Consider the following 121,896-nt stretch of genomic DNA (forward strand, 5'->3'; position numbering starts at 1 on the left):
TTTAGACTAACGTTAAAGAGTTAGACTCGCCATCTCAGTAAGTCGGCCAAAGACAAAGTCAATACAGGGCTAAGTCAGTGTTACTGTTATGTTAGGCCTAACAAATGTTAACGGTTACTCGGTTAGGTTAGGTTTACCAGGACTCAAGAGTCCTGGTTAAATCAGTCGAGGGACATTTCTTAGAAGTCCTTCGATTCCAAGAATAAAAAGGGTGAAAGAACAAAGGGAAAAAAGGAAAGAAGAAAGGACAAAAGATTATGTGTGGATGCTGTGGAAATCGACAGCGCTACTGTATCACTATCAATCACGCGTGAATATGTAAACGCCATTTGGTTGGGCCGCATTCACAAGTTTTAGGGAAAAAAAGTCCCACCGCTGTGCTTCAAAGGTACTCCACTCGAACTAACATTAGACATAATGTCACATATCTACACACAGTACGGTACTAGGGCTGAATTCACAAGTATACTATAACACTGCACTGTACAGGAAAGCCACCTAACCTGTAGAGTACTACTCGTAGTGTTTAGCGTTAGGTAGTATCACTAGACCACATACTGTCATAGATGACATCTACACCAACGCTGCACACTGGCACTGGTCCGACGGTCCCTGACCAGGAAAAATCACTGTTGGACACTGACCAGTAACTTTTTCAGGAATGGACCAGTAAAGATTGGGGGAAAAAATGGGTGGACTCTACCTACTATTACCACTAGTCTAGATGTAGATCTAGAGCTAGACTACCGTGTACCGGTATGGCTCTGAACTGTGTTAATTTGACTTGGTCTTAGACTTCAGCTGATCTTAGTTTTAGTAACTGGTACCGGTATTACAAGTAAAGTCTTAACTTAGACTTAATAGTTAGACTTGAAAGTAAAAGTCTAACATGTCTAACTTTATTCTTTACTCTTCCTTTGAGTTTTACTGTTAGACTTTTTATTATTTTTTTTTGTTTAGTACGCCTACTTTGTCAATCTCATGATTTCATTTTCAACTCAAAAGTCAAGGCTTTTAGTGTCTTCGAGACTTTGAAATCTTGCAATCTGCATGTCTTGCACACAGACGTTACGACTACAGTACTCAGTAGTCTCAGAAGTAACGACATAAGTTGAAAAGAAACAATAAATAATATGATTTGGGATCTAATTTGAAATTGGATGGCGTTTACAGACTAGGCTTCATAAGCATCACGCGATTGAATACATGGGACTACACACTACCGCAATTAATGGTTATGGTAGTCCAACTGAAACTGTTATTTTGAGCATGATTTTAATAGGATTATAGCTTACCATTCACTTCACTCGTGGACAGTGGGCTGGCTTAGGCCGTCATTCATCTTTCAGAAGGTTTGGTTCTCACTCTGAGATCTGGATTAGGGCCAAAACCTAATTCTAGGCCAGTAAGTTGAACAAAGCTCAAAATAATGCAACTGCGACGGTTCGTGAAACCCGCATTGCTCTTCACCGTAGCAATTCGGGTTTCACGAACCGGCGTATCTTTCCTGCGTCGGTTCGTGAAACCCCTTTTTCTCAATTTCTCGATATTTCGAGTACCGTCGTTTTTTTCTTTCTTTGATAAAATTAAGAATAATTAATTTTGTGATCTAAAATTTTGGGATTTGGTAGAGTTTTGAAAGCACTTTCATTTGGTACCAATATCTCGATTTTGAAAATTTTGACCAAAATCGAAATAGCGTCAGTTCGTGAAAACACCGACGACATGACATCTTAGAATGATATAAATTGTTGAAGATCTTAACTAAAAAAAGAGAGATCCAAAATCTGAGATAACTATTTCCATGACATATATTTATCAACTTGCCTACGCCTGTCGGGAATCTGTGCCCATTCCATTGTAGCAGCGACGTCACAAAAGCCCCGAGGAGCAGCGTCAAAGCTGAGGTTAACTTCATGGCAATCCGCGAGGGAATTCTTCTCGTAGCGTTCCCTTGGATCCAACGACATTTGAATTCTGACTGATGCCATCCGTTGAGTGTCATCCACTATTTACACTCCTCCCCTTATTTTGTATGTATTTTTTAAGGGGGGGGGGGGGTATCGGGTGGAGAGGGATGTGGATGGAGATGTGTGAGTTTGACGTGATACATTATTTGACATTCACACTCAAACGGCGAGCTTCGCTCCAGTATAATATTTCCCCCCGAAATGTCAAGTGAAACAAATTTGCATTTTACATTTAGATATATTTGTTCTCTTTAGCTGTCTTAGGAAATTGTTCTGGTCATCCTGACTCTTTTGTTTATTATTCATACACAGTATTTAGTTATACGAACTTAAAGTGAGCGATAAAGGGGAGGTGTAATGATAAGGGAGGAATAAGATAGTTAAAGTATCTCATTCTATTAAATCTAGTTGAAACTGCCAATACAATTTGCCTGCTTACATACACAATTAACTATGCATTACCAAATTTTGCGTGAAAAAACAGTCCAAATATTTTCCTTTGATTTCAGTGGATACTTTGATATATGATTTTTCCTGGACTTCTGTAGTTCTGCACAGCATTCTCCTAAAATTGGATTTTACACCCCAGTATCTGTTTTAACCTACCTAACGGCTGTCTGTATCTGTTTAAGTTGTCTCGTGTTGCCAGGGACAGAGAACAGGCAAGCACACACCCTCGCCCCTGTGTTTGATCACTATTGATTATTCCCCTCATCTTTTTTTTTTCTGTTTCCACTACACTTTAGTATTGATATAGCTCATCAACATAGCTTACAAAAAGAAAAGTCTATTGCATATGCGTTGAAAAGTTTGATACCCTCTCAATTTGAATTTTGTGTTTCGATTATGAATCAAGGCGCTTAACTGATCAGTAAATCTAGTTCTATATGAGCATAATACTCATCAGCTGTGTGTGTGTGCGTTGTTGTTGTTTTGGTTTATTTTTTTTTTTGTCTGAAGTTACTATATGCCTCTTGCCAGAACTGTCGTTCTTTTTCTTTCTTTCTTTTTCTTTAGCTGGAAATGAGATGTGTCAGATACTCGTAGCTTGAAGGATGGGACAAGGTTATAACATCACATCAAACCGTTACCTTTTGCTGATGTGATCTTTGTATCTGTATCATGGACCAGTGTTACTTTCGTCTACTAAATGCTGTATACACGGAGGGAAATGAACATCATTATAATTATAATAGCACTGTCTACCTGCTCAAAATTATGATGTCAAACTTCCTTTAGCAGAAATTTATCATCATATCATCTCCAAATAAAAGATTTCATTTAAAACTTCCGCTACAACCAGATTTCATATCGCAAAATCATGGTCTTGTTTTTGGAGAGGGTTACCATTATGGAAAAGTTGAGTCAATTTTTTCTTGATGCTCATCTCCAAGCGTAAATATTCGAGTTTAGACTAACAAAAGACATTAACAGAGCGATCTTGCTTTTATCGTAACATATTGCCTGATAGCAATAAAGATATGAAATGTCGCTGCTTCTGTTTTTTACCTGCATCAGTTCCATGCAAGACCTCGACAGGCGTTTTTAGAAATGTTTGATTTAAATTGTAATTACCCTTCTCTCCTCTCTCCCCCTCTCCCCATCTATCTCTTTCTCTCTCGCTAATTCTCTCTGCATGGAGAAACCTAGTTTCAAAATACATTTGCACAGATTATGCAAACATAATTTCAGAAATGAAGTCCCAGCGACACACCCTAATATCTGCTGTAAGGAGACGCCATTAACGCTGGATACATGACACGGGCTGACACGAGCCAAAAATGATAGACAACTCAACTCTAATGTTGTCAGACTTGTGTTATCGAGTAAAAGATCTGTATCGCACATTAACTTCATATTCCCTCAATGTCATGAGGAAAGTAGTGGGTCTTCTTTGACGCAATATGTGTCAAGTTGATCCCAGCGTTTCTGTGTCACTCTCGTTCCACTGTTTTTACCCATGGTTAACATTTTGCGACATGAATCGATTCGCTCTCGCGCCATAAGGAGGACAAAGAAATTAGTGGGATAACTACCATCTCTAATAAGAAGGGAGTGCTTGTTTTCGATACAGCCGCATATTTCATTTCATTTCATTTTGATGCGCATTAGTTTTTTTGTTTTTTGCGTTTTTGGAAGCCAAAGGAAGATAAATACTTAGCAGAACGTTTATCATTGGACAATATCTCTCTCTGCCATTTTGAAGATGCCCTGTCTTCCTGGAGACTTAATTTGGATCGTGATCACCATTTCCTTTGGAATGATTCATGTGTCTGTCTGTCGGACCGTAACACCACCGGGGTTGGCTTTTAACAACAGTTGCGGTAAATAGTCCATGCATGTGTTATCACCTGTTAAAAGGGAATCGTATAAACTCAGTCATTGCAAAACTCTCAGCTTGCATGGATATTAAAAACAATCTGCATTAAAAAAAAAGAAACTGTGTTTTCCCCTATCTCTATACATACACTCATTATTCATTTTTCTTTCTATCATAATCAATTCTGTTCATTAACTTAATCTTATATCTATAGATCTATAATTTAATCATTCGTAGCTTAATGGGCACAACAGCCTTGTCCATCATCTTGCGTTTTCTTTCACTTCTTTTTCTATTGTTATGATGTTCTTTCTTTCTTCCCTATGTCTTTGATTCCTTCTCTAGCTCGCTGTCTGTTTACTACATCGTAAATTCCTGCTTGCCTGAAAATCTACCCCGTTCCAGAACTATCGATTGACACGTGCACATGTGTATCATTGTAGTATACGGAATGTCTTTTCCCCCGTTGTCATGATATTCATCCAATAAACCCTCTAATCTGTCTGACGCCATTACTGAACAATAATGTCATTCTCAATTCAGTGGATCCAATGAGATGTTGTGTTGTTGTCGTCACTATCTTGTTTGTAATGGTGATAATATACAAATGATGCACAGGATAGAGTGCGTTAGTGGAGATGTAGCGAACTCGAGTCGAGGGTATTTACAATTGTGAAACATGCACTACATTGTAAATACCCGAGAGTAAGCTGCATCTCCACTAACGCCACGAAATAATCCTGGGCATCATTTGTTTTATAAAATGGGTCGAAAACTAACAGCATTTTTCACGTACCTTTGTGGGTCAATACCAGTCAGCTACATGTAGCACTCGCTCAAGAGTCAAGATGTCCGAAGATATTCGTCCCAAACATTTACGCACGTCGCACTCGGAAATCACGCACTACTGTACGTATAAGAGTATACGTACGCCACACATGTTATGCACACAAGAAAGGCCGGCAGGCAGCCCGAACTAGAAGTTGTTTACAGGATTGACAGCGCGTATAGTAGCGCGCGACGCACTTGTAACAACTGATTGAATGCGCACTGCTAGTGTAAACATTGTGACGTCAGGCCGTGCATGTTATAGTGAGAAATTAATGCACGCACACGTGACTCATTTCAGCGCTTCCAATTGGCTACATTCTTGAACCCATTGTAGAATGTTTCTTCGCCAACTTAGACAAAGAAATTTGTTAGTATACAAATGATGCACAGGATAGAGTGAGTTACGAAATAATCCTGCGCATCATTTGTTTTATAAAATGGGTCGAAAACTAACAGCATTTTTCATGTACCTTTGTGGGTCATGTAGCGCTCGCTCAAGAATCAAGATGTCCGAAGATGTTCGTCCCAAACATTTACGCACGTCGCACTCGGAAATCCCGCACATAATACTGTACGTATAAGAGTATACGTACGCCACACATGTTATGCACAAGAAAGGCCGGCCGGCAGCCCGAACTAGAAGTTGTTTACAGGATTGACAGCGCGTGTAGTAGCGCGCGACGCACTTGTAACAACTGATTGAGTGCGCACTGCTAGTGTAAACAATGTGACGTCAGGCCGTGTATGTTAGTGAGAAATTGATGCACGCACACGTGACTCATTTCAGCGCTTCCAATCGGCTACATTCTTGAACCCATTTTATAACATTTGTTATCAAGATAACGAGACTGTTAAGGATAACAACAATGATAACATTGATATAAACAGTCTGTTTATCAATTCACTTGACTGACACACATTCACCCAGGTACATCAATGTAATTAATTAAGATGCTTTGTAGGAGCTCTATAGATTTTATGTCTATCATACAGCTGTTATTTGAAATATCCAAGTCAACTCTAAGGGGCATTCGTTTCTCATAAGCTGACGTAGATTTAGATAGAGAGAGAGAGAAAAAAAAAGTTGTGTCATGTGCGTGCAGCCATGTAATGCATCATGAAGCTGTTTGACTCCAGTTTAAGCTATAGTGAAAATAGCAAATTGGGGCTACACTGCACTCCCCATCACGACAGCACGAATGAAAATGACGCGTAACCACCACAAAGGCAGGCAGTGAAAAGTGAACGTGATGGGCAAAGTATCGTAATTACTTTTTTTTTGTCATGTTTACATACTCATTACCTGATGACAGAGACAGACTGCAAACGCATTCATTCTGCCCCCTTTTTTCTCTTTCCTATCTCTCACTCGCTTGTGCTCCCTCCCTCCCTCTCTCTCCCTAACTGGCCTTCATCGTTGAATTTTACCCCTCTGTCGCATGTGTCTGTATATAGATCTAGATTTTGTGTGAAACACTATACTTTCACTCTTGCCAGACGCTCGACATATTGAACATGTAAAATTGTTTGCATTGCATACGTCAGTTTATAATCTCATTTAGCCTTCTGACTGCCTTCTTTAAACCAGTTCGGCATATCTCCAGTGTTAAGACCCAAATATCCATTTAAATAGTATACAATATATACATATGTGTGTGTGTGTGTGTGTGTGTGTGTGTGCCTACCTGTCTATTTGTCTGTCTGTTTGTTTGTGTCTCAGTGTTAGTGCGTCTGTCTGTGCTCCGAATATCATTTTGCCATTACGTTTTAAGGTTTGAAGCTTTTTTTAAGCTTCCAACACACGATGTGATGTGGGTCTCAAATTTGGCAGCTTCTGTCCATCTCGTCTCTACTCCTTAAGCCATAAGATCTCCCTCAACATCTTTTTAACTCAGGTGGAAGTTTTTATTGTAGCAAAAATACCATTATCAACATATTTATAAGAACCCATAAAGATCTATAAACTTCCAGTGAATTTCGAGATTTACAAATTGCACTGTTCATTAATCCACAGTATACTGTTCAAGAAGTGAATGGGGGATTAATGAAATATGATTGTAACATTCCTCGAAAGCGAATTTTATGTTTTCATGTGATGCAGCTTTCGCATAAACCAAAAAACGTAATTCTCAATTTTCCACTTCAAGTCAAACGTATTTCCGATAGAAACGGAAGAAAAAAAAACCATCATTTAAAATCAAAGTAAAACTCTACCGACTTTTGCACATACAAGCGGACATAAACTCTCAGTCAGCAATAATTATGAATGCGTCATCTTGATTTTTTTTCTCAAACTCATCTCGGGCCGTTATCTATCACAAGGCCGTATTTCAACACATTCGTAAGCCCACCGCGTATAGAAATGTATTTCAAATGGACATCAGAATCATGCCTGACCCGATTTAATCACGCCTACGTGAGGTAGCTGAATGTGAAGACAGATATATTCCCCTATCAAATCTCGACTGAATGTTTGAGGTTCTCTTTGTGTGCAAATATCAACGTGGATTTGCAAGGTGGATGAAGTAGGTGCGCATACACCGCCAGGCATATCAGATGCGGCGCCAGAATGTAACTTCTACGAAGTGATATCATACTATACCAGGGTTTTTTGTGTGTCAATATTTGCATATAATTATGAATACAATGCTGATGCATGATGTTGATGTATAGTTAAGTTACACAATGTCATGTAAACTTATTCATTATTTTCAATTCATATGCATGTCACTGTTCGGGAGACCAAACTCAAAATTCAAATCTCAAATATTAATGTCAAATGTTCGGGAGAGCCATTGGTAGCCAATAGTGATCCAATGGTAGGGAAATGTGATCGCCTTTCCTTTGACATGTCGCGATGGCTTCATTTCTTTTTTTTTCTTTTTTGGGGGGGGGGGGGGTATAGACAACCAGAATTTGGACAGATCATAAAATAATTGATTATCTGACAATAACTGAAATAAAAAAAAGTGATTTTTCAACAAACTTGAGTTACTAGGGCTTTATCTATTCACATACATGTACATAATGATATTATGACATGATTAAACTGACATTATAATGCGTGGTAATAATATCATCATGACCACACAAAATTGTAAATTTAATCATGTCTTGGTTGATGTATTGTTAATTACATAATGACGATATACACGAATACACATAAATGCTTATTGTATGTATGATAAAAGTATGTGTGTAAACAGAATTTACAGAGTAATCAGTAAATGTAATCTTACAAAAAATTGAAAACGTTGCTATCATTTTATTCAAATGGGCAGCCGTCATTTGTATATGGAAACGTCTTGTGTAATGAGTAAATTATTCATTAATTGATTACTAATTTTGTCTTTAATTACATTAATCACTGTCTTCGTCTTCTTCAGTGTTTTTCACAGGACAGTAAAAGATTCTAAACGAGTCAAGGAACAAAGACCCCATCTGTTTGTTAAACATCTATCTATTTCAATTTATCAGCATCCTTCCACACATGTGAAAGAACCTGCCTGTACCACCTGTGCTTATTCTGGGTTTAATACTCTATTCTCGTATGATGATATCTATATCATACTGTCGCTGAAGGCCATCAGATAATAACACGTTAGATGAAATTCACCTTGCCTTTATTTGCCCAAGTTGAGACACTATATACCCTCGCGATCCGTTCAATGCAAACCAGTGCCAAAAGGTGTCGTTGTGTAAAGCCATGACGCTCCGATTGTATACAACAGGGCCTGCTCTTGGTACTGCACGATGTCCATTCAGTGTTTCTGTCTGAAATATTGAGCTTAAGTGTAACTCCACTTATCCAAAGGTAAAGAACAATGTATTCATTTGTTTTATAGTTTGACAGTAGGTACACGTTTGACAAACAAAGAAAAGAAGGTGCACTACACTACACGCACTCACACACACACACATAAATGTATATGATAATGGATTATGATACTCTTTGTGAAGGCTATCTTCGTGTAGAGCGTTCGATGTCAAGAGCGTATAGAATAACACATAGACATATATCTATCATTCTGTCTTCAGTCATGAAAAACATGAATGAAATAGCATGACGATTTGGGAAAAACGTTACAATATCAAATAATGTTAATTATATATAATTTACAAAATATTTGACCAAATACGGTGAAATAAGAGAGTAAATGAGAAATTAATTCCAAGAATGAACAGTGCAGGAGATAGCATTTTATTTGTAGAGCAATTCGGCGTTTTTCGATGCAGCTCTCTGAATATATAGTATTACCTGATTACTATCGCCTGTTTGTTCCAGTTGAAATTTTGTTTAGAATTGTGTGGAGTATATTTTTCAGTAAGGGAGTATCAATTGATGAATGCAACAAATACAATATTCTTGTGTTTGTTTGCTGTTCTAAATGGAGCATATCACTTTTGTCGGTGTTGAATAATAGTTTGCTTTTTACTTTGAGACTATTCTAACACTTTAGCTGACATTCAGTCGATTAGTAATAATTTCTAACATTTGGTGCGCGTTAAAGATGTTCATATCTTTGCCATAAACAAAGAATATAGCAGTATGGAGTGATAGCCCTATATTATATCATTAATCTTAATAAAAATAATAATTGGTCGAGATCCGAGCTTTATGGTGCACCACATTTATTTTCTAGTTTTTGTGAGCTGCGACGTTGAAAGCTGACATAATCGTTGACAGTTATATGGAAAAAGTATACCAGCCAAAGTAGTGACTCTGGAATCAATCTTGGCTGCCAAGTTTGAACTTAGACCCTACATCTATTAAAAGATAATTAAAACCGTTTGCCATCATACTTCTATTTCATACAGACACACACACAGACAGGAATATATATAATATGCATGACAGGAGTTGATGAATATATGGGCCCCGTTTCATAAAAGATATAGGATGGCAACTCTAGCTGGAATGGCAACTTCCCATTTAATCAGGAAGCTGGATTCCTTTCGTTACCATGACAATTGCCATTCCAGCAAGAGTTGCTATCATATCAATATTCTATGAAATGGGGCCATGATGTTGAATGATCAATTCATATGACTTTTCGAACTATGCAACAACTCGTGCTTCATCGACTAGTTCTCGCTATTCCTTTGACACATCACCATCGACCACGCCTTCTAGATGTAAAGTATCTTTTCTCAATGTAACGTTATACATATAATGATCCATACATTTCGATCGTGATAATTATGCATTTGCTTCCTATCGGATGTATGTTGTTGTATATACTTGATTGCAAAATAAAATGAGATGATAAAGAGGAGGAATTATCTATGTTTTTGCAACAGATGGTTCTTGTCACGATCCGGGTGAGATTGAAAACGGATATCGAGACTTGCTTGCAACGTTTCCGGCCAACGCATTGATCGAATATGGCTGCGACAATGGATATCACATATCCGGGCAACCGATTCTCACTTGCATATCCGGAATATGGAACCACCCAAAGCCAGCGTGCAAAGGTAGGTAACCGTAAAAACCGTTTTTTACGTTTTACATTAACAGCTTTGAGGTAGTAAAAGACAATATACAAATATTAGGAGCAAAATGCTTTAAAGTACTTATTGTTGATAAAGCATTTTATGAGAAAGTGAACACTGTCATAAGGCACTCCTGAAATATGTTCCGACTTTCTGCATGAATTTCGTAATGTCAATGATATTTCGCAGCATATAAAGATGAGCTTGTTTGTGACATTCGTGTTGAAATGCAGATGAGGGGTTTACAGAAGTTGACGAGTATCCAGACAAATTGATCTGGCATCAAAAAGAGATTGAAAAAACCACCAAACCTCATATCAGAAACGAAAAGAATAAAAACATAGAACAAATGATTTGACGAATCTCTTTACAAAATTAATCTTGAATGACCAGAAAGATTGATGACTGAAAAATTCATCATCCAAAACATCAATCAGTTTTTGAAGAGGTATAATCTTCTATACGTCAAACGAGAAGTGAGCTTCAATATAATAATAATGCTCTACTTGCAAGCATGGACGGTTTTAATAAATTAATGCGATCATGATAGACATGGTAGATTATACTGTGTATCAAGTGTAGTTGCGTTACACTCTGCATCTACAACGAGTAAAGATCGCAGTGGCTACTTGATGTCAACATTTATTCTGTGAGTGTGATGGTACATGTTGGTCATTTTCTCAAAACCGCTACCAAAGGAAAAATCTTGGGAGACCTCTTCATGAAAGAGGTGTGCAATCACTTAAAAGTAGTAGTTTTTGTTGTAAAGCTGCAATCATTACAGTTACTGCTGCAACAATGGGGAAAAATATCGCAGCTGACAGGTCGTTCGCCGGCTGTTGCCATGGCAACTGCAATCATCTGCGGCTTATAAATGATGAAAATCATCTACAGCAAGAGACTCAACCCCTACGTTCCCAAATAACACAACGTCCTTGGGCTCGCAGATACGCTAGAATTTTACATGCGATCGGCCTTCCAAAAAAAAAATAAATAAATAAATAAAAAAGAATCGTATAGCAAGAAGACTGTTGCAGACAGGTTATATACCAGAGACACAAGCTCATAATCATATACAGAAAAAAAGTCTTCATTACTGTTAAGCATAATTATTTCATATTTTTTCATAATTTTATAGAACAGCTGACTTACTTCGTCTTTGATTTTGATAAAAACCTCGCCCAACCCGTTACTTTGATTTCACTTCTTCATCAAAGTTACTAGCATCAGTGACATTTTGCTTTACCGAAACTTCTGCACCCCTTTTCGTCACAAAGGCAGACAGTTGAAGAGTTTAATAGTAAAAGCATAAAAAAGGTAAAGCGTTAATTTTTTTTACATTTCAAAATAAGTCCATCAAGGAGACAGAATATTTCCAAAGATACACCACTTCTCACATAACAAAGAATATATAGTCGAAGTTATGAGTAAAAAAAAATCCTTACATTTTCCTGTTGTCCTTTTCTGCTTTTTTTCGTAAATGATATGTAAAATTGTGAAGAATTGAGATAACTCCTTTTGCAGTGAAACTTGCGCGTCATTTAATCTTTCTACAGCACAGTGCGTGTTGCCGACTGAAGAGCTCAAGGCTCGTAATATCACTATGGTAAACGTGACGGAGCCCGACAACGCGTGGAATCGTTTCGTGGTGAACTGTTCTACAGGGTACACTGTGGTTGGCTCAAACCTTGTAGAATGCGTGGATGGACAGTGGTTCCCCAGCCTTGACACTCTCCACTGCGAAGGTAAACATAAGCAAGTTACAGTTCGTTATTTCAAAGGTTCGTTAATCCGACAATGAAATGAGGTTCGCCATTCCGAAGGTTCGTTAATCCGACGATGAAATAAGGTTCGCTGTTCCGAATGTTCGCTATCCGAATATGAAATAAAGTTCGTTATTACGATAAGATTCATAATTCCGAAGGTTCGTTGGTATGCACCGTCTTTACATTTTTATGAATAGACTAACGAACCTTACTTCGTTTTCAGATTAACGATCATTCGAAATAACGAACCCTCGGAATAACGAACATGACCCGCTTTATTGGAAATAATGTCCAGGACATTTTACTCGATATACTCCACAAAAGAATATTTATCATAGATAATTTTTGTCTGACTGACAATGTTATTGTTGCAACAGTGCTCTATACAATAGTGGCAGTGGAAATTAGCATTGCAATAATGCTCTATATCAATATGTTTCATCTATTTCAAGAATTCATATCTTAATTGAATTATAATTATGGTCAAATCAATCGATTCACCTTACTGGGAAGAACTCAGTGTTCCCCCAGTGTGAAACACAATGTGAACACAGTACAAAAACATTGCGAACACAATGTGAAATCTCTTCACACTATTAAATTCGAGCGTTTTAACATTTGGAACACATTGTGAATCATGAACGCATTGTGAATCATGAATTCACAGTGTGAAACATAACAATACTATATGAATTGTCTGTGAAAAACCACACCATAGTGTGAAATCATCTTTTCACACAGTCGACTATGCAAACATAATTATTGTGAACACACTGTGGGACACTGTGTTCTTTCCAGCACGACAGGTCCAAGGTCCCTCCCAGAGGACCAGTAACATATCGGAACAGGCTCTCCATCAGGTCCTGGACAAATTTCTCTGTAACCATGGTAACAATTAGCATCTTTTCATCGTTAGATAGGCAACTCTGATTTCCGCTGTGTGTCCTAGGTTGGAGAAAGATGTGATGAAACTGGTGAAAATTATACTAAGTCTGCACAAAATCAACGAGGAATTTACAAAATGTGTCGACTTTTAGAGAGAAACAGGAACTTCTGAAGCGTGTTCCCAAATTTGAAGATCCGTTATTGAACGATTAAGAGAAGTTTGATAACTTTGCAACTGATATGAGCAGTGGTATGTGACCAAATAAGGTCCTACAGGAAAGAGAAAGTTTCATTCTACATTTTGGAAAACCAGCAATGAATTAAAAAATAATGATAAATGGATAAAAAGATACAACAGTCTTACACCAATAATGTAGAAATGTGGTTTGCTGGATTTTATGGGTTAGACAGTAAAATGTAACTAGTCATGATGAACTGGTCAAGTTTTTCTCATGTATAATTTTCGTTTCAGCGACCTGCACCAGTCCACCCATCGCCAATTTCACCAAACAACCATGGCTCATCTTCACACTCAAGACCACTTATGACAACGGTTCACAGCAAACCATCGTAGAGGTCGCTTGCCCAAACGGTACCACCCTCATTGGGTCACGTGTTCTGGAGTGTTTGAATGGAAAGTGGTTCCCTCTCTATGACAGTTTTTACTGCCAAGGTGAGCTTGCAAACTTTACGTGAAATATTTCCATTATCTTCCTTGAATTTATCTTATTTCTTTTTAATCGGCTCTATTTTAACGAAAGCTCTCAGGAAGATTTGTCAGAATCATAGCTGGACTTACCCTGGAATCACCAGCCCCATTATCATTTCCCCATCAGCATTGTCAAATACCCATTCCTATATACCTCGATCGAGGGGGACTTCGTGGATAAAACATCCGGTCAGATGAACTTGGAACATGACAAAAGCCTTGACCAGGTAAAAAGAACTCTTGAGAGTCTAGAGGGCTCTCGAGTTCACCAAGACGTTTCCCAATAACGGAGGAATCCTGTTTCTACCGGATCCTCTGAATCATTGAGGCATTCTTCCTCCGTTTTCCTGCTCCTTGATGTCAAGATTGTGTTGAGTTAGTGGTGGTGGCGCCCTTACCATGCCTCTCTCAAGGATACGATCGAGATTATCTCCCTTGATAGGAAAAGCACAGGTAGATTTGACTTTCCTTTCTCCTCCTCATCTCCGGCTCTGGATCTCATGCTGTCCGTCTCCCCCCCCCCCCCCCCCCCAGGACCTTACCTTGGGTAACGCGGACTTGTGGACAACAGAAATACCTGAGAGAAGCCCTGTCAGCATGTTTGACTGAGGAGTTGGGAAATTCTGAGAAGGGGTTTTCGAAGGATGGACCCGATCGTTACCAAGTTCCGAGAATCGCAAACATCATTGTCGCAGTTTTCACTTATGCAGCCGCATACACTCAATCCTTGTTACCAAATGACCTCATGACCTTATGAACTGGCAGTGATCAGTAATCAATTACTATACCCAATGAGGCAGTCGCCTTGTACCTCCTCGGTTTACCACTGTTAGCATGAATCGTGATAAGTCCCCACCGCTGCGTGTCCGTATTAAATACAACCCTACCTAACCCTATACCCTAACCCTAGTCCGCGGGTGCACGCGCACTGCGGTGGGGCCTATGGTGGGGACTATATCACGATTATACCGCATGGGGCGATCTTCCTGCTGCAGTTGGCATGTACGGAACAGACATCTAAATACAGTTGAAAGTCCACAAGAGAGTAAGAGACTGGTTAGCAACTGAAAGCCGACTGATTGTTCATGTTTAGTGTATTTTATTTTTCTGAGACTCGACTGGGCAGAACAGACGATATGACTCCCACCATATCCAGTAATCAATAGAACTGATACAATGGTAAAAATTTTACTGAATGCGAGAATGCAAGACGCTTTGATCATTTGTATTTGTCTTGTGAATAGTTCCGTGTGGATATGAGGAGCTAGAGAGAAGGAAAGACCTCATCTTCAACTCCACCATGTCAACAACCCAGCCGGAGAGACAAAATGTACTGGTCACGTGTGCTGAGAACTACGAACTTATTGGTTCTAGCGTTCTCCATTGCGTGAATGGACAGTGGTTCCCGCCCCTCGATGACTTGCGTTGCGGAAGTAAGTGCTCACTCACGCTGATGTTTGTTTCGCGCTTCCGTATCATTGAAGGTTGGTTTTTTCCCCCCTAACTTTCATCTTTTTGGTCTGACCCGACACTGAAAAAAATTCATGAAACATCCAAACACTTCATCTCATCAATTTTGTAATCGATGTACCGATACACAGAAACAGCACTGCATACCCGGGGGGCGTTTCATCAACGAATTCGTCGGAGGTTTTCACCGACAAATTTGCTATCAGCCAATCAGACGCAAGGATTTCAGTAGCTTTTAACAGTTGTCGGTGTAAATCACTGACAAAAAGTTTCATGAAACACCCCCCTGAAGTAGTTCCTTCAATAAGTGCAGTTTGAATGAATGAGCCTGATCTGATCTTGGCCCCATATTCTTTCTTGTATATAGCACTTACAGTGTACACGGAACGTCGTATTGTAACTAATAATAATCTGATGGAATCAACACTACTTCTTGTTTTATATCATTTGCTTTGCAGTACTAGTATACTAAATTGAGTGTTACCTTAAAATACAAAGAAATTATATTGTCAATGATATTGCTTGTCAGTCCTTTCGAGGAATCTTGGAATGTGATAGATATTACAATTAACGGGGCAACCAAAGCTTTTCAGAACTTAACGAAGGAATCGTCAATAGGTCACAGAGTTGTGTGTGCATATTTGGATGTTAAAGACCTTCTAAAGCAATAAAAGTGTTTCAATTGCAAAATAATTATGATATCGTATTCAAAATAAGGCCGTCAAATCAAATCTTGTTCGTTGGGGAGAAAATTCATTGTGTGATAGTTTTAGCCTATACTTGCAAGTTTGCAATATTTGCAGTGGATTAAAAGTAGCACTGGAAGGAAAGGAAGAATGTTGTCAATCTCACAATGAACAAAAGAAATCTAATGGCATCAAATTAATGACAAATGACGTGTCCATACCTAATGATTAATTCGTGAGGTTTAGATCTTTGCGAAAACGATGCTCTCAAAGGAATCCCTAACCTCGTCATTGGTGAGACGTCGCCAACGACGACTCTAGCAAGCCAGCAGGCGAGACAGACTGTGCATGTCACGTGTGCTGAAAGCTTCGTTCTTATTGGCTCTAGCACTCTGCAGTGCGTAGATGGACAGTGGTTCCCTTCCCCTGGAGATCTGTGCTGCGAACGTAAGCATAATTATTGCTTTTTCAGCGAGAAGATTGATTGGTAACACTCCAATAGCACAGTATAACAACAATTTTGTACAAGAGCTGAATGACAATCATGAAAACGACCTATATGAATATCGGTAAGGGTTTTGTTTTACAGTTTCAGATTTGAGCTTCCTTTCCCGACAAGTATCGTTATTGTAAATTTTATTTAATGTTATTTACTCGATTCTCGATTTACTCGATTCCAGTGCATTATTTCTGTCACTAAAGAAAGTGGGATGTGTATTTTTTTGCTGTAGAAAACGGAAATAAATTTGAACTTGAACTTGATCTTGTGTATGATCTTAATGAGATTTGTTTTTTATAGCCTTCTTTGGGCATATTAATGCTGCGACATTGTAGTCATTAATCTGGGACTTAAATTGGAACCTCAAACAAGCCGTGGAAATATTCAGTTACAGTCTTGTAAACCCGTAAGCCAGTGAGTGAAGTATAATTATGCTCATCTGTGCTTTCCGTTCCATTTCCATTTTCCATTTTCTTTTCCAGCAAGTATAATTATAAGATAAAGAATATACATAATAACACAACAATGCACCATAAAAAACTGTGCAATTATGAACTGAGATACGATGTTGTAAATTTCATGACTGGAAAAAGCAGTGAAAGTTGTTGGAAATGGAGGGGACTGCTTGTAGTTTGCCATAAAGAATATCTAATTACAAAACTTACCACTCGGCAAATTGCTTGAAAAAAAGAAAGAAAAAAAATAAGACAGAAAAGAAATACACACATACAGACACATAACAAACATGAAACAGGTTTCCTGTAATTGAAGACAAAGGAAATTTAAGTAAGCGTGGAATGCATTACAGGTAGAGACTAGTCACACAGTAGACAGAGAAAAGGGAGAAGGAAGAGGAGATGAAGGGTCAAAACCAGGAAACTCGAGGTAATAAAGACACTTACCAGAGCACAGCGCGATTTAATAGAGAAGAGTTGTAGAAGACGATTCATTCATTCATTTATTCATTCATTCGTTCACTCATTCATTTATCATTCATTCATTCATTCATTCATTCATTCCCTTTTGCCCATGACCCACAAAGAGATATAAGTATTTTACAAAAATTGAATACATAGATCACATCACAATACACAATAAACAGTAGTAATAAAAAAGGAACTTAAAATTTCATTTCATTTCATTTATTTCATTTCCAACGACATTTTCATACACAAAATAACACAACATCAATACAATGTAGTAACAAAGAAAAATACGTGAAGTTAACAATACTACGCATCAAAAAAGCAAATGAAAATTGAATTAAGACTAAAGTTGCAGAAAATAGAGGAGACATGCTGGAAAGCTAAGCTTGTATTTTGCAGTCTCCTCATGGACAAAACGACTAAATAACATCAAAAAGCAATTAGCTAGACATAATATAAACGGTGCACAACACATACAGACCTACACAAACAAACAAACAAACAAACAGACGGACAAACGAACACAAGCAACCTCTCTTGTAAAGAGAAAGAGAGAGAGAGAGAGAAACAAAACACAGTGAAGGAAAGAGAGGAAAAGAGGTAATTAATTTAAGGCTTTCATCTTCTATGTATATCATGCAGGTAACTGCCCAGATGAGGAAATCTTTCGGCGAATCGAGGGAGTGTCAGTGAGTGTAATGAACCCCGAGGATGTGTCGGGGGGTATCGTCCTACCCATCCTGCGGGTCGAGTGCGCTGAGGGCTATTCTCTTGTGGGACCCGAAAGACTGCTGTGTGTAGAAGGGGAGTGGTTCCCTGCTTACAACGACCTGCTGTGTGCCCGTAAGTCTCCGTGCTTGCTCAACCTAAATCACATAACAAAAAAAAAAAAAAAAAATATATATATATATATATATATATATATATATGTATATATATATATATATATTTGTATATAAGAGAGCAAAGAAACAAGCTATCGAACGTGAGTTTGACAGGGATAAAACAACAACAACGTCAATAGTATACTTCTTTTTCAGTCTTCCCCTTCTACTTTTCCTTTTCTTTTCTTTTCTTTTTTTTTTGTGGACCGGAAACGGACAAGGCTCAAGCATGCATGATTTCATGATGTGCATCTTGTACTTGGACGTAATGAGTTCAATATATGCATATGAACAAATTAAGACACAAAAACGTGATTATGCAAAAATAAACATCGTGTGTACATGCGCACATAATTTATGTATGCAGATGAGCCTACACATCCATTATACAATTAAACATCCATACAAAAGAACAAACAGCAAACAAGTTGTGACACGTTCAACTGATTTTCGTTGTATTTAGCCTATTCTATTGTTTGTTCGTTTGTTTCATTGTTCCGTATTCCATGTTATAACAAATAAACCATAAACGTAACAAGAAATTTAATGAGTGAATTGTCAAATACAGCAAACAAGACAAGTTAGGACATGGGAAATATGAGGAATCTACATAGAAGCATAACTGCTTGTATGGCGTAGATTCCCAGATGCTAATTTGAGATGAATTCTTCATGAAATTTACTGTTGAAAGGAACGTAGAAGAATAAAAAAGAAAAGAAAAAAAAAGACTAAGGGCGTTCGATCACCCAAGCGAGGCAATGGCAATGATCAAGTCAGATGCAATGACGGAAATGCAAAGTATGCACATACAATGTAGAATGCCCAGGAAGATAATAAGAAATTGCTTTAGGTATGGATTCGGAAAAATGGATTTGAGTTAAGCTTAAATGAATTGAGAGATGAGATCGGATTGTTTGTCTATCCAGGTCATTCCAGAATCTGTGTCCTGTGGTATCGTTATTGTTTTGAAGGCAGATACGGTCCGTGCAGGAGAAAGATGAAGAGAGTGTTTCTGTCTCATAGGGTAATGAATGAGAATGGACTTCATGTACAACATGCTTCCTCATATACTTGTCATTTATGTTATCATAAAGGAATGTGTGTTAACGTGACGATTCCCCCCGGCTGTGAGACGGACGGACCCCCTACTACCCCAAGACAGACAGCTGATGGCTCAGTCGTCCTCGCTCACGGAACATCTGTGCGATGTCGTGGGAGGCCGCTCGACCAGATTCCGACGTGGGGCTACGACGAGGCCGAGACCGAGATGCGATGCTTCGACGGGACAATGTATAATCGCCGGTCGTGCCAGCAGCCGACGCGTCCCATTCCCGAGACCACGGAAGTGACGATCGTGGATGAGACAGGTCTGTGTAGATCTCTCCCTGCACAACTCAATATATAATTTGTTTTATTCTGTGGAAGCAGGGAACGCGGACGTCACGTTTAACATCAGACTTATAGAAAATCCCTTTCTCTCTTAATTTATATACCATAATATTCTTTCTTCTTCTTCTATAAAATCGGTTTCTTCATCACCTACATTCACCTTGACTTTATACGGTAAAAAGGCCGCCATTTTTAAACATTTTTAAAGCAAGACCATCATCAAATAGAACAAAATGAAACCTTTTCAGAGATACCTCACGTGTAGCATAATAGAATAAAATTCTTGAAATTATATTCAAAGTAATCCCGTATTTTTTTTAAATAATTTTGCTTACTTTTTAGCAGCTTTATATTCGCAAATATCTCTTCTAAACCAAAATTGAGTTAGTTCGTTCTGCGATAAATCCGTTCATATTTTTGGCATTTCTTGCTCATTGCAATTTATCCTTCGTCTGACACTATACTTTCACCCCCGTAGAATTCTTATAATGCCATGGGCGTCACCAGGGGGGGTGCGTTGGGTGCGAACGCACCCCCCTTCAGATCCTTAAAAAAAAAAAAAAAAAAAAAAAAAAAAAATCAGTCTGCGAGCGACCTCAACGCCGGACGCTAAATAATTACTCTTTTTCTATTTTTTTCATATTTTGCACCAGGGACACACACACACACACACACACACACACACACAAATCAATTCGCACCCCTGGTTCTGGCAGCACTGATTTTATACATATCTATTAGTATTCTACAGTGTTTACTATTTATCGACCGTACTGTACATCCCTACGATACCGAGCACTTATACACGTTTGCATGTACGTGTGCTACTTACAAGTACATAGTATCCAAATATACTTGGCCTTGAGAGTTTCTTGTTAAAACTATGGGCAGAGGTGACTCCAAACTAGTACTATTCACTGAGGGGCGCAGCCCCGAAGTGAATAGTACTAGTTTGGAGTCACCGAGGCCCATAGTTTTCACAAGAAACTCGAAACTAGGCGAAGTATATTTGTTTTATATTTTGGATCAAAAATCTGAATAAAAAGTGAAAATCATTTTATATAGGCCCTAGGCTTAGCCGCACTGCGGCGGCAGCGCAGCGCCTGCAATACGCAACAGTGCGAGAGATCGGAAATTGAAAAACATAGTAGCCGTGGCACCGCCAGAGTTGCCCGTCGCATGTATCCAAGCGCTCGTATGGCCGCTGCAAACCTGAACACTAGAATTCGGGACCGGACGCTGACGGGTACACTAACACTTGATTGTAAAGAAGGGTGATTGTGACATCATTTTGCAAATAGTATATACTATTTGCAAAATGTCGTCATAAAAGTGACGTCATTTTGCAAATAGTACTTCATGGAGTGTCAAACACACCAACACTCTAAAATAGTTCAAAATACCTATAATCACGTGAAGCTCTTTTAACCAATCATTGGAAGACAAATTTTTGATCCAAAATATAATAGGGTCTATGTACATTACTTCTGACCAATCCATATTGCCAGCCCAAGAGCGAGCCTTAGCCTCATTAAAAAAAGATGAAAAAAAAATGGAGGGGCAAGCATATTATTTTGCCCACCCCCCCCCCCCCCCTCCATAATTCCAGAGACGAGAAGATTTTCTTATCTTTTTTTTTGGACCGAAAAACAAAAAGTTACCCCCATAAAATATTGGAGGGGCAAGCATATTTTAATTTTGTCCCCCCCCCCATAATTAATAACTCCCGAAATGAGAAATTTTCTTGCTTTTGAAATAAAACAAAAATGTTGCCCCCATAAAAATATTGGAAGGCAAGCGCACCATTTGCCCCACCCCACATGATCATAATTCCCGCGATGAAAAGATTGTCTTGCTTTTTTGTTAGAATTCAAGAAATCTGTCCAATTATTTCACCCAAAAGCAGTGGCGTAACTACGGGGGGGGGGGGGGGGGGTGCGCTCCCTCATAATCCGCTGGTAAAAAAAAAGACTTACCGAAATAGTAATTCAAGTGTTAGTAAACTGCTTTTGAATGAAAGGGTGATCAAGAAATAAGATATTTTTCTATGATTTCTTTTAACCATAATTAGATAGGTATATAGTGTAAAACATTGTTCAAAAAGCCCGGACCCGACAAAAGATTGTGATTCAGCGTGATTCCTGGTTGGCATTCTGCATATAAGTAGGATGTGCGCAGTGTACTCAGTACATCCGAACGAAGAGTCGCTACAATGTTGCGCAATGTGATGTAGAATGTACAGCACCTTTGGACCTTACGCTTCGTTATATCAAAGCTAGATCATTGCTTTTGCAGTGTTGCTTTACATACTAGTCTATGTAAAAATGTCTTGCATTGCCAATAAAAAGACTTGACCTGGGCTAATTCCTAACTTTTCCATGTACATATAATACACACACACAAACAAACACGCACAATTAGTTTAGGGGATGCTCTAAAGTGCAGATTTTTGGACATCCTTTCCCCGCTTGGTCACTTCGACGCCACCTCGCTGGTCATACCTCCCCCAGTCATGAACATGAACCCACACCCTTGACTACCAGTGGCGGATCCAGGGGGAGGGGCGCACCGGGCGCACCGGGCGTCCGCCCCCCCCCCCCCCTTAATTTCCAAAGCGAAAAAAAAAAATAATATAGCTTCAAACGGCAGTTTTTGGACAGTAAAATGTCAACATTTTCAAGCTCGCTCGCTCCTCTCGCTCGCATTTAGTCGTAATGCCATTCTCCTGAAGTTGCTGCCAGTAATTGCCGGCAGTTGCGCCTGGTGCGCCCCCCCCCCCCCCCTTAATTTCCAAAGCGAAAAATTATAGCTACAAACGGCAATTTGGGGACTGTAAAATGAGTATATGAATATAAGAACTACCCAAGGCCATGGAAGACCATTTCGAGTAAACTAAAAAAAACTTCATATCTTTTTTATTTGTCCAATAATATTCTATTTAACTGTGATGGAAAGGCAACATTGTATATACAAATTAGAACATATATATTTTTATGACAATTAACATTTACATTAATTGTGGAGAGGCCATTTTGTGTGGTGGACTTGGGTCGTTCTTTGATTCATATGGACTTGGGTCGTTCTTTGATTCATATACATGATATTCTGCTATAGAGATGAGAGAAGGATGAGAGAGGGCGCTATTATATGAATGTAAGAATGACCCAAGTCCTTCATTCTTACGTCAATATAAGATTTAACTCATTCATTTCAGGCACTTCCGGGGGTAATTGGGATTTATCTATACACAAGATGAGTCCATGCATAAGCTACAATTTCCCATGTCAAACTGAATTTGGCCAAAAATTGGACTTGGGTCGTTCTTATATTCAGGTCTTCAAATGTCAAAATTTTCAAGCTCGCTCGCTCCGTTCGCTCGCATTTAATCTTTATGCCATTCTTCTGATGTTGCTAGATACCAGTAATTGCCTGCAGTTGCGCCCGGTGCGCCCCCCTTAATTTCCAAAGCGAAAAAATATGGCTAAGAACGGCAGTTTTTGGACTGTAAAATGTAAAATTTTCAAGCTCGCTCTCTTCGCTCGCTCGCATTTAATCGTTACGCAATTCACCTGATGTTGCTGCCAGTAATTGCCAGCAGTTCCGCCCGGTGCCCTTCCCCCTTAATTTCCAAAGCGAAAAAATATGGCTAAGAAAAGAACGGCAGTTTTTGGACTGTAAAATGTAAAATTTTCAAGCTCGTTCGTTCTGCTCGCTCGAATGTAATCATTATGCTCTCCTGATATTGCTGCCAGTATTTGCCAGCAGTTGCGCCCGTTGGGCCCCCTTAAATATAGAAATATACCTACAAACGGCAGTTTGTTTTTTACTGTAATATGTCAAATTTTCAAGCTCGCTCGCTCGCATTTAATTGTTACCCAATTCTCCTGATGTTGCTGCCAGTAATTGCCGGCAGTTGCGCCCGGTGAACCCCCCCCCCCCACCTCCTTTATTTCCAAAGCGAAAAAATATGCCTCCAAAGGGCAGTTTTGGGACTGTACAATGTCAAAATTTTCAAGCTCGCTCTCTTTGCTCGCTCGCATTTAATTGTTATTCCATTCACCAGATGTCGCTGCCAGTAATTGCCAGCAGTTGCACCTGGTGCGCCCCTTAATTTCCAAAGCAAAAAAATACGGATACAAACGGCAGTTTTGGGACTGTAAAATGTCAAAATTTTTAAGCTCGCTCGCTCGCATTTAGTTGTGATGCAATTCTCCTGATGTTGCTGCCAGTAATTACCGGCAGTTGCGCCCGTTGCGCCCCCACCCCTCCTTTATTTCCAAAGCGAAAAAATATGGCTCCAAATGGCAGTTTGGGGACTGTAAAATGTCAAAATTTCCAAGCTCGCTCTCTTTGCTCGCTCGCATTTAATCATTATGCCATTCACCTGATATTACTGCCAGTAATTGCCAGCAGTTGCGCTCGGTGCGACCCTCCTTAATTTACAAAGCAAAAAATTATGGCTACAAACGGCAGTTTTTGGACTGTAAAATGTCAAAATTTTCAAGCTCGCTCGCTCGCTCGCTCGTATGTAGTCGTTATGCAATTCTCCTGATGTTGCTGCCAGTAATTACCGGCAGTTGCGCCCGTTGCGCCCCACCCCTCCTTTATTTCCAAAGCGAAAAAATATGGCTCCAAAATGGCAGTTTTGGGACTGTAAAATGTCAAAATTTCCAAGCTCGCTCTCTTTGCTCGCTCGCATTTAATTATCATGCCATTCACCTGATATTGCTGCCAGTAATTGCCAGCAGTTGCGCTCTGTGCGCCCCCCTTAATTTACAAAGCAAAAAAAAAAAATATGGCTACAAATGGCAGTTTTTGGGACTGTAAAATGTCAAAATTTCCAAGCTCGCTCGCTCCGCTCGCTCGTATGTAGTCGTTATGCCATTCCCCTGATATCGCTGCCAGTAATTTGTCGTTTCACACCGTCATTCCATAATCCATTTATAAGGGATGCAACCCTCTCCGGCACTTCCACACCCTCCCCCCCCCCCCCCCCCGATGAAATCCTAGCTACCGGCGCGCCGTTGCCCTTTCCCCGCTTGGTTTCCCTCAAAAAACAGTAAAAGCCTAGGGATTGAGAGCTTCCTATATTCTAAATGTCTGTCCAAAAAAATCTCGTAAACATTTAGTGTCAAAACGCACCCCCCTTGAAAAAAAGCTGGTGACGCCCCTGAATGCTAATGACTTTTTTCTACAGTAGTTTGTTGAACAAAACAAAATGAGAAAATGAATCTTGAAAACAAAATAAAGACGCACTGAAAGTCTGAGTTTCATCTCGCAAGACTGTGATTCGCATTATTTCCATCTCTTCAGAAGCTACAACCACTGTCAACAGCACGGTGGCCCACACTGAGTACTTTTCCCCAACGATGGTGGCGCTATCCTGCGTGAGTGGCGGGTTGTTCGTGATCCTCCTCATCATCGCTTTCTTCTTCTATCGCCTACTTCGGTAATTAGACATGTCCGTCTTCTTTTAGTCAAATGAAGGGATGCTTGCATAGCCGATGTGCTGCTATATGCCCCCCCCTCCCCCCCCCCCACACACACATAAACGCGCAAATTCTATTATGACTTGTATTTTCAACAATGTATTAAAGATTTCTTTATTCTCTACATGAGCACAGTTCTGCGTTGCTTTGAACACAGTTCTGTTGAGCAGCTATACTTTATAAGCACACGAATAAATATCCAGAGGCTGAGGAGGCGAGACAAACGAAATAAATGTATGATACGTCACACATCATGAAATATAGTGCTGTAAGCATTATGGAAAAACCACGAATGCTTCCTCTATCAAAGCTCACCGTATATAACTCGACGCCTTTTTTCATTGCCAATATAGGTTGTATAATTATAATGTATAATTAATTCTGTAACTTGATAAAACGCAAAGGATCCTCTGCATTTATCTGAAAACATCTTGAAGTAGTAAAATGTTTATCCAATATCAAGCCATCACACACTGAGACATGCTACTTCTAAATAAAAGCAAGAGCATTCAAACAGTAAATGCTGAACCAATTTCAGTCCCTGTGGGTCTACTCTCTAAAAAAAAAAATCGAGTGAAAATATTCACTCATGAAAGAGTGAATACAAAAAGAGTGAATTTAGAGTGAAATTGGAGTGAATTTTGAGTGAAAAAGTTCATTTTCACTCATTTTGGAGTGACCTCAGGGATCACTCGAAGATTTTGGAGTGATCCCAGAGGTCACTCTAAAACGAGTGAAAATGAACATTTTCACTCAAAATTCACTCTTCTTTGTACTCCTTCGAAAATGGATATTTCCACTCGATTTTTTTAGAGCGTATACAGTGTATGACTTGTTTCGTTTTGTCAATACAGTCGGGGGAAAGACGGTGCAAAACAAATGAAGAAGTCTGGCTTCAGGAATCAGCTCAGCATATTCCAGCGACCCAGCACCGAGTCGAGCCAGCCCGTGCCGCCCAAGCTCCCATCGCGACCCATGCCGCTGGGCTCTGTGGGGTCGCTGGGTTACTCGGACCAGGAGAAGTGGAAGCTGCCAGGCCAGAAGATAGCGGAGGAAGAGGAGGAGGAAAGACGGAGGAGGGAGAAGGAGGCGATGCAAGCCTCCACCATCTACGAACAGATTGGTAGGAAGGGAGACCAGCCGGAGTACATCGACGTCTTCGTCCAGTAGCATGGCGAGCATGATCAGCGAGATATAGATGATTGTTTTCTTGTTGAGTTTATTTATGTATTTATCTGTTTATTTATTTATTTGTTTATTCATTTATCTGTTTGTTTATTTATTTATCTATTTATTTATTCATCTGTTCATCTATTTATGCATTTATGCATTTATCTATTCATTCATTCATTTGTCGATGTATGTGTGTGTTTATTTATTTATTCTTTTACTTATTTGCCTAAGACAGATGTTTTCTTGTCCATCTCCTCTTTCTCTGTTGTCTTTCTTCTCTATCTTCTTTTTGATATCAGTCTTATTTTGTCTTTTCTTCTTCTCCCTCTCTCCTTCCTCTTTTCCTTCCTGTATATCTTCTTCAACGTTGGGAGACATTGATTAAGCAAAATCTTTTACCAGGAGTCCATTTCTATTTTATTGCATCAGGTAAAGAGATTGCTATACGAATGGAGGACGTTTTATGTATATATATATATATATATATATATATATATATATATATATTTGTTTATTTATCAATCTATCAATTCATTTATTCATTTATTTATTTATTTATTATATCTTTATTTATTTATTTATTTATCTATCTATCTATCTGTCTATTTATCTATCTATTCATTTATTTTCCTTATCAATTTACCTACTTGTTTTTTGTTTTTATTTTGAATTCAATTCATGTTGCATTTCATAATCGCAGTATACATAATGATTGGTTACAATATGCGTGGAGTTAGGAATTCTCTTCCACTTTTAATGTATTTACTTAGTCGAGGTTTCTTTGTCGTTCCAAAACGGTTTGAGTTTGAGTTTGAGTTTACGTTTAATGCACATTGTACGCTATAATAATATGGTGTGTGTTCAGTCTCGTAGTAGTTGCGCAATGCCCAAGTACAACTGAGATTAAAGTTTGTTTGTTTGTTTGTTTGTTTTCTCGAAAGACTAAGAGAAATAGATTTTTTAGACTTAAAAAAAACTCGTGATGCATTTTCACGAACCAACTGCTTCTGTTATTCTCGGTCGTTGTGTTACATGCAAAACTCAGTTTGAAGGGGTAAATGCCAGCAAAGTAATTTCATATGGTGTTTTTAAAGGTAAGTAATCTATTTGTGCCTTCTTTTTTCTATGTGATATTTTTGGTCGTTGTTTTAACTGTAGAAGTAGCAGCTATTCAATATTAAATGTACTATAGTGCCATTCAAATCTATGGCCCTTTATTGAAATATATATTGGTGTGACAAAAAGAAACTAAAACTAGCTGGACTAGAATGAAGATCAAAAGAATCGACTTTGGACCAATAGGCCCAGATGAATGAAATCAAATGCAGATGACAAAATTACTTGGCTCCCAAACAATAAAATTTCATCTCTGACTGGAAATTACACTATGATGACCGACATGATCGACCTTACATATTACAGTGCTTATCATGGATATGCTGTCGCTATTTACAACAGATGTGATTTCGCTGCAATTCAACCTCTTAGTATAAGAGTAGAAATAATTTTGACACATCGCACTGAAGTGCAAAATTTCATATTGCGAAGAAACCGTAAAATACATCAAAGTTAATGTAACCGCACAATTTTTAGTGGATAACAAAATTCTTTTCTATTCGGTATCATTTGACTGCAAAGTCACTTTCTACATGATAGTCGCATATTTAGTAACAAGGCTGTAATTAAATTTCTTATTATGTACTCAGTATGAGCGCTATCTACAAAATACGAGTCCAGGCTGTAGAATATGGTACACTTTTATCAATGAATTAAGTATGATTTTTCCATTCTGTATCCAATATAATCTAAAGATTTGCAGTTGTAGGCATAAAGTAGCGATGTGAATAGAATTAAGTATTGTACCGTAGATATCTTAGACAAGGTTATCATTTCGTAAGGGATGTTATGATAGTAATTCTTGCTAGAATTGCAACATCTTTTGGAACAGCCAATTAGGAAGCAGGATTCCTGTCATTACCATGACACTTGCTATTCCTGCAAGAAATTCCTTTACAGCTTGTAACTTATTATTTTCTTTTTAATGAAATGGAACTAGAGGGTCCTTTTCTGTATCTTAGAATTTTTCAGCCTCGTAACTGTAAAAGGACATTTTCATCTTTGCTCTTTTGTTGGAATTAAACGTCATACGCTCTTTCATTAATCCCATTTAACATTGTCTTTACAGCAGGAATTTTTTGTTTGTTTGTGAATTATTGTTTTGTCTTAGCAAATCTTTGTATTATCCTTTGTTTTATCAGGAAATTACCAGCTTGAAAGATATTTGAATAGAAACGTGACATTCGTGCAAAAACCTCTCCGTCGTCAACATCAACATAATTATCATTGTTATCGTTGTCATCCTCCTCTTCCTCCTCCTCCTCCTCCTCATCATCATCATCATCATCACCATCATCATCATCATCATCATCATAATCATCATCATCAACATCCTTAAACAAAAAAGTCGTATGACTGTCTGACTTTATAAAATACAAGTTTATTACGGCTTTTTTGGCATATAGTATTGTTCTCAGGAAACATTTTGAAACTGCATGATAGGCCCGAAGTATGCCATATGCCGCAGAATTCCGTCGATATAAGTATGATCTGGGCATGGTTTGTCTCAACAGATCACTTCACCACCCCTAATTTTTTAATGAGTTCACCCTTTAATTTCATTTGGTGACTTTGAACAGTCATCACTCATGAACACTGTCGGTGATGCAATCATGACGTCAGATTTCCATTACCATTAGGCCTACAGCTTGATGTTGTGCGAACTCCCCTACATGGAACAGCGCCATCACAAGGTTTAGAGCGAGGCTTTTCGGAATTCATCACGACGCAGACACTAATTTTGTTAGTTTTGTTTGATAATCATTTTTTTCTCGTTGTCTGTATCCAGAGTAATAAATTGGCCCGTGGTTGACAAAAAGGCAACGAGTTACATAGGCAGTCTTTTGACTCTCTAAAAGATGGGGTGAGGGGGGGGGGGGGGGATCTGCCTTCAAATTCTGCTCATGCAGCAAGCATAAGACCAGGCATTATTATCTCTGCACTTGATAGATAGATAGATAGATCAATCATTTTGATATACAAACAACACGACAAACACAAAAAGGCACACACACGCCCACGCACAACTTTACAATTAAAGGGAAATTCTGGACCAGTTAGGCCCCCTAAATGTTATCTGAAATGAAAGAGCAAATTTTTACGAGCACGACAGTGAACATTTTGATTGAGATTAGATTGAAAGGAAAATATGAATACTTTAAAATTTGCCCATGTTTTTTGCAAAACAGTTATGTAACAGTTGAAATGAATATGCAAATGTGTGATATAGTAGCTGATGACGCCATTACTTCACAATTTTCCATTGACGTTTATAATACAAAGACATGACAAAATTTAAATTCCTCTGCTATAAAAGTTTAGAATAATGTTACTCATGGCGCTGATCAACATCAAAATAATGATCAGTGAAACACTGTGTAGGATTTGAGATCGATCACTGATTTGATTGACTGGTCAAATACTGTTTTTGAGAAAATTAGCAAAACCTGACAATTTCACAACTTCCCTTATCTTTATTTATCCTCATCAAATTTTTCACTGCTGTGGTTGCTAATCAATTTGCTCTCTTCTTTTCAGACTAACTTTTGACTGTTCTGAAATTCCCCTTTAATTTTATGTTTTCTCTTTAGTGTTTGTGTGTAAAATAGGTCAAGTAAGATGTACGTACCTCTAGAAGTTAAGAGTTTGTTCGCAAAAACCGTTAAGTCCATGTTTGCCAAATGGAGATATTTTGCGATTAAAGGTCAAGAAAAATAAAGAGAATAATAAGAAAATTTTTGCTTCTTTTGCCCATAACTTCAAAAATGTACCTTTATATGCAGTGACCAATATATCATTTAAAAGGCATTATTTTGTACTTTATGACAGAGACCGTACTTCAAAATCTTCAAAAATGGACTTATCGGTTTTTGCGAACAAACTCTTCAAGTTTTTCTCTCCTTTGTCTTTCTCTCGCCTTCCTTTTTCCCCTCTCACTTTGTTTATGGACCCTTTAGAAAGACATGTCAAGCATAAACACATCTGAAATGGTGCTGTCCATGTGGGTTGTTGTAAGTTTGTTTGGATGTTTTTAATCAGTTTGTTGTTGTGATATGTTGTGGATGTGCATTTTGATCTGTAATATCCATCTATGTCTGACTTAACAGAAATACACACACACATATATATACACACACACACACACACACATTCGCATGTCAGCCTTTTGGACAGGTTATCCATTTGAATGCTTGAAAGAACAAGGGGGAAAAGGTAATTGTTCAGTTGTACACTCTTCACCTCAAGATACAACTTTATTCATTTCACGTACGTATTCACTCCTTGTATTTAACACTACAGTAAATGCCACTTTCCATTAAAATTTAGCCACCTTGGAGTAATATGATGTGTGAACTGCTCACCTGTAGTCAGTGGCACAGAAGTGGAGGCTGTTGTAATGATAGCACTGCAATGGTGTGGGTTAACATTTCCCCCTGCAAAATATGTCAGAATTAAGCTGGGTGGTGCATATTTCTAAGTATGTACTGCACCCATAGCTACAAATACATACAGCAGGAACAGCCATATTGACAAGTCAATCAGTTATATGTTCATATGACAACAATCACCGAAAAACTGACCTCGCTCTTTAAATAAGTTTATTCAGTCTCCACAGAACAGAACATTTTCGCTCCATTGGTTTTGCATACGAGTTCAACAGCCTGTGACTAGAAAGCAAGAATGCTTGGTAATTTGGGTGGAAGACAAGAAATCATGAAGTACAATGTATTTTTAATCTGCAATTATATGCTGTATATTTTGCATGACAATACATTATCTGATGATGATAAGCTCATGGTTTGAACACATGTACGGTAGGAATGACTGCTTGCTATATGAATGAGGGAATGAATGATTTGGCTTCGGAAGTAATACTGAGCTTACTGTACGAGACACCAATATTAACAACCAAGCATGTGATTTTACAGATAAACAAAGAAGATGGTTCGGTCATTCCAAGGTGCTCAGAATTTTGTCTGACTGCCCTTGTTGCCATTATTTCTGCTCCCACAGTAAATGCTCAAGGCAGTTTTGCTTCCCTCTACAATTTTGGACTTGCTTTCAAGATTTAAGCATGGGGATGGAATGACTGAAGCACGCCCTCTTGTGACGGATGGTTAGCCAGAGCACAAGCTGCAATCCAGCGATAAAAACTATGTCGACTAGGGAAGATTGCATATACAATTGTATACACAATACTTTCTATGCATCGGATTTGTGTTGACAATAAAGATGCAGTTTCATCAGCTGCAGTTGCAGTACAGTGTGTGCAAACTGGTGCCAAGTTGAGGAATGTAAGACAACTGATGACAGAAAGAAATTCAGACATCTGTGTGGAATTGCAGAACCAATCAATCTTCCAATCCATAATCACTCATGGAATGTTGGAGCAAGGAGGTACTAATAGGCTGCCTAGTACCTCCTTGGTTGGGGGGTCATCAAACCTTCACTAAAAACAGCAAGCATACATTATACCAACCTTTCACATCTTAAAACATAATCATACAAATCATGCTTTGAAAATTCTCGTTATGAAGAGATGGATTTCTCAGCATAATCAGTAACCAAAATCTGATTATTTGCAAGCTATGCTGGGTGTCTTTGCACCAGTGCGCATACTTTAATAGCTTCATGTACGGCTTGGTGTGATGGAATGCAATGATGAATGTATCGCTTACATAATACACAGAGTTACATTCAAAGACAAGAACATTTACTTTTTTTTAATTATATATACAATCAAGCTGTATTCATGCCTTGTGAAGTAAAATGGTATTCAGCGGAGATGATAGCATAAGTGTAAATAATCAAAAATATAATATGCTCATAACATTCTACGCGACTAATTCAAGAAACACAAAACACTTCTCACTACATGATGTACCATGCTTTTAAATACGACTTCAAACACCACAAAGCCACTACCTGTGCTTTTATATACCCTTCATGATGTCATTTTATAATCCTATTACTGGCCTAACCATATCAATAATGCTCATTTCACAAAAGACATCTGCATATCTCTTTCCTCACAGAACACTCAAAAGTGCCGACAATTCTTTTGTCTAAGATAAGAAAACAACATTAGTTTGGGATTTTTCTATAATGTCATCATATTAATCATGCTCCCCCTCTCTGATCATCTAATCAATTATGCCGCAATGTGCAAAAGGAGTAAAAGCAGTGAGGGAACACCATTTTATTGATACTAGTGTAGCGAAGAGCATTTCATTGCCATATCACTATTGGCATACCGCATGAAGCGGATTACCGATTAATTGGGCCAGCAGTACAACCCGGCTTGCTGTACTATGGTACAGATTTATGCATTTGTTGTGATGGCAAAATCGCATGATTAGGACAAATCCTGTTGAGGTAAAGTGGAATTGAGAGTACAATGACTAAAGCCAATGAAATTGCCTAAAATCAGGTGCATGTAGGAATGCAAAACAGTATAACAAAAACTTTGTGTGTGCACCACAGGGCTAGATAATTGAACAGTGACAATGATTACAGAAGGTGGACCGTATGGATGTAACCAGTGCAATCACGACTGTATACATTATATAATCTGCAGAAAAAGAATAAAAATATTAAAGTGGCAGATTTCTCATGAATTCAAACATTGTCACACTGATTATTTGAAAACAGTATACCTTACATAAAAAGAAATAGATAGATATCACAAGTCATCAACATGATAAACTGTGATGCTACCAACAAGACAGCCAAGGCAATGAAAGGAAAAGCAAGAAATGTTTTCCTGAAAATAAAGAAATCTAATCATATCATTTATATTTATCAGCAGCTACTAAAAACTAAGCCACAGACAGATCAAATAAAAGCATTGTGATAGCTTTATAATAACAAATTATGATATGTAAAGTCCTATAAGTGCTCACAAACAGCCTTGTCGTACATACTTGATAAACAAAAGAGATACGGAATAGGGTTTAGTTGAGATGTGCAAAAGTGAGACAACACATGTGACTGAGAGTTCTTGTATCAAAGCCAGTGACCCCTAATCTACCTGCAGTTTGCGCACTTCCAACAAAACCTGAAAAATCAACCAGATGTACATGTACCTCGTACATTTCAAAGAATAGAGCTGCATGAATTCATATTAATGTATCTAATTAGTTGCAGAATGTTTTTTAACTATTTGAACAGGTGACTATAAAGTCAAGATTTATTAGTGTGCTGCAGCAAAACAAAACAAAATAAAAACAAAACACAACAATACAGAAAACAGACAAAAAGAAAACGCAAACTATTACTAGACATCCTATAGAAAGAGTACTCCATGTCTAACCATTCTTTCTGTCCAACATCAGTGCCATATTTTATTTTTACTCGGGTGTACATTTAGAATACATGCATAATCTTTAGGGAGTGAAAATCACATACAAAAAGATTAGTTTGCCAGCATACCTTTCAAATCGTACAGCTGAGTGCCACACTTTTCTATTTCTACAATCAGTGAGTCTACTTTGGAGATTCTGTCTCCGGAATCATGGATGACGTTTTTCTTTTTCTTTTTCTTTTTGATATGCATCATGTAATGCTTGCTGCAATTGACCCTCTCCCCTAAGCTTAGATACAATGGCTAATAAAGCAATCAACTAAAAAGAAAGAAAGAAATAAAATCATCAATAGAGGCGCCACCACACCTCGCTCAACTGCCATGGCAAGAAATGATTAGCAGGCTGGCTAGCCGATGGTGATAATTAAGCAAGGCCCAAGGTAGGCATGATTTCTTGACGAGCGTCTCCGAAAAGAATAAAACTTGCCAATCGCAGTACTTCCACCTTTTCATAGATTCCTATCCTCAGATTCCAATCACTAGTGTATTATTCAAGACTCAAAAACCATTCATCAAATAGAGGAAATACCCCTACTAGCTACAGGTGATGGAACTTTTTTGACGCCGTGAGCTGTCAAACTTTTCTGCTATATGTCTACATTAAAAAGACACTGGAGATGAAAGAAAAACACACATTACATAATCGCAAGTGTATGAGTGATGAAGCAGTATTGTCCTATCTCAGGTAACATAATTAGTAACTAGGCCTGTACATATGTAAAATGCATACTCAAACACATGTACAATGAGAGTAGAATTTTGATCCTTCTTGAAAGGTTGCGGCGGGTCTCACAGTTTGCGAGTGTTGCCAAACCCTCCCGACCCGGCTTGGCTGGCTCCACCAGTAAACCCAGCCTGCTGACTGAGGACTGCCTTCCCGGCAGCGAGGGTCTCTTCTGAGAATTCGCGTTTGTTTGGATCCTGGACGGCAATACCGATCTCAACATTAACGCCCTTCTTCCTGGCCTGGCCTGCTAATGAATAAAGGCAGTTGACCACCTGTGTTGGGGGGGGGGGGGGAGGGGTTAGGGGTGACAACAAAAACAAACAAAGATATTACAGTGTTACCAAGAAGGTGACATGTCATATACTGTAAAACAAGAAGCATTTGTCGCATTAAAATTTGGTGAGCTTTAGTTAAACGGCCCTTTTCGCATTCAGTGTCAGATGTGCAAACAAGAGTGTTCATGTGCATTCTACTTTCATAAATTGAAATTTCCAAAAGTTTCTGGTCTAAAGGGAGTCAACACTGAGATAAGTTTAATTCATTGCCACTGTCTGATACATAATCTTTAATGTAGGCTTGCACGCTACATCTTGCCTTGGGCTCTCTTGAACTTACAGTTAATAAAGTTAAGTTTTGTGCACCCATTCTCAGAAAAACACATTTCTTTTTTATCCGTAGAAAATGGTGCATTGTCAGGACGTTTAAAATAATGAAACAAATCACAGAGTAGCTTGGATTCTGCAGTGACTTCTCAAAGGAAATTATTTTGCGACCAAACAAGAAACAGATGCAGTGTGATCAGAGGTTGGTTGGATTTTGCTTTGAATTAACTCCCTGTCTGAAGACCAAAAAAGTCAGACAAAAGAAAAAAAAAGACGAAAACTGAGGGGGCTTGTTTATGTCAATGTTCTATGTTGGCAAGTCGCACTTACACTCCCAACATCCTGTTCTTCGTACAGATCCACCGTCTGGAAGAGGGAGGAGTTTGGCACCCCGTAGGCCTCCGCTGCCTTCAGGAAGGAACTGATGTTTTCCATCTGTGTTTATACAGCAAGAAAACAAAAGCACCAGAGGTATAAATATCAGAAAGGCACAGTAGGTACAGCAGCTTTCATAATGCATCTGTATGTAAAGCAAAGGAACAAGATCATATCCCTCTTGCTGAAATGCATTTACTGACTTCCCACGAAACAATGTGGACTATCTAACTACTGTAATAGCTTCCAAGCGTTTGCATAATCAAGCCCCCATCCCACTAGTTCTCTGCAGTCTTCTGTCATCTTTCCCGCGTTCACACTAGACCCAAGTCACAACGGCAGCCAGGAGAGATCTTATCCTATTTACGACTGACCGTCCACACTGCTATCTGGACTGTCCCCGAGCTGTGGCGGCAATCAGGCTTGGGGTGATCTAGCACTGCCATTTGATGAACAATTATGAACACGTACGGCTGGGCGCTATCAATTACAGCTCAAGGCAGGGGTGCCTCCGTAAAGGGGAGGCGCCTTTACAAAATGAAAGGGGGCACACTCCCCTCCCCCATTTTTCCATTTTATTTCCTTTGGTTTAGCAAAAAATAAAGAGGGAGCGCGCACCCTGTGTGTGCTCCTCTCTGGATCCACAACTGCAAGGTCACTATCGTGTCCCCTCCAAATTTTGTCCCCAGACCCGACTTGCTTTGGGGATGAAGGGGGAAAAGTCCTCCTGAGTGTCCATACTACGCTTTAGGAGGGGAAGGTCCCGGGGTGTAGGACTTTCCCCACGACACATGGGGAAAATCTGTCTGCAAAACCAGATCTTTGTTCATTGGCAGACAGGATTCTCCTCCATGCATCAAGAACATCAACAGTAAGAGATGAACATGTTGTCCAATCTTGCAAAACTCATCTCTGGAATTATAGCTTCCATTAAACATCCCCATTGTACCCTCAACATGCAGTCTTTACAAGACAAGCAAAGATTCATCCACAGAACTGATTTTCCTGTACTTCAACTTTGTAAAGTGCTGTGGAATCAATGTGTGTTAGAGCACTGTACCTGTGCAAATACAATCATTATAAGGGGTTTTGGTATATTTTAATAGGGCAATATTAGTGCAATGTTTGATATATTCTGAGTAAAAGAATTAAAATCTACATTTAGTAGAGCTCTTCTGTTTATAAGCTCAGGAAGAGATGTTACATTTACTATTAGCATGCCCCTGAAAAAGAACCCTGCAATTAAGTTAGACTTTGGAAATCCAATGCACCTCTAAGTTTCTAGGCATTTCAGTTGCCTTCATGAATGTGGAATATCCAAACATAGGTAGAAAGCATAAATATTCTAATTCTATGAAAAAGATGTGTATCAGAATGGCTGTCAATGAATAGTTGTAATGCAACTCCTCTCATACCTGAAGAATCATGATGCAAAGTTTGAGGTTTTTGGCTTACTATACAAATATAAAACATCTTTGTTTGTTGTTATCTTTAATCCTTTTTTTTTGGGGGGGGGGGAGGGTTGGGATGGATTACCCTAATGCCATTAAATGCCAGGTAAATCACAGTATGATGTATTCATGAACACATGACAGGTTTCGTGGAGTTGACGTACTAATCCAAACCATTGTTCAAAAAGATGACAAACTCTACAGACAGAGCAAAATCTGAGGATTAGCATTTAAAGCATTTCTCCTGTAATGTTTGTATACATGTGTGGTGCACACATAGCATTTTCAATATTCTGATTTGTCTCTTCATTTTCTAATCCTTTCTAGGGCTCTTGGCATACCTACTTATATTCAGTACAAAATGTGGTGTAAAATGTGGTGTAAGATATTGCCCATTTATCCCACTCTACATTGCCTTACCTGTTTGAATGCAAAGCTCTGAGTGTTGACTTTCTTGATGGCACCTGGCTGGAGGTGGTTCATTAGACTGCAATCAAGGGGAAAAAAATAAGACATCATTATTGACCTTCCATGACGCTGTGGCATAGTGGATAAGACTCCCAACTCCCAATGGGAGGACCCGAGTTCGAATCCCGCCCAGTGCTTACGTCCTTGGACAAGATGTTTTTACCCACTATGTCCCTCTCAACCCAGGTGTATAAATGGGTACCTAGCAATGCTAGGGTAAACGGCGTATCCCTGCATTTCGGTGCAGGAGTAGGCAGGTGACATCATTTTCCGAGACCCTGTCCCCTTTCCTTCCTATGTAAATATATCACTTGTAAATATCAAAAATAAATGTGATTAGTTTTTTGTATATAATTAGAAGTAGTGTAGGTTTTTATAATTGAATTTAAGGGTATATTTGAATAAATATATATTATTGGAGCAAATTGCCCACCCGGCAGAGAGCTCCACAAATCTAAAAGAACAACAAGAACAACAACTAGGGTAATAACAATGGCAGGGCCCTCTGGTAGAGCAGTGGCAACACTGAAGAGGCTACCCTGGGTAAATAAGACCTTATCATTATCATTATTATTATTATTTGGAAGCACATTTAATCATCAGAACCAACACTTATACCTGCATCATTATGATGATGAAAACTAAAAATGACATAATGTTGATAACATCAATTATAACAATAACTGAACCTTATTTCAATTTTAGAAGCACATTTGACTATCGGAACCAATACTTATATCTGCATCATTATGATGATGAAAACTAAAAATGACATAATGTTGATAACATCAATCATAACAATAACTGAACCTTATTTAAATTTTAGATGAATGTACCTTCAGAATAATGAACTGTTATCCAAATAGTAATAGTAAAAATCATTATAAAACATATCATGGTGATGTGGTTTAATGGGAGTTGAAGGGTTTAAAGAGGAAATCCAGTCCAAGTATAAATTAGTCTGATAAAAAAGAGTAAAATCTTACGAGTTCAACGTTAAAAATTTGACTAAAATCGGATGAAAAATAAGGAAGTTATGACATTTTGAAGTTTTGCTAATTTCTGCAAAACAGTTTTTGTACAGTGGATATGAAAATGCAAATGAGTGAGCTAACCATGTCATACCCTCACAATTTTCCATAGATCATAAGCAATAAATAATGAAAATTCAACGTTTCTGTCATGAAGTCTGAAACATGACGTTATTCTTGGTTGAATAACTTCAGAATAGTGATAAGTTAGATATACGAGGATTTGAGCCTAGAGCATAATTGCATTTGAATGAAAAACTGGAAATTTCACAATTTTATGTACAAACTATATGGTACTTTGCGAGGGAATAACATGTTCACTTTGCCATATGCATATTATTCATATTGACAGTTCAAGAACTGTTTCCCCCCAAAACAACAAAACTTCAAAATGTCATAACTTTCTTATTTTTCATCCGAATTTGATCAAAATTTTACCAATGAACTCGTAATATTTTACTCTTTCCTATCAGACTAACTCATATTTAGACTGGATTTTCCACCTTAAGACACTGCACTCACTTGCATAACACCTGGCCATCCTTGAGGCACTCTGCAAATGGAGCCATTCCGGTGTTCTGATTCTTGAGTTTGATTCCAAGGAGACTCTCAATCCATCCCCTCACCTTTATCTCATCCTCCACGCTGTATTTTTGGTCCCTCTGATTTCGAAAGGCAGAGAAGAATAGAAAGAGAGAATATATGAACACATTGGGGAATATTACATGGGCTCTACATGTACAAATGCATTCCTGTTATAACAAAAATTGTTATAACAAAATTCCAGATACAAGGTAAAATTCAAGGCCCCAAATTATTAACTAGATGATATACTTAATATGTCCACATGTAACAAAATTTTGATATAACAAAAGAAAACTGCCTGTCCTGAGCATTTCGTTATAACACGAGTCGCCTGTAATAGACAAACCATCAAATTTTGCAGAGAGGGTTCTTAAGTCATGTTTTAAAAGGATGATCAAAACATGAAATTTGGAAAAGTTTGCTGTCACTGTGAAGTCATCTATGTCCAAAATCACCATGCTGTTAACTAGATTGTGAATTTTACCTATGCTAGAAAAAAGAAAAAAGATTATATGCTGGTAGATCCCATCATGCATTTAGTATCCGTGCTTAACTTCAAACATTTTACCAGCTCCATGCTCACCCAATATTGAAGACAGTGCTACCACATAGGATCAAGTACCGTAACTGTATACGTTGAATATTTCATGAGGTTTTTATTTTTGCGAATTTCGCGAGTCAGGCAGTATTCGCGAAAATATTGACTCTGATCCCGCTGTGGATGTGACGTTTCCATACGTTTCTCCGTTCAGGACAGAACTCCACGATCACGAAGTTTACCACTCGCAAAACACGCAAATTATATGGCATCGATACAGTAGCTCAGCATTTTCGCAAACTCATTATAATTTTTCCTTGTTTGAAAAATATGAGCTATACAGTACCTACAGGTACACATAGAATATACACCTGTACGTACTGTTAAACTGTGCCTAATGAGTTAGCGCTAAATGAAAGACTTCATATTTAGGGAGATACTGCACAATGATGAATGTACAATTAATTAATCCACACAATTGTAACATAACTTTAACAAAATGAGACTTTTGTCTTATAATTTGACACTTTGTGCAGAATGGGTTAGCATTCTTGACATCCTTTGTAACAAATATCATATTTAGCAAAGTAGGCCTACAAATTTATATTGTTGAGATAGTTCTGAGATTAAAGATTTCACCAGAGAAGAAGCAGAGGTATAGTATGGCTCATACAGCAGGCAGAAAAATCAATATAATATGCAATTCATAATCATGCAGAACATATCATGATGTATCTATTCCTCAATCTATCTATATCCTGCTATCTCCAACAATGACATTCAATATTTCCTGCTCATAATCATCCATCCAGGCACAAGTTTAAATTTCATGTTATTATTTCTTTTTTTGTGCATATCTAAAACACTCTTTGCAGTCAAGTGAATGGTTTAGCCACATGAGGATATCCTGTTCTACCAGTCCATGCTCTGAGTTTCCCTGTAACCAAACTCCCCTGACCTGTATAACGAGTAAAATCACCATGGCAACAGCTCAAACACACTCAAACACGCTCCCACTCCCTCTCAAAACCCCAAGAGAGCATATGATAAACTATATCGGGTCAGCATGAAGCACCGGTGTTCAAGCACTGGGCGTGGTACCCGGTGAAATCTCTCTCCACCATTTACATACCACAGTGGATGTCCTCGAAACCTGCCAAGTGTATGGTGTTTGGTATACTGAGTCTCAATTTGACTGGATATCATTCCATCAATGTTCAGACACAGAGAACAAAACAGATGCCTGGAGCGACTGATTTATCATAAGACTTCTCACAGAATTCATTCTCTCCATAACCTTGAGACTAATTCACCTCCACCAAAGGAGATGAAATGTTTTTAAAAGCCATCGTTTGTTGGTCTGTCCTAGCTGTGACAATCTTATCGCAAATCGCAAAGTTATGAACAGATTTTGATGAAATTTTCAAAGTAAGTCTGTTGCCATAAGGAGGACAGGTGATTAGTGTTTGGGAATTGGGGTGGGAGGGGGGGGGGGGGGGTGATCTAGACCATGATCAGGAATGAAGACCTTTTTTAAAGGAAAGAGTTTTTACTATTGTGGGATAATGTCATTAGAATGCATATTTATTTCTATGCCATTCCTGACAGTTTTAAGATACATATTTTCAAATCCCTTGAATTAAAAGTTGTCATAGGTACATAAAGAGATGGGGGCAAAGATGTTTAACTGCTTTTTTTTTCGAATCAGGTGGAACTTCTAACCACGTACCTATATTGACCCTGAAGCAATGTTTTTGTAGAGCAGACTGATGTGCATCGCTCCAAAACAGGTTTTTCAATTAAAAGCAATTCAATTGTGAATGTTCAATGAAATCTTTACAATTTTCAGACAGTTGGTAGGGTAGAGGATCTTTTTTCCCCATTGATGTACATGTACAATTGTACTTCTGAATATCAGCTATTTAAACATTCTACAGGCCACCCCCCCCCCCCCCAAAAAAAAGCCCATTAATGTAATATGATCATGCTGGTGCATTTAATGATCTCTAGCTTTGCAGTTTTGTGTCCCGCTCCCCTCATTCTGCTCATGTTTTAGTCTTATTTCAGGGTGTGTTTTCTAACAGCACAAGCAGCCTTCCATGGTTTAAGATGGAAACGATAAATGTTTTTCATTTCGCAAGATTTCAGCATATCACATCTCTTCAAGGACAAGTGTGTGATGCAAATGGCTACTCGACTGTGAAATGGGCAAAACTTTTGGAGCTAACAGACCATATCATTCTTTTTCCTCCGACTGCACCGAGTCGGTCAGAGCGAATGCATCCAATCATGATTCGAAGTCAAGTACGCTTCTGAAAGACATTCTTTTTTTTTTTTTAAAGAATCATGCCAACATAATATCTACACAGTCAAATAATGCAGGTTCTTTAAACAGACCTAGTAATAAAAATGTTCCTGTAATAGACAGATTTACTAACATTCTGAGAAAATTTGTGCAAATCTATTATAGATACCATATCATGTTTTTGGCTAAACAGAAAGCTTGTCTTGAGGCTTGCTCTGCAAGCAATTATGTAAGGCATGAAAACTTCATTGGGCATTTCCACATACTGAATGCATTTGAGTATGAACGGGTAGATAGACAAGCTTGTTGCTAGGTCTGTAGAGAAAAAAAAATATATCCATAAATCTGCATAGAATTATAAACAGCCCTTTGTGGAGAGCTTACTAATAAAGGTTAGACTCTTGAAACAGAATGAACTGTTCAGGAATAATACACTGTAGGCCTACATATGCCTTGTGCATATTCAGGCAATTAAAAATCATTGTAGACTATGATCCTTTTCTATCATATCATAAAAAGCACCTTGAAAAGGCTGGCCGCATAAGTCTACTATGTCTATCAACCTATGTTCGCTACTATACAGAGTAAGCCTACACCTTTCCTGTGTTACAACTCTAATGAGGAAATATTGACTGTACTCTATCTAGTAGACAGGCACACTGTTTCTCTCAATATAAAATGGCCAAACGCTCAGACACGTGCTACTAGTAGTTGACACAGCCCCTCCACTCACATACCTCACTCCATGTAATGAAACTCTACAGTCTTTGATGCCAAAGACTTCTGATGACCTTGGATTCCATAGTGTATGCTTGTGCGTATGCATGTGTGAATGTAATGTGTGAATATTATGTATGTTGTATGTCGGCCTAAACACATATGCACATATTAAAGTACCAGAGATGTTGTATTCAGTATGTATGAAGAATACAATTCATGTATGCCCTATGTGTGTACATTTGTAGCGGTACTTACAGGTGTTATTAATTAACACTGAACACAAGGAGAGACGGCTCTGAGGCATACACTAGGTCAATCATTCAAAATGTTCAACAATGAAGAGGTGCCCATGTTTGTTTACACAACTTTTAGGGACCATAAAACATCAGCACATTCTCACGAATAGTCCTTTCATTTGTAACTTGAGGTGTGACTATCAAAAGAATACCTTAAAAATCTCAAAACCTCGCCAGAAAAGAAAGTTATTAATTATCTAAAATATACGAAATAGCACCATCTACAAAAGAAAGCAACAGGGCAGCATGCATTCAGTTTTATAGACATTCATCAGTCTTACTTAAAAAGACCATGCTCTCAAATTTCTTTGCGATGTTGCCCCGATATTCTCGAACCTTCCAACTACAGTACAGAGGGCACAGCCAGTGGTTTTCACTCCTCGCTTAAGTGGTAATGGCTCGAGGAGGGTTCCAGGAAGACGGGGAGAAAAAAAAATACAGGGGGATTCTCTGCACCCAAATTGGTTGTCTCTGATTGATGAAGCAGTCTCGGCCCATGACGCACGTTGCCCCTTAAAGGACAAGTTCACCTTCATATACATATGGGTCGAGTGAATGCAGCAATATTAGTAGAACACATCAGTGAGAGTTTGAGCAAAATCGGACAATCCGTTAAAAAGTTATGAATTTTTGAAGTTTCTGCTCAGACACGGCTGGATGAAAAGACTACTATAGCTTGTGATGTCACATGAGTACAACGATATAAAGAAAGAATAAAGAAAATTCAACATATTTCCATTTTTCTCGCATTTATAACAAAAGAACACTCGACTTCTCTCTTTCAGAAGGCAGAGGGAATAATATTACCCTTAACATACGTCAGCAGCAAGTCGAAGAAATGTGCACTTTATTCAAAAAGTCAAGTTTTGTGAAATTCTCTTTTTATTTTCCTTATATAGTTGCGCGCATGTGACATCATACACTGTAGTAGTCTTCTCTTCCAGCAGTGACTGCGCAGATACTTCAAATATTCGTAACTTTTGAACGGATTGTCCAATTTTCCTCAAACTTTCACTGATGTATTCTACTAATATTGCTTCATTCTCTCAATCCTTTATATGAAGGTGGACTTTTCCTTTAACCGTAAAAGGGAAAGTTTCTCCAAATACACACACGGGTTGACAATTAAGCAATATTAGTAGAACATATCTGTGAAGTTTGAGGAATATTGGACTATTCATTTAAAAGTTATAATATTTTAAGTTTTGCTACCGCTATCTCTGGATGAGATGACATTGTGCATGTACAAAGGAAATAACACAAGAATACCCAAAGATTTAATCTTTCATGAAAATACACATTCCTTTCACTTGTTCCTGACATGTAGGGCCTATATAAGAGTTTGTTCGCAAAAACAGATAAGTCCATATTAGAAGATTTTGAAGTACGGTCTCTGTCATAAAGTACAAAATAGTACCCTTTTAAATGATATATTGGTCACTACATATAAAGGTACATTTTTGAAGTTACGGTCAAAAGAAGCAAAAATTTTCTTATCATTCTCTTTATCTTTCTTGACCTTTAATTGCAAATATCTCCATTTGGCAAATATGGACTTATCGGTTTTTGCGAACAAACTCTTCATATGTTAAAGGTAATATTATTTCTCCTGCTTTCTGAAAAAAAGTAAGTCAATTGCTCTTTCATTGTAATAGAAAAAAGAAATTTTGCAGAAGTCTTTTTTTCTTTTTTCTTTTAATCATTGTTTTGCGGGGACTTCACAGACTCTTGTCGTCTTCTCATCAAGCAATGGTGGCACCGAAACTTATAAAAAAATATGTCACTTTTTCATGAATTGAAATCAGATTTTCCTCAAACTTCACTGATTTATTCTACTACAACATAATATTGTTGCATTCACTCAATACATAGGGCCTATATCATATTTAGGTGAACTTACCCTTTAAAGGCTGCTCAGAGAAAAACTCTTGGCATAAACATATACACAAAAGACACAGCATAGTTTCAGTTGTGATAACCTTCTTCCCCTTTTCTCCCTCCTTCCATAATTCTACTTTTTTTTACAGCACTATTAACTTGTTTTGCATATACAATGTAAACCTATTTGTGTGTGTGTGTGTGTGTGTGTTGGGGGGGGGGGGGGGTTGCTATGCACATGATATAGATTTGGGACCTACAGGACTGTACACATCTGCACTCTTCAACATGATTCTTATTTTGAAGCTTGGCTTAGGACATCCCGTAAATCTATTAGGTAACTTATAGGCCTATAGTAAGCACTGTGGGCATTTGTGCATACAGTAAAGGAGTTGCCCTGATATGGTAATATAGGCCCTAACAATGTGCATACAATACAAAATGAAATGTACAAATATCTTCTCTAGACTACGTTCCTTAAAGAAAATAATGCTTATAAATAATACATGAGTATACTTAGGAGGAATGTTTCTCATTTGTATTTGGAAATCATGAATTTAAGACTTATAAATCAAATTCCACTCTATAAGCTGTTTCATTATGGATAAAATGCTATAAATGACATCCACAAAATGCTGTGTACCATACAACATATACACATGTAGGTCCCCTACCTATTAGAAACAGATTATTCTTTGTAGCTTCCTAAAACTTAAAAAGTACTTGCAAATCAGCACTCACTTGAAGTTGATATACTTGTAATATAGGCCCCATCGTTGCTAAATTAATCTTTAAAATCCACTTTTCTAATAGTGGCATGGAGTGAAATTCAATCAAAAGCAATGGTAAGAGACAGAATCAACCAATCAGGGAAAATACCATTTAGGCCTAATGGCCTAGGGTACGAAATAGTGAATTTTAAGGAGATAGGCCTATAAAGCGTCTTACTGATTCTCTTTCTCTTTTACTTCATATTCATTGTCATGGCTACACATAGGGCCTACACAACTATTCATACAAAACACACATACACACACACACACACACACAAACACATACACACATGTAAATGAAATATATGTACATGCCCTCAGATATATAAGGACATACGTACAGGTACGTATAATGCATTCTTACATGCAATATATTCATGAACACATATTTACACATAGGGCCCTATAGGTCATGATGGGAGTGTGTGTGTGCATACATTGTACATGCATCCGTCTGTTTGTCTGTAAACAGTGATTCAGTGCCACAGAATGCTGCTTTCACTTTAATAACAGCACAGAGAACGCCACTGATTGGCTACTGTCCTAGCTTGATTTAAAGAAGGCGGGGGGGGGGGGCGTTGGGGAGAAACCAAATTTGCATAGTACATTACATCCTTTGCCATTTGTGTGTTTCATATAGAAATTGAAAGTGTAAGACTATCAGCTGAAACATGCTGCTATTTCCAATATTGCCAAGTTAATTTCTTTCTTTGAGATGATAAGATGCTGGGCTTGGATCTGACTTATACAGCAATAGAAGTGCAACCTTTGAGTACAATGCCTTCAGGGACCAAGATGTAAAACCTGGGTTGTCCATTCTGTCTGTACTGTAATACACTTACAGCCTGAGAACACACCACAGGGAGATATTGATTTTTTTATGACAAGCCGCAGAGGAATTCTCATATCCTGCGACCTTTACCCCATTCAGGGGTCACTCCACCGTGTGAGGGGTCAGAAGGCAAGGCACAAGAATGTTCTCTTCTGCAGCCATCCACCTGACACCAGATGAAAATAAACTATGTCTTTCTGTTTTTCAGTCTAAAAATTGGTTCAGATCTCTTGAAACTCAAGCTGCAGTCTGACACAGCACTTGTGAAATGCAGCTCCACAGTTTGGGAGCTGTTTTCGTATCTTTTGTGACTATTGTGATAAAGTAGGCCAATCTTCTGTCCTGTCCTCTAGGCCCTATACACTGGTCTCTAATCTCTATGTCACAATGTAAAAAGAAAAAAAAAAAGAAATAGAGTCTGAAATAAAAGGAGGTGTTCCTTACATTCGCAAAACATGACTCCTAAGTGGATTTTCGAAGCCCCAGGAATGCGAAGGACTGGGAATAATGTAAAGGAGGCCTCTTTGTATTGTGTGAACGCAGATCCAATTTTATTCATATGTATAGCCCTCTCTCTGTTAACATTGCTTCAACATGGTTTTGAGCGCAAAACTTTATCTAGATTGAAAACAAAAAAACAACAGCTACTCAATCTCTTTCCTGACTCCACAGAACATTCAATGGTATCATATTGATATAACCTATAATGTTATTATCAAGTCATCAACTATAACCACCTCTGCCCGAGAGCCAGCACTGCTAAGTTATTGAAAATAGGTCTAATAAAATCAGCTTCTATGGATGTCATTTATTGTTAAATGATCCTTTTCATTTAAAAAAAAAAAGAAAAAATAGTAAGAATTTGTGACCTGGCTATTGATAGCAGGTTGTATAGGCCTATATGCCAATCACATCATCTCATAGTATGTACTAAACAAAAATTAAGAATGCTTAATAAAAACATTAAACAGAACAATCCCATAACTTTTTCACTTCAAGGCCATTGTTTCTATAAATTTTACTATTCCGGTTGTATGATCTCACTCCATTTAAGTAAACTTAAAGTCCAATAGAGTTTTGCTCGAATTATGAGCAGTCAATACAAATTCCAAAGAAATCCTATCAAACTAAATTATCTTTATGGACTGAATCCTAGGCTAGATATTTTGTTGGTGTTTTTCATCTCAAGAGGTGATGGAGCAGGGTAATCATTTGACACTAAAGGCTGTTTGAAATGACAGTCTATGTCTTCTGGCCTGTATAGCCATTTGGAGTTCATTTGAACACAGTCTTCTTATTTTGTGTGCATCATATCAATATCATACCATGGCCACCTAAATTGCATATAAACAGGTAGGCCTACAGACCTGTAATAAAACACACAGTCACATACCTTGCTTTCAACCTAATCAACATGTGGGTGTGAATGGAGACTGCGAGAAATCCACTTTGGTGAGTTAGGCTGCTACACCAAATAAGACCACAGAGATTATACGCTTTAGTTGGATAGAAATTCATTCAATGATTTGTAGGCCCCAATCTACACCAAACACCATGTGGATATGGTTAGATAGAAATCCATTTGGCAATTTGTAGGCTCCTACACCAAACACCATGATGATGCAGGCCCCTACACCAAACACCATGATAATGGAGGCCCCTGCACCAAACAACATGATAATGGAGGCCTCTACACCAAACACCACAATGAAAGTGTATATTTCACCTCTTCATTCATTCTCCCATATGTTTCAAAGAATGGAAGATGGCAGTAATGTTCGCTATGTGTAAGGTAGAATGAAGACGATAAACTAAGATACGAACAATGACAAATGGATTCATTATTATTCATTTTTCATTCATCATTATATTCTCAAAAATATCTGAATTGGGCCAGCCTTCCCCCTCAGTGGTATTCCTTTGCTGTTGGGTCTTTACATGTAAGTGAAGCTGTGAATAGAATCAACTCCTGTGAGTTTCTTGTTTTACTCCGTTTTGTTTTAATCTGTAGTCAGGGCAAAAATTGTGCAGTGTTAGCGACCAATTGATTAAAGTTAATCTGATTAATCTGCCCCTAAAGTGTCCATTACACCAGCAAAAAGCTTCTAATCACATCTGCTTTGCAACTGACAGACGAGAGTTGCTTCCTCTTCCGATATTGTATTCTCCCATCCCCGTAAAGCTATCTTGGTCATTGTGCTCATTTAACAAAATGTAGGGTCTATCAACATGAGGTGGTTCATCTCTTTCACTCAAGAGCCTGATTGGGTTTATGAATCATCCCTGGCAGACAGATCCTTCTGCGCTACCCTTGGGGAAAGCCTGGGAAAAAAGGATCAAGAATAGGAACTGAGCCCGAAATTAGAACGCCCTCCCGATTCGACCCCTCTTCCTTTCCCTCACTTCTGTCTAGAAGTCACTGTCTTCCAGAGTGTCTAAAAATCACACGGAACAGCCCCTTTTGGAGCCAAACAAAATGTGGAGAAGGAGGAGAAACCAATGCTCTGCAGGATCAAGCTACCTTTCTTTCTAATACAAATTTATTCATACGTACCACTAATGTATGCATTACAAATATACATTATTAACGTCTATGGATGGATAGATTGAGATGTGTAGGATGATGCAATACTGGTAATGACCTAAGGAGATGTGAAAGGAAGAGTGTGGTGTATGCACAGTCCGTTTATAGGGAAATTACCTTTTTAATAGCGGGGAAATTGTGAAGCAAAGACGGCACTAGACACATCATTTGGCAAGCATTATAAGTTAGGATGTGTGTCTTTCAAAGGAATCCACTTGAAGACTACATGTATGTAGTTGTCCTCCTTTCTAAATGGTGGTTTGTCATTATAATGTGCTTAATTCGCTTTCACTTTCGTGGCTGTGTCCATACGCGAAAGTTTCGCGGCGAAACCCATTCAGGAACAAGCACAGCTTTGATGGTAATGGAAAAATGTGGCTCTGCAGTGTATATGGGAATCCAGTCTGCAATATGATGATGATGATGATGATGATGATGATGATGATGATGATGAAGATGTTGGTGATGATAATGATGAAAATGTAGTTCTTGAGAATTGATCTATGCTGCATTCTGAGAGACTACTTGCAAAGTAACAAGGAACATTTATCTTTTGTGTGATCATGAATTCTGTAATCTGATTGGTCAATCATCCCCTGAATATTTCCCATATTTTGTGAATGAGGTACAATTGCCCCATTGTATTTCATGTTTTGCATTGTTGATATTTATGCACATCACACATATGTGCACTGAACTATTTCAATCATTACTTATGATCACTGGAAAAAGACAAAGCCCAAATGTGGTGAGTAGTCCAATGCTTCTTGCTATTCAGTCATTTTAGACAGATAAAGGTACAGTGGAAAGGTGGGGGGGGGGGGACAAAAAAAAAAACGGTCACAGGAAGCAACTAGAAAGATGATATCACAAGATACGCTACAGTCTGTGAAATACACATATACTGCACAGAAGAAATATATATAAGAGTGGAGAATGTGATGTCTTGAAATGTTATGAATAGGCTCTGTCTATTGAAACTGAGGAGTATAGCATTTATTCAGGTAGGTGAACCACACATGGGCATCAATCAATTAACTTTCCATGCCAAAAGCCAATTTTTTTATATCAGAATCTATGTTCAGTATGTCTTGCTTTGGTGCTTCAACATTCAATGTGAGGGAAATATCGCTTTCCAGTTTCAGGGCTTTTGATACAAGTCATTCAAAATTCTCAAGGTATAGTGAAGTCTTCATACAAACTGGAAAAGTGCCAAAAATTGGTGGATGTTACTCTTGAGTCTCAGTTATCAAAAAAGTGATATTATTTCAAGCCTACTCTGTCCTGTAGCCATACTGCCATGAGGACTTCTTTGCTTTCCACCCTGGGCAGATGGCTCAGTTTATCATAAAAGTGGATCATGGGATCCCTTGCATGAAAAATAACTTGCCAGCATACTTGAAGTGACAGAGTAATCTATAGTTTAATGAACTGTCTCTGTCAGGGATTGTGAATACAACACTCATCAGCACGGAAATTTCAAAAGATGTAGGCCTACATACATTGTACATTGACAAGGCTGTATCTTCGTAAAATCCACATTAAATCGTAGCACAAACATTCCCTTGCTTATTGTGCCATTTTCATTCGATTTCAAAGAATCCGAGAGGGTGTGGAGGAGTGGAATCACAAATCACTCATTTGACAGCTAATGGATTTTTTTTTTAAAGGCTACTGTACAAAAAAAAAAAAACCCAACCTCATCTTGCCATATGGAATATAAATTTAGAGCACATTGGTATTCACCCCATCAATAATTGGCAATCTGATGTACAATCAGTGTGGAAATCACCACTGGAGCATGGCAGTGCAGGTAATTTCAGGCTATTCAAAATCTATGGACCATTACCAGTATATTGTTTGACTCTGAGTTGACAAAAATAGCAATCATACTTCCATGCCATAAGCACTGTGTTGGAAAGAATTTCTATTATCATGCAGATCAAAATGAACCTCATTTGCCTTAGATCACCAGCACTTCATTTCTGTGGGGGAGGAGGTATTATGAATTCTGTAGCACATATAATAAGTGGAAGTGGGGAGAGAAATGAAATAGAGATAAGAGAGGGAAAGAGAATTTGTGGTACATGAGAGCGAGATAATATATTCATATACACGCAAGAGACTGAATGTAAGAGATAGATATAGAGATAGAGATAGAGATATACATATGAATATATGAGATGGAGAGTAATCAATATACTATATATTTTATACACATAGGCCTATATATATGAAATACATGGGTATGTGAGAGATTGAGGTCAGAAGACAGATTGATATACAGGTGTAGATATATATAAATACATGTGAGAGATTGAAGACAAGAGGTAAATTGACAGAGGGAGAGATTGACATATAAGAGAAATTGAAAAAGAGAGATAGATACATGTAAATTGATAAAGAGAGGGTGAGAGAGAGAGAGAAATATATATGAGAGATTTAGGGTGAGAGATAGATCTATATATTAATAGCTAAACAGAAAGACAGAGAGAGAGAGAGAGACACACACACACACACAGAAAGAGTTAGGGAGAGAGATAGAGGATAGACATATACTGTAGCCTTTTGCCTATTTGGCATGCATTTCTATCACCTGAAATCTCAAGAGGAATGAAAACATGATATACACACCTGCAGTGTGCAGCCGAAGTACAAATAGCCCCAAATGCCAGCGTGCAAATATCACATCTCTGTCACAGGTTAGTGTAATATTTCAGACCTTGCTGTCATCTTTTAGCACCCTCAATTCAACGATTTTACCGTCATTTTGTAAATGAGCAAAGCACTTATGACTAAAAAATGCGGTAGAAATTGCACGTCGAATATTGTTTGCCATAGGCAATATTATGGATTGACACAGCTCAGGCATCGAACGCTGAATATTTTGCAAATCGAAGCATACATACAAACACAACAAAACAAAATTTTCTGGAAATGTTATATATTGATGGTAAAACCTGTAACTGCATGAAATAGTTTCCAGAAAATGATACTTCTGAAATTTCATGACTTAATCGAACTGCAGACCACACTGTTGTGACTAGTAGGCCTACCTTCTTGTTGAGACAAGGAGGAAAATATTTTGCAAGGTTTTAAGCCCAAAGTCAATATGTTTTGCTGTTGCAAATTGATTCATTGCACTATGTATTCAAATAAAGTATGACCTTTAAATTTCCTTAGACATAGAAAGATATTATATTCAATCACATATAGGCATTTTCAAGGTTGGTGTCTGGCACAGAAGACTAGCAAGACACCACCTTTGTCAAACAGACCCATCAGCGCTCACAAAGAATATAACCAGTGGCTCTTCACTCTATTCTCCTTGCCCTGGAAAACACTCTGAATATGAACTCCTGACATGGGCAAAGTTTTGCACTTTACAGAGTAGGCCTATACACCAGGGTGGGGAAAAAAATAGGAACCTGAAGGAGGTCAAATATTTGATCACGTCAAACTAAGAGATGAATCTCCATTATTCAATGTCCCAAATGAACTGAGATCAGTAGGAGGCTTGCAAAAAATCTGTCTGCTATGGAAACTATTATGTGAGCTTTTCCCAGCTTGCAAGATTGCATAGAGGAATGCTGAACAATTAATGTTCAGGGTGTGTCACATGTTACTCGGAATAATAAGATGTTATAGATGAAATAGACAGAATCTGATGGAATTTAGGAGCATAAGGTTTTCACCATTTTCTCAACTTACATGTAGGCTCCTACAGCCATTGTGTTGTTCTTCTGCAAACATGCAAAACTACAAGGTGACACAGCAAAATGGCAAGCACTTGGCCTTGTCCTGTTTTGAGCAAGCCATCAATAAACTATTTTTTTTTCTAGTAATAACCTTCAATACAGCATGAAAACCCTGCTGTTCTTATGAAAGGTTTCAAAAGACCTTGAAACCAAATCAAACACTACAGTGATTTGTACAGTAAGCAACTTGAATTCTGTAGCTAAATCCAACTGTTCAAACAACAAAAACTGGCAAAAACTCTCATAACAAAGAAAAACAAAAACCTGTTCTGTGCAGAGAGAATGTTAGGAACATCCTCCCCCACCCCCCCCCCACCCCCACCCACCACTACTTTTCCATGCCTTATAACTAAACAGAAATGTCCCTTTTTGATGAGTGCATATATTGCAGTGTAAGTAGACATAAATTTGTCCTGCGATGAATCAACAAACAGTTGGACTCTCAACAGGCATTCAGCTCGATCGGTTTTATGGTATGTCCATGCCTCGTGGGTAATCCACATATTTCTGAGTGACCTGCAGGATGACAAAGGGATACCACGCTTGACCTATCTCCCAGAGCCTGATGGACAATGACTATGTCATTGGGGGCAGTTCAACCAAGATCCAATGCATTCACACACGAGACATATAGGGGCCCTGGATCACTCACAAAAAGACAAAGGTCCAACTGTCCACTGACCATTACTATCCCTCTTCTGCATTACTACTCTCCCATTAAAAAACAAATAAACAAAACAAGAATCACATCTACAGTAGCCAGATGAGCACAAAATCTTTGCAAAAGAACCAACTGGAAAAAAAGGCTGAATTACACTTTATAGGTGCCCTTCCCACTGGGGGTTGCAAGCACTGGGACATCAGTTTTGTTAGCACTGCCAAATGTCATGAGCACTGTCAGATTGGTACACCAGAAAAAAGCGAAAAATGGAAATACTCGTCACTTCAGGTTTTAGTACAATATTTAGATGACAACCACTATTGCGCTGAAAGCACCACCAATAGTAACAAAGAAGACAATGATAATGAAAATGATGATAATATTATCTCTAACTATAATAGCTGTACTAATACCTCTAACTAAACTACTACTACTACTACTACACTTGTACTTCTACTGTTGCTACTACTACTACAGTACTACCACTTATTCTTCTACTACTCCTCCTACTACTACTACTACTACTACTACTACTACTACTACTACTACTACTACTACTACTACTACTACTACTACCACCACTACTACTACTACTAATCAAAAAGAAAAAATTACAAAAGAACTACGAATAGTTACAAACATCATTGTAATCTGATAGCTATCGCAGTAGTCATGTTGCTATTGAACACAACCTGACGGCAGTTTATATCAAAACAGTGATTTGATTTGGTTTATTTGATCAATGCCACCCCACTCGTATTCCTTTTCAATAATGTCGCTGATTTCTTCAAACCCAAAATCTCTTCTTTTTCTCTTATCTCTTATTTCAAACTATAACCTGCCTGGACTGTAATGAAAAATATATGACCCTTCAGGCAAAGCAGTATATGCCTTTCACAAATCATGTATTTAGAGCAGGCACAATATTTTTGCTGATAGGGATGTGTCACGACGGACGCAAAAATTCTCAGCAAATTTGGCCGCAGCAAAAACCCAGAGGCCTTTGACATTGACAAACACTTTCACCACATTTTCATAATCTATGGGGACAAATTTGGCCCACAATTACCTCCCTGCCTCTTGGCGTCTGCTGGAGTGATTACCCGGTGTAAACATTCATCCATGCAGGCCGGGACAAGTGGCCAATCGCCACGATACCTTCTTCGCGCAGTTTTCATTACACTGTCGCATCTCGTACTGCCATGGCTGCATCTCACTCAGCTATCTTGCAATCATGTAAAGTGGCAAGATTCGCCAGTACCAAGCGGTGTGTCTGTTTATCAGTCCTACAATACTATTCAACAGCTAACCATCACAATGAAGGGAGTCCTCATGAATAGAAACGAAAGAGTTTAAATGCAATAACCAATAACATCCATTTTGATTAACGTGAAATATTGAAGAATGAAGCTGCTGGAACGAAAGAAAACAACTGAAATGTATTATGTGATAATGTTAATATCTTCACAAATGTTTCTTTTTTATGTGATGAGTGCAGGATCACTGAAAAGATTTTATTTTTCTCTATTCAATGATGACCTTACTTAAGAAACTTTGAAAATGGTGACGGTTCTTGCATTCAAACCCTTCAACTACAAATGTAGGCTAAATGATGCAAATGATGCATTTAAAAAATCTCTTCAAAACTTTAAAGTTGCAGCCTTGAATATAATCATATGCACAAAAATAAATATATCTGTTTAAACATAGATAACATAGGCCTATATCAAAACATATACTCTCTAAAAAAAATCTAGTGAAAATATTCACTCTTAAAGGAGTGAATACAAAAAAGAGTGAATTTTGAGTGAAATTGGAGTGAATTTTGAGTGGAAATGTTCATTTTCACTCATTTTGGAGTGACCTCAGGGATCACTCGAAGATTTTGGAGTGATCCCTGAGGTCACTCCAAAACGAGTGAAAATGAACAATTTCACTCAAAATTCACTCGAAATTCACTCTAAATTCACTCTTTTTTGTATTCACTCCTTTCAGAGTGAATATTTTCACTCGATTTTTTTTAGAGCGTAAGGAAAAGTGGAAATAAGATTTTCTTTTTAAGTTTAAAGGCATATGTTTCATTACCATTACCACATACTAAATGACAAAGTACCTACTTCATTAAAGGACAAGTCCACCCTCATATACATAAGGATTGAGAAAATGCAGCAATATTAGTAGAACACATCAGTGAAAGTTTGACGAAAATTGGACAATCCGTTCAAAAGTTACGAATATTTTAAGTACCTGCGCAGTCACTGCTGGAAGAGAAGACTACTACAGAGTATGATGTCACATGCATACAACTATATAAGGAAAATAAAAAGAGAATTTCACAAAACTTTACTTTTTGAATAAAGCGCATATTTTTTCGACTTGCTACTGACGTATGTTAAGGGTAATATTATTCCCCTTGCCTTCTGAAAGAGAGAAGTCGAGTGTTCTTTTGTTATGCGAGAAAAATGGAAATATGTTGAATTTTCTTTATTCTTTCTTTATATCATTGTACTCATGTGACATCACAAGCTATAGTAGTCTTTTCATCCAGCCGTGACTGAGTAGAAACTTCAAAAATTCATAACTCTTTAATGGATTGTCCGATTTTGCTCAAACTCTCATTGATGTGTTCTACTAATATTGCTGCATTCACTCAACCCGCATGTCTATGAAGGTGAACTTGTCCTTTAAGCCCTTTAGCATTGCTGCCCTAAGAATGGATGATTATACAGCAAAGATGCCAATTAAATATAGGCCTAAGTGACAAATAAATGGATATATTCCAAGAAAAAATATGTTGTAATATGGGCAAAACAACATACTTTGTAGAACTGAAATTTGATATAAAAAATACAAGTGTTCTGTAGGTAATAAATTTTTGTAACCATCGGATTGCAGCATCCAACTTTTCGCATGACAAAACAAGACAAAGATAAAGAAAACAAAAATTGATGATTCATGCAATTATTAGCAGGCAATCAATGAAAATGACTGGTATGACTGGAAGGCAGAAGCAGCGCATGATATGGCTGAAATCTGAGTATAATAAATCATGATACACACATTAATTTATGTGTGTGTGTAATCATATCTTCAAAATGTTTCTTGCTATGTATTTCGATAGGCCTATGTGAATATCTAAGTGCATATGTGACATGTAGACAATCGGGATATGATATGTGTGTGTCTATTTGAGGGTGGAGGGATTTTACACTTAAGTAGAACCTATCTTTCATTACTTTATATTCATCAGCATTAAGCACTATATAAGTGTTACTTATTATCATTGTCATTATTATTATTATTACTACTACTACTACTACTATTACTATTATTATTATCATTATTATCATTATCATTATCTAACAAGTGGTTTCATTTCCTAAGTTCATGCTGAAATATTCCTGGGAAAAATCTTGAGAGACAACTATAGTAAAGGTGGGGAAGGAGGGGGGGGGGGGGGGCAGACTGCCCTCAGATCTCCAGTCATCCCCTCACATTGATAGGAGTGATGACAGGTGGCTAGCCCACATGGAAATATGAGCTTATAACCCATCTTTTCCTTTTCCTGTCCCCCTTTTTGACAGGACCGGGTTCCCATGTATGTCTAGCTGCTGTCTGGGCTGCTTGACAAGACAGACTTCGTGTAAGGTCACCTGGGGTCAGCATAGGTTGGGAGGTCATCTCATACTTTATATCCCACCACATTTCAATCTGCACAGGAATATGATTGGCATATCATAGCAGAAATAAGGAATATGCCATATGGATATGATTCTGTGTGTGTATTCAGATTTTTTTACCAACTCTGTTTTATTACCTTCTGGTGTGAAAGGTCACAGGACATATTCAAAATCTGGCAGTAATCTTAAATGTGCACTTCACCTGACAATCTTTTTTTTTTTCATAAAGAGCCACTGCATTTCCTGGCTCTCCTTATGTTTTGTACTCACAGGAACAAAATCAGACATGAATACGTCTGGAAAGTGTGAAAACATCATTTTTTTTCGGGGGGGGGGGGGGGGGGAGAGGGTTGAACCACTCCAGACAAAAACGAGACAAATATGATAGAAAAAGGACTATAGATTCCTAAACTACAATTGATCCAACATTCACAACTGTTTATCATGGTCTGCACAATTTGCCTGTAAAGTTTACATCATTTTGCTAAATATTTCCTTCAAAATTTCCCTCACCCTGTGTGTCTCTCTGCATGATTTTCATTTTTTTTTTTCATTCGCAAAGCCTAAAGGAAAAGGGCATATATGGGAGATAGCATATAACTGAAAATGGGATCGACATATGACTGAATACAAGCAATGCAACGTGCATTTTGCGAGACAAATTCCATTGACAATTTACCGGCGCAGACTGATTACCAAACTGGAATGATGTAAAATTGCATAATACTGTATCATGTATGTGAATCACACCACGGAGCTACACGTTTGTAGCTCCATGATCGCACTGACTAGATATAGCTACACTCTAGGGGCTGTACTCGATTCTTCAATCCATAGAATAGGGGCTTCGATCGTTGTAAAATACTTCCTATAGAATCCGAGATAACAAGAGCATGGCGCATCACATCACAGGTAGCATTTATCGCCATTTATTTGATTGGCATGGCGCAGACATTTTGCATTGGGATCCAAAATCACTTCTGCAGGTGGTTCTTCCGACTGTTGCTGTGGGATACCCATAGCATGGCAGCCGGAGTCGTGACATGTTATGAACTTACACAGCTCCGCACGTTTTGTCTTGTTGGTCCGCGCCAAAGACGATTTCTGCTCGTCAAACGGAAACCCGTGGGATTCTACGGAGTGCTGTCGCACGCACAGCAAGGGAGATCGCACGCGAGAACTGCATGACATGAGACGGGAGCGCTCTGCCTACGAGCGAGGTAGCAACCTTGAGTGCAAGTACAGATAACGACAGGATTAAACTTACGTTTTTTAATCTAACGCGATAGTGACGTTCTAACTCACAAACAGGACTGACTTACAAAATTACCTTTCTTTGGTTATCCCTATTTATTCCACTGGGTTGTGCTCTGTATCCAGACATTTTGTCGATAATTTCGTGTCACAACAGGTAGTTTCGGCCTGCAGGAGGGCTGTGAATACCTTCACCGAGTTCGTACGTCAGTTTGCGGTGCACGGGCAAGCCAGTGTGTAGCCTACACAGAAGGCTCTCTCGTAAGTGGTCACAGCAAGCGCGCGATCGCACATGTCTTCGAATGAGAAGAAATTTCTTTGGTAGTAAAAAGACCACGCCCCCACTCGTGCTGGAGACAGATCGTCTTGGTTGGCGAGAGGACCACAAGTTATAATTATGCGAAAAGCCTGACACATCATTTTCGTGGAATTTTATAGGAAAACGCAAGTGAGTCTCGACTCAATACTTTTATAATTACATCAAGGAGTTTAATGAGAGATATCAAAATGATTGAACGTCAACCATTATATCAAATAATTAGGCCTTATGTTAGTTGGCATGAAAAACCAAATAAAGTGACGTAGTGGGACTCAATGCGACAATGTGTCATTGAATGTCGAGTGTTATTGAATTATATATTCGACAGGTGGCTTAAAGCTATACTGCCTCACTGGTGTGTAGATATATTCATGTAAGCTCTACTACAGTAACTGTTGCGATGAGTAATAATATTATGGAGGATGAAAGATCACCGAATTGGATTTCGACATAAAAAGATTCAGACATCGACGATTTCTTAACGCAGTGCAAGTTTTTGGGATAAAAAAAGGGCTTTTTGCCCCCTCTCGAAGTCAGAACAGGGTCATGCGACCTTACAGCGAGGTCAAGTGCAGATACAGCGGGGTTCACTATTGCCACCGGATCGGCAGGCAGCCGACACGGTGTTCAGGCACGGATGAAACGTGCGTATTGTTGTCTGGTCTCTTTTGTTGCGCTGTCTGACCCCAGGGGCGTGAGTCAGCATTCGCAAATGTTCCCTGCCCTGTGCATTCCTTTCCAATGACGTCATTCCTGTCATTCACACAGTATGATAAACGTGCTTTATCATCAAACTTCCGGAGATTCACATGTTAGATATTCACATGTTTGGTATTTGCGTCGGTCCGTTGACATTCCGTACTCACTTCTCTCGATATTTTGACAGTGACGTCCCGCTCCCTTATAAGCCAGAGTATATCAAACCCGTCCTGGCTGAACAATAAACCTCTACACACCTTCTGTTCACTTGACGTCAAAATAGTTTAAATTCTCTTATAATTATCATTATTCCAGTGGCTGCCTTCACGGATCTATAAAACTTTCTTTTAACAAAGGACGACACACAAGCGTCACGAATGGATTCCGGTCGAAACGGAAACTCACAATCACATGACGTATTTAATTATTCTTGTTTGATTTCAATAACAATATACTTGCAGGAATGTCCGACTCATTCCCCCCCCCTTTTTTTTTTGCTTCTCTGTTCATTAAGATAGACAAAACACAGAAATCTAATGTGAAATGCAATACTTTTTCTATGTGATAATCATCTCATACTAAATTAAGTAAGTGCATCTCGCTGCAGATCTTTTCATAACTCCGCAAAGTTTTTGAACTGGAAGCTTTTTTCTATGAGATTATGGTGTTTGAAGCATGAGGCAAAATGTTTTATTTCTTTCCTTTTTTCGTCGGAAAATAATGTTGAATCAAAAGTATGGAAATGTCGTACTAGAAGTAGAAGAAATCTGATTTATGGAGACATCACAGCATGTGCAACATCCCATGTGCAACCTCTGATTTACTACATGATTAACGGCAGATGCTGTTAATGTACACTGTTATTTACAATAAACTTCAATCACTTATTATGATGACCTGGTTTGGGTTAACACTGCTGACGATAATGAAGATGATTACGATGATAATGATAATGATGGTGATGATGATGATGATGATGATGATAATAATAATAATAACAACAACAACAACAACAAAACAATAATAATAATAATAATAATAATAATAATAATAATGATAATAATAATAATAATAATAATAATAATAATGATAATAATAATAATAATAATAATAATAATAATAATAATAATAATAATAATAATAATAATAATAATAATAATAATAGGGGCTACCACTGCCGAGGGCCAGCAGGGTATTCCATTGCTTTGGAATGCTACCCTATGCCCACTTGTTTGACGTACACTCTGATGTTTTGTATTTGTATAATCTTGGCAGCTTCAACCAGCATTGACAAATACAATAAAAAATGACCTGTTTTATGATGATGACAATGATAACAGTTATGAACACCATATAGGGCCTACAATATTCATCGTCGACCATCAGCATTGCGGTGCAATGGCATCACAATAATTCCTGTACACAGTAATAATGTCCATTACTCTCAAGGTACTTATGCAGAAACCGCAATCACGCTGTTTTCACAAGGTCTGGTGAAGGTTCCTATTGATATTATACTCTGTAAAATATGCTAAGTGTCAATGATCACGACGAGACTTTGGATTGAGTCGTGAACTGTGGACTCTAGCTAGCCGCCCTGGATCAGACGTGTACGATATGGTCAAAAGATGGCGATATGACACATCGATCATAATGTGAAGAGGATCTCATCGAATAGACTCTCTTCGTTGTCCATGGCAAAAAACAAAAGATCAAACAAAAACAACACAAAACAACCCATAACGGAAATGACGAAGAGCAAACTATGCAGTCAACAACACAAAAAAAAATGCATATTAAATAGATAGACAGAGTTTGGTAAATATTTTCTTTGTCAACGTCTACTTGAACTGCCATGTTCTTGTTTTTTTTTTCGGCAAGCTCCATCGTTTGTTTGTTTTGTTCTTTTTTTCACTGCTTATTCCTTTATAGTTTACTATACATCAACCAACCGCAATACAATAATTTTTTGTCTTCTTTTCCCCCTCTTTTAAATTATGGACATCGTTTAATTTCATTTCAATATCTAGCCTCCATAATTCGTGACCCATCAGGAAATGATATTACGGTTATGTAGGCCTATGACGAAGAATTGAGTTAACGCGCATTTGTGTAGTCAATCATCATAACTTTGAAGTTCCGACCGTATATAATTATGTAGAGTATTAAACGTCATTATTCTTTATCGTTCTACTTTTGACGCGCTGAAATTTTCCGGGTGAATAGATGGCGGGTGATACAATAAACCCATTTCTTGATCATGAACTTCTGGATCAGTCGCTTCAAGTTTCACTCCCCTCCCCCTCACCACCCTCTCCTCCCTCCCCCCCCCCCCCCCCCATCCCTCACTTCCCCACCCTGTCTGCGAGTGCAGACACGGAACAGATCAGGAATAAGTATATCTATACCGTTTACCGTCTACACTCACACACTGCGAAAGCCTTACAGTCACAGTGCAGGCGAGCTATTCCTTGACAGGAAATACGTGTTATATTTCAGCCCGCAAATATCATCCTCCAGCACAAACATGTTTGTTTCACAACGGGTTATCGACATTATAGGACTATGCATTGACTACGTATTAGAGCACTCTTTGTTTTAAATCAACGATCTATAGAGTTACAAACTTGAAATACATCACGCTGCCTCAAGGGAGAATCAATCGTAATTATGTTGAATTCACTTGTCAGTCGATCACGTTTGTGATCACAATGAGATTTCACAATGTGATTTTGGACATTCTGAATTCAAAATTTGGTCTCGGACTATCTGGGAGACACACGAAGCATTGGCATTAAAATGATCAAATTTCTAACGTAATATTCCATAAAGAAAAGAACAAAATGGGTGAAAATTTTCGACATAATATAAAGCATCTCCAGGCGTAAAATTTGGCGAAGGTTGGAGAACATTAACTTGGCAATCGCGTCAACTCTCCCTGGATCTACTTTTTGGGCGATATCTCACGCAGAAATACTACCTTTGGTAAGGAAAGAGTTATATTAGCGCGACTGGGACAAGACAGTAAGACCCGAACTGTCCGCCGGAGTAGTCACATGTTATAATATTCGCATTGAGAGAGCATGTCTAGAGCGAGTAGTTTAGAAAGTAGTCTGTACAGTCGAATACAATGGTGAATAGTCATAGCACTCAGAAGTACTAGTACATCACACGTATACTAAATAGTACTCAGTCCATTGTGATCTCTGAGTTTGCTCGGTCATGTAGCATATGCATGACTATCTCGTTATGGAATCGTGCTATCGATTGGGTGTTGGTGTTAACGGGGGCGTGGCTGTTCCGTACATAATACATGCGGGGTCTTAACCTGGCTCAGTGCATGGAATCACCAGCCGGAGAACATCGATACACATCAGTATCAAATTCACATCAAAATACTCTGCTACCGGTCATCTTTACCTGATAATACAAACTTTTGTTTATGTAGGAAGTTAGTGATTGTCACGGGAAGTAAAAGGATGGACACAATACTATATTAGTATACATAATTACAGTGTACGTTAGTCTTTGGCGCTAAGGATTTTAACCCACAAAAAAGGGGTCCTAAATGACATTAGCGTTAATGGATTGCCCTGCGTCTTTGGAAGAGTTTTAAAGCAAGGGATGTCATCTAACGATATGAAATTATCCACCTTTCAATATGGAGGAGCTGGGAGGGACGGCGCTCCAAAATACCCCCCGCCCCACCCTATCACTTTCTCACCGTTCCTTTGTTCCATTCTTCATACGTTACGCATTTTCCACGCTATTCTATGGGCCTACCGCTATATACATGAACTTCCGGTAACATGCTGATCGCAGGAAAACATTTTCCCCCTCTTCTTTTTTTAGATCAGTCAATTGAACAGCTGCTTCCTAGATATCACGTTGAAATATATTGCTTGGCTATGAATGATCGTCTGCTGTATTTCCCCCCTTGGCAGCAGCAACAACAACAACGATGAACACTTCCGAAGAGAGAAACATTGTGAAGGGAAAGCATATAGCATCATGATTGTGTGCAGCCCGTCTGCTGCCGACAATGACCTTTTTATGTAAGCATGAACATTATACGGCAAGTTTGCTCGATCCTGACATGAATCAAGTTTTGTACAATCATTCCCAGTCATAATCACCTTTTGCTGCATGTCTTTCCTGAGCCCGCTCGGTGCTGCCCTGGTTGAAGTCGACATTTTGGCAAAGAGATTCGCTTTAAAAAAAACCACAAGAGAGTATACCGAGAGAGCTTGCAAAGGGGTTACGCTAAAGCGCCGAAAACAAGCAGCAGTGCCGAGACACAGTCCAAACGTTTAGCGAGCTGAGAGCAGGAAGGTTTGAACAGAGTGAGGCTTGAAATCGCCAGACGACTCGATTTGTATGTCTGATCCCTCGTTCCGCGCTTTTGTTAGTCTGCTGCGACTATATTATTCCGGCACATGCGTCATGCAAAAGTGGTAAAGCGTTTTTACAGTTTTCGGCGCAAGGAACGTTTGCGTGAGGACAACAGGTCCCGATAGTCACAACTTATCTCCAGAGTAAACCCAATTCGTTATGTGCCCACGCGATTTGATGTGGGTTGTCATTATCAATGTGTTTTGGAGCATGAATGTCGAGTCTGCGCAGGGTGCTCGGATATGCCGAGGACGACACGCCCATCTAGTGACCTGATCAAATATCCTCATAACTAACAAGAATGAAAAAAAAAAAACCAAAACAGAAACCCCACAGTGACAGAAAAGAAAAAAAAAAAAACAGTCGAAAAAGAAAGGAAAAACCTGTTTGTGTTATGCAGTCTGCTACCGTACAACGGCGGATTTAATGGTTATTTTGAGAAACTTGAACTTGAGTTTGGAGAGGGTGGCAATGGGGAGAGATCAGGGTGGGGGCAGACAGGGAAGAAGAAGAAAAAAGAAAAAGAAAAGAAGGGAAAGTTTTCTATTTTTATTCATTTACTTATTTTTACAAATGGGGGGGGGGGGGTAAGGCGTGTCCACAGAATATCTAGAGAATTTATGTGATATCGATGACACTTGATATGTGCATAGGTGACGGGTCCTTAGTAGGAATAGAAGGTATAGAATAATTATGACGAGAAAAAGAATGAACCTTCGAAAAAATACTTGTAAATTCCGTCAAAATTGAAAGAGCATACGGCGATTTAAACTTGGGAGTGATTCTTGCTTGGTTCTGCCGCAGTTTGTCCAGCAGTCACGCTCGATTCTTTAGCAGACTATGGTTTGGTCCATGTAATGCACATCTGAAACGCAAAGCTTAATTTGTAATTATACCAGGATACTTCTCAAGTTTGGATAAAGATTGAATGACATACTGTGATAATGTGAAACATTCGGCGACGGCAGGGCTCTAGACTCATACCCATGGTGCAAACACTTGAATACCGTCATTATTACATCCCTCCTCACTGTGACGTCACCCCTTCCCTATGACATCGCTCCTTTCTAACTGGTCAATCAAGGAGACATATATCATATACCTCCTTTATTCATAGGTGAATCAATCTACACCCCTGTCCTACACCCCCTATTCAGTAGCTCTCGCCACCTCCCTGCTCTCGCAGCTACGCACAAACCTTTCCAGAATGAAATCTAGGGACGCGGCCTTGTCACGGGTCAATTAAGACACGCGCACCCTGTCGTCTGCTAAGGAAAAGGAAGTTGTGCTCTGGAGAAAGAGTCACCCACTCCATGATATACTGCAACCGTCTTTGAAGCAGTCGCAGCTGTACCTCTACATGCTCTTCATTAGAGCTTACTGAAAGTTCGAGGATATCCCCATATCACGATGTGATACAGCAGGGGTGGTTTATTACAAACTAGGATCGATGGACACCATGCAGCACGAAACAAAAAGCTTGACAACTACTGAGTACTTAGTGATAACTATACAAGTGCAGTCGCAGCGGACGGGTGCAATTAACTCGCTGTTTTCTTTTTGAACTGAGTGAGGTTTCATTTATCACTGCAGAGCGGCGACAAATCGCAAAACGCTGTTTTTATATAATGCTCTAAACATATCTCTCTTCACTTCTCTATTTCTTAAGTTTCTCTGTCTCTAAAATAGCGGAAGAGCTTTATACAAAATGACAAACGTGTCAGGAGATTATGTACAATCATAATACGTAGGAGGTAAAGAATGACTGACACTAATCTAATCATACTAGCAATAAAATGCTCCTATCTTGCAGGCAGATCACTTATAGCAGGGTATAAATGCTTTTACATGAATTCTCACTTTGGCTTGCTACCTTTTATGGTCTTCCATTACAAATATCAACAGTGATAGACCTATGGCTGAACTTAACTAAATATGATATGATATACATGCATGATGATATCGTCATTGTTTTTAAGACTATACAAAACATACACCACTTTCAAAGACTTTCTCTAAGTTTCTATACCGCTCTTAAACCCATCCACATTTTCCCTAGAGCTTTAAGGACACATTATCATTCAGTTTATCATTTCATGTCCACAAGTGAGAATGAATACTCTTTGAGGTAATATCATAGGGGCACAAATCCACATGATGACGAAGAGAGCACGCAAATTGGAGGGCTGGGCTCCCGAGGAATAAATCGAGGTAGCAGGTATAAACCCCGGCCTGCCATGGCTTTTCGCTTGCGGTTATATATTATTCGCAACATTTGGAACATGATACATGTATTCCGTGGTGTCCGGATGAGTCATCTTTGATTTGCGTGTAATGAGTCCCAGTGAACATTGTTTAAAGGGGTGAGTGTCCCTCGTTGCAGTTAGACTCTATCAGTTTCGGATATCACAGCATTTCGTACTTCGGAGCTAATACATCCTGCACTTGTTTCTACGTCCTCCAAAGTATACAACAAGCACTAATATTTTCAAATAGTGAAATGGTCTGTATATTGTTAGTCTCGGGATAATGTAAAATATGCAGTTCACTTACGATCTATCCTATCTGAATATGTATACCACATATTACCGACGAATTGGTAGAAAAGAGCAAATACCTCGGATGATTTTCAGACTTTGGTATTTGAACAACTATTGGTTATAAACTTGGCATAAAGTTTCAGAATTTTTGATGATTGGGATGAGGAAAAGAATGGTTACAAAAATTCATAACAAATCACAATGAACAAGGAGGATAACATTTGGTGCTCAAGGAAGCAGCACAAAAGAAGAAAGTATGCATAATTTCTACACAGGTGAACTCAATAAGCAAGTGGTATTGCAATGGAATTGCTACGTTTCTGCGGGATATATGAGTCTCCTATGTCATTATCCTTGTTAAATGTATTATGTTTGGGAGTTATTCAGAGTATTGGTTTATCTGCTCAAAACCCCAAATAAATTCCATAAATCAATACGTTGCACTATTGAATTATGTACTGCATGATGTAAATTATATAAATCGTCTGGAATATGGCTCTTTAATCATATCGTATGATCGGACGAATCAGGGCGATCCGATTGTCAGGCGTGAGCAGTGAGTTAAAGGGATCGTATAGTTTTGGTTGAGATCTCATTTCAGGTTTCTAATATTTTTTGTGAGATATGAATATGATATGGATCTTATGAAATATGAAGGAGCATGTAATTCCATGAAGAATTCAACGTTTATTTGATGAAAATTTGTTTTGAAATGGCTGAGATATCCAAAACAGAGCGATTCTAATAAGTGTGGGACCCACACTTTATTACGATTGCTTTGTGTTATATACCTTGTTTTTGGATGTTTTAGTCATTCCAAACCCGATTTTCATCAAATAAACTTTGAATTCCTCTAAAATTGGTGTGCACTGTACTATTTCATAAGTGGTTTCTTGGTATCTCACAAAAAGTTAAAGCCCAATTCTCATCTCCACAAATACTGTACCATCCCTTTAACGGTTAGCACAAAGGATTGAGTCATGCATGCAGGCAGGAGAGCATATAATTTCATTGGAGGAGAGAAATTCGCGCCTTTATGACAGAACTTTTCCCAACCATTCGTCCTCTTTTTTTTTTTCTCTCCATCTCCTGAAGGGGTGAGCCAACTCAAATATAGTGCATTATCATGAGAAAGGCAACAGCCTGCCCCCCTCTCAATAGTGGCATGGGCACTAACAGACAGACACACACACACACATATACACACTCACACACCCCCCCCCCCCCCACATACACACACATACACACACGCACACACACACACACACAAACGTGCAAAAGTTTTCGAGCTTTCACATCACCGTTGTTTGAAGAGCAAATACTCTACTTAGCGACCTTCCGATTGCCGAGTGTTCGTTGCCATGGTTACGCCTTAATGCATTCAACCAACATTCATCATACCGTCATTGGAATAGGAAGTGTATGGCGAGTAAAAAGAAAAAAAAAAGGAAGAAAAGAAAAAAAACGCAAAAAACAGCAAATACCGATACAAAAAAAAACAAGCAGCAGAGCAAAAAAAACAAAAACAAAAACAAAAACAAAGATAAAAATAAAACAAAATCCAGAACCAAAACCATAACAGAAAATAAGTAATGATAACAGCGTTTATTTTCATGCTGTATCTAATAATTATGTGCAAATAAATGAATGAGGAGCAAAGCTCACATCAGTCATCGCCCTGTCACTCTGCCGTACCAAAATACTTAGGTAAATAGGACTAACTTTCATAAAAAGATAAAGATTGCCATCTCGATAAAAGCTAGTTTACTTTGCCTGTGTGACGAGGAAATTCCTCGACAAAAATAATAACCATACACCTCATCGGAGAGCTGATGGGTATGTTGTGCTTCCGTTTTAAAGGGAATACTCATGTTTCGTAATAAGAATATATGCTGCACCTTCAAAGACCAACGAGCGGCGTTTGAGCAAAACAAACAAGCAATATTATTAGTTAATCAATCAATAAATCAACCAACCAATTGGTCGATCGACGATCGATCAATCGATCAATCAATCAATCAATCAATAAATCAATCAATCAATCAATCAAACAAATCAACCAATTAAACAATGAATCAGTCAAAATTCAGATGCCAGACATATGAACAACTCTGAAGTTTGTCATTTTCCATGTAGGTATACCGTTTAGGCCTGATACCATTTGGAAGATTATTTTTTTTCTTAGAGTTGCAAATGACCGTTTTTATAGCTTATTGCTCTCACTTGTGAAACTAGTACTGCCACAAAACAAAGTTACCATTGCTGCCACAAAACAAAGTTTGATTTTAGCTGATCACAGAATTTCCATTTCACTGCATTCACGAAGGGACAGGCTAGCTACACTCTTCTGACATTATTGATTACATATATAGACTTTGGGTTCAATACACAACGCAACACGATTTAACACTATAACATTTCATGTTTACTAGTGTAGCAGTGTAGTAGTGTATATAGTAGTGTAGTGGCGTAGTAGTGTTGTATGTTTATAGTGAACTATTCCAGAGCGGGGGAAAATATTATAAATTGTTGATTACAAAATAAAACAACTTGAGAGAGAAGATAGTATATTTACGATATTACATTATACTATTTATGCATTCCTATTAGACCATGGATTGCTGGTGTGCTTTATGCTCTGTCTTTGTGCCGACAAGAAAGAAAAACATAATTTGTTGCTGGTATGATCGACCTCAGGTTGATAATTGCCAGGTCACTGCCATGTCTTTAACCCATAAAACATTATCATATTTTCAGCTCCATATTTTTGTGTGCAGCATTTCAGAGATAGAGAGAAATAAAAACTAGTCTGAGTTCCAGCCTGTGTCATGTTATTTTTGTCATTTGATTAGCAATCTATCTGTGTTGTTTAAAAGTTTATATTCAATGCATATATGACAGAAATAAAGTGTCTAAATACTTTCCGTGATTTCACCATATGCACTCAGCTTTCAACGAAAACCGAATGAGATAAACTGGCTGAAAGATTACACTGGTATGTTTATCAGAAAAAAAGCTTGGAACAAGGAGACTATTTCTTTTTCTTTTTTTTTTTGGGGGGGGGGGGGGAGGAGGGAGGTTTTCAAGAGCGGAACAGACTGTCTCAAGTACGGAGGTGAATTCCACAAACCGACTAATCACCTCGGTGTCTTTGACTCTTCTATCATTAGACTGAATATCAAATTTAATAATCCAGTGTGATTTCAAAAACATGACTCGAAAGAAGTTTAAAAAGTCATTTTGCTTTTGTCCCATGTGGATGTATTACTATGACTTTACATTAAAATGTTGAAATAAGAGGAAAATAGAACTCATGTATCTTATCCATTTGATGTATTATAAATCTAGTTCGTCAAAAGAGAACGAAAACACATGCATAATGGACACATTGCGTCAACGCAATTGTCTATGTGATATGATTTGATATGATTTGATTTGATTTGATTTATTCATTCATCGTAAATTCATGCAAAAAGAGTACAGTTAAAGTATGACAGGCAATATAAAAACATAAAATCAACAGAAGAACATAGGCCCTGTACTTAAAAGTTGATATACATCATAAGGAAAAGGGAAGAAAGAAAGGGGGGAAAAACAAGCAATGAATGTGTACGGTAGGATCGCCAAATCAGCTCTTGTCTACGAAGACATGGCTGTTCTTTCATGGGGTCATAACATGAAATTAATATTGGGATGAAAAGATTCATACTGTAAAATTGGCATGTACATCAGTGAAAACAGAAAAAGTGCAATTGGGTGAACTACAAAAAATAACAACAACCTTATACTATGGAGGAATTGTAAAACATCTAAAACAAATGACATTAACTCACTAGAAAATGAGTAGAACTATAATACAAACAACTTTTAAATTAGGAGGGAGATTGTTTTATACAACGTCCAAGTAGATCCGTGTAATTTGATTGGAGGATTGTTGGTGACGTGATATTCAATAAGTACTCCATTCAACGCGCCGTGCAATTTTGGTTCTATTTTTGCGTGCAGCTTGGTTCGATTTTTTCGTTCTATTCCACGGTTCGAGAAATTGTACGGTACTGCATGTACTGTGTGTTGCATATTGAGGATCGCATGCAGCTAGCGTAGTGTACGTGTGCGGTACATGCATGCGCGTATGTAGGCCTACGTAGTACTAGTGTACGTGTATGATCTGTATCTACACTGATAGCACAAGCCAGAAAGAGAATCGCAGTGGATCCACATGTAAGTATGGCTATATTTTTCATACATATATAGACTTCTAGGCCTACTTAGACCTACCCAACAATCCCAACCAAAAAGATCTACTTGGACGTTGTATAAAACAAATAGTGTATGGTCTTTACTCGTGCAATGGAACGAGATTTCGCCCATTGCACTCGTGACCATTCACTATTTGTATAACATTGCACGGCACCCCTAATGTCCTTTTACAATATTCTGTCCTAGCATTTACCGGTTGACCTATCTATATGGAATAGAGATTAACAATTTTAGTCTGTATATAGATAGTTTGGATTCCTTTCCCCTCCAAAAATAAGAAGGCCTATATCCTCTTTCATGTCTAGATGACATTGTGTCATTGACATGTGAGGAACAGAGAAATAAACAGACAGCTTCAACATTCCATTTAATCTACCTTGGATAGCAACCGTTCCGGAGGAAAAAAAAATCAGCATGGCCTTTTAATAAAACTTTGCTTATGATCATACAAAGAAATGTTAGATACTTAAATTGATTTCCTGCAGAACATCACAGCCTAATTGTTTATTCGCTGAGCGTTTAAAGAGCCCATCGCCGCCCACTTGGATGCGGTTACTGTAAACAAAACGGTTGCCATAGATACATGCCAGATGGAGTCAAAACTTGTGCAAGATCTTGAATTGGTCGTGTTTATTCAGAAAGCAATCCGCTTTGAATCATCAAAACAATGCATGGTATACCAAATTGATTCAAAACAGAAATCCATGAAAATTCAACACTAGCCCACGCACAGGAAAGGTACCAAGTATCATTTGCCTACGAGTTTTTGGAATAAACATGTTTGTGTATGTGGGTGTGCGTATGTGTGTTTGTGTGTGTTTATTCATTTTAGTTTCTGCTTTGGCGGTATAGAGTTTCGATACCGCACGCCTCAAACTGAATCCGATATTATTTTTGCAAAATATTGAGCGTTTGAAAACAATGACTTGCGGACCAAAACAAACAAGAATATCGGTTTATCCACCTGATCGACATCTTAACATCATAATAATATTCAGTGTGGTGACATACAACGGGGTTTGAATCCTAGTGACGATGGTTCATTCCGCTCTTTAACAACAGGATATATTTTTGTTGATGGTGGTGCAGCAGTAGTGCAATATTCATGTCTGTTACGTGAGTTTGTGCGCGTGAATGCATGAGTGTATAAATAATACATATTTTCTTAATGTATAAATTTTCAAAAAAAATTGATACAAAAGAGGTAAAGGGAATGTTGTGATATATAGACGTTTGTAAGTGTGCACGTGTGAATTACAGGGACTGTGATCGATGTATTGTGTAGCCTACAGTAGTTCATCCTTACTGTTTGCTGTGTATTCAGGACTTCAGTGGGACATAGTTTTCCCTAATGGAGTAAAATACATTTTAATCCATCAATAGAAAAAAAAAGATAAATGAAAATGAGTGACACACAAAAGGATGAGACTATTGATGGATAGATGAAGAAATAAATAAATCAATTTACAAATTATCAAGAAAATGAAAGAAAGAACGAAAAAGATTGTATAATGATAACATAAATCTCTACAATATATACACCGAAACGCACACGTGCACGAATATATACATGGAGCAAATGTAGTGATCATAAATGACACTACTGAAATCTTCGCAGGTATAGATCTTGGCAAAAAATATCAGCCAAGCAGGTTCTATCCATGTGTTACTGTCTGACCATCAAGACATTTGGAAGGACATTGTGATATGATACGATATGATATGATATGATATGATATATGATATGTTATTGTGATATGATATGGTATCCATGATATGATATGATATGACATATGAAATTATATGATATATGATATGATATAATATGATATGATATGATATGATATGATATGATATATTCCTCGATAACAAGAATCCGGAAAGGATGCGCAGCCGGTTAAATATTGACTACAACATGATTGTTTTGTGATGGTTTTGTGTACAAATTGAATAAAGGAGGGTTTAGGAGAGGTATACGACGATATCGAGTAAATTGAGTCGAGTAAAATAGTTTTTGATTAGCCGATTTCAATGACTTATATTAATAGTTTCCACTCTGTTTGCCTATACTACATCTACAAAACATTTAACTCTATACATGGTGTGGAGTCGAGCCTTAAATTCTCAATACAAATAATCTTTGGTTATGTAAGATTGAGTGCACAAACGTAAATATCGATAATGGTGTACTCGCAGTTCTGAAAACATTTTTCTACCAAACCTGACCGAAAAGTTGGACAAGTATTTTAAAGACGCAAAAAAGAAGCATTCACGCGCAAGAGCGTTCAACATTTTTCGCTCTTTAATTTCGTAGCATAGGCCTATACTTAACGGTGTCAATTTTAAGAAATTCAAAGCTTCGTCTTATTGTGACTGACATAAGTGTGGCCAATGAGAGGTAATATAAAAGGTAATGAACAGTATGCATAGTGCGATAATAACAAAGCAGTATTGCCTCATTGTATTGCAAACGCAGAATTATATTGGCATACATAAATACAGTAATGATATTTATGACATCTTATAACAACTTCTATATCAAATGAAAGAATAAAAATTGGGATAACTCAAAAGTACGAGGCATATCATGTGGTGCATTAAAGAGTTAGGATCAAACATGTAATATAGTCTCGGGTGATTTGTTACTTTCGAAGTAAACTTTAAAAACTCGTATTTGGTCAATTTCTATATCATGGTAATATGCGTGATTGGACCCTTTTCACGACCAAAACAACCCCCCCCCCCCAAAAAAAAAAAAATAAAATAAAAAAATAAATAAATTAAAAAAATAAACAAAAATAAACAAAATAAATAAACAAACGAACAAACAAACGACCAAAACAAAACAAAAACTGAGGGGAAAAAATCCTACAGCTGTGTATGATATGAACACTCATAACAATATATTGTTGACTTTCGTTGCCTCGACGGAAACAATCGTTGGGATAGCAACCGTTGTAGGATCAACAAACAAACTTTACAGAAATTGGTATAGATTTTACACAAATTCATCAGGCAGTATCTTGTGGAGTTGGAGGCGCATTACAGGTCGATGCTTCCACATCCGGCCAAAGTGCTTGTTGGTATTCTCTATACATGACCCGCTGTCGGATTAGCTTCTGTGATCTACAAGCCTATACCAACTGCCGAGGGTGGCTTAAAGGGATGGTATAGTAACAGTTGGTTGAGATGGGGATTCAGATTTTAACTTGTTATGATATACAAATCAGAAACGACTTTTATGAAATAATAAAGAGATGCAATTTCATGAGAAATCTAAAGTTTATTTCATTAAAAAACAAACAACATGGTTTTGAAATGGCTGAGATATTTGAAAATGAAGTAGTCCAATGTGGGACCCACCTTTATTAGGACCATTTCGTTTTACTTTGTTTTTGAAAATTTCAGCCATTTCAAACCCGATTTAATATATAAACCTTTAATTCCTCTTAGAATGCAAGCACTTTGATATTTCATATAAGTGGTTTCTAATCATTATCTCGCAAAAAGTTGCAACCAAGAATCTTCAATGCAACCCAAGCTACACTTTTGCTTTAAAGTGATTAGCTATAAAAAGAGAAGCCACAATTAAGAGGAAGTCGGGAAAGGAATTGCGTCAGAAAATGGGTTTTAAGACGGAAGAGCAAGATTATACACCCCTGGCATGTCCTGCACGCTATACCTGTATAATACCCTGTTCTGTATAACAGAGCTCCATACTTCCGGCTAAATCAGTCCTCTTGAGAAATGATAGGTCTTCAAACACACATGCTGATTTATGGCTGTGTGACCATGTGTTCTCTGCTGATAATGACCTCGGTCAACCAAAAATATGAAAAAAAAGTTAGGTGATTGATGGAAGCCCTTTTGTAAGAAAAAAAAAAGAAACTAGTATCCTTGTCACAAAGTCAAATCTTGGTGACTTTATGATGCCTGTTTTTTTTTTTTTTTTTTTTTTTTTTCGTTTGATGTGCGGGTGTAAGATCGCGTGTGCACACACTGCGTGTATATGTACATGGATGTATGTGTGTGCGTGCGCGCATTTGTGTCTGTGTGTACGTTTGTCTGTGTGTGCGTCTGTGAAAGGGAGCTTAGAGTGAGAAAAATTGAGCCCAGAAAGTCAAAGAAACGAAGAAAGAAAACAAAAACCTTATCACGCACCTCAGACACCTATAAGTGAGGGGACCCTCCCCGTTCTTTTTTTTTCAAGAGTCATCAATAAGTACTATTTGAGACTACAATCAACAATAACGAATCCCATCTTGATCATGATAAGTAACCCCCCCCCCCTTTATTACAGTCACACCTGTTATTCAAAACAAAAATTGTTAATGGATTTCTTGAATCGGATCTTTTTTTTTTCTTCTTCTCCTCACTCGCCACATTGTTTAACGTAGGAAGATAGTTGTCAGGAACACGTTAGACTTGCTATATTATTGAAAAGGCATATAAAACTGGTATATCTAAATAAGGTGGTATATTGGTCGATGAATTTCCACTGTTTCGGGCACAATAGACCAATCTAAAAACATATTTAACTCACATGCAATTCTTTTTGATAATTGTCGCTCCTGACAACCACAAAAGCATGCTTGAAGTATGTATTATATTGGTATATATCTGTATACGTATGACACACAAACTGGAATATATGCGTTCTAAAGTGCGTTTTATACGAACAGGAACATGACTTCAATCAAATATTGCTGGGTCCTCGGTACTAGTCTATATTTATGAGATTATTATGATGTACCCAATACATCTATGACAAAGTCCATGTGACGGATATGGTACTTGAGCAAACAGAGCACAGATAATGAATTATGCATACAAATTATTGTGTGCAAATATAGGGACGAGTAAAAACAAAAACAAAAACAAAAACAAAAACACAAAATATAAATAAACAACCCAGCAGCAAACCTAAATCACCATAACCACTACAACTACCAGTATTACAACACCGTAATGACTTCGTCCCACCACAACTACAACAAAAATAAGTAATTCTTCCACAACTTTAAGTTGCACTTCTGTTTTTAACTATACTCCTTCTACTTTTTCTACTAGTATAGTATACGTACTTGTAGTAACTGCTACCCCATGATACACTATTCTACTTTTCTCAGGGGGCCGCGGAGCGATGGAGGGGGCTGCAGCCCCCACACTTCTCCACCCCTCCCCCCCCCCCCCCCCCTCCCCCGGAAAAAAAAAAAAAACACGAAAATGACAAAATCATAAAACCCATGAGTTTCCGAGGGTCCCCCATGAGATTCTTTTGACCCTCGACCTCTCATCGACTCGCACACCCACCACACACTTAATAAAAATCGTTCAGCGGCCCCTGCTACTTCTACCACTACCAGCACTACTGCCACTCCTTCTTACCTATTGCTACTGTACTACTTCTACGTCTACAGACTGGGAAACAAACTGAATTCGCCCAACTTGACGTAGAATGATAAATACTTTGTTTCGCAGTCCAAAGCTTGGCGTTTTTCCTGGCGCCAAATCTCGGTTTAATTGTTTTGTTTGTCATGTTTTCTACTGATCACTAGGCTGTTCTGTCTGGAAAAGGAATACATTATTGTCACATGGTTGGTCAAGCTTTGTGCTATGAATGGGTGTAACGAACCGCACGATCCTTATCAGAACACCTAGAAGATAATGCGTGATTATCACTCCCGGCTGGAATGTGACAGATAGCTCTGTTTGCGTAACGGTCCATGGCGTAACCAAGCGTGTAAATTGCCGGGCAGATCACCTTATATGACCCTATTAGCATAAACATGTGAAGAAACATCGTCAAGAAACATGTACACAATCTCACGTCTATACCTATCATCCATTACACAAAAAAGGGGGTATTGAATGGGTATGTGGCATTGCACAGGGGACTGCAATTTGCAGCGCTGTTACTATGAAGCATGTGTGGTGGCTTCCGTCTGTAAAGCTTCCCGTACATAAGAAATTAACGGTCCTTTCACCACATCAATCTCTTTTGGAGGACATATATCTCAGAACAACATTGTTGACGTAAGAAACGAGGCCACTGCATGCAAAACATGGTCCGCATAATGCAAGCTAATTTGAATAATAATAAGCGAGGTGGGACCGACACGGAAGAAAGGTAAAGACTGTCTCAGAGAATCGGGGGGGGGGGGGGGGGGGTTGAGGGGAGAGCTAAGAAAAAGTAGAAGAGAGGGGGAAACGAAGTTAGAAGAAAAGAAGAAACAAAAGAAGACAGAGAAAAGAATGGAAAAAGTAGAGGATGGAGAGGAAGACGGAAAGAAAGAAGGAAAGGACAAGGAGGAAAAATACACAACATTGCTCTTGAAAGGGGCAGAGAGATAAGAAGAAAGATTAACAATACAGTAATATACAGAGAAGAGAAAACATGATTGATGGGAATTAAAGGACAAGTTCACCTTCATAATTATACTTGTGGCTTGAGCGACTGCAGCAATATTTCATAGTAGAACACACATTCACATTAGTGAAAGTTCGAGGAAAATCGGACAAATCATTCAAAAGTTATTAATTTTTGAAGTTTCTGTGCAATCACTGCTGGACGAGAAGACTACTACAGTGTATGTCACATGCGTAGAACAATAGAAGGAGAATATAAAGAGAATTCTACAAAATGTCATTTCTTGAAAAAGTACACCTAAACATTCCCGCAACTTGCTACTAACGTCTGTTAGCGGTAATCTATTCTCCAGGCAAGTCAGTGCTCTTTTATAATGTGAGAAAAGTGAAAATATGTTGAATTTTCTTCATATTTTCTTTATACTATTCTATGCATGTGACGTCACAAGCTGCAGTAGTCTTGTCATCCATCGATGGCGGCATTGAACCTTCAAAAATTCATGACTTTTGAAAAGATTGTCCGATTTTCCTCACACTTTCATTGACGTGTTCCACTAATATTGCTGCATTCTCTCAGTCCTTGTGTATATGAAGGTGAGCTCGTCCTTTAAAGAGAAGAACAGAAAAGTGAATACAGTACAGTAAAAAGGTAATGTCCAAGAAAATGGTAATGAGTGCCGAGTGCATTAGTTAAGGTATATGGTCTAAAAAACATATACATGTACTTGTAGTTGGTAAAGACTGAAGGATGACATCAAGTGATGTTTTCTCAGGAATAAAAATAATGTGTTAGAATAAAATGCTATCTACGCATACAAGCCAGGATCTGAGATTAGCTTTCTTCGCCAAAATACAATATTGAATTCCAATCATCTGATAAGAAATCGGTAAAGAAAAAAAAAAGTGTAAACATTTTTGTTGATGTCCAAGTGTATGTATACTTTGTATTCTATATCTGCCCTAACAGTGACCTTTCAAATCAAAACAAATAAATACATGGATATCCTTGAGATCCTGAAGTTGCCATGAGGTTATTATTCACCTACAGATATCACTAGACACAAATACAAATTGTAAGTCATGATGTTACTTGTTTGATTGCCAAAATTAAGCTGCTATGCAATGTCTTTTCTCAAAACCTCTCTCTCACTCATGAAAATATGACTGTGAAATGTTGATCCAGATTAAAGACACAAGAAACAAACACAACATTGGCCATAACAGCACATAACTTATCCTTTATTCAAATTAAACAGTAACATTAACAGCTGTACAATTCAATGAATCATGATAGAATGTACTTTTATATCAAAGACATGACACAATAAGCAAACCGTAACATCGTAAGACGACCACTCGTACAGAAGATAATCCCCATGTCCTGCAACTTACCAGCAGCTAATGGGAATTTACACAAATGGGGACCCTTGTTCAAAAGAAGTTAATATACGTGTACAATTGTACTTTCATCAGTATTCATACAGTGTATTCCCATTATAACCATTCCCTCAGGACCGGTAATTTTCTATAACTGAAAAGTATCATGTACAAAGATATATAGATGATACACATGATGATATGGGGAACTGAATTCCGATTTTGTTGTAATGAGAATTTCGCTATAACCATGTTTTTTTTATAACCGAAGTACACTGTATCAAAAAAACAAAACAAAACAAAACAAAAAAAATAAAACAAAACACATATTGATAGTCACTTTTCATTAGAAAAGATCTTTTGCCCTAAATTGACAACTTTGAAATGGCTTGCTTTTGATTCAAAGGATACCATACTGACTGGCATCCCATGTTTACTGTATTTGCAGGGAAAGACATAGTCTATCATACTTCCCAAGGACTGACTTGTAACCTTACAGATATTAAGATCAATTAGCTATGGAGTTATCATTCAACCTCCAAACATAGCCCGACAAGAACGGGTTTGGCCTTCAACATCAACTCAAGGCAAAGCTGTTTCCCCTCATGTCGCTGATAGAGAGTGTGGATTCTGACAGCGTGGGAAACAAAACATGCATGCAATCCACAACCAACCAATACAGTACATGCTGTATACAGCCACAAGATATTCTGTTCATTCATGACAAGTTGTTGTTGCTGTTTTGTATTATTTTGTTGTTGTTGTTTGTTTGCTTTTTTGCTCATTATTTTCTTGGCTTGGCAATGTTGAGCAATATCTGATAGTTTTGATCACTGCTGAATAATATTTAAGATTTCTCTGAAGGAAACATTTCAATAATCTCATGTCTCACTGCAGCACATGATGAAAAATTTTGATGAATTTGGAAATAGGATTACATTTGGGTTTTTTTCTTCAGCATCACTGAGATGAAGGATTTTGAGCTTCAGAAGAGCTGGTGTCATTCAAAAATTTCTTTTCCTTTCAGCATCAACACTTGCTAATGGCATTACAACAACGACAACAACAATGACAACAACAACAATAACAACAAAAGATTACTTTTAGCAGAAAGCGGTCTCGTGACCAAATTCTGCACTTCAGTAGCCTGTGGCTTTGGTCTCTTTTAATATGTACAGTGGGTTGCTTCTGTATGCAACATCATACCATGTTTCTTATCTCAGTTTGAAGCCATCAATCCAATACATTTAACCTTTAGATGGAATCATTAAACTCTCATTCCCAAATCTGCTCTGTCATACTCTTCAAAGCATTGATCGACTACCACGTAACTATAAAAATGTTTGGCTTCACTCAATGTGATTGATTGTCACCTCTTCACAGTTTCAGTTCCACCTACTCATTACCAAGCGTTTATCGCGTAACACTGTCATTCGATCATGTTAATAGGACTTTTCTTATCATGCTTTCTAAATGCAATCACACTATTTGCCCAATGTGGTACAGTGCACACCTATTATAACGAACACAGTTATAATGAAACTCATTTCAACAAATGATTATAACAAAATTTCGAAACGACAAAAGAGAATTGCCAATCCTGATGACGTCTACATAATGGGAGTCATCTTGTTCAACCAGATAACTAGAGCAAATGACAGTCATTTCAAAATGTTGACTATTCATGTGTTAACTCATTCATCTTGTTGCTCTGCAATCTGCAGATCACTTTCTTAACCCTCTGATGTAAAGTACTGAGAAGTCTTTAGGTTTGGCCTGGGACAATTTATGACTTCAGGGGAAAAAGGGTTAAGCAAAGTGGCCAACCAACTTACCATTTACATTCCTGATACTACACCCTCCCCAAACTTTCCACATAATTTCAAACACATTTCAAGGTATTGCAGGGGCCTTCTCTATTTTCACATAGCACTTTCAGGTCTTTAAGTGTGAATTAGAATAACTGTGGACTGACAATGAAGATGTCTCTATATATATGTAGTAAACTTATCACGTAGCCTCGGCATGGTCATTATGTAATATTACATGAGCACGGGTGATTTTTGGGAGAGAGTAACAGGAGCTTGCATTCACAAAACATCTGGATAGTCTCAGAAGAAACTAACCACAAGTTGCTCATTTCCCCTGTAAAGTGTGAAAGCTGCTTTAACAATTCATTGCGTGATGGCTATGGCACACACACTCCCTCCCAACAGGCCATCTTTTTTGGGGGTCTTTCTTTCTTTTCGGTGTCGAAGGCACTCAAAAGAAAAATAGGAGGAAATCCATGGATTACCTTGCATTAGTCTGTGTCGGAAACCAGGATGTGGCTTGAAATGTAATCCAGAGCTGCTGTTTAAGTTCTTATTCATGTAAATTTTCACAAAAAAAAAAAGAAAAAAAAAAGAAGGCCAATGAACCAACCAAATAAGATTTATAACAGCAAGAAACTTGGTGACATATTTTACGTACTGGCGATATTTACTGCAACTTAGTCGATGTCATATGTCATCCTTAGTCTTAAACTTTTGCTCATTTCATCAAAACTTTTTTTTCACTTTAACAATATTTCATTAGACACATGAAGAAGCTCTCTATCAAGATATCACGTTTCAGAACATTTCTATAGTGTGGTGCTCTTTCATATCCTTACAACATTTAATCCTTTTTTTTTCAGCACTATCACATTTAAGGCGGAATAAAAACGTTCACTTTCATTTCAGCCCACTCTCTGATCACTTACAACTGGTTGTTTCGGTTGCACATGTACACAGCTTCTGAATTGCTTTTAACATTTAGAAGTGGTTTTCTCAAGTTGCCAACACATTTTTAAAGCTTGAAGTTCCTCATTCTGTCTTCAAATCGGCAAATTATTGCAAAATTTCTTTCTGATTTCAGATAGAGAAAGTTCAAGTAATTCCATACTCTTATCATTCTCCAATACAAGAATATGCTACGAAATTGAGAGGTGCCTAAGTTTTTGTACACACAGAGGGGCTTGGAAAGTAATTTGCAAGAGCCCGAATTCAAATATTTGCCTGAAAACTTGAGAGCCCGCCAGCGACCTTCTTCTGCGCTTCTGCAATACGTGGCCTTGGATAAGATGTTACGGTTTGCTCCGCAAAGAGATACAGAGCCAAGGTTGCTTGTAAGGATTGTCCAGCCTTGTTCAAGATACGTTGTTAAACACAGACACACAAAAAAAGAAAAAGAAAAAAGAGGAAATTGTAGGAGCATTCCTGCGAAGGCTACCATGATAGTCATGATACGCCTGCCCCAATCGACTGTCTTCCTTCCTTCCTGCCTGGCCCTCTCTCCCTCCTTGCAGCAAAAGTCCGAGGTCTGACGAAACGATCGACCCCTGACCCACTCTTGGAGAGCTTCTACCGGTCCCTTCCGATCACTTCCTGTGAGATCTCCGGTGTCTGCGTGGAAGGAGGAAGAAGAACAGGAAAAACTTTGAAACTGAACAAAAAAAGAATCAAATACAACAGGATGCAGCAAACCCATCATGAGACAAGCCTATCCCGAACCTGTGCAAACAATGTTAACTGTTGCTTAAGAAAATAGCAACAGAGTTTGTGCATCCAGGCAACAAGAAAATGGCGACGTACAGAGTTTGTGTGTTCAGCATGGATGGAAACACCCCTATTAATGCAAGCACTAAGATGAAAATATTCAGATTAAAAAAAGGACGACAATGGATCTATTCAAGCCATTAAGATGGTCATTGGTCAGGATAGATACCAATGTCATATGGTATACTGCATAAAAACATCAATAATCAATGCAAACAACAAATAATAAAAGAATGCATCAATACAGTACAGAATAAGCCCCTCCCCAATAAAACAAAAACAAACAAACAAACAAACAAACAAACAAACAAACCCACAAAAACAGAACATATCCCACATCCCATCTACAATTTGATGTTCTCTTTTTTTATTTTTTTTTATTTTTTTTTTTAAAACCCATTGAGGATGGGCTGATTTTGGTACAACACGCATTTCCCACAGATGCTTGCCTGAGAATATACTTGGAACTCGTTCTATACGGGTTAATATAATGATAACCAACAGAAATCATACCACAAAACAATGGCCTCAACATCAATCACATCTGGTCACTAAATCAACAGACACAGCGGGACCAGGAGCAGCAGAAAATAACCACACACCTGCCTAAACACACACACCTTTTATTTCCGTTCCTATCACATTCATAGAGCACACATGATATGGCACAACCTCACGCACACCATCGTGTATTGTAGGTACACATGTGCTGTGTGTAAATCAAATTTGGCTGTGAGCGTGCACTGTATCCACAAATAATTGTTATCTATAGAGGATTTAAAGAGTACATGTATAGCTGTAATAGATATCTAATTGTGTAGAATACAGAGCTCTTTCCATGATCTGAATACAATGCACCAGTTTTCCTAGGTAGAATGATGACTGAAATTTAGAGTGTAATGGCCCTCAGAAGCCTGCTCCCAGGCCACAATGGTGAACAGTATCTTTTCAATAATGACACTCCCTACCCCTAAGGATGATTTTTGCCCAATCTGATCAGAACACACTATGAAGAAACTCATAAAAGGGCATTAGATTCAGCAAAAGGAGGATTGGAATTTGCTATGACTTATTACCCCCTTCAATGTAGTTGATTGTGGTCTCTATTATGCGAAAAGAAGAACATCTGACTGGGCTACTACTTCAATCAAAACTCTTTATCACTAAGGGTACAAAAATGCAATATGACTCGGTTGAACCACTTTGTGGATCATACTGGAAAGATCTTTGAAATCTAAAGATTATGGGCCCTTTGGGCCCTTGGTCCTCATGGAGGACACGGTCTGAACCATCTTCCTCAAACCTTGTGTGCCCTACTAATAGCAGTAATTCCCCCTAAGTTATGGTAAAATTGAACAATGGATCTTATACAGACATAAATGAAAATACACACACACAAAAAAAAGACTACAGAAAATGCACAATGTCAGATGGACAAAGAGTAAATGCAGAAGCATGCCTGATCCATTGACTCAAGTGAGATAAAAATTAACCCTAAAAGGGCCGGGGGGGTTGAATCAATCCCCCCTCGACATTTTTCGCGACTATTCCGCCGCGCGAATTTTTTTTGACTGCGCCGTTCGCTGAATTTTAACTTTCAAGTCTCGCACATCTTTTGACACCATTTTCGCGAAAATCGCGCATACCGTTATGACGCTGCACAACCTTTTATACATGCCTGTCAGATCGAAAATGGCTCAAAAACGTGATTTTGTGTATAAAGTCTATAAATGCAAATTGAGTTTTCTCACCTTATTCATAAAGATATGATTATTTTCACTCTCACAGGCTGAAATCAATTATTTTCAGCGTGATTATGCTTGAAATAAGTTCTGTCATAAATTTTGCGAAAAAAGAATGATAAAACAAAAGGTCAAAAAACAAAGAAATACGTAAGAAATTCATAAAACAATAAAATACATTAGAAATTAGTTTTGATACCAGATTTTATTTTTCAAGTACATTGTTAGGAATGCTACAAGGAATAATGTCACCAAAAATTAGGATGCCATTAGCTTTATTTTCTGAATTAGAGCAAAATTTATGATTTCATGCATATTAATTAATATAAAATATAAAAAATGAAAAATTCAATTTTTTTCTTCTATAGTAAGGTAGATTACGCAACAGGTAATGTAAGTGCCAATTGTCAGGGTGATTGCGCGATCGACGGCCGAGATTTCGGGGAAGGGGGGGGGGTTGAATCAACCCTCCCCTGGCCACAGAACACCCCAAAAAGCTGGGCCTGGTTAGGATTAAAGCCAGAAGAATGGTAGATGGGGGGGGGGGGGTGGTCTGACATGGCATACTACCCCCCCCCCCCCCCCCCCCACACACACACACACATACATATTCTGTGCATGGCACGCCACCCTCCTCTCCCCCTCTCCTTCTAGACCATCATTCACTGCAGTGCTAATCACTGTGAGCAAATTACAAGTAACATGCTCCCTTATAGCTCTGTTGAGTCATAAACCACAAACTCTAACCACAGAGGTTACAGTGAGTTACAAGGGAGATCTTCAGGGCCAGCCAATAGGTGTGATGTAGCATACCTACTATGCACTGCCTTAACCTCTGAATACAGCATTTTGCCTTGACACTGATCCTTCCAACACATGTGCACTGAACTTTAATCCACACAAACATAACACTCCCTTTATGATGAGCAAGGTCTAGAGTATTAAACAGTGATAGCCCCCCTCCCCATCATATGCCTGACTCGGTCGAAGGCTTGCCAACTTCACTAAAAAGCACAACTGCGCACAAACCGACTGATAAATTGCAATATTCCACAGTGCATTACAAGCATCATAGCCATAGCTTTGTCATAAAATTTACACAATAGCAAAACTTGTAATTTTTTTTCCTACAAATTTGCTCTACTGCATTTCTACATGTAGCATAAACACTTAAACACTCCAATATAAACACTAAAAAGTTATTTTCAAAAGATAATGGCTGTGAAAAACAATGCTTGAGGAAAGTGTTCGTGCGTTGCGGTTTCAGAATAATGTGGCACACAGGGGGCTTAAACTTCTGCACACAAAGAGTTAACCCATTCCTTACGGGAACCTTGTAACCAGGCTCCCGTGGCATCAACCCATATATGGGAACCTGGTATACCAGATTCCCAAAATGTAGACAAGAGTGTCAACATTCATGGCCTAAATTTAAGTGTATATGTGTTATGCTGGCCAGAAAAATTACTTCCATCAGTATCTGTTCTTTTGTGTATCAAAACTGTGTGAGTTCTTGGTCTACATGTAATTCACTTTTCAAATGTAGTAGTATGCTTGTTTTGCTATAAGACTTGTATGAAGACATACACTGTACATAGCCATCAGGGCTGAGCTCATAGATTTTGACTTTCGCTGTCCCCATTTGGGTGCCCTTACAGTGTATAACAAAAGAATTTGTGAGCCCATCAGCGCACACTCTATTCATACTGTATGTCACGTCCCAACGATATTTTGCATTGTTCGATGGCACATGCAATTGACCGTGAAAAGAGGACACATGCAACGCTCGACTGCTTGCACAGGCTGATTACCACCCTGTACATTCTCTGTCGACGGGCCAAAAGAATCCTGTTTGAGGGCATTGAAGGCTCTCACAGAATTGCGGGAGGAACAAGTTCAAAGGGTGAGACTGCCCTGCCTGTCTTCGTTTATGTGGGTATTTTTCTTAATCTCTCTCTCTACATAGAATTACATGGAGATCTTACTTTAGAGTGACTCAGCAATATTTGGTTTACAATGAGAATCATACCTGATTTGCACACTTGACCTCAACAAGTATTATCCTCTCAGAATCTGTCTCTTTGGATCATGCAGACATCTCTCTCAGCTTTCCACAAAACTCGGTATGTCTTACAGAAATAATGGCTCTCACTGGACTAATTACGAGCACCCTTTTTCATTTTTTTTCTTTTTGGCTGGGTAATATAAGAATTAGTGGCTTCCTCTGGATAATCATACAATATGCTATCTAGGTTGTTAGAGGGATAGTGGTTCCTCCTACAAATGATTGTACAAAATGTTGAAGTTCTCCACCACTTCTCACACTCCAGCTAGCCATACAACTGTATGATTGAGGTGGGGATATATAAAGCTAATATAGAATGTGTTACATCTCTACTAATATCATGGACTTAAATCTGTGCATTATTTGTTTTATAAAATGGGTCTATGCAGACCCATGCAGCTAGGAAATCTTTGCATTGCGATACAATGGGGCTGGTCTGTGACAGGTCATGCAGATGACATTGTGTTCTAAGCAGTTTTTTTTTCTAGAACACTTTTTTGTAATAGTAATTCAGCTCCATTGTTGTTGTTGTGAAGTTTTACATTCTCTTTTTTTTTTGTCCCATTCATTGCACACAATCAAGGGTTACGGTCTGATTAAGTGCTTACATAGACCTAAGTAGATACTTTAGGGCCGTTTTCCTCAATACACACTTTTCCAAAATGTGTGTTTTCTTTCCATTATTTAGATAGGTTATGAGATTACATTTAAATTGAGTTATACGTACACCACTTTAACCCTATTCTAACTGGGCTATTGGAGGCCAAGTTTTTACTGGGGGGGGGGGGTCAATTTGATCCCCCCTTCAGATCTCGGACGCCGATCGCGCGATCGCCGCGAAATTTTGCCTGAAGAAAGAGCTGGATGTCAACTACAAGATTACATGGTCATACAATAGAAAAATATTGCCTTTCTATTTTTAATAAATTGATTATGCAAATTTGTGCATGAAATCATATTTTCACCTATAACTCCATTAAAAAGACTGGAGGATTGCTAAATTTTTGTGTCAGAATTCCTCAAGACACATCAAACAATTTTCGTGTAAAAAAATAGCACAATCAAAATCAATTTCTTTTGTTTTTTATTGTTTTGTTAATTTCTTATGTATTTTCTTGTTTTTTCGACCTTTTGCTTTCTATTGTTTTTTTGCCAAAATTTGTTGCAGGTACTTTTTCAGGCTCATCTACACTAGAATAGATTCATTTCAATGGTTAAAAGTTGAAATAATCTAATTCATATCAATTTAACCAAAAAAAACAATTTACATTGGATTTGCACACGATATCATGAATTTGAGCTGTTTTTTGGTTGACATGCATATGCAAAACATTACGTAACTTCAAAATAGTGTACCCGGACGTCGCAAATTTGGTCTCAAAATATGCGGGAGACGTCAATGAAAAAAAATTGTGGAACGACGCAGCAAAATCTTTGCGCGTTGCGAAATCGTGGTGCGAAACGTCGAGGGGGGGGGGGGGGTCAATTTGACCCCCCAGTTAGAATAGGGTTAAAGCTCAAAGTCTGCTCTTTCAGAATCTGACCTTACCTAAATATCCACGTCTGGCCACTTTTTGTGGTTTTGTGATGCAGGGTCACATATATAGCTGCACAAAGCAATCGGTAACCTGCCACAGGATACACGCAGCACAAATATGCATTTTTGGTGTTCACTTTTTGCACTCCTGTGCATCAGCAAAATAACAAATAGAGCACACTACTCATTTCAGCACTTCTGATCGGCTACATTCTTTAACCCATTTTATAACTAAGCATCTTATCCCACTGACATGCTACTTTGTCAGTCTGCCCAGTTAGAAAGTGATGTGATGTATATCCACACCCACCAAACACTGGCAGCGGCATGGTAGTGGTCAGCAACTATAATTTTTATATGCTAATAGGCCCTGTTTCATAAAGCTGTTTGTAAAGTTGCGCATGACTTTATGAATGACTGGAATATGAAGTGCCAATATGTGTGGCCATTTTTCTTCCCTTGCGTTTTAACAAAGAACGACTGTACGTCAATATTTCATCTACACTGGGGCAAAAATTACTTTAACTAAAAACATGTTTTAAAATGAAAGATTATTCATTATCATCTGCAAATTTAAACTTTAGCTTTTGAAATTAACAATGATAAGGAACCCACTTGGCTTGCCATATTTAAGCTGTTTGTTGTGTGGTGCGTAACTTTACGAACAGCTTTATGAAACAGGGTCCTGGAGTGATAGTTGTTGCAGCTGGGACTCACCTGTCGTCCGGCGAGACAGACCTGTGTCTGTGATGGTGACGGTCATCTCTGTCATGGTGATAGTTGCGTCCTGAGGAGGAGAGAGGAGAAAGGTCGTGTATACTGACCAATACTGGCAAAAATATCTCATTCACTAGTGGTACACAGGTTACAGATGAAGGAAGGAAACCACCTACTTAATCATACACTGGTATCAGCACATATCAACCACGACAGATTTCAATTCTACTGGGCCAGATGTTTATGCATTTATTACACTGGCATCATCACACAAGAATTCCCCCAAGAAGTTGCAACTGTGTCTAGTTCCATTAAAACACAGGTCTGGTTATGAGTCTATGCCGGGACAATCATTACAGGTTCCATGACATTTGCTCCCATGAAATATCTGCACGCTGAAAGCCAAACATAAAACTTGCAATAAACATAACCCTAATCCTAATCCCAATCCTCACATCAAACTAAACCTAGAACCCTATCACAACCCTAATCCTATCATACGGATACCCATTGGAGAAAAGAAGACCGAGGCAATTGTTATTGGAGCAAATGTCTTGTCTCCATCATTACCATCAGCACACCTATTTGAACACAATGTAAATGACAATTTGGGGTGGAGTTTCTGAGGATGCTAAGACAATTACCCTCCAAACAACTACTGAATGGCCCCAGCTACCCCCACAACAATTACTCCTATGGCAACTACTCCAATGGACCATTTATCGAGGGGTAGGTAATTGTCAATTGTCCTTAGGGATAATTATCCCTAGGGGTAATTGCCCCTGGGGGCAGATGTATGGAGGGGGAGGAGGGTAGTTGTCTTGAAAATGGTCATGAGTTAGTTAAGTATACAGAATCTACCACTAGTCATTACTGGGTCCACTGGTACCTGGTAAATAAGAATCTGTACTTGAGGATACTGTATGAGGTCCTGCATTCAATTCCAGACCAATGAGTATGTTCTTTAATATCCAGCCATTAAATCCTGGGGGAATTTTGCTGCAAAGATCATCATCTTGCAATCACTAAATTAGCACTTCTGAAATTCAAGGCATATCTTATATATATATTTTTTTTTTAAAGGTAAGCTGGGACTGGTCAAATTGTTGACTTAGAATCAGCACAAAATCAGAAAGTTTCTCTCTTTTTGAATAAGTTTCTAATATTTGAAAAAGAAACAGGAACTTAATCTTCTTAAACATGTGCTTTACATTGAAGAATCCATCATAGATCCAGCAATTAAGGGGCATTTGAAAAACTTGTATTAACTGAAACAAACACTTGTATATCGATGAGTAAGAAAAAGGGCTTACACTACAGTCATGTGATTTCTGGGTGTGGACTGGCTAATATGATTTCCTTTTCCTTACCCAGATGCCGCTGTCAACCAAAATGTAAAAATGGGCACCTCGCCATGCTTATTAATAATACAAGCTGGGCCCAAGACTTTTGCACAAGAGGCAACTCTGACGTTTATACCATAAATCTATTTCATAAACTCAATTGTACAGAAAATGCTGATAATAATATTCACGTTACATGTTTGTAAAGTCAAAGCAACTAGAAGAATCAATACTTTTCTGATGCTGCAATTATTCACATGATATCTGCATTGCAACCAAACTTGGAATTTGTGATCTTTCGACCACTCAACACAGTGAGGTCAAAAAGTCACAGGTCTCTCTCCTGCATGTACAAGCATAACATCATCGCAGGGGCAGTTACACGTGTACCATGATGATTATCCATCTTTTCTGGGCCCCTTTTTTCCCCAGTGCTCACAAAATTAGTGTGAACTATATTCAGCCTTTGGGAAAGCGATTTTTATAGAACCGTCCACATTATTATTCTTATGCCGATGATTGAGGGATGCATTTCTGAAAGGGGTATTAGATTTTATACAACAAGTAATTAGAATGTAGCTATTTGACTGCCCATCACATGACATTTAGTTAAAGTTCCATCGCATGCTGTGGCTGTCAGCCGTGCAATTTTGTTTGAGCAAAAGTGGATAGCGCATGGCTGACGTCACCCATTTTCATTGACTCCCGTGTAAAACTCATGATTGACTCGAAGTTTTTGTTCCAACGCATGGCTCTGATGTCACAATAAACAAACATTTGCCGCGCGCACTCAACAATTACAAGCACATACTTTTGTCACTCATTTTTGTAAACAAACATCGGCTTCACGTACGTACAGTGTACCTACACGGTGACTGTGACTGTGCGGCTACTCATTCGTCTTTCACGGAAAATGATTGCCATTTCTGTGCTAGATTCAAGAATCTGTGTGGACCACCTCTGTTGATGTTCGAGGTGTTGCATAAAATAAATAGTGTATGGCCTTTACCCGTGCAATGGAACAAGATTTCGCACTCGGTGAAAGACGAGGCACACTATTCGCCTCGTTGAATAGAGCACCTCTATCTTTCACCTCGTGCGAAATCTTTTACCATCACACTTGTGACCATTCACTATTTGTATAATGTAACATGAAAGATCTTGGAGGCCTACCTGGTGAGCGGTGTCTGCGATCCCTCTCCCTGGACCTGCTCCTGGCTCTGTCCCTCCTGGGGCTCCGGCTCCTCCTCCTCTCTCTCCTTGGTGATGGACTCCGCCTCCTTGGGGACGGGCTTCTTCTCCTGCAGGGAGGAGCGGAGGTACAACCATCAAAACTTAGCCATGGAATAGCAGGTAGGTTTCTAATTGATGTTCATTTTACATTTGACATGCATTAAACTAATGAAATAGAACTTTATTTTTTTTTGGTGGGGGGGGGGGTTTACATAAACAGAAAAAAAAATTCTGATATTACTGTGGCTAGGGTAATCATCACTTTTAACACAAACCTTCCCACTATTGATTGTCTTTGCATTTTGTATGACATTGTTTCTCTGTGCTTATCCTCTGTCACTACCAGTCTTATGGATTAGAATCCATTAATCAAGTTTTGTTTTGTTTTGTTTTGTTTTTGAAAGAAAAGTCACATTTGTAGGTTTTTGATCGCATAGAGCCTGCCAAAGCAAGACTTCTCCATGACAAATTTAGCCTACTATGTCATGGGGAGTTTCCGGAGAGTCTGCTTATGAAATATAGAACCAAAGATTTGCCATGTCAAGTTATGGACCAAGGCAAACTAATCCAAACAAGATGAAATAGCCATATTTTTGTTTCAATCTACCACAAAAAAAAAAAATGTCATTTTTTTTTTAACACTGTGTTGACTTTCAGGCATGTACATTGTATTACACAGTTATTTTCATAGAGACTATTTGCCACAGACAGCAAGAGGGCGCACTTCCCCTTGAGAGATAACATTGCTAACTAATGCACATCTCATACGGCTGATTATGACGTGAAACTTCAAGGCATTAATATTTTCCATTTGAAGATGGAACAAAAACTCAGCTTTAGCGCTTCAATTCTAGTTCTAAAATGTGAGTTATGGAGAGAAACAACCAATGTAAAAATGTGAATACAAAATGTGAACTTAAGTTATAATAAAATTGTTTCTAGAATAAACCGTCTACAGTTATGGTTTATTGAAAAAAAAAATAGTGATACCTCCTTATATTTCAGGCTGTACTGCAACATTTTTATATGGTACGATGTTTTGTGATACAAATGACCTACACTATGCCTTAAATGTGATAACTCGAACATCTTTTTAAATCATTACTCCCAATGGTAAACAACACGTTTAAAGACTGTTCACAGATTCCATCTTAGCTTGTGTGAGTCATACAACTTTCCTCTAACTTTCAACATTGAACACAAATCTTATGGGATGAACATGACAAGATTGGATTAATTAGCATGAAAACCTGGATCAAATGGATTCACAAAATGCAAATATGCTTCATATGATCCCCAAACAAAACATGAAAAGAAAGGAAGATTTAATGCAGGTGATTTTTTGGGTCGCAGAAACCATTGACTGCAGTCCATACCTTCTGGGTGATCTGCTTCTACTCCTCCGATAGCGAGGAGAGGGACTCCTGCGTGGTCTTTCATAGTCGTGATATGAGCCTCTGTGTCGCTCTGGGGATCTCTGAATATCCTAAAATGTGGAAAATGATGAAGTGGTAAGAGTGAGAGGTGCAACTGAGGAGCCAACAGATTTTATGATCTACAGGAGAGTAATAAGCCTGTATTTTCCCATGTGAGGTCTTGAATTTAACCCGTGGAGGACGGACTGGTTTTGCTACAACACGCATTTCCCATAGACACCTGCGCGAGTATACTCGGGACTCGTCCTCAACAGGTTTAAGAGGGAGCTGAATATGAACTTGCAATTCAAGATGGATTTGAGAAAAGATTCTCAACTTTACAAAGATTTATAATTCACTGGTATTGGATGTTCCAAATTGAGCAAAATAAGGGATAAAAGTACCCCACCTCAAGGAATGCTACTTTGTACAAAAATAGCTCTGAATTCATGTGCCTTCGGACATGTACTGGTTCACCTTTTATTGCCCACGTGAAGAAAAGGGATATCACAATCCACAGGAACTACTGCGAAGAGATTATCCTGAAATTTGGCACACTAACAAAGCATATTGTAATGATCATGATTACTTCAAATAAGCACTAATACTGCTGACCGCTTGGACTTCTTTTTAAGGTTCTCATGTATACTTTAATGTCCACATGAGTGGAAATGGCAAAAACACAAGAGACTGAAGAAACACTGGTCTATACAAACAGTCAAAGAACATAATTTCCAATTAAGTTGACTCTTCCACACCATAAAAAATTCAAAATCAGACACTGGAAGGTTGCATGAAGGAGTTAAAAGAGGAAATTACACATTGATGTGCAAAGATGGGTCATGGGTACTTAATCTAATCTCTATCTCACATTTACATGACAAGGTAGCATTGCCTTCTCTTGCAGATCGTTTTTTCATACAGCATTTGGTATCAGAATATTAAACATTGACTAAACTTGAAGTAAACAACACAACAATAACAAATGCCATACATCATTTTAGCATCCTTTGTATTTTGTTTCTTTGTTGAAGGTGCCTTCCAGTTGGCTTGTAACAAATGGACCACCTGCCCTTTCAAAAATACTACACTAATGACTATGGTCACAGCTGACCTACGCTGACCAAACAGGTTGTCATTTTATGTCATATAGGCCATGGGGTGAGCTGGTTTTTTCGCTTGTTTCGTTCCGACAACTGCGGCACTAAAATTTCTCCACAGCTACGTGTAAACAAATAACCAAAAAGGCTACAGGAAAAAGTTCGACACAAACCCTCCTGCAGTATTTTGGTAATTTAGGGGGAAACAGTGAACTTTTTTTGTCACTGAGGAGCTGAATATGTACACTTTGCCGTGTACGATATTCATTCGCGAACGATCATGTGATGTATGTTATCCAATCCGAATCAAGAATTATTGTTTACGAGTCAAAATGGCCGCCCCCTGTGAGCCTGTTGACGCGTCTACGTCGTCTGCTCAGCCGAAACTTATTATGCGTTATTATGCATGTAACATCGATGAAGTTTGAAAATTTCACGGCTATGACAAACCGAAGATAGACAAAACCTATTTTGTGTGCCAAAGAGTGGATCAAATTGAGTGGGGGAGACCGTGAAATCGCAGACCAGAACGAAGTGATTCAGCTGCTCAGGGGGACTGACTGCAACCTACGTAGTAGGATAAGTTACAGGTTAGTTTACGTGCGTACAGTCGAGTCGTAGCAGTCGACACTGCAGTGCAGTCTCACTCATAATGTTAATGACCATGATGACTACAAGTACAATTGTACAACGTTTAATAGCTATGTTATGAACGTTGCTTGTGTAAATCTTCATTTTATAATGGGCGCTAATGCAGTAGCTTAGCCGTTAGCGTGTCTGTTACTTAGATAAATTATCTTGAATTTCACCTTGGCATGGCATAGCACCGTTATAATGTCGCCTACATGTAATTTTACATGTTGTTCTATGTAACAGTTACAGCCCAGGTTAGGTTGATGTAGCTGATCGGTGATATTGTTTTGTAAAAGTCTTGACACACAGGACTGGATTGAAAAAGGTCTAAACTGCATGTAAATTTATATTTTCATAATCATGGCCATGGAGTATTAATATTAAAAATCCATCCTGTTTCTCTCACCCCGAAATTGGCGAATCCTCCCTCAAAACACAGATTTAGCATCTCATTAAATTAACTTATTAATATTTGATATAAATAGATCTAAAAGACCAACAATGACAATAACATAATTGCAACAATTAAACTCCCTAAAACATATGATTACCATTATGTTGTGCCAAACTATAAAGCAGTGGGTGGTGGTGATAGTGAAAGGCCAAGGATTACTAGTATTAATGATGATAAGGCAGTTGTATTCATAATTATGATAATTGATATTGCATGTGATCAGGTGCTGAAAGCTGTAGATGTAATTTAAAATCAGTAATTGCACTGCAAGTACAAGTTGAAGTAGTTGATGATGACAATGATCATGAGGTGTTAATGATTACCTGGCATAGTACTAGGGCCTGTGTATTGGTAATTACAAGATTCAAATATTGGCAGTCAATAGTCTACCGTACATTTAATGATGTATTGAGTGTAATGTTCAACCCCTCCCTCTAGCATTTAGCCTTTTTTCCCCCTAACAAAATCCAATGGCTAATCATTGCTGTTCATTTCTCCATTGTATTAAATAGGATTCCATGAAACGTGCTACAAGAGGATTATAGATAGCAAACGCCTGAATCTCGCTAGGAAACGAAAGCTGAAGGAGGAGCCTGGTCCGTCAGCAGGAGCATCTGTTTCCTCCCCTAAGACGCTCACATCAAGATCAAGATTTTCTTCTGGAAGCTCTTCAGGTTCTGCTGTGTTGACTGTGAAATGCATCATTTGCAACAGAGTCAACCTGCTCATTACTTGCCAAGGGAAATAGGTTAATATGATTGATATTGAAGCATGAAAACATTGTCATGTTTAATACTATAAGTTGTCCTTGATAAAATGGAGCAATATATAGGCCTATGCACCACTAAACATTCACACACATACACAAAGAACTTCAGTGCAAAGTTCAGAAACAACAGAATGTACTGTATATGCACCAATGCTTTGGTCAATGTGATTGATATTCAAGAATTGAAATCTTGCCAAAGTTGTGCATGATAAAATGTCTTTGTAATACAGATTGCTTCCTGTATTTTGAATGCCAATGTTTATGCAACATGTTTTGACTCCTTGCCTCAGTATGTGATTGTTCGCCCTTTAGCAAACATTTCTGCCCACTATTATGATTTGATTAGGGTTGAATTATTCTAAGAACAAAGATGTTTTCCTAAGTGTGTTTTTTTTTCATAAAACTGAATGAGTACGATTAAAATTTGTTTTTCCCACTCTGAGGAAAAAAATATGTAACTATTATTAATACTGAAACAGAATGTTCATGTAGAAAGGTCAGTACAATGTAGGTGTGAGTACAAAATCAGTTTGCTAAAACTAATACACACCAGCCAAATGAAAATTGTGCATAAGTTGAGTCAGGTTTGCACAGATCCTCTGATATTGGATGTTAATTGCAATGTTATCATAATTTTTAATGCCAAACCTGTTTTATTCTCTCCAAGATTTTCAGGTACACATTGCCTCCAATGCAGAATCCAACAGTTTTCACTCATGAATGGGTAAACTATAATTTTGCCTTTATTTTATATATTGGCATTTTTCAAAACTTTTACACCCTTTCAAGGATATTTGGACCATGGAATGTTCCAGGAAATTTATTAAAACTAGAAAATTTGACTGATTATCATTTTGAGCAATCTGACATGAAAGGAGGTAGTGTCCCACCATGTTGTAACCTAATGATAGCAATGAAAACTTCAGGAAATTTTATGAAGATTAAATTTTCTAGTGCTAAAGTAATGTATAATATTTCATGAACAACGTGATTGCTATGTGATCTAAGTATATTAAAGCTTCTTAAGAAGAAGAAGAAGAAGAAGAAAAGAAAAACATGTTTACTGATAAACAATATGATCTGTTTAATAGTAATGTCTCATGTGTGCAAATGAGTTTGTATGTGTGCGTGTGAGTGTATATAATATGTCAGCGTTTTTATGCACCTGTGTATGTGTAATGCACTGATCAGCACATGTATTATGTCACTGTGTGTGTTCATGTTTATGATAATCTTTTTTATGATGCTGATGTGATAAATGGCCAAGGCATGTAGAATAATATTTTAATACACTTGGGTATATTGAATCTTCATAACTATGTGTGTGCGTATGTGTGTGTGCATGTGAGGGTGTGTGTGTGTGTGTGTGTGTGTGTACAATAAGATTCTCCCACATGCACGCGGACACACACAAAAACAAACACACTGATTTTTTTTCTTTTTTTTGGCCTTGAATGATTTGTCATTTGATTAATAACATGTCTTTGAACAGAATATAAGGCATTTGCCTTGACCAGCTGACAGTCAGTCAGTGCTCTCTCTCATATGGTCTTGAACCACTTTGCTCTTGTCCTCCTTTGCATAGCCAGCATCAGGAAAAGCTGAAACATGAGATATAATGCAACTATTAAACCAAAACTTCACTTTTTTTTCTAGGTATATAGCTAAAAGCAGTGCTTTACAAATGTGTATATGCATTTCAGCTTAGAAACACTATGGGAACTATACTGCGGCTAGCAGCCCCATACGCATAACTGCGGCTAGCAGCCCCATACGCATAGCGTCATGGGGCTGTGAACTGTAGCATACAGGATCATGACGGATATTTTATCGCGGACAAATATCAACTTAAAATCGGGAAAAAACCTTCAATTTGAAGACTTATTAATAAATTTGAAGTATTGATAACAGAGTTCGTGCAAGGTTTGCTTCTGCAAATAGTTCCTTTCTGTTCAAATTGATGACTAAATGTAACTCGGTCGAGAGGAAACTGGGAGAGCTACACTGAATTGACGGCCAGCGCATGCACACACAGACATCTAATATCCAGTCAATGGATACAAATTTGTGCGCAGTGATGTGTGCGCCTGCGCTGACCGTCAATTCAGCGTAGCTCTCCCAGATTCCTCTCGACCTAGTCATATTAAGTCATCAAATCGAACAGAAAATGACTATATGTAGAACCAAACCTTGCACGAACCCTGTTGTCAATACTTCAACCTTACTTGTAAGTCTTCAAATTGAAGAATTTTTGTTCGATTCAAGGTTGACATTTGTCCGCGATACTTCCTGTCATGATCCTAAATGCTACAATCCGCAGCCCCATTACGATATGTGTATTGGGCTGCTGGTCGCAGTTTATAAAATATGGATTTTCGCAAAAACTGCAGGATATTTCGAGGAGAACTTTTTACAGTATATTTAGGATGTACAAAACATCACATTTCCGCATTCAGAAAGTAGTGCCAGTGTTGCTGGAACGAAACCCATTTTCTAAGCCTCTTTTTCAGCTTCACCCCATGGCCTAATATATCAAACCAATTCTGTGGAAGCCCCTACAATTTTCAATTCTTCCCCCTTCATATTTTTTATCTGGAGGGTCTTCTTCTCTGATGGGAGAAAAAAAGAGATACAGATGTTACCATGACTACTTACCGGCATCTCCATCTCGCCCTCACTCGACTCCTCCTCCATGTCATCCAAATCTTCTTCCAGGGGACTCACCTTGACACAGGAGGAAAGGAAAAAGTATTTGTCAGGTATGAAAAAAAAAATGTGTGAAATTTTATTACTGAATTCCCTACAAATTTGTCTTGAGAAGCTTTTTTTTTTCTTGTGTCTCTCAAAGGGATACAAAGACTCCAAATGGACAATAAAAATGAAAGATACAGGACAGGGCAAGGTAGAAACAAACAGGAATCAACTAATAAACATGTGTCATTCATCAAATTGGCAACTCAAAAGACAGGTTAACATTACACAAAAATTTGCAATCCTAGCTTTACTACTGTTACAATGTGATAAAACACCTCAATTAATATCATAAATCGCTAGACTTTATATGAATACAGTACAGTGTGTGTGTGTGCGTGTGTGTGTGTGTGTGTGTGTGTTTAAATCATTCTCAGTATACCACTGTGATACTGACATTGGCATCAATTGTATACCTGTAATCACAAGAAATACAATGTAGAGGCTGATCACATAGACATTCATAACCAGACAAAAAAAAAGAAGGTAGGCATGAATCTTCAAAATTCTTTTAAGAAATGCCTTCATAGTGTGTTGGTTTTACCTCTGTGCCACACCATTTGTACACTGCATTCAACCATGAATGGTACACACACACACCATTCCCCCCCCCTCAAATATGTAACAGTATCATAAAGTAAGTGCTACCTATTTTCAAACTTTCTGCACTTTCAATCTGATTATGGAGGAAAATCAAATCATATTCATTCATGTAAAACGTACCTGTATGAAAACTACAGTTGGTAAACATGAATCATGTCATTATCATACATTATTACAGCTTTTGTGAATCACGATGAAAACACCGTACAAGCGGGTCGATGACAAAGCTTGGTCAGGGGCTGTTAACAGCCTTTCTTCCCATCAAAGAATTACAGTAAAATGCATCCTCTCACCCGAGGTTCCAGCTGTTCTGTCTCCTCCAGGACGTGTCTCTTCTGCACACGAGGCAAGATGATGTCACAGACCCGTTCTTCATGGAGCAGCTCATCGATGAATTCGTCGACATGGGACAGGTAAAATGCTAGGCCAAGCAGGAATCAGACACACACAGAAAGAGCAAGATAAAGGGGTGGAAATATGTGTAAATGAAGCCATAAAAATGATGAAGAACTTAAATTTTGTTTTGTTTTGGAAGCATCTACTGATTGACCGACAATGCCACCATAACAAGACACTTTTCAAGAAGCTCTTGGGCTAGACACGCTATTGTGTTCCCCCAAAACATATTTTGTAATGTCTGCACTTTGGTGTTATATCTTGGCCCCGTTTTATCAAAAGATATAATCGATTATAGATTTCCTTACCACACAGGCTGCCATAGACTTATGATAGAAATCAACTATATAATCATTATAACTCTTCATAAAACAGGGCCCTGGTGTGACATAAATTCTCAATACATTGTAAATCCAATTACCAAATCAGGAAGGATTTGATTTTTCTTTATCAGGATGTGGAAAGAGCCAAATTTTTCAAAGAACCTCCGACAGATTCAGGGATACTTTGGCAGCTCGATGTTATGAGTGCATCATTATTTAAAACAGAAAATACTGTAAGCAAACAAACAAACACACACACAACATGATGAACACCACACCAGATAACACAGTCTTCATTGCTTAATAACATCATACATGATTTGTGCTCTACTGTAATTCCAATTCATCTTAATATATTTTTTATTTCATCTTCAGCGTGCTTACCTCCTTCCTTATCCTGTCTTCTGACTTTCCTATAGTCATTGTAGAGTGGCTCCAGGTACTTGTATACATCCAGGCTCTCCCCTATCAGCCTCATGTACGTGGCTCCAAGGCAGCGGACATATCTGACAAACCAGACAAAGATGAAATGGGAGGGATTGAAAAAAAAAAAAGCCAACAGGTTTCATAAAACATCTTAATAAACTTCTGATATTCTTGACACTCTTTCAGTTTTTTTTAATTTTGTTTTGTTTTGTTTTTTCCCACAAACAGGGAGACTCCAGTGGTATTATATGTATTCATTTCCATTCATTCACAGTATTTCTTTATTCAAACACCAGCTCACTGATCAATTCATTATCCGTTTCTAAAGCTAATTTTCAGTTTCCAGCAATTTACTTGATTCCTTGCCATAATCTACTTCTGAAGTCTAACTGGATATGGAATAAAATTTCTCTTTAAACTTGCAAAATGCACCTTCAAAAAAGTGTGTCAACAATCTTTATTCAAGTTTTACACATTTGATATCCTTTCTACTTGAACCTTGTTTAGTTAGTGTTGTACTGGACTCAATGTCACATGCTCTTGTGGGTTATGACCTCACCAATGTGTACAGTATGTACGACAATACTCTACAAAGAGGACTGCAGTGTACAGTAATGTAAGAAGAAGTTAAAAGAAATCATCTTAAAATTTATTATACAGAAGGAAGTTTACAGATCATTAAAGTTGCAGAGAGTAAAGTTTTGCAAGATCTTCAGTTTCAGATTAAAAAATATATTTTCACACAACAAAAAATGACTACAAAGACTCCTTTAATACCAAGTAGAGAGGTACCGGTATCTCATATAGTTAACTTACTTGAAGTCCTCATTCTTGATGAACTCTATAATGATGTCTTTCTCAGGTTGGATCTGCAGCATCTTCAGGAGGAGGCAGAGGAATGGGGAGGGTTTGATGTTCCCGCCGTAAGTTCCACCGACGTAACGTAGCTCCATGGCTTTGTCTACCAGTAACTCGGCTGTGAAATGCAAAATACAGAAAGCTGCAATCAGCATGCCACTTTTTAAAAGGAAAAATTATATCAAATAGTTAAGGAGCTCCCGCATCACCTCTCTCCAAAAATCCAGACAAGAACCTAGATGTAAATTTACTTTCTTTTTTCACTTGGCCTAAAAAAGTGACAGAGCCTGTCATGTCTAGACAGAAAAATCTTTCTGTCCAGAGGAGTTTTTTAACCATTTTTTTCTTCTTTTTTTTCCTTTCATCTTTTCGGCCCTCCTCCATATTATTCAGGAGGTTCGGAGAAGTAAATTATGCCTTTAATCTCAAAAGGGGGGGGGGGGGGTGGTGTTCCAGAAAAAGTAGGTAACACAAACGATTTTAAATATCCAACGCAGTTTGCTTTCAGGACGATCACATATAGATTGATACTGAGCAGTTACAACGCAAGTCCTATTTTTAACACGCTGAAACAAATACTGAAGTTTACAACAGTTTTTCACCTAGTCCAGGGACAAGCTTACACGATATAATTCTACCGATAAAGATAATTCAATTAATGATGATTCAAATTCAAACTGTCATGATAATTTACAAAACATGCCAAATGAGAAAAAAAAACCCCAACAACTTCAGTGAATATCTAATGACATGTCTGATATTGTAATGGCTGAATAGTGATACAAGATACCATATACACTTGTAGTTCCTGTAAACTGAAGTATTGTTGCAAATGTCCAAAAATTTTGATTTGTATCTCTTCATATCAATTATAATAACTGCACTGATAGCAGTGCTGAAGATTTCTTTACCCACGAATTACCTCCGTGCTCTGAATATGCAAACTTTATTTTTCCGCATGTCGAATCGAACAAATTCAAAGCGAATCAAAAAGGACAACAATTTCAATGTATTATGGGGACACACACCAGTGCATCCAACTCTCCCGTTTTCGACGGGAGATCTCCCGCCGAAAGCCCATTTTTGCAAAATCTCCCGTTCTCCCGTTTGAGATTTGTTTTCTCCCGCCCTGGCTCTGTGTCTCCTGGTGGAAAGGATTTCTTACTTATTACTATCGTATGTTGAAAAAATAAGCCTTACATAGCACCAGAGAACATCTAGAACCCTAGGAACTTCGCGCTTCACACACATCAATTTGGAGTCTCCCGTTTGCTAGGGGTTTCGGGCGGGAGAATCTCCAGATCAGAAGGCGCTTGGGGTTGGAGTCTCTGGCAGGGAGTGAAAGACAGTACGTGTAGGCCCTAATCCATTTTGTGTTTTCACATTCAAACACCACAATGTGACAGTGGCAGCCATCCGGATATTCCTAATGTTAAATGTCGCGCCCACGCATATTGTAAATTAACCCCTGGGTGCTCCTTGTACACAGTTGTACTGTGGGAGCACCCCGAGTTGAAAGAGTGCTGTCACTGAACGTTGGAAGACAACCCCAAATTTTTACGGCTCCATAAGTTATGTATTTCACCAGCAAAAAGCTTACTTTTACACTCTACGTACATCTCTTAATCTTATCTAATTCATTCTTTTCTTGAAAAGACGTTTTTCTATACGAGTCCATCTCCATTCTCCCTGTTCCTCCCTTCGTTTTTCAAAACAAAGGCACATAGCACATTGGTGATATGAATATACATGTATGCATGAAAATCGCAATGTTTTTCGCCTTTGAACAAGGCCCTTTCGCTTTCACGCCGTCGCGCTCGGCTGGGATATCGCTTCTTCATTTGCCCACAAAGCAACGCAATACAGCGAGAAGGCCTTGTGAAAAGGCATTGCACTCCGGTTAGCGCATGCGCACAGGTTTCAAATCCGTCATACGGAGTAGTTGTCATTCTCACAGATTCCTCTTGACTGGATAAGTCTCCAATATTTACAGAAAGGGACTACTACGACTCTAGATCTATAGAGGAGCAAAACATACCCAGGCAAGTGTTATCAACAATTGCACCAAATCTGTAAGTAGAGTTTTAACTGCGTCAGTAAGCGGCCGTGCAGCCGTTCGCGGCAGGTACAACATACACGGTAATATACAGCTAAACACAGCATTGCACTGTCACATGCACACTACACATATACTAACACACTAGCAATCAACAAAAACCAACCGATAAAATGGGCACGATCTCTGACGAAAGTGAAATTTTCTCACCTAAATGACAACATATCGCATCCAAAATGAAATTTTCGGTACTTCTTAACATAACAGTTAAGAAACAATGGTCCAAGAAACTGGATTTTTTGTCGTTTTCTCGATGTTCATGGATTTTGAAAACATATCCTCACGTAAAATAGAACTTTCACGAGCCGATGTGGGCCGCCATTTTTTTCGGAAAATGGATGTTACCATCGAAAAAAAATGAGAAAAACACGAGAAAGACATCAACAACACCGCCAGAATTGTGATCTTGTTTGTGGCCAATGCATGTGCGCACATTATTTTCACGTGCTTTCGCAATGGGAATTGGCGCTTACGCAATGTTCGCGAGACATGTGAAGGCGTTCAGCTAAAGATCGCAGAGCACGCGCGTATTGCATAGGGATTGTACATCGTGCCGCAAGCAGAAATACTATGTCGCATATCGCCCTTATCGGCGAAAATTGTGCCGGGTTTTGCCCTGGTAAATCATGAAAACTGCGTTGGTCAATGGTAAATTTCTTTCATGAAAACAATTGCGTTAATGAATAATCTTGTCTATGATACATGAAATGGTCGAAAATAATTTGCCTGATTTGTTTACAAGTTGGAAAAACCCTTAACAATGCTTAAACTGCCGCAAACGGGATATTTTACTCTATTCAAATTGAAGAAATTTTGAGTACGGTACATACACCAAGTAAGTTGGAATTTACTTACGAATCTACCCTCTACCGGATACCGTGACTCAATATCCTTCCCGACACAGGCCGAACGCTTTGCGTTCGCAGTTACACAAAGTAAGTGTAAATTTGAGGGTTGTGAGTGCGGCCGCTGGCCGCATACCATTAAAATTTTTAAATACCACTGTGCCTTTCCCAGTTGACGTTGCTGTCCATGTAAATTTATGTCATTTCAAGCAACACGACCTAGAATTCTACCATTTGCTACCAACAGCAAAATAGTTAGTCCTCCCGGCCCGGATGTACTCCGCAGTCAACACATCATATGCACACTCCAACAACATTAACAATAAACTAACTTTACGCCTGGATCTCATCAACGACCGCAACACACCTCGCAAGCCAACAGCCGACGCTACCCGCGCTCAGCGCAGCCCGCCCGCCTCAACCAGGGAGACCACCTCCCTGATAGTACAACGCGACGCTGCCGTTCGTTGCTGGCGGTGCACCAATGCACGGTGACGCTCTGCCTGGTAACGAACCATATTTACATGACACATTTTAGAAACTGTTACGATAACTCTTATCAAAATATTCATACCACTGAGAGCAAAGCATTCTTCTTTCCAATATCTCGATTCATAGATCCGAGAGCGGGTGATTTTCTCCACCAAATACTGCGGATTGGTACCCTTTATGCTACGGGCGTCTTTCACCGTGCGATTCGCCATCTTGCCTTCTAACACGGTACCAATGCAAAGCTTGTTTAGTACACATAAAACAGAATGTTACAGCAAAATTGTATATGCAGTCATCATTATTTCGATTTGATTATCAAAATGACATTCAAATATAACAAGAATAATACGAAAAAAATATACTGCATACAATGTATGGGTTCTGCAATTGGTGTTGAAAAAAAAAAGAACAAAAATAATATAGCATCTGCTGGTTTCACGTCTATGTAATCATGTGATTGACCTCCCGCGAAAACCGACTTTGTTGACAGGTACTAGGTTTGCCGGGAAGCGTTTTTTGCTATCGATGTGATGAGAGCAGCTGGCTGGGTCTCTCACGCACGGACGTATATGAACCAATTACCCAATTAACGTTAGATTAGAACTTTTAGAAGCTTTTAAAACGGATAAAAGATTTCTAAAGCGAATATGAGTACTGACAGGACTGAACGTATGAGGAAGAAGAAAGGTTTTGTATGGATTGGGAAACCGAAAAGTGACGGCAAGACTAAGCGCCGATGCAATCAACACTATGAGTAAGTAACGTTAGAAAGCTCTCATTATTGCAGTACACACGCACGCCGGGCACGGTCAACTTTTTGTTTATCGACTTTCCGAGGCCACGCTGTCGGGCATTTAAAAATGGCCACCAAGTGTTGAGGTGTAGTGAAGTTGTGATACAGACAGTCTATGCATACGTATTAAATTGTTGCAGTTTTAGACGAGCAATTTGACTGGATTTCTCGATTATCTCACTTGGAACATGAACACTTACTAACAATTTTATCTTTGTACTACTTCTAACTCATAGACTTCTAACAATACATGTTACAAGTTCTAGACCTCTAACAAGTGTTAGCGTACTAACTAGTAACTGTTAAGTGTTAGTTCTATTTGAATAAACAAGTGTAACATTATGCTATTGTTACTTTTTAGTTTTAAAAAGACGTGGCTTAGCTGGCAGCACTAATTGTAATAGAAAAGTTGCTCTAAAGTTGTCGTTGGTCTATAATAAACTGAAAGATTAGCATAAGTTTGTATGCCTTATCTTTGATACTTGATTTTTGTGAATGTCCAGGATTTCTCAACAATTTCGTAATGGTTTAAATTCACACAAAGTCAGACAATTGTGGAGTAATGGTTACAGTAACGAGCTGAGAAATGTACGCATCCACAGTGCAGTCATGTTGGGATCAGAGTTATATGTTTCTAAATTTGTGAATATACACAACCCGACTCACAAAAATCATAAAAATAAGAACCTTGCAAAATATTTGGCATACCGGTATACAATTTAATCTAACATTCAAGGTTAAGGGTCTATACTTTTTCATCAAAGTGTGAATCACTATGAAGTTATCAAATGTTAAAAACGCGAGAGAAGCAAAGTCAAAGAGTTGATATTCCATCTGTTGTTAATACAGTATTCATCGCATAATCGGGCATCTGATAATCGGGATCCTCGCTTAAATGATATACGCTTCCCAGAAACATTTCCAACGCACGTTATTTTCACTGGATAATCGGGCGGGGACCTCTGATAAACGGGACAAGTTTTCTTCGAGCGATCTTTGATTTTGTTAATATTTTACACAAAAAATCTACCAAAATACCACAATAATATTTCAAAGATTCCGTATCAGTTGTCGTTTACAACAAACTTACAAAGCAAGCTTCGGATTGGTGTGTTTTGACCTCCGTCCATCTAGTACATGTACATGCATAGCCACGAAAGCGCCGTGTATATTAGTATCCATGCCATTGCAAAGCACATGCCTTCGCGAACATTCTTCTCCCCTACATAAGCAAAGCCATGTGCTCGCTTGCAATTCCTACTCGACTCACATCCAATAAAAAACATGCCTCGCTCATACAGCCCAGGCTGTGTGCGTTGTTTACTCTCAGTCATACACTCTGAGGGCAAAGTCCATTGTTATCGCGCGCCTTCGTATCTTGTTATCTACTGTCTTTGGTTTCAACTTTCAATACAGCTGTACACTGTGATCTGTGTGTACGTCACAATCTTCCTCAGTTGTGACTGGGCAAAAGTTACGTGATTGAAATGAGGGCTATGAACAGTTACGTATTCAGTGAAATGGGGGAGAGAGTGGGAGGGAGAGCGTGAAAGATGAGAAGGGTTCAATGTATGTGCGAATACGTAACGTTTTATGAATCTAGACTATGAGCTGACATTGATTACGTGTACACGCGTGTTTGACAGAAGAATCGAACCCGGTTGCGATTACTCTACATCATTGCGAGAATGCAGGGAGAGCTGGAGGGTCGCGCCGAGGGGTAGCGTGTTGTGTATTCATGTACATGTACGGTACGTCAGTATGCATGTGTGTGTGTGTGTGTGTGTGTGTGTGTGCACTACATGTACATGTCGTATGCCGTTAGTGTATGGTGAGTACTCATCGCGAAATCGGGCACCTCGCTTAAAGGGGCCGTATTTGCTACTCCCAACCTGTCCCGATTATGCGATGAATACTGTACCAACCATTCATAGCCTTCTGTGTTCTGTCGTCATGTTTGTCTTTTGCAGAGGTTTCCATCTCCCTGAGACGGGATCAATTAAAGTTGGTGATCATGTCTTTGTGGAAGGGGAGGATGAAGAGTCGTTTATTGCTCGAGTGGAGGACCTTTTTGACAATGGTAAGAATGGAAAATCACGGTATGATGATAGTGGTACTAGTAGTACGGAGTAGCTTGTGGGACAACTTGAGAGGAAAAATGCTTGTAGTATTAGCAAGAAAAAAAAGAAGCAAGTGATAGGTAATACAAATTGAATGAATGAATGATTGAAGAAAAGAGTGACTACATGAAATAGGTACCAAGAAAGCTTTGAAATAAAGGCAGTCATAAATTAAAAGAAAATGAAAATGACAACTTTGCTGTATTCAAAGCAGAATCATGCTCTTTTAATGTTTGCATCTCATACCTCATATACATGGTTAAAACTGACACAAGGCATGTACAGTTAACTGGGGATATATGATTCACAAACACAATATTTTGGTGTATTGTGGGAGGACAAATTTACAAATCTTTGAATTAGTCCTTTCACCAACAGTTTGCTACACCCTTTTCAATCTCTCTTCATTTCCTTTTCTTATTTAAAAAAAAAAAATGATTTCCAGGGCAGGAGCATACAGATGACCCACGACGAGCCAGGGTGCAGTGGTACATGCGTCCATCTGAGCTCCCAGCCAACATAGCCAAGAAGCTGCCCGGCATCCATCCGCAAGAGATCTTTGAGTACCAGGTTTCCAAAGGAGGCCTCACCTCAGTGGAGATAGATGCCGAGACCATCACTGGAAAATGTTTGGTAGGCAAAAATTAAGTTTGCACTGACAAACAGCATCATTCTACGAAGTTACTGCAAACCAAGTTCCGGTTATCATTTATCATTCTCAAAAGGGGAGATGGAATGTAATCAGCTCCAATGGTTCTTGAATTTCAGATTTGAGAGATTATTACTTTGTATTTCAGCAATCACCTCAGAGTTTGGTGTGAAGTACGAGCAAGAGCACCAAGAGTAGTATTCCTGATGTACAGAAGCTGAGATGGCAAGTGTTGGCTGCCACGTGTGGCATAACACAGCCTCAACACTGAGAACACCCATGTCTTGTTTTTGAAAATAAGTTTGGTCTTTTCTGCTTTTATCCCTGTCCTTTCTAGGTGGAAGAGGAAGCTGTTGATTGCGTTTCACAGACCAGGAAGGAGAGGCGAGGACCAGAGGTCTTCTTTGTGCGCTACAGCATAGTGGGGAACACTCTCACACCTCTGATACAACCGGAATCGGAATCGGAATCTGAGGCTGAGGAAGAAGTTGAAGAAGAGGCGGAGCAGTCTGAAGATGGAGAGGATGATGAGGAGGAAGAGGAGGAGGAGGAGGAAGAAGAAGAAGAGGTAGTGAAGCCACAGAGGGAGAAAAAACGTGGAAAGGAGAACGCTAAACCCAAGGACATGGGTAAGACCTCTTTGAAATCATGGAGATACTGTACAAGTACATCCTCTTCTGTTGGTTGGCTTGCTTTCTTTTGTAGGATAATGCTGCATACACACCCGTGCTTTGACATTGGCAAATATGAATACTAATTGGATCCTATCATTACTGATAATTGATGATTCATTCATGATGCAATAATTTTGCACACCACACTGTTTGTCATTTTTTTTTTGAAATCCACAAGTTATTGCTTGTTTTCTAAACAAATAGAATTACATGTATGCATAGGAAGAATAGATTCAAGATGCTTATAAATATAGTTCGTTAAGACTAAGAGAGAGAGCAAGAATATAGAATCAAAGAAATAGCATTTGTGATGAAGAAAAAAATGATATCTATACAATACAAAATCTCTTTTCATGTCCACTGACACTACATGTAACACCATCATTTTCTCAGGGAGCTTTCCTGCTAGACGCAACCAGATTTTCTCTCCAGAGGAGATCTGGGAGATGTTCTCATCTGATGATGATGCATCGCCATGGAGACAGCCCAAGACTCAGAAGGGAACCCCCACCCCGAGGCCAAGGGGGAGGCCTCCCAAGAAGGTGGCGGAGGGGAGCTCCCAAAAGAGGCCAAGGGGGAGGCCTCCCAAGAAGGTGGTGGAGGGGAGCGCCCAAAAGAGACTGCTCATGCCAAACACAAGGGTGAACCTCTCCCTCCTCAAGCCCCGCCTATCAAAAGCAGCGATGCTAGAGGAAAGGGACAAGAAACCCTGTGGAAGGGGGGCGAGCGGGCGACTTACCCAACTGAAGACACCGAGCAGGGACAGCATTACCGAATTGAGTAGGGGACACAGCAAATCCACGTCCAAGAAAAGCAAACTGACCTTGCCTTCCACGCCCATCCAGAAAAAGACCAGAGTCAGCCAAGTTCCCCAGACGGTCGGTGGCAGGGGAAGTAGATTGTCCAGGGGGGCGTCGACAAGGAAAACGAAAAGTTGCATGAAGTCAGTTCCAATACCGAAGGACACTAATAAGTCTACTCCACGGAGAAGGAAGTTGACGTTTGAGCCAAAGGAGGATGAAGATCCCAGTGATGAGGATGATGATGATGACGATGATTATGACATCAAACTCACACTGAAGAGGAGAAAGATGTCAGCTTCTCAAGAGGCGACACCCAAGGCGCAGGTTAGCAAAGCTGGAAACCCAGCACGTACTGTAATGCATAAACAGCTCTGAAAATAATCACTACTATCAGTGCTATTCAGTACAATATCTTGTTATCCAAATCATGATGTACATACTGGCCTGACTTGATTTCATGAAGCAGTATTTAGTTTTTATGTCATCTGAAGTTGCATTATAAGAACAAAGCCACCTTGAGGACAGATGAAGTTTTGAGCTCTCAATCTCAACAATACTCCACTTTATCAAAGTACTGTGACCATGACTTTTTTTTTATGTACAAATTTATGCAAATTTCATGCTCTACTTTACCAAGAAAAAAAAACGAAAATAAGAACATGCCAATGTTTTCCTAGAGTATTAATATACATGCATGAATATTCTCTTTGGTTAAAGTCGAAACAATTGAAATGCACTGAAAGTGGCACAGTGTGAAAAACAAATTTTGGAAAAGTTTTAACCTTTTGTTGTTGTGTACTATGATTTGTATGCTGTTTTGTGTATTTGATTGTAAAGTTGTTATCATGCTCCTCTCATGTTACTGCACTAGGTTGGTAGGAAGAGGAAGTTTTCCAGGAAAGATGCCACACCGGGGATTCACAGCAGAGCCACGCCTTGCAAGACTCCCTCAAGACCTCTGGAACATGCTAGGGTTCGGTAGGTACTAGTACCTCTATCTGTCTTAGGGCAGATGATGTACTTGGGCCTTTTTGGGTGACCACCATACCTGTCAGAAATTGTGTCTTTGAACAACAAATTTCAGTGTAAATGAAACTTTCACTCCCATTGTTTTCAATGGATATATCTAGTTTGTTTCATGAACAGGATGTGCTTTATTAGATGGTTCGGTCAAATTCTGTGCTGTGACAATCCATTATTACAAAATAACTTATAATGATTTTGATGTCTATGTCCTGTAGGTTACATGTTTCAGCTGTGCCGGACAGTCTGCCGTGTCGGGATCAAGAGTTTGCAGACATTTATGCCTTTGTGAAGAGCAAGTTGCTGGATGGCACTGGGGGGTAAGTTGGTTAATGAGCTCTTGCACTCTCACAGCTGCAAAATGTTTTTCCTGCAAGGATGTCAATATGTGGGACTATGTGAGAAGCAGCACATCAAAACGATCAGTGCTATTACGGCAAATGATTGACTTTTGCATTGAATCTTTAATCCCTGAGTGGCATTTCAGATGTACTGAATATACTCTGTGAGGCTGATAATGATTATAGTGTGTTGGTTAACTTCTGTTCAGAAACATTATAATCAATATGCAAAGATCATTTATATTCAGACCACATGCTCCTTCTGTTTCAGTTGTTCTTACAGTGAATTTGCAGAAGATCTAATGTCGTGAGCAAGGAAATGTTGGCCGGAGATTTTTGTTGACATGATGAATGCTGTTCGTTACGCTAATCATTCAGAGATGTCCTCATTGCCTGTCATCTTCAGACTTACAAATACAGCAAATTATCCCTCTGGCCCAGAAACATTACTGTGATAGTGGTTAACATTCAGTGACAGAGTTGTGTTCTTAGACCAATCTCAATTCCAGCTTTAGCGATGTTTACAGGAATTTTTCTGCAGCTGTTTGTTTGCCTTGTTTGTTTGTGTAGAGTTTTGCTATATATTGGTTCTAACTCTTCCTCTTCCTCCTCCTCTTTCTCCTCCTCCTCCTTCTCCTCCTCCCCCCCCCCCCCCCTCCTCCTCCTCCTCCTCCTCCTCCTCCTCCTCTTCCTCCTCCTCCTCCTCCTCTTCCTCCTTCTCTTCCTCCTGCTCCTCCTCCTTCTCCTCCTCCTTCTCCCCCTCCTTCTCCTTTTCTTCCTCCTCCTCCTCCTCCTCCTCCTCCTCCTCCTCTTCCTCCTCCTCCTCCTCCTCCTCCTCCTCCTCCTCCTCCTCCTCCTCCTCCTCCTCCTCCTCCTCCTCCTCTCCCCCCTCCCCCTCTTCCACCTTCTCCTCTTCCTCCACCTCCACCTCCACCACCTCTACCACCCCCCACCAGATGTATGTACATCTCAGGAGTGCCAGGCACAGGGAAAACTGCCACCGTCATGGAGGTCTTACACTGGCTCAGGAAAGACGAAAAAGCAGACGACGTGCCCAAGTTTAAATGTGTCGAGATCAACGGCATGAGACTGACCTCCCCTCACCAGGCTTACGTTGAAATCATCAAGGTTAGTTTAATGTTTCCTTGGCTATTTATTTTTCCTGTAAGTCAGGTGTTTCCAGATTTTTTTTTTTTTTTGGGGGGGGGGGGGGGTGGGGGAGGGGAGGGGGGAGACCAGGGGGATGCTGTTGTGTTTATTCTGGTTTCCAGGTGTAATTTTGAGAAAGATAAATCACAAGGATGATGCTATTAGGAAAAGAAACCAAACATTGGCATAATTTATATACACATATACACTGTTTTATATCTGAGTTGTTATACACATTTGCAATAGAAACAATGTCCTATCCATCACAAAAGTATTTTTGTGACTCTTTTGAAGAGCTATCAGAAACCAATCTACATATGATTGTACTCTTTACTGAAAGGGCATTACTTCTTGTGGGTTTAAATTGAGAATTACACTGATGCAAGCTTGTAAATTTATCCATACATAAAGACACATGTACTTGTTGAAATACATATACAGTATGTGAAGAGTTTTATTGCAAAATGAGCTAAGCGCCATTTTTAAACATTTCAAAATAAGTCCATCATTAGATAGAACAAAATGAAACCTTTCCAGTAATGCCTCATTTTTTTTTGACATAACAAGGAATATTCTAGAAGTTATGATTAAAAATATCCGACATTTTCTTATCAGTTTCTCGTGTCTTTTTAGCAGCTTTGATCACAAATATTTTAACTCAGCAAGAATGAAGTTAGCTCGTTTTGCGATAAAACTTTTCATGTATAAACGTAATGTTTTACCTTAATGTCTGACATTGTTTGGTTTACTCTCCAGAGCCTGACAGGCAAGAAGGCCACTCCCGAACACGCTGCTACACTCCTGGACAAACTGTTCAGCTCCAACAAAGCCAGCAGAGTGCCTACTGTTCTTGTGGTAGATGAGGTGAGCTACAGGGTTGTATCTTGAGCACTGGGAGACATATCAGCTGTGTGATTTGCATGGTTGCATCATTAGAAGGGGGAGGGGTTCTTGGTTCAATTCCCAGATGATCTGATTTTGCATGACTCCCACCTGGTGAAATTATCCTTGTGAGAATGGGAATCTGGCAATGTTGAACTGATAACAACTGTAGGGCTTTCTGGATGACCAAATGTAACACTTGGGGAGGTATAGGGAGCCACTGTGGGTCAATAAACAGAGGACCTTGTTACTATCACCCTCACTTATGTGCATATATCATAATCAAGAATCAAGTACCTTTTTAATGCTCATTAGCAACCTTGCAGTGTGGCATCATATGTGTACTTTGCAAGCCTTCCTCAAGCTTTATAACTAAAAAAATGAGGGTTATCACCTCCTCCAAGGAGGTTATGTTTTTGCAGGCGTTGGTTCATCTGTCTGTCTGTTTGAAAAATAACTCACAAAGTTATGAACAGATTTAGACGAAATTTTCAGGAGAAGTTGATAATGACACAAGGAACAGATGATTGGATTTTGGTAGTGTCCTGGATCACTGTCTGTCTGCATAAGTCCAGGAATTTTTGTGAGTTTTCTGAAGGATTCTTTACCATTGGCAAATACAGTTTTTTATCTTCTTTAATTTTTTTTTTTTTTCATTTTCAATTCTTCAAATATGAAGTCCCACTGACATCCAGGATCTTGGAGGTAATCAAAGTTGGGACGAGTAATGTAACTAAGTCTGCTTGTTGTTGTGGTATTTACATCACCAGCTTGATCTACTGTGGACCAGAAAGCAAGGCGTTCTCTACAGCATCTTTGATTGGCCAACGAGACCCAACGCCCAGCTCATCGTCGTCGCCATAGCAAACACCATGGACCTCCCAGAGCGCATCATGATGAACAGAGTCGCCAGTAGACTGGTGAGAACTTTACTGAGTGTCATTATTTTGTATGTTGTTGTCTGCTGCCATGCTCACAAGGTAATACCGGTAGCCGTCTTGTTGGCAAGAGTCAGAGGGCATGATGTTTCTAGTTAGACCCATAAAATCTTCAGGCTATTATATATGGAGTCAACCAGTAAAGATTGCAACCAGTAAAGTTTACTCCTGAATTCTTTGAATTCAGTAAATCCTGTGAATTGAGTACATCCCTGTACAAAAATGAAATTGTAGTTTTACTAGGATGACATTTTTAAAGAATGCACCTAAATTCTTTGAATTCATCACATCCTTTGTGAATTGAGTACATCGCTTTAAAAAATGAAATTGTAGTTTTACAAGGATGACATCATCTTCATGAGAACTGATATCCAAATATATTTCTGAAAAGCTTCTCTTACTTTACCAATATTATACACTCATGTAACATAAAGTTAAAAGTGGGTACTTATGTAAATGGTCTAAATGTGAACCACATTCAATTCACAGAGTAAACTCTTTTTCACTGCCAAATTGGACAACTACACTCATATCAATATATAATGATACAAATTATGGTTGACATTTTTGTCTGCATTCTTCTGAACATTTGAATACTCAACATGCATTTTGTTGGCCTTAGGCCACTATATGGAGCCACACCCCCCCCCCATTATTTGACACTCAAATGATTCACTTCTTTACTTCTCATCCAAAGTACAATGTATCCTGTGTTTTGACTTCTTATGTTAGTATCTCTTTCCTTTTGTTCATATTGTATGTATTGTGTTCTTGATTATGTTGAAGGTAGAGGAAAAAACTTGAAACTAGGCACCCATTAATTTCAAAGCTGGCCTGTCTTGTAAATCCCTAGGGTCTAACCAGGATGACATTCCAGCCTTACACCTACAAGCAGCTGCAGGAGATCGTTGAGAGTCGTCTGAGAGGAATAGATGCCTTCCAGCCCGATGCTGTTCAGCTGGCAGCCAGAAAGGTGAGGATATTTGCTCCAACTGACTCTGAAAGGTTGTTTTGGATACTGTATAAGCTGTTATTTTTGCGTACAGATATTTTCGCGAATTAGAGGGTGAGAGACATTTTCGCGAGATGTTGATTTCGCGAATTGACACCAATGCTATCTTGCATGTATTGTTACTCTAGTGTATGGCGACATTTTCACGTGTTTTTAAATTCGCGATCCAACTGTGATTTGCGAAATTCGCGAAAATAACCACTTATACAGTAATACCCCTGTTCCACAGAGATTTTTTTTCCTCTTTTTAAAATCAGTTTGTTGTTTCTGGCCACCCAAAGAAGTGTATCAGGTCAGAGTCTGATGAATTCAACTTCGTTGGTTAACTATCAGGTCAGTGTTAGACAAGATCCGATGAGGATCACTCGCGATATGTTAAAAAGTTTGCAAGAATTCAGACTTCATTATTTTGAAATAGGAGAACTTGTCACCCCAGGGAATATAAAGCACAGACACATTATATATTGCAAAAGCAGTGGAGCTGCAACATTACCGTGATTAACCAGTGGACATGCACGTAACTAAACTTCATGTTGTCTATTCTTTATCTTCCTGACAGGTGGCTGCCATCTCTGGTGATGCCAGGCGGGCCCTGGACATCTGTCGCCGGGCAACGGAGATTGCGGAGGTCGCTGCTGGGAAGGACAAAAAGAAGGCGGTGGTTGGGATGGCCCAGGTCAACGCAGCGGTCACCGAGATGTTCTGCTCTCCCAAAATCATGGCCATGAGGTGAGGTTTGACCCCCTTCAACTCCTTCAATCCTATGGGTAACAGGATTTAAGGTTGGTGGTCCTGGAAGGGTTAACGCTGTGTGTGTGTGACGTTTGCACACCCGACTCAATAGATGATGATTTGCCAACTTCACATATTTTGCTCAAATGCAGAACCTTACTAAAACCAATCAACCCTTCCCTCTGTGCCAATGAATCAAATGTGCACATATTTCACTTTCGAACCTATGGACAGGTAATAAATCTGGCGTGCAAAGGGTTAAATGATTGCAATATTCTTGTATACTCATGTTGCCATCTGTTGGCCAAATCCGGCTTAAATAGCACTACACCTAACACGCCTTGTGTATTGGTGGCAGCTGTGAGGTGCTTTCACTTACCCTGCAAATTTAAATGATGCATTAGGCAACCTGACAAATTCTGTTTGTGAAATAGCGCCATCTGTTGATGCCATGATGAAGCCAGACTATTCCCCTTTCTTGAAGCCGGTGCCATACAATAGTTGCAATAGTAGGCAATATCTCTGTATGGCATGTGCAACATGTCATGTGTATGACAAATTATGTTTTAAGGTACATGTGATGGAAATTTTTGAATATATGAAATGAGTTACCTAGTGAAAGGCTGTCTGATATTTAAAAATAAACCCAGTTGCATGTAAGGCAAAATACATGATGACAGGCTACTGATCACACATTGCAGGCTTGAAATCCAACGTTGTGATAAAGGCTTAACAGTGCTAGCAAACACAGACACTGTGATGCCTTGGTATAGATATCTGAAAATCTGCTCATTCACTCTGCAAATCCTACAACCGCCACTGTATAATAATGTATTGGATCGATAGAGGGAATCACTAATTCAGTTCTGTGGTAATGAGACTGCATAGCAATGGGTGGACATCACACAGTATTTATCCATTCCTTTTGTAAATTGACCAATCAGAAATGATAGTTTAATTGATGGATGTACCTCTATGATGGATAGTGCTATTGAACTGATTGTTGTGATTATGATATGGTATGACTGACAGATTTCTAGATTTTGTGCTGTGGGGCCTAAGAAGAGTTTGTGGTTCACAAAATGAAGTTCAATTTTACAATCTTTACAACTTTTCTACCCAACATCTTCCTTGTATATCACAGGCTGGCATTCTGAACAGGAGCAGATCTTCTTGCGTGCAGTTATCTCAGAATTCAGACAGTCCGGCTTGGAAGAGGCCACTTTTGCTGAGGTGATTTGGCATATTGTTGTGAGACAAAATACTTGATCATTGTACAATAAATTACAACATGCTGCTGAGGTAGTGCATAGGATTGACTGTTTGTTTGCATGCTATTACATTATTTTATCTCTTGTTGAGGTAGGACATGTTATTGTAATGTTGATGAAGTGTGTTTATCTACTTGAAAGCATGTTTTTATTCAATATTTTATATGCCAGTCATCCAATAACAATGTCTTTCATTGGTCAAAGTCTGTTTTAATAATGTGGTATATTTTGACACAGTGCCATGGAGCAACTCCATCTAAATTTGCTGAGCCAATTCCTTGACAATAGTAAGAAATCTGTTATGATCAGAATGATATTCAAAAGGCACAGTTACAATTTATTCATCAGTTGTACAGATGATTACATCCTGTTCATGACAATATCCATGGCCTGGAATTTATTTTATTTTTTACTTTTGCAGCAATGCCAAAACAGATATGATATTCTTCATTGTTGAACTGGACAAGTTGGCCCCCGTTATTGGTGTAAAGACAAGTGATTGGGTAATTAGGTAATTTCTAACACATGCCATCTTAAACCGGTCTCTTATCTTTTCTTCTCTCTACAGATTCTACAGCAACATGTATCTCTCTGCAGAATAGAGGGTAAGCTTATACAAAGCCTAAGATTAACTGTATCTTTTCATTTTTCCACTGTTGTACACTTGTATCTACATTGTCATGAACAAGTGTGATATATACAGGGAATGCCATGGATGTGTTGTGAATGAAAGATTACAAATAATAGTGTAAACTGACCTTAAATTTGTATATAGGTGAGTCAACATGCACCCATATTTCTGCACTCACAAAGAAAGAACTTATAAGGCTGAAAAAATAAATTAATTTAGAAACATGTGAAAGTTGATATGAAGATGATAGGCTCTAGTGAAGATCATTAAGGTCAGTCATTAATACTTTTATCAAACAAGCTTCCTAACATATTAGTATGGATAGATGTGACTCTCTTGTTATTTTCTCTTTACCAATACCATACAGGCTTGCAGCCACCAACCGTGTCCGACGTCTGGGGTGTGTGCAAACGGCTGGCCTCCACGAGGCTGCTACTTCTGGAGGCAAGCACCAATGAGTTTGGGACAGCGGGTACGCCTCAACGTTAGTCAGGACGACGTGAGGTACGCACTTGATTCTCGCAATCAATGACCGCGATGCAGGGCGCGAACTGCGAAGAAAACATTTAACCGCCCCGGACAATACATGTGGTTTTGAACCTGTGAACTGGTGCTATACATCACAACTGGAACGACTCTTCAACCTGCCCTATCCAACCACAAGGATACTCCCGTAAGCTTTGTGTGTGCCTTGCGTCTTTAGACCACTGCTTCCTAGAAATCAGATGGACCCCCAGTGTTTACATGCAAATTCAGACAATTGGGAGTGAGGTGGTTAACTCTCCTCTGGGTTTCAAAAGACATGTGGTCAAAAAAATGACAGCAGCAGCCACGTGTCAAGTGATATTTGAGCCTTCGTTGTAGAGTTCCAATTGCTGTTTTGATACGTGTGGTCAGATGTACCGTGTACTGGCAGTAGGTAAAGCCTGCAATAGAAGTTGCCTCCATCTGTTTGGGTAAATGATATGCAATGTTTCTATTACAAAAAACAACAAAAAATTCCTCATAAGTCACCCCTTTTGGCTTGCCACGACCATGTTGTACCATTTCATCCTCCTCTTTTTATAGAAAAGTTCTTTAAGAGATCTGCATCATTGTTTTGGCTAATTTTGAGATTGTAAGAATAAATTCCATTGTTAAACGCTATCCATTAGATTAATCAGACTTGTAATGAAGGATAGATGGATCTAAATACTTCAACTGAATCACAACATAAACAACTCTGAGAAATAACCATCGGAGGATGCTAGTTGTTTGTCAAAGTAGTGTATGAATTACCTTTTGTCTTTTGATATGAAATGAATCTTCCGACATGTTCTTTTTAAATAAATTTCCGATATATGTTTTTAATATTTTATTATGTTTTGATGAACTTTTGGAGCGCATGTTGCTTTTATTTATTTCCAAAATCAGGGCAAAATTGTAATGACAAAAAAAAAAAATAATAATAATGGTCAAAAGAATGCTATACCTGACCTTTCAACTTCTGATTCTATATTTTCAAACTGTGAAGACAGCTGTTCTGTCTTGAATTTCTGGCGGTGTGAGTGATGGGGGAATACACCAGTAGACTGTAAAACCAGTAATGTTTGTGGCAGGAAACTTACTTGAATTGGAGCTGATGGCCTTTTTCACAGCATGAAACTTTCGCAAATTGCCACTGGAATTCAATGCATTGTGTAGACAATCCCTTCACATGTATTTTACTTTCGCAAATATTGGACTCCTTGTGAAATTTGCAAAAGTTTCTGGTTTTATAATATATCTGGTGGTTGACATTAGAGCATTCCCACACTGTTTTAACTAGGCAGAGTATTTCCCTTTCAGTTTGCTTGCTTTTATTCCCTACTGAATTTGTGGAAATGTAGGTATATTCAAAGCTCCTTATGGTACATCACATGTTGTGAATGTATGAATTTCTGTGTGGGACAGAATTACAGTTGGTGCTATAACATTTTATTACAGGATTTTATCATTACAATGTTACACTCAATTCCCAAGTCATTTTTTGAATTTCAGCACTTGTCATTTGTCAATATATGCTGCAATATTAGTGCATAAATTGCTGTGTAAACCATCAATTCTTAAATTCATATTGTAATTCTAATGAAATTCTTGTAAAGTCAATACAGAGTACTCTCCGCGTAATCGGGTATCTGCTTAAACGGGTACTCCGTTTAATTGGGTAGTAATGTCAAAATCAGTTCCAATGCACATTAAAATTACCTGATGATTGGGTTGCCTCTCCGCATAAATGGGTAAAAAAAATTCTTCTAATTGAATTTCTACCCACCTATTATCGCAGATATAACACTTCAAAGAAATCATCAATGTCAAAATTTCCACGGCTAATCGCATTCTCCGTTTAATTTGCAAAGAGAAGACCGATCATTTGGGGAGTGATTAAACATGAAAACACATGTACCAGTACCGACTTGCCACATGTAAACGAACATTACACATGTAGCCGTGGTAGCTGGCACTCACAATTGCATGGACAGACATGGCATTGAGTTGAACACACTTGCGCTCCTCCCTTGCTCCGCAACAAAATTCACAATACGAGATGTTTGCAACGAAAATCTGGCCATGCTCCAGCTCCAAAATTTTGCTTTTCCCTCAGTCACTTCTTGAAAAGTAATCCGACGTTCTACAGTGACTAATGCACACAGACGCGTTCATTTCGGAAAACGCCTGTGTGTTAGCGAGGAGTCCATAGTTAAACGACAAAGTTTTCTGAAGACACATTGTCCACATTAAATTATTGCTCGTAACTGTAATGAGCAAGTGTAAGGTATGTATAATGTGCCTTGCAAGCTTGCGTGTTAAGCATACGGTGGTAGATGTTTGGTGCAGTGTACAATGCATTGTACATACACATTGTGTGTGTCAATTGTGAATGAGACGTGTTCTTCTGTTAATCGGGTACTCCGCTTAATCGGGTAAGAAAACGCTCTGCTCGAGCCTACCCGATTATGCGGAGAGTACTGTAATATGTAATATCATTGTTGTTTTATTGTTTTTTAATTCATTCCATACAATAACTGCAGGGCATAATGTTGTGACAGCCATACCACATGTGTCTTCCTTTGTACAGGTGATTCCTGTAATAACAGAGTCCACAGGACCGGTAGTTTTCTTTCATTATACAGTACCTTTCCCATTATAATGAACATAATTGTAACAAAAATTCTGGTTACAACAAACTAAAATTCAGGCCCCAACATTATCTCTTTCATGTTATTATTGTTTATTTGTTCGGATATAATGAAATTTTGATGTATCGAAAGAAAACTGCCGGGTCCCAAGTACTTCGTTATTAACGGGAGTCAATTGTATCAAAATTTTGTAATAACTGAAGGGAATTTTTCACCACAGATGTTAGTTTTTACTTTCTTGTGACCAAATCTTACTATAACCGTAATCGTTTTACGGAGTACCCTGTATTTTAGCAATATTGATGATATGATGCCCATGTGAAATCCCTCATCTGCATTAGAATCTTGAAGAAGGTTTGTTGAAATTGATATCAAGTAATTTAGGTGTGTGTTTGAGTATGTTCTCACAATTCTGAAAATAATTAGCCGAATACAACTTGTAGGTCAGAAAAGTAAATAATCCTGAACAGCTTCATGATTAGCAAACACTCCAGAAACTGAATTCTAGATAATTCAATAAATTCTTTCTAAATCTTTATATGTCTCCTCTCAAACTTTATATGGATATTTGTTTAGATTAAGAAACTTCTCTGGAAACATCCACCACCACCAAACCAGCAGAATTACATATTCAAGGAATGAAAGCCTGTGGATTTTAGAAAAAATTATTAACAAATACTTCATGTCAATCCAGATAGAAATTATAGTATTTTGTCATGTGTTTTGTAAGTGTATATAAAATACACCAATGCATTCTTGTTTCTTATGTGTTAGTTTTCATTGTTTTTGTGCCTTCAAAATAAATGACATACATTTGTGACATATAAAAGAAGGATGTGAAGCTTTGCATTTGAAGTTGAAGTAAAGCTGCACTGCCCACTTTGAATCTGGCATTAGTTTATATCCATAATGGCCAAAGGCATGACGAGACTTTGAATTTTAAAGGAATCATTTAGGTTTTGGTCGAGACCTAACTTCAGATTTCTAACATTTTTTGGGTTTGAATAATGAGAAACCTTGACAATGTGTGAAATATAAAAGAACATGTAATTCCAATTCCAAGAGGAATTCAATGTTTGTTTTGAGGAAAATTGGTTTTTGAAATGGCTGAGACATCCAAAACAATCCTAATAATTACGATCACTTTGTTTATTTTTGTTCCAAAACCGAATTTCATCAAATGAACTCTGAATTCCTCTTAGAATAGATATGCTCTGTATTATTTCATAAGTGGTTTCTTGGTATCTCGCAAAAAGTAAAAGCCCAATCCTCGTCTCCACCAATACTATACCATCCCTTTAAAGGGATTGAGTGAATGCAGCAATATCAGTAGAACACATCCGTGAAATTTCGAGGAAAATTGGACAATCCATTGAAAAACTGTGTATGAATTTTTAAAATTTCATTGTCGCCGTCACTGGATGAGAAAACTACAACAGTTTGTGTGCAGTCACTGCCGGACAATATGTAAAGAAAATATATAGAGAATACCACAAGATTTATTTTTTCGAAAATAAAAAGTAAACATTCCTCAATTTGTTTCATAGTGACACAGCTTGAGGGTAATATTGTTTGCCCTGCTTTCTGAAAGAGGCAAATCAAATGCTCTTTTATTTTGCCAGAAATATTAGGGTGAATTCTGTTCATGTTGGGTACACATGTATCATCCTGCAGTGACGTCACACAAACAGTTGTACATTGTAGTTTTTTTCATCCAATGATCGTGGCACTGAAATTCTAAAAATTCGTCTGATTTTCCTCTTGCTGCATTCACTCAACCAACGCATATATTTCGGTGACCTTGCCCTTTCAGCCAAAAAGAGCACTGCTAAATTGAATTATAAAATGGGTTCAAGAATGTAGCCAATAGGAAGCGCTGA

The 121,896-nt window shown here is 38.5% G+C and overlaps 4 protein-coding genes, 1 long non-coding RNA gene and 1 pseudogene across 6 annotated transcripts in view; 3 read left to right on the forward strand and 3 right to left on the reverse strand.

Annotated features, from left to right (window-relative positions):
* LOC139717390 (uncharacterized) overlaps window positions 1-1,724 on the reverse strand; it is a 4,569-nt gene extending 2,845 nt beyond the window's left edge. The window contains exon 1 of the long non-coding RNA XR_011709964.1: window positions 1,296-1,724. This is a non-coding gene — a long non-coding RNA (uncharacterized lncRNA). The remainder of the gene's footprint in view (window positions 1-1,295) is intronic.
* Window positions 1,725-4,102: 2,378 nt separating this feature from the next.
* On the forward strand, window positions 4,103-16,621 carry LOC139717467 (coagulation factor XIII B chain-like). The gene is made up of 6 exons (XM_071628975.1): window positions 4,103-4,294; window positions 10,423-10,596; window positions 12,171-12,359; window positions 13,738-13,938; window positions 15,219-15,407; window positions 16,377-16,621. The coding sequence occupies exons 1-6, from the start codon at window positions 4,177-4,179 to the stop codon at window positions 16,619-16,621; spliced, it is 1,116 nt and encodes a 371-aa protein (XP_071485076.1). The 5' UTR covers window positions 4,103-4,176.
* A 1,598-nt stretch (window positions 16,622-18,219) lies between these two features.
* Window positions 18,220-26,766, forward strand: LOC139717391 (uncharacterized). Its single transcript, XM_071628889.1, has 4 exons — window positions 18,220-18,398; window positions 19,534-19,806; window positions 25,142-25,277; window positions 26,172-26,766. The coding sequence occupies exons 1-4, from the start codon at window positions 18,254-18,256 to the stop codon at window positions 26,485-26,487; spliced, it is 870 nt and encodes a 289-aa protein (XP_071484990.1). The 5' UTR covers window positions 18,220-18,253; the 3' UTR covers window positions 26,488-26,766.
* A 5,152-nt stretch (window positions 26,767-31,918) lies between these two features.
* On the reverse strand, window positions 31,919-64,057 carry LOC139717440 (myophilin-like). Of its 2 annotated transcripts, none has more exons than XM_071628947.1 (5): window positions 63,643-64,057; window positions 39,147-39,286; window positions 37,546-37,612; window positions 35,630-35,734; window positions 31,919-34,969 (listed from the first exon to the last, which is right to left on the reverse strand). In XM_071628947.1, exons 1-5 carry the CDS (start codon window positions 63,697-63,699, stop codon window positions 34,760-34,762), a joined length of 579 nt encoding a protein of 192 aa, XP_071485048.1. In that variant the 5' UTR covers window positions 63,700-64,057; the 3' UTR covers window positions 31,919-34,759. The 2 variants fall into 2 exon arrangements, with proteins under 2 accessions (XP_071485048.1, XP_071485049.1); XM_071628948.1 differs by lacking the exon at window positions 63,643-64,057 and adding an exon at window positions 58,565-58,755.
* Window positions 64,058-81,157: 17,100 nt separating this feature from the next.
* On the reverse strand, window positions 81,158-104,052 carry LOC139717392 (pre-mRNA-splicing factor 38A-like). Its single transcript, XM_071628890.1, has 9 exons — window positions 103,923-104,052; window positions 100,346-100,505; window positions 99,488-99,609; window positions 98,678-98,805; window positions 97,686-97,754; window positions 92,036-92,145; window positions 90,600-90,727; window positions 88,084-88,153; window positions 81,158-81,869 (listed from the first exon to the last, which is right to left on the reverse strand). The coding sequence occupies exons 1-9, from the start codon at window positions 104,050-104,052 to the stop codon at window positions 81,845-81,847; spliced, it is 942 nt and encodes a 313-aa protein (XP_071484991.1). The 3' UTR covers window positions 81,158-81,844.
* A 435-nt stretch (window positions 104,053-104,487) lies between these two features.
* LOC139717468 (uncharacterized) lies at window positions 104,488-117,390 on the forward strand (annotated as a pseudogene).
* Window positions 117,391-121,896: the final 4,506 nt, after the last annotated feature.

This window comes from Diadema antillarum, unplaced genomic scaffold (assembly GCF_040938485.1).
Source record: "Diadema antillarum isolate AM-2024a unplaced genomic scaffold, OU_Dant_1.0 scf00000075, whole genome shotgun sequence".
In the NCBI taxonomy this organism is placed as follows: Eukaryota; Metazoa; Echinodermata; class Echinoidea; order Diadematoida; family Diadematidae; genus Diadema; species Diadema antillarum.

Excerpts from the sequence above, each read along its gene's own strand:
- LOC139717467 (XM_071628975.1), top strand. The coding sequence starts at position 4,177 with ATGCCCTGTCTTCCTGGAGACTTAATTTGGATCGTGATCACCATTTCC. Across the intron at positions 10,597-12,170 it reads CCCAAAGCCAGCGTGCAAAG|CACAGTGCGTGTTGCCGACT; the intron begins GTAGGTAACCGT and ends ATCTTTCTACAG. Across the intron at positions 15,408-16,376 it reads CGATGACTTGCGTTGCGGAA|ATCTTTGCGAAAACGATGCT; the intron begins GTAAGTGCTCAC and ends CGTGAGGTTTAG.
- LOC139717391 (XM_071628889.1), top strand. The coding sequence starts at position 18,254 with ATGAACCCCGAGGATGTGTCGGGGGGTATCGTCCTACCCATCCTGCGG. Across the intron at positions 18,399-19,533 it reads CAACGACCTGCTGTGTGCCC|GAATGTGTGTTAACGTGACG; the intron begins GTAAGTCTCCGT and ends GTTATCATAAAG. Across the intron at positions 25,278-26,171 it reads TTCTTCTATCGCCTACTTCG|TCGGGGGAAAGACGGTGCAA; the intron begins GTAATTAGACAT and ends TTGTCAATACAG.
- LOC139717440 (XM_071628947.1), bottom strand. The coding sequence starts at position 63,699 with ATGTCGACTTCAACCAGGGCAGCACCGAGCGGGCTCAGGAAAGACATG. Across the intron at positions 39,287-63,642 it reads GGAAAGACATGCAGCAAAAG|AGGGACCAAAAATACAGCGT; the intron begins GTGATTATGACT and ends TTTCGAAATCAG. Across the intron at positions 37,613-39,146 it reads GATGGCCAGGTGTTATGCAA|TCTAATGAACCACCTCCAGC; the intron begins GTGAGTGCAGTG and ends CCTTGATTGCAG.
- LOC139717392 (XM_071628890.1), bottom strand. The coding sequence starts at position 104,052 with ATGGCGAATCGCACGGTGAAAGACGCCCGTAGCATAAAGGGTACCAAT. Across the intron at positions 92,146-97,685 it reads AGGGCGAGATGGAGATGCCG|GATATTCAGAGATCCCCAGA; the intron begins GTAAGTAGTCAT and ends TCCACATTTTAG. Across the intron at positions 88,154-90,599 it reads TCGCAGACACCGCTCACCAG|GACGCAACTATCACCATGAC; the intron begins GTAGGCCTCCAA and ends TCTCCTCCTCAG.